Source organism: Hesperophylax consimilis, chromosome 16, assembly GCF_061612785.1.
Source record: "Hesperophylax consimilis isolate HC1 chromosome 16, BYU_Hcon_1.0, whole genome shotgun sequence".
NCBI classification, from domain to species: domain Eukaryota; kingdom Metazoa; phylum Arthropoda; class Insecta; order Trichoptera; family Limnephilidae; genus Hesperophylax; species Hesperophylax consimilis.
In genome coordinates, this window is record NC_142851.1 from 24,967,988 (window position 1) to 25,112,166 (window position 144,179).

The 144,179-nt window shown below is 35.8% G+C and overlaps 5 protein-coding genes across 8 annotated transcripts; 3 read left to right on the forward strand and 2 right to left on the reverse strand.

Moving 5' to 3' along the window:
- Positions 1-617: 617 nt before the first annotated feature.
- On the forward strand, positions 618-33,779 carry Nup133 (nuclear pore complex protein Nup133). The gene is made up of 19 exons (XM_089641063.1): positions 618-800; positions 891-1,018; positions 1,581-1,801; positions 2,477-2,672; positions 7,108-7,229; positions 9,872-10,082; positions 10,227-10,343; positions 10,749-10,925; positions 11,593-11,746; positions 12,305-12,475; positions 18,679-18,816; positions 19,502-19,790; positions 21,093-21,290; positions 21,672-21,993; positions 22,347-22,480; positions 23,942-24,283; positions 25,068-25,271; positions 28,195-28,444; positions 33,558-33,779. Exons 1-19 carry the CDS (start codon positions 688-690, stop codon positions 33,710-33,712), a joined length of 3,642 nt encoding a protein of 1,213 aa, XP_089497189.1. The 5' UTR covers positions 618-687; the 3' UTR covers positions 33,713-33,779.
- A 3,892-nt stretch (positions 33,780-37,671) lies between these two features.
- On the forward strand, positions 37,672-60,802 carry LOC149416926 (uncharacterized). Of its 2 annotated transcripts, none has more exons than XM_089641064.1 (13): positions 37,672-37,928; positions 38,718-38,898; positions 40,970-41,106; positions 41,582-41,711; positions 45,504-45,781; positions 51,263-51,381; positions 51,997-52,122; positions 53,531-53,754; positions 54,073-54,258; positions 56,231-56,441; positions 57,513-57,612; positions 57,836-57,931; positions 58,567-60,802. In XM_089641064.1, exons 1-13 carry the CDS (start codon positions 37,730-37,732, stop codon positions 59,208-59,210), a joined length of 2,631 nt encoding a protein of 876 aa, XP_089497190.1. In that variant the 5' UTR covers positions 37,672-37,729; the 3' UTR covers positions 59,211-60,802. The 2 variants fall into 2 exon arrangements, with proteins under 2 accessions (XP_089497190.1, XP_089497191.1); XM_089641065.1 differs by having other exon boundaries at positions 54,076-54,258.
- A 47-nt stretch (positions 60,803-60,849) lies between these two features.
- Positions 60,850-63,055, reverse strand: TTLL12 (Tubulin tyrosine ligase-like 12). Its single transcript, XM_089640687.1, has one exon. The coding sequence runs from the start codon at positions 62,954-62,956 to the stop codon at positions 61,091-61,093; it is 1,866 nt and encodes a 621-aa protein (XP_089496813.1). The 5' UTR covers positions 62,957-63,055; the 3' UTR covers positions 60,850-61,090.
- Positions 63,056-70,604: 7,549 nt separating this feature from the next.
- On the reverse strand, positions 70,605-89,910 carry LOC149416928 (1,5-anhydro-D-fructose reductase-like). 2 transcript variants are annotated; one of them, XM_089640688.1, is made up of 5 exons: positions 89,801-89,910; positions 89,532-89,699; positions 77,066-77,269; positions 75,154-75,404; positions 70,605-70,910 (listed from the first exon to the last, which is right to left on the reverse strand). In XM_089640688.1, exons 1-5 carry the CDS (start codon positions 89,864-89,866, stop codon positions 70,607-70,609), a joined length of 993 nt encoding a protein of 330 aa, XP_089496814.1. In that variant the 5' UTR covers positions 89,867-89,910; the 3' UTR covers positions 70,605-70,606. The 2 variants fall into 2 exon arrangements, with proteins under 2 accessions (XP_089496814.1, XP_089496815.1); XM_089640689.1 differs by lacking the exon at positions 77,066-77,269.
- Positions 89,911-94,501: 4,591 nt separating this feature from the next.
- Positions 94,502-124,427, forward strand: Hmu (adipocyte plasma membrane-associated protein hemomucin). Of its 2 annotated transcripts, none has more exons than XM_089641067.1 (7): positions 94,502-94,620; positions 95,711-95,838; positions 112,647-112,855; positions 114,715-115,000; positions 116,342-116,535; positions 120,436-120,647; positions 121,231-124,427. In XM_089641067.1, exons 2-7 carry the CDS (start codon positions 95,717-95,719, stop codon positions 122,086-122,088), a joined length of 1,881 nt encoding a protein of 626 aa, XP_089497193.1. In that variant the 5' UTR covers positions 94,502-94,620; positions 95,711-95,716; the 3' UTR covers positions 122,089-124,427. The 2 variants fall into 2 exon arrangements, with proteins under 2 accessions (XP_089497193.1, XP_089497194.1); XM_089641068.1 differs by lacking the exon at positions 94,502-94,620 and adding an exon at positions 94,752-95,106.
- The last annotated feature ends 19,752 nt before the right edge of the window (positions 124,428-144,179 follow it).

Genomic DNA, 144,179 nt, shown 5'->3' on the forward strand with positions numbered 1-144,179 from the left:
GACGACAAAGCTGTGAAAATTATATGAAACCCTTGAAGGAGAACTTGAATAACTTCTAGTTCTATTTTGTGTATATATTCTTGTATTTTTGTGCAAGGTCAAATTAAATCCTATTAAGTTGTTGCAGTACGACAGAAATCCTGGGTTTGATTCCTAGTTGAGACTGTTACTTTTTATTTTTTTGTGTCTTGTTCTGTTTCATGTTTTGTTTAGATATATTAGTATTATCTTCTACTTCAATGATAAATCAATGCTCAATACATCGGTTGTACTGACCCTGTTTTGTATTACTGTCCATTGTCTTTTTGAAAATAAAAAATATTATGATGTGTGCATAGCTGTGGATTTTTTTTATTTTCCTTTTCCTGCATTCCAGTATTTTTTATTATATAATTTTTTTGGGCTAGTGAATGAACGATGTTAGCTGGGTGCAGGTATATAGTCTATGTTTGCTCTTTTTTTAAATGACCTTGAGATTTCTTTATGGTCCACCATATATTTACCTGTCTGGACCAAACGACCGTTTTATCTGTGGTCGTCTGTGGTTAAGGGGGTGACAAAATGGCGCCATACAAAAAGCCCGAAGATATCGATGGTGTAGGTTCATTTATGATATAGATCTAGAGAGTGGTTTATTTATGCCGGTTGTTTATTGTACCGAAATTTGAATTGATTTGAACTTTTGTAATGGATTCAAGTTTCGGAAGTCCGATTGGGCTAAACAGTCCATTCTCTCCGAAAACTAGACAGTCGGTGACATCAAAGCGTACGTCACTCCTCTCAAACTTCCGTAACCAAAGGTAATTTTGAGAGCTTCATCCAACATAACCTATTATTGTCTTAACCTGTCAATCCGAATTTATACGTTGGTTTATTTTTTGTAATTTCAGCAAATTCAATATTTCCGGTCGCCTGAATCAAAATGCACAAACGATTTTAAAAACTACCCAAAACACAGCCGAGAATTATGGATTGCCTCTGCCAGTTCTTGTCACAGAAACTCTGACATTCGCCGATAGTAAGTAGATTTAAATCTTTTTCATAATATGTATATAAATATATAATCTCAAGTATTTTAAATAAATCGATCTATTATTGCATTCAACAAAGGTAAAGATTCGGGACCGCTGGCCATTACCATTAATAGTAGCTTGATTATTAATGCATTAAATACATACAATAATAGTAACTTGAATTTTGTAGAACCAAACACAAATATTTAACTGTCACCTTGTTGAATTGATCATCGTGATATCGCTTACATTTCTAATCTCATAATTATGTAGGTACCTACATGAAATATGATGGGAAAGTAGAAGAAGTTATTTGAGGAAGACACACTTAAGGAGTTTTTTGAGCTTGTTAGAAGACTCCATTTTGTAAACTTATTCAATCAAAAACACACGCGGTTGACTACTAAATTTTACATATGAATACGATCTTGATTTTGTGCTTTTTGGCAGATTATAGTAGTTGTCGGATAATCTAGTGGGGGACTACTGATATTTAAGCACTTAGAGTGGTGCACTATATGGATAAATAATATCCCAGTCAACTTGTAATGAATTTTCATATTCCAGGTTCGGCCCAGATATCGGTTCGACTCTCCCCCTCAGGCTGGGGGTGGGTGGTGTGCGGGCGCAAGCTGCTAGTGTGGCCGTACCGCGAGGTGAGGCCGCGGGACCGCGCGCCCGCTCCCACTCCCACACCCACCCTCACCTGTTACGAGCTCACCCTGCCGCAAACAGATCTGGCGCACAAGGCCGATCTCGTGTGTGTCTATTCGAGCGATGGCAATCAGGTGAGCGGCTCAATGTGCTTTTTGACCTCACTTATTTGAAATTAATAATATTGTCCTGTCATTTGGTATTCTTTCTACATGGACAGCCCATCCGATCTTACAACGGTTTTAATTAAAATCTCATGGTTCATTTTAATTCTGTATGATGCATTTTGCACATTCGCATATGTTGCTTATGTGATCCATGAAGTTTTACTTAAACACATACACTGAGTCAGAATATGCTGTGTGATGGGATAGACTGTGTTTCATGCCTTTGTGTATTTATAATGAGCACTAATCTGGTAAGTACTTACCCGAATGCATGGCTAACGGTTTTAGTCTATGCTTCAAAAACAGAACTACTTGTCATTGCGCTTTTTCAGTGTCCAATGCCAATTACTTTTTTTAAAATTAAGCTTCTGCAAGTTTGAACAATTTTCTTCTCCTCTCAAATTGATTAACGTGCCCACCTGAGAGAATAATCTGCAGTGCATATTGCATGGGCCAGACGGAAACCTTACGATTGCAGTGATAGATTTTAGAATAAAATACTGTTGTTGTAGTTACAATAAGTTAGGGGGGGAAAAGATACATTCGCAGTCAGTCACATCTTCTTCTGCAATCGTATACCTTACTAACCATAACCAATGACTATTTCTGTTTAATATCTAATAATATTTATTAACTGTCCAGGTCCCGTCCTGCATCGGAGTTTCCCCGGAGGGTGTGATCCGCTACTGGTCCTCGGTGGGCCAGGAGGGCAACTACTGGGAGGAGGAAGCCGACCTCCGCGGTCAGGAGTGCGACAGCCTGCGGGAGGCTCAGCCAACTGGCTGCGTCCTGGCTACCACCACATGCACTGTGGTGCTGGTGCAGCCTGTCATCACTGGTAAATACTAAATTATGTCTAGACCACGAGCAAAAGGTGCTATCTTGCTGTATGCAGAAAGGGCATTTGACGCAATGATTTATTAGTAAATGGCTAGCATTCGTTGCCACGTCGCACTCGCCTCCTGTACCACGCTTCATTCCGGACGATGCTAGGGAACTGTCTTTTTGGTCAAACTATAATTATTTCCTGAATGTCGTATAAATAAACTAAAAATAGTTACATTGATGTTAGGTTTCGCTAACAAACATCAAAAATGTTGCACCATAAATATTTTATATCCATGGTAATGAGTCATGAAGTTGTAAAAAATAAAATAAAGTTGGACCTAAAAACAATACGCGCTATTTTTGCTATGCACAGACTGACTGAGGCACAGCAATGCGTGGCGGGATACAGCTAGTCTATATAATATACAGTCAAACTTGGTTATAACGAGAATGAAGGGACCTGTTACATCCAAAATAGGTTTTTTAAAAGTCGTATGTACCTACCTACCTGCCTCTACCTCAATATATTTGCAAAAGTACAGTATATTTTCAAAATACAAGTAGGTTTTACTTAATATAATATTGAATTTAAAAAATACACTTTGATTACTCTAATTTATTATCAATGATTGCTTTAAATTTTTTGCTTTCATGCTTCTAAATTTCCTCTACAGAACAATCAACGCATTATAACTATCATCACCTTGTTAAAGGCTCCCAAGAAAAATATCACTAAATTGTCTATCTTATTATCTTACCTTGTGCGTACTGTACCTACCGCTTGTAAAATCACACTTGTTATAATAAACTAGCTTGCAGGATTGTTTGGGTTTTGGCTCTAAATTTAAACTTGTCGCAAATCAGGGATGTACAACCCGCGGCCCCATTCTTGCAGCCCACATGTCAATTTCATACGGCCAACATGGTTATAGAGAAAAATCTAAATGATTGGGGTAATTCTTGAAAACCCTGGCCCAGAACATTTTTTTTATAGAGTTGGTTAAGTTACTCTGTATTTCTTAAATGGAACCAAATTTGAAGAACCGGTTTGCATAACAAGAAATTTAAAAAAATCAACGGAAACCTTAACTCTTGAATTTCATTGTCAAACCCCTCCCCTTCAACGAAAACAAAAAAAAAGTGGGTGTGTCAAGCCTACGCAAGACAGAAGTGAAACTTCTTTTGTTAAACCGTATGAACCACAATCAATTACGTATTTCACTCGTATTACACTCACGACGCAGTATACTAACCAAGCAGCTGATGCTTGGCGTGGCGCAGTTCGCTGGTGTCTGAGAGAGAGGAAAGAAGAGAAGAGAGAGAACGTTCGTGAGCGGCTCCCCCACCTCAACAAGCGCATATGGTGAGAGAGGGACAGTGAACGGTGAGCGGTGGTGGGGGTACCCGCATTTTCGTGTCGATCCTGACTCGGTTTTACTCCGTCCATCGAAAATCCATTACGCGCCTAAAGAAGTTTCACTTCAAAAATATGCTTGTAGGTCGTGGCCGGTTTGAAAAATAGGCAAAGAGGCCCCTCTGCTGAAAAAGTTGTTCATCACTATCATAAATTTACCCTGTGCAGGCATGGGATCATATTTATTTGTGTTTAAAACAAAATTGATGATGAGTTGTAAAACAAAAGAAGACGTAAAAACAGAACAAATTTGCAAAACTCAAATTTCGCAAGACTTTCACAGATTTTATGACAATTTTACATTGTGCTCGATGGATAGCAATGGTTCACATAGCCAACAACTTTACACAGGTAGTGCCATAAAAATATGAATCTGTCCCTAACGGGAAAGGAAATGCCTGCCGGCCGCCGTTGTGAGTCGGGCAGCTAACCGCAGCGCTTTGCTGCCTCTTTGTTACTACTTACTTCGAGAATAATTCCCAACTATTTTTTCAGACCCAACGACCCATTCATGTAGTCAGAAATTGTGTTGACAAAATTACTTGCTCAGTATATCATTGAATAGACCTCATTATAACTGTCCACAATTATATGAAGCTAAGCCTGAACTAACATATCGTTTTGTAATTGCTCATTATAGCTGTGTACTCGCTATTGTCATGATCGTTATAACCAAGTTCGACTGTAGGTATATAAAAACATGCATATTCAATTGCAATTATTGATTCACACTTACGCTGGACTGACCACATAACTTTCATTACCAATAAACTAAAAAGAGTCATGCACCTAATAGAGTCACTCAAAAACATTTTCCCACATTCAATACTTAGATCTATATATTTCGCACTCTGTCAATCGATTCTTACATATGGCATACTGGCTTGGGGAAGCGCTACAAACACTGCAATCGACCCAATACAAAAAATTCAAAAGGCAATAATTAAAATCATCTTGCAAGTACCATTCTACACAAATTCAAGCGAAATTTTCAAAACATTAGACGTCATGTTAATAAGACAACTTTATGCCAAATCTGCACTACTATATTTCCTCCAATAGAAACTACACATTCCAATGCCACCTCAAACAACAATAAAAACAAGGTCGACAACAAACAATACCCTGAACATACTGATAACATACACCACACACGGACAAAGACACTTCCAGTATTACGCTACAAAACTTTTTAATTGTATGCCCACCACTCTGAAACTACTACTAATGGGAAATACATACACAAACATTCACAAAAAACTGATCACAGCCTGGATCAAAAAACAAGATATCTATTTTATACAAAACATTATAACACCAAACCAAACATAATCATGGATGAATTTGTATTTATGTATGTATGCATGTGTTTACTTATATGTGTGTATGCATGCATATATGTGTATTTATGTATGTATACATGGGTGTATGTATATATGTGCATATAAATAAATATTTTTTTCCTTTTTCTTTAAATAACAATGTACAGTAACCATTTAAAAAATAAAATAATTTAAAATCCCTACTTACACTTATATAAGAAAATTTAACCAATACACATAAATACATGTACCATTTAATCATAACCACGTAAACACCTCAGCACAGGTTCTCCCAGTGAGGTGTTCACGAAACATATAACATTACTAGGGGTACGTAAATTTCGCAAATAAAAAATTGTGATTTCGCATTTAAAAAAACTCAAAATAGAAAATTTCGCATTTATTTCGCAAAAAAAATACAGTGTTAAAAACTCAATTAAAGGCTAGCATTGTTGTAATTTCTACATTTTCATCTTCATTGTTTGCCTGCGATCAGTTACGTCAATGTTTGTAGAAGTACCTCTCGGCATCAACACTATTGACAGGGCATTTGAGACATTGAATAGCTGCTTTTGCAAATCCAGGGTAGCAAGATTTTGATGTAACTAAAACTTGCATTACATCCACAGGAGCTTCTTGGCCGACCAATCGAAGTAATTGTCTGTGAAAATGTGAGTACCCATCAATTAGTTCTTCTTGTGGTACACTTTTGAAAAACGGAATTTTTGCGAAGCTTTCCACTATGGAATTGGAATTGACAGAAGAAGAGGGCACATTTGCTGCTTCCGATGGACAAAATAATTAATCTGCCAATGTGCTTGTAGCACTCATTTGTTGGATTCGGCCCCCCCCATGTGTACCAACAATTTATCCAAGCTCTTTTGAGCTGCTTTCTTCAACATCATGCTGTGATCGATAGAATTTTCGGTTGATAAAATAGCCGTCTCTGTCTGTTTTGAACAGAGTTGTAATAATTGTTAGCGCGTCTGATCAAAATTTGAAAGCACGTAACGTAAAAAAGTGCGAAAGTATTTAATTTTCAAATTCGCTTTTATCGCAAATAAAATGCAGATTTCGCTTTTATCGCATCTATTTCGTAAAAACGAAATTTACCTACTCAAACCTACCTCACACCCAGCATAAAACACCATATTAACAACAGTTCTAAATTTATGTATTATATACAAATGTAAATATTTGACAGACACTGTAATGTATGTATAGAAATAAATAAATAAAAAATAAAAAAATGTTGTGTAAAAATTTCAAAGCAATCGATGAAGAACTTTCGGAGATAAGAGTTTGAACAAACAAACATTAACATTTTTATTTATATAGAAGATTATTACTTACCTGTTAGTATTTGTTTATTTTTTTTTTGTTACTTATTATTCATACTATCCCTCGTTATTGTCAGTATGGTTTCTCTATGATTGTGGCTGATAAGCCAACACGAGTAATTTGTAATACTTATTTAGTCACTTTAAACATACTGCCAAGCTGAAATTTTAGTTAGAACAACTGAAATGTTTATTTTTGTAGGTTTACATTTTAATATTATATTAAGTTTACATGTATTTTTATTTATTTAATATAATTGTAAAGCTGCACATGTCGACATAGAAATTCCCCAGTGAGATGAGTGGCTTATGATTTTATTGTAATATACTATTTTTTTAATAAATAAATAAAAATAAATTATTTTCCAGGAGGCCGCCATGGAGTGATAGCCAAGACTCTGAGGGGAAGAGGGGGGTTGTTGGGAGGAATCGGTCGCCGAGTCTCCTCCCTTTTCTTCTCTGCCATGCCCTCTTCGCATGCATCAGAGACTGTAAGTACAATATGTACATTATATGCCCTCTTTGCATGCATCAGAGACTGTAAGCACAATATGTAGGTGACTGGGTATGTCATCAAAATGACAAACACACCTACAAAAAGTAATATAAAGTCATGAAATGTAATGAAACAAAAACTAGGTTAAATAGGTTCCATAGGTAACTATAAACCTAGTTTTTGTTTCATCACATGACTCTATATCATTTTTTAAAGGTGTGTTGAATTTTCATTTTGATGAAATATCATGGAACCGTTGTAGATACCTTCCTGCAATCGTAAGGTTTCCGTCTGGCCCATGCAATATGTACAGCAGATTATTCTCTCAGGTGGCACGTTAATTTGAGAGGACAAAGCACAATTTGGGAGAAGAAAATTTTTCAAACTTGCAGATGCTTTTTTTGTTGTTTGTTTTTGGGGTGTTATGCCGTGTTGCGCTATCTCCTTCTTTAGCCGACGTTTCGGACAGCGTTGCAGTGTCCATCATCAGGGCAGATCCGGTAGATCCGGTAGATCCGAAGATGTGTAGATCTACCGGATCTGCCCTGATATGGACACTGCAACGCTGTCCGAAACGTCGGCTAAAGAAGGAGTTAGCGCAACACGGCATAACACCCCAAAAACAAACAACAAAAATGCTTTTGGCCGTGAGAATCTAAAAACTTACCTTGCAGATGCTTAATTAAAAAAAAAAAAAGTAGTTGGCAATAGACACTGAAAAACCACAATGACAAGTAGTTCTGTTTTTGAAGCATAGACTAAAACCCTTTGCCATGCATTGGGGTAAGTACTTACCAGATTAGTGCATATTATAAATACATAAAGGCATGGCACACAATCTTTGAGGTACTTATTTAAATATTAGGAAATTATAAACCGAAACAAAAATAAATTAAATTACGGTATTTAGGATGAAGGCAAATCCTAATTTACACATTGTTTACCAACAATTTTGATGATTATTATTAACTCTTTTTTTACAGTGCTATAAAATCACTTCAACTTCGGTGCTGTGTACTCAGTGCACAGGGTTTAAGAATTTTGTAATTTTTAAGTTGGATAAAAATCAATAGTTTACATTTATTACTTTTGTAAATCGTTTTCTTCATAGTATATAAGGACACAAGTAAAATATTACGTATTAGTGCTGAGAACGAGGAAAGAACAAAAACACATGATATGTCCATTACAACCGGTAGACCGCCAGCTATTACTAACAACCAGGCATTGTGGCACTGTGAGTGAAACCCCGTACCCCTCTCGCACGAGACATGCATATATTATATTAACGAATTTCTTCCCTATTTTTCGACAAAATTTTTTTATCTTTGCGTTTGATAAATACTTATATACCATTTTAACTATTTTTTCCGATACATAAATGTATTGCTGAGGAACACTTAAAATATGAACTCTGTGTTTAGTATATTTACATAGATATTGAAATAATTACAGTTTTGTCAAATCAGTGCACAGTACCGACAAGGAAGGGTTAAAGTGACATGAAAACTCACTTTATATAAACCAAATTTATAATAAAAATAAATGAGAATAACAAGGTCCCTAGAGCCTATTTTTGTTGGATGAAACCTTGTTATTTTAAGGGGTTGAAATGTATAAGTATATATGATTTCCGAGAAATTCAATAGAATTTTTTTATGCAGGGTTCTGGCCCATTTATATTAAACTTAACCCATTGGCCTCAAACGACGCCGTCCCGGCGTGTGTACAGCGATGTGCCGTCCTGGCGGGTCTGATGTCTGTCGGCTTGAAAACAAAAAAGGGATACATTATTGACATCTGTGTTTAAAATTTTAAATGCCAATCGCTCTGTAGATAATCAAGCATTCATTTCATAGTAATTGGCAGGACTCCGTTGGTACAGTTTTTTCCTGATATTTACGATTGAAATTTTGTTATATTTCAGCGTCATTGAATTTTTTCAAAATGGCGTGTGGTTGGGGAATTGACAAGCTTGTTCGTAAAACGCGTGGTGGGCGGCTAGCATCGGCCCAAATTGAAAAAATATATATTATGGTAATAAGTGTGATTAATGTACAACTTTTCTTAATCCAATTATAAAAAAAAGAAAAAAAATTGGTTTTTATAAAAAAAATATGTTTATATCCACGTTTAATATTATTATTATTTTTTTAAACACTGCATATATTTTTTACATACTTTGATTCAATGCACAAGTAAATGAAAAAAAATGTTTCGTTTGCATGTTTAGTTTAAAAGTTATGTAAGATTTAATACACCACTGCAGATTTAAAACTTTTGGTACAAAATTAATTCGGATGTGAAGAACAATTTTTTAGCTAAACAATTCGGAGGCCAATGGGTTAAGATCTCTTTCCTTTACCTCAAATATTTTAAGAGTTATTTTTCAAACATTACACATATTAATCAACTTCTATCTTATCAGAGAAGATAGTATCGCAGGGCTATTTTATTTAAGCATATTTCGTGACAGAACTGCCAATTTATTTTAAATCATTTTCTTTTTTTTTTATTATTTCAATATTTTTGAAAATACATATTATACTTTTTTTCATTCAAATATCAACAATCATTGAAATAGCACTAAGTGTAAAACCACCCACAAAAATTAAACCTTTTTTTTTCCCTTTCCAGAAGTTGGTTGGCATTGCGGCCCTCCCTCCGGCTGCCTCCTTGGACGACGGATCTCAGTCGCCCCGCCCTGCCCCAGGGGCCCGCGTGTGCGTGGTGGCAGGCCTCCGCGCCCAGCTGTGGGGCCTCGGCGCCCCTGAGGGCCTCACCGCAGAAACGGATCTACAGAAGACCCTGAGGGATGCCTTTCTGCAGGCCCATCTGTTCCCGGCAGGTAATTTTCATTAATTACCGCATTCATAGACCTGTGGCCTGAAGCTTTGAACATAGGCCTCAGTTTTTCCAATTCTTAGTGACTGTCAACCTTCCAAAGTAGGAAGTTCTTTTCAGGTGGTCAATGATATGGTATTTATTTCAGGAGACCCCGGCCTACTAGACGTGTTCATCCTGGACATCCAGCCGTGGAGCGTTGGTCTCCTACTCCTCACTTCTGCGGTCAACACGCTGAGATCTCCTCAGATTAAATATGCCCTCGGTAACTATTTCCTGTTCATTTTATTTTATTTTACTATATATGGAAACAAAACAGTCTATAAGTTACAATGGAAGTGATACAATATTACGCATCTAGGCTATTGACATATATAAAAGGCGTCAGCTAGTATAAAATATATAATAAGAATTTACACATGTATTTCATGGTGGGCACCAATAATATATTTTCTTGTAAATTCTTATTATGTGTAAATTCTTATTATACATGTGTAGTGTAAGGTGTGTATGTGTGACTTTGTTTGTTGATGTGAGAAGTGGTGGTATATGGAACGTGCATGCGCATTGAACACTCTATATAACTGACGTGATACTATTTTTAAATTTAAATAAATTTTTGGCTTTAGTTTTTTAATGATATTCTTTGACCTTTCATTTTTTTATGTAGCGCACATTAGTGTTGAAGAGGGAGCTGCTGGGGGCATGGGGCAGCTGCTGGGGTTCGTGCCCCTGGCTTGGGGCATGGGCGTGGCGGAGGGCATGCCTCCCCAGGGGACAGTGCGCCTCATGGCCACACCTACCCACGTGTACTTGCACATGAAGAACACCATCGCTGTTGTGTCATGTAAGTACAGAACATATATCGCAATGTAGCTAGTACTTATTGCAAATAATTATTAAATTCACTAGCCACATTATTCTCTCAACGCTGGCAACAGTCTCACGGCCGCATACAGGCAGCTCGTGGCATTTCTCCATTGACCGAGTTCTGATTACACAGCACTTTCTGCTCACTTAAAAAGTTTAAATTTGACTATTTATGATGGCGGTATCTTCGTGTGTGTTTCAGATTCTCGGTCCGTTTTAGCTTTTGACCGAATTGTGATCAGCCATCAAGCATAAGGGCACAATCTTTGGTCTGGTTTTTACATGCATAATTTTTTTGTGTTCACAAAATCATCATTAGCTACGCCACCAACTGCAAAGTTGAGTTTTCAAACTGTGGTACGATAATAACATAGACAAATTAGACGAAAGACAATAAAAATAAATTATTATAATATGACAATAGACAATCTTATCATACCACAAAATGACACCCTGCATTCTAAAGTGGTGAAGAATGACTATGAGTGGATATTCTTATTTACAATAATTATTTCTGAGCAAATGTAACTTCGTATGATGTGATTATGTCGGTTCCTTTGTAAATGTCATAATTTAAAATTATACCAAGCTGCTATATTTTAGTATTGCTTCCTTTTGAATTTTTTTTTTTTGGAATCTTTTAGGTATCATACCGAATGAAAAGCCAGATGTTATAGAGTTCAGCTCTAACGGAGACCAGATCCTGGGTGGCGGGCTGTGCTTCGGCACTCCCCTCTTCTTCTCCAAGACTCACGGAGTCATATCCATCACACCAAATGAGAGCCCACTGAATGATACGTAAGTTGATTAATTACCACCATTTAATTTTATTCAAATATTTATTTGGTAGACTTCACACAATGTATAACAGAAAAAGACACTGAAAAGAAAAATATTAGGTTGTGAACAAGACTTGAACTCAGAACCTTTCATCAATTTCATTTTCTTTTTTATTGAAGAAATAGCTACCTGGCAATAATCCATAGTTTAATCAATAGTGTACCCAACATTGCTCGAGGTTGTGGATGATTTGGACCGGAGTAATGTTAATGTAAACCTCTTTTCTACCGATAGGGTGAAGGGTTGTCCTTTTTACCACCAGTGGGGAAAGCAGCGTTTCTGCACAATGGTGGTAGAAAGACAAACCAAGCATTAATGAAGTTCTTTTTACCAATTTTTTTGCTTAATGAACGGTAACCGGATAAAACAGGACATTATAAAATAATATGTTAGGTTATGTTAGTTTTTTCATTACCTTTTTCAATGTTCTGTTTGCCATGGAATCTAAAGATGCGTACATATATTGAAATTTATATATAAGATTAAGTGTTTAATAACCTCTTTATTTATTGTTAGGTCTCTCATGGACAGCCCGATAGCCTCCCCGCGCCCCACAGATGCCTTCGATGGCCATCTGTCCCTCTACGAGCTGGACCCCCGCGCCGTGGGCACACAGGGTGCCCCCGCCCCCGAACTGATGAAGGCCGCCTTCCTGCATCACATTCGGAGGGAGCATGCCGCTTCTAGGTGACCATCATGTTTTAATTCATTCTTCAAATTGAGGTTTCTTTTTATTTATGTTACAAGTGATTCAAGAGCAATCCAGATTTTACTACATAATATAAAAGTTTTTTTTTGTAATAAATTATTGACCAAGAAGTCCTGTTTTAAATCGGATTACTCAAGCATCTGTGTGTAAATTTGTTTGTTACGTTCCGGTCAAGATGGTCGCTGTGTTGGATACTATCTTTTTATACCGCCCGAGTTCGTTTGATCGTGGTTCTTACTACGAGCTGTGAAATCGTAATGATAAGTAATATGTATAGTGGTACCTATCGGCAAATCTCTAAATAGTGTTAAACAAAGTCACTATCCGCATCTGTTTGTTTGTGCGCTTAGTTCTTCTAAACTATGCAACAGAGTTTGATCACTTTCACTATCATTCAGAGAATTTCTTCCGGAAGGTTTGTATATAAAATACATGGATATTATATTTATTGAAAGTAGAGAAAAGTCAAGCAACGCCGTGTACACGTCAGCTAGTACCCTTTAATATTAATAACAAATCCGAATCCGGTAAAATAGTGGTAATATCAACAACTCTAGCCACTAGAGGGAGCTAGTGTAGCATGGCTTTGACATTCCTTTCAATGGCGGCAAATTGAATTTATTTAGCACTTGGTAGTGTTGTTTTTTGCGCTTCCTAATTTGTATTTCGATCAATATTGATTAAAAAAATATATATAAATGTTTCAAAAAGTAGGTTCCGTGGTTCAGTTTACAAACAAACAACAAAAACACTCCCAAGTCGTTTTTTAAGATGCCATAAAACGTTGACAGGTTAAATGGTGAAATGATTTTGATAAATCCGGGCAAATAAAATAAGATGTTAATAAATAACACCAAGAAAACATAATTAAACAAATTTTAAGGTTAATTCAGCGAAGCTGTATTAGTTCCGAGTAGCATTATGTGTTTAAGTTGAAGTTATAAATCATGGTCAATGTTGATGTTCAGAACACATTTTTGTATTTTTTTATGTGACACCTCCCAAGAGCTCCCCTACCTGTACAACGTAGACAGGGGAGCTATGTCGCACAGTGGGCTGAAAATCGCCTTTCATAGACATAGAGACTTGAATTTTCAAGGGTATTTTTTTTGGCTAGAAATGGATTCTGCTGATCATTACTATGCTATAAAATTTCGTACGAAGCAATTGCGTGTACAAATGAAGGAGTTATCATTTTTTTAAGAAAAATTTGTATTGCACTGACATTAAAAATGAGGCTATCTCTGGAATCATAAGGTTGGCCATTCTATCCTTACACATAGATATTACTACTATTTATTTGTATTTTTTTGACATACTTCATATTGTGGCTCAACTTGCGATTTTTTTTTTTTAAATCTCAAGTTGAAAAAAATACTTTTTTATGTTGATGATTCATTTTAATGCTTGCAAGTCTCTATGTCTATGAAAGGCGATTTTCAGCCCACTGTGTGTCGCTACCCTGTTGGATAGCCTAGTTAAGGTAGGGGCTGTGGGAAAGGATTTATTAATGCGGGTCTTGAAGAGGCCCGGATTGTATGAACGAGGAAAAACAGAATTTTGTATGTGTTTTGAATTATCGATTATATTAAATATATTGATATATAGGTAATACTAATATATTAAATATTTTTTTATACTTTAATATTATTAAATATATTGAAATATTTTTGTAAAATTTCCCACAATTATATAAGTATTTTATTACCTTTCTAAACGATCAAAGACAGGGTTAATAGCTGCTTTAATATATATTTTTTTTTTTTAAAAGAAAGACAAACATTCCCGGGTTACGAATAACCTGACAATATTTGAAAATCTCCTACTACCACCACAGTAAGCAGAAAATGTTGCTTGTGTTGTGATGGAGGACTTAGCCAGTCGAGGAATTGAACACACTACGCCTGGGTGGCACCCAAGCGCGATGTCAACTCGGCCACCGACTGGTCTATATTTTTAATGTATTAATGTAGAATATTTTTAATGTATTAGCAAAAAAGCACTAAGGTCGTATGTGGGATATCTAATAAATGAAAGCGCACAACTCATGCCGCTAGGAGGCGCTAGTGTAGCATTTATAAATAAACCACTCACTAGATTGATAACTCCTTGCTTTTTGTATGAAACCGATTGGTCCTCTATTTAATATTAATAGATATGCCAATATTTATACATATTTTATAAAGCGATTCGTCTATGATAGATACACCATCGACGAGGATAGAAAAAACCCAAAAAAATAGGCATGACTATAGACAATATAATTCTAATTCGGAGCCTACCCCATTCACTAGCCTAAAATATAATTTTAAAAATAAAAAATGCTTAAATATCAAAATGTTCCCTCACAACAAGGTTCTATCTGCGAAAAATAGCTTTAAAGTATCTTTCTTTACAGCTCATTTACGAAGGACAGCGCTTTTTTTTTAGATGGATACACCTTGTCCTGTTGAAAGACAATTGAGCTGTCGTGAAAATTACTTGAAATTTGAATGAACTTTTTCAAATTTGATTGTTCTTTTCTATGACAGAATCGAATTTTAATGAAAAACTCAGTTACATGTTAAGTACGGTCGAACTTGGTTATAACGATCACGGCTATAGCGAGTTTACGGCAACAATGAGCAATTACAAAAGGATATTTTAGTTTAGCCTTATCTTCATATAATCGTTGACTGTTATAACGAGGTCGCTTCACTGATATACTGAGCAAATAATTTAGTGAACACAATTTCTTAATACACGAATAAGTCGTTGGGTTTGAAATAAAGTTATTCAATAACGGATACATATTTTTATGGCACTACCTGTGTAAGATTATCGGCTATGTGAACCATTGCTATCCATCGGGCACAATGTAAAATTGTCATAAAATCTGCGACAGTCATGGGAAATTTGAGCTTCGCAAATTCATTCCCTTTTAACGTTTTCTTTTGTATTACAACTCATCGTCAATTTTGTTTTAAAAACCACTAAATATGTTTATGAAGGTACCTAGTTACGAGTACCTACAACCCTGCAGGGGGTAATTTTATGATAGTGATGCACAACTTTTTCAGGCCGCGACCTACAAGCAGATTTATGACAGTTTCATGCAATATTCAAGAGTCTAATTTCTGTTGATTTTTTGAATTATTCTCGAAGTAAGTAGTAACAAAGGGGCAGCAAAGCGCGGCGGTTAGCTGCCCGGCTCACAACGGCGGCCGGCAGGCATTTCATTTCCCGTTAGGGACAGATTCATATTTTTATGGCACTACCTGTGTAAGGTTGTTGGCTATGTGAACCATTGCTATCCATCGAGCACAATGTAAAATTGTTGAGATTTGAGTTTTGCAAATTTGTTCTGTTTTTACGTCTTCTTTTGTTTTACAACTCATCATCAATTTTGTTTTAAAAACCAATAAATATGTTCCCATACCTGCACAGGGTAGGAAGGGGAGGGGTTTGACAATGAAATTCAAGAGTTAAGGTTTCTGTTGATTTTTTTAAATTTCTTGTTATGCAAACCGGTTCTTCAAATTTGGTTCCATTTAGGAAATGCAGCATACATACATTGTCTTTTCCAGAAATAAAAATAAAACATTATTTAATTATTCTTTAAATAACATCAACATTGCAACAGTCTCAAATATTCGTGATCTTGGAATAACTCTTGATAATAAACTTCAATATAACCTTCATATACAACAAATCACAAATAAGGCTGCTAAAATGTTAGGTTTCATCATTAGAAACACAAAAATTTTTAATAACATCAATATCATTAAGCAACTCTACTTTGCCTACGTACGAAGTCATCTGGAGTTTGCATCAATTGTTTGGTCTCCATTCTATAAAATCCACATAAACAAAATCGAAGCAATTCAAAACAAATTCCTAAAATATCTCTGTTACAGGTCATTTGTAAGATTTAATAATTATGCAGAGGCAGCTTCGTACTTTAAAATTGATTCATTAAGTGTACGAAGGCATCATGCAGATGCTCTATTCCTATATAAATTAATTAATAATAATATTCAATGCCCAGAGTTGCTAAATAATATTAAATTTAATGTGCCTGCACGTTTAACACGGTCTTCTATCCTGTTTAAAATCGATCAAAGCAAAACGAACTGTAGACAAAATTCTTGCCTGAACAGAATATGTAATAATTACAATAACATATTATTCAATATCGACATCTTCAATTGCGAATTTACTAAATATAAAATGACCTTAAAAGAGTATTTCACTGATGTTTCTTGAATTGATGTTTCTGATGTTTATGTTTCTAGTATTTATATATTTATAATCCTGTTATGGTATGATTTATATGCACAACATTGTCTTCTTATGGTTATGATATGATTTATATGCACAATATTGTTTGTATTCTTATGGTTACCAATGTATCGATAATCTTTTATTTTATATAAATTTTAGTTTTTTTTTTCCCCTTTATTTTTGTTGTATTATTTTGTTCTATTATTTTATACAATTATTTTATTTTATATAATTATAACTTCACATTTCTCATAAATTTAATTATTTCTTCTAATGCTGTCTTACGTAAAGTCACAAGGAGGAAATCCGTAATTGGTTTTATTTTGGCTATTTTACTTATGTACAATCTGTAAAAATGTAAACTGTTGATTTCCCAAAAATGAATAAATAAAATAAATAAATAAATTTACCAAAACTCTACAAAAAATGTTCTGGGCCAGGGTTTTCAAGAATTACCCCAATCATTTAGATTTCTCTCTATAGCCGAGTAGGCAGTATGAAATTGAAATGCGAGCCGCAAGAAAGGGGCCGCGGGTTGTGCATCACTGGTTTGTGACATGTAAAATTTTAGGGTCTAAAACCAAAACAATCCAGCGAGCTAGTTATTTAACACAAGTGAGACGAGTGAGAGAAGTGACAAGTGATTTTACAAGCGGCACAAGGTAGCAATAATAAGATTAATAAAAATATCACAATTTAGTGATATTTTTCTTGGAAACCAACCAGGTGATGATAGTTATAATGCGTTGATTGTTTTGAAGAGGAAATTGAGAAGCATGAAAGCGAAATCTTTAAAACAATCATTGATTATAAATTTGAGTAATTAAAAAGTATTTTTCTAATAATTACCAACTCGTATTTGAAAATATGCTATACTTTTGGTAATATATTGATAGTAGCGGCAGGTAGGTAGATACATACGACTTTTAAAAAACTATTTTGGATATAACGATTAACAGCTATGAGGAGTAAATTTAGTCAGTCTCCTCGTGTTCATTATAACCAAGTTTGATTGTATTTTTATTTCAGCAAGACAATAAACTAAAATAAATATCCATCACGCCGTTTCCCCGTAGGGGTAGGCAGAGAGGACGGACCGCCAAACAATTCGGTCTTGGCACACACTCTTTGCCTCATTCATATTCATACATCGTCTCACGTACTCTTCTATTATTCTGACTGTTGACATAGCCCCACTCAAGTGTCTGATTCAATTGGTCGTGCCATGTCTTCCTCGGGCGTCCACTGCTTTTACTACCGTTCAAATTTGCCAATAAATTATAGATAACAGGTTAAATCATTAATAAATAAAGTAGAACGATAGAATTATACCTTTCATGATTGTGTAATACGCACAATCCTTGCTGGAACACGAATACGGTCGGAAAAGGTCAAGTTAAGTTAATGCTGTTACAAATTAGAAACAGAGATTCATACCTGTTTATTTAGGTTTCAATCACGAGTCCTATTTAGTGTTCGAGATGTCATGAAGATTAAGCGTTGGCAATGCGCAATTTCTCAACGAACCACTCAGCCTTTTGCTTCCGATTGAGAAATGAGAACCACCAACTGGGCCACACCAAAAAACGCACAAGAAACAACAAAAAACAAAAAACAAAAACAAAATTGAAAGAAGTTTCAAACTACCATAGATATTCCACTCAGCCTTTCAAACAACAGTTTTTCCATATACATTAAGTTTTCATTGGTGGATGTGGTAAGGCGATTGTGTGACATCACAAACCATGGAGATTACCGTGTCTTTTCTTCGGTTCCACTTTTCTATTGGAGTCGGATCGAAAACTGCTGTCCAGAACTACTGTGTAGTTTATAATGGATGTTTACAATTTATGTTTAAGGATGTGTCTAGCAATTAGAAACAATGTATCATTGTATCTGATGATGTATTTGTCGATAGGACCATCCTGGCCAACCTGTTTCCGACAGCCGGGCCGGACGGAGATGAAGAGGGACCCGATGTGGACACCCTGCTGGACAGGACCCTGCTGACTATTGCCACCAACTTGGTCAACGATGTGCCCCGCAGCGATCCCAGGTCAGTATTTTTTTAAGAATTGAGAATTAATTACCGCAACAACATGTCCGTATGTCAAAATATTTCAATCTAAGATAATGATGGGCTTTTTGAGTTTGTAGTTTACATCTATACACAGTGTCCTCAAACTGTTGAATCAAATCATGTAGAGAACCCAAGAAAACTTTTTGTTTTCGATTTAAGGCGATGCACTACGTCGTGTAATATTTTAAATTGAACCGCTATCAATAACAACCCTTACGTAGATGGCGATAAGGTTTAAATTCCCGCTTAACACCATCCGCCTTTTTTGATTTATGCAAGAAAAAAACATGGCCTAAAAGTACCTTTTATTTTATTTTGTGGATGTTCAGGCATAAATATTTAATTTTTTTCCCATCATTTTATAAATAACTTAATTTGCCACATTATACAATAAATTCATAACCGAAAATGGGTTCGTAAGTAGGAGATTTTGAACTTTAAAGCAGTTTTCATAGGCCTATATATTATTTTTTTCTTAGATTTTGAACTTTAAAGCAGTTTTCATAGGCCTATACATTATTTTTTTCTGGGCTTATAAAAAATACTCGATTATTTCAAAGGTCAAGATGTATTCTACTCGCAGTATTTAATTAAAGCATCTGAAACATTTTGATTTCTGTGGAACATATCCATATTATATTATATTAATTTGTATGTTCAGGTGGAACCAGGCAGGCACTGGAAACGGAGCAGCACTGGGCAGCTCCGACTCCCTGCAGATAGCCCCCCAGCTGGGAGATAAGCGGCGCGCCTTGACTCTGCTGCTGGAGTGGGCTGTGGGCGCAGGGCTATGGGCCCGGCTAGGCGGGGCCAGCGCGGGGCAGGGCCGGCCCGCCCCCACGGCCCTGCTGCTGCGGGAGTTGGCGGAGAAGGTGGCCGCCGCGCAGGCACTGAGGGCGCTGCAGCAGCAGCCACAGCACCAGCACGTGGTGGACACAGCTATACAGCAGGTAAATTTTATTTGGTGTAACCCTAAATCAGTATCAATCAATGTCTACTAAGAAACCCCGAAACTTTCCATATTCCTTAAACTTTGGGGGTGAATGATTCATGAAAAACAATGATATTTTTTTCGTTAGTGCCTTAATAAAAATTTACGATAAATTTCTTATTTTTGTGTGGTTTACAAAGCCTTTGTATAAACACACCTTTACAATAATAGTTATTTCATTCCACTCGGTTAGCTCTTCTATTTAAGATTTTTAATTGTGAGGATGGCCATCTTGTTATCTGAACACGTGTTTACTTGCAAAAGTAAAAAATTACGTTTGCCCTTGTTTATTTTTTCGGTATGGAATTGCTTTGTTTAAAAAACTTTATCATGATATTTTTCTTGGATTATCATGAATAACCACCGCCCAAAGTTTCGCAGCATGAGTTGTACTTTATACTGTTATAATTTCTTAATATGTTTAGCAATAGCTCCCAGAACTTTTGAATCTCTTGTCATCTAGTTTATTTCTACCTCTATGTACACCACTTCTCTCATTCAGAAAGTCTTAATTATTGTTGGTTTTAACTTTACCCAAACTTTTTTGTATCTTGTATACATATTGTTGCACATCGTTATTGGATGGTATTTATACTTTATGTTATTCCTTTGTAATTTTTTTGCTAACCATCTGCACCCAAACATGTCTGTTGTGTACAATATCTGTAAATAAATTAAAATAAAGACAGCAACCAGTCAGGGAATTTGAAAAGGCTGTGAATAGTCACATTCCACTCTGATTCGTTTCCACAACATCACCCCCTCAAAAAACAAAAACTTTTTTAGAAAGTTGGAAACATATGTAACGTATGTCACATATTATTACTTTTTTCATCCATGAAAGTTAAAGAAAGAAAAACTATATAAAAATCATGAATATTCTTGACATAATCATATTCTAGTATTTCGGCGACTTTTTAACAACGCGAAACTAAAGACTAGTACTAAATAGCCCATTGGAATTGTAGATTCATTCCATGGGACAATGAACTCTGAAGTAGCTTCTACCAGAATTCACTATTGTATAACTTGTCGAAGGATTAAAATATGTCAGAGAGATGTATATATGTAGATCGTACCAGGCTAGAGATGATTGATATCTGAAACGGGCTGTCACTGCAGTTCCAGTTACTGGAACCGGTAAGGAATGGGTTCTGAGCCGAGGGAGATTGGGATTTAATTTCTTTTGAAGAAAAGAAAGAATTTTGAAAAACCAAAAATATGATTTAATTTCATTTAATAGTGTGTTCTCCCTGTTCAGGTGATGTCCAGCAGTTCGGAGGAAGAGGATTCTGCTGGCAGCGCAGCACTGTCTCCCTCCGACCTGTTCTACAAGCATGTGACAGGCGTGGGGCGTGCGCTGGTGCGGGCGTGCCGCTGGTGCGCCGAGCAGGAGGAGTCAGGCTGTGAGCCCCCCGCGCTCTCTGCGCTCATCAGCAAAGTCAACCTGGTCATCCTGGTGAGTTATTATATGTCTTCAATTGGCTGTAGAGGTGGCTGGCATGTTGTGTCTTTATGAAACAGCTAATGGCTAATTCATGGTTATGTTTGCACAAAAAGGTTCACCAGGTAATCTAGTTTTGGGTTTTGGCAATATTTTATATTTTAGTCGGTATTTGAAACTGACTGATAGGAATGTATGGTATGAATTGGTACTTTGGCTTTTTGGCCTGAAAACCGGGGAAACGTACAACCAATTTTTACTACATATATTAATTTTTCAGTGTGTTAGATCAATTTCTAGAATTTTAAACTTTTATTATTTCTATCATACTCCGTTATAAGGTCAGGTTGCACCTTTAGTTTGAATTTTCAAAAATTTACCCCACATCAATTCCAGGCCGTCATCCAAGAAGTCCTGAAATTCCGGCAGCAGTTTTCGAACCACTTCGCAGTTACACCGGCCGCCGACCGTCTCCATCTGGAGCACACCACCTGGACGTCCAACCCACGGGCCGGTGGCCTTCTGGCGTCCCTGCTTGCGCAGCAGGCACTGAGCGTGGCGCGGGCCCGGCGCGCTGGGACGGCCCTGAGGGCCGAGCTGCGGGGCCAAGCAGCGCAACTGGGTGGCGCAGCCCTGACGCTTGCTCAAGAGAGGAACCATAGCAGGGGTGCCAGTAAAGAATATGTGAGGATAAGGACGAGCATTATTCAGCCATTCGGTAAGAATTAAATTTTCATGCTTACATTTTTTTTCGGTCCCTTGAAGAATGTAAATAAATGGCCTAATTTGTTGCCCCATGAAGTTTTTTTTCATCAGTCCTCCAAAAAATCTTATAAGAGTTTGCAACGCGTCAGGTTACCACCGAGGCATCGTGAGTTCAATTCCTCATGTGACTAAGTCCACCACCATGACACAAGCGACATTTCCACATAGTGGATTTTCAAATATTGTCAGGTTATGCGTAAACCCGGAATGGTTGCTTTTGTAAAAGTTTCGCTGTAATTCTGTTCTTTATTTGACATATGTATTATAATATGATATTTTATCATAAACTAATTGTTGTATTTTCAGTTGATGATGAAGAGTATGAACACGCCACAACTCTGGCCGAGAAGTTCCATGATTTTGATATGCTGGTCCTCATTTGTGAGAAATCTAATAACAGACAGAAACTGTACCATTACATGGAGAAGTACGAAAACCAAGTGAGGAATATTAATAATATACACGGTGTCCGGAAACTCGTAGTACAAGCGAGAAACTGGAGAATCTACACCACATGGGGAACCCAAAAAAACATACATTTTTTTGATTTGAGCATTTTCAAAAAAAAAAAAAAAACCAAAAAAAAATATTTTTCGGTTATTTTAGGGTTAAAGTTTTTTCTGGTGTTTAGGGTTGAATAACAGATGTTTTAACCCTGCAGAGCAGAAATATTTTATGATTACACCGGGTTAAATGAAGGGTGATTTCAAAATAATGCTTCAAATCCGAGTTTCTTCATTTGTTTTACTTTCAAATAGTTTGAATTAGTTGGGTACTTTGATCTTCAGTAATAATTTATAAGAATTTGATTTAAAAAAAAAAAAAAAAAAAAAAAAAAAATCAACTTCAAACTCGATTTACTCGATAACGAAAGCTCAAATAAAAAAAAAATATACTACAAAATCGACTCCAAATGTGATGTAGATTCACCAGTTTCCCGCTTGTACTACGAGTTTCCGGACACCCTGTATATTTTTTTTACACTAACCCCTCACAGGAGGCCCTAAATAAAAATTCTCATTCATCTTTGGGGATGCTGTGTTGAGGTCTTTTTAGTGGTATGAGGGTTGTGTAGGAATCTAGGGATCAGTGTGTCCAGGAGTGATGAATCTATCCCTTGTTGTTGAGGTCAAAGGGTCTCCCCAAACCAGCCTCACCCGATCTGGTACGCCACGCAGCTGGTGGGCAGGCGCATTATGAACACACCTCACCCGATTAACCCGGGCACCCCTGCTTAATCACCAAACGTAGCTAACCACTTGGGGTGACCTGTGGCAGAGGTGTTAGTTATCCAACAAATGGTTTCCTGGGCGGCGGTACCCTAACCCGCCTACCAAATTGCAAATGTAAGCCATGCATTTCAAATATAGAACTAAAATATTTGCCTGCCTATTGCCGAACAATTGTCTTGGCCATAAGAGTCTTGCCAGGCAAGTTGTCAAGAATGTCGTAATGTCCCATCAGCCGTCTTGCTCAAGTACTAACCTAGAGAAAAATGAATACATAGTGAAAAATGGTATATAATTTTTACCAGGAGTCAATTCTCAATAATAAAATTATTGATTTAAAAACTTGTGACTTTGAAAATATGTATTAAAAATAGAACTATGAATTAAAAAAGCGGCTACAGTTATGAGGAAAGCAATACCAATTACTATGTGCCTAAATGCAAATAAAACAAAAAGCCTTTAATTCATTGTAAATATTATAACTTAATTAATAATTTTATTTCTTTACTGACCCGTCTGGGGTCTAGGAACCAAACCTTTGTACTAATTGCTTCCAGGATTTCAAAATAAATATTTTAAATTTTTTCTCTACACATCCACCAATTTTAAAAGATCACGCTCAAACGTAAAGGAAATTATATTATTTAATTTTTATTATGTGTATGTTCTCAGGGTTTCCAGCAGTGTGCATTCCGCTGGTTCATGTCTCGCGGCCGCGGTGGCCAATCGGCACTGCTAAAGGCTTTCCCTAGCCATGCTGCCGCCCTCTCCCATTGGCTGGCGCGCCACCAGCCCGCCTCCCATTGGTCGGCCACGGCCACGTCACTTTCCGAAGAAGAAGACGAGGATGAGGACAATGATGATGGATTTAAAGACGCTCCGAAGAAGGAGGACAATGTGGAAGGCAGCGAGCTGCTGTGGATTCACGAAGTGAGGAATGGAAGATGGATCAATGCGGCCACGACGCTTCTGCAGCTGTCGCAGATCGAGCAGCAGTCTGTTCACAGAATGAATGTAAGTTAGGTTTGCTAAGTGTGCAGTCTGACATATTATTAATTAATGGAGAAAAGAAGGAGGGCTCTGACAAATTAAATGTTTAATTTCCTTTAAATGCCAACCAGTAACCAAGATGAAAGGTAGAAGGATGTAACTTTTAAAAATCGTCCAAATCAATGCTCAAATTTATTTAAAATCGTAACCAATCATTACAGTCAGACATATATGCATGTTAAAAAAAAGGAAGAGTGATGTGATTGTTTAATTTTTCCTTTGAATGACAACCAATCACCAACACCTTTCAAAGTTAAACTTTAAAAAGCACTATTATTATATCCCAAGTGCATATTGTTCACATTACATATACATACACGGGTTGCAGAAAGAGATGATAAGGTAATTTAATATTAACATTTTCTAAGCAAGATAAGTACGTTTTTGTATTTTTGGAATGTATACACGGTGTAACAATACATACCTAACATACGATTCCCGAGCTTATTTGGAGTAAAAATGTAGATTACATTTTGATCTTCTGTGACTTTTTTTTTGTTTTCACTAAAAACATAAATGTTCGACAGTTAGCGTCGGGACATGGAAACGATTCATTTATTTGAATTTTTTAAAATTGATAATACGTCTGTCAGCCTGACAGTGTCAGGTACATCTCGTTGTACCCTATATATCAAAGAAGACATGTTAGGCAATTTAAACTATTGCAGCGCCCTTCATTTTTCTGTTAAAATTGTAATAAAATGAATACACACTTCTACAAGTCCAATATATATAATTTTTATCATAGATCCAGGCATCCCTCTCCAAGTTGTGCGCCCTGGCCGCGGAGGGCGGCGACGATGTTCAGGAGCGGAAAATGGAGGAAGTGTTGGCCGCGGCTGACCAGAGGATCCTGCTGAAGGACTACCACAGCCTGCCGCCTGCGCTGCTCTCTCACCACGGTCTCACCGTCGAAACCATGAGGGTCTTGGAGCCGAGGGACATAGTGGACGTAAGTGAAATGATTATACTGCTGTTCAGATTGCCCCCATGATAGCCAACCTCCGGTAAGACATGACACCAGAAGAAGAAAGAAGACTGATTAGAGAAAAGAATATTTTTGTTTTTTTTTTACATGAAACTTTTTTTGACTTTTCTTGAAAAAAAAAGAAATAATGTATCGTTTTTTTAATTCTTAATTAGAGTCCCAACTGCTCCCAACCGCCTAGAGCTAGTGAGACAATAGCATCCCCAATCGGGGAATGTTGTGAAGCTGAAGATGGTGGGGAGGGGAAGAGGCAGGTGGGGAAGTACGTGGCTATTCAGATCTGGTCAACAAACATGGCCAAAGCCATTTCAAGCAACATTTCAATTTTGAATGGTGGTCTTACACCAGGGCGTTAATGAAAGTATCTTCCACTCTGGAACGTGCCGCAAAAATGCAATATATTATTTTAACACTCCCGTACCGGACGGGGGGAACACACATACACTAACGAGAGTTTTATGCTATATCTAAGTTGTTTTTTACACCACATACTCTATAATTTAGGTATTCCTAAAAAAACTATCTGGTTATCGATCTGCATTTAAAAAAATTATATATTATTTCTAGTTTCTTAGATATTAAATAGTTTGTACAAAATTCCGGCAAAATTCCTGTCCCCTGCCCCGCACCTCAGCTTCGTAGCATCGGCTAAAATTCCCCCGTCCCCATCCCCACTCTCCGCTCTCCACCGAGAACGATCCAGCGAGCGTAAAAGACGAGCGTATTGGACCGTAAAAGTTGCATTTTATGGAAAGGGCTAACTCCCGGTCGCGTACACTGCACTTCTGGTATTTCCTTTTGCGATGCTAAAATGCTCGCTTGCTGGACTAAGATCGGCCTGTCTGGCGTACATCCGGTAAATTTCTCATGTTTAGAAACATTATTAAAATTAGGTCTGTCTCTGTTTCTCACATGGAAAATAAATCGGTCAGAAAGAGACACATTTTGTTAACATTTTTAAGTAATTTGAAGGAACTTGAATAAAAACTAAGTACTATATGGTTAAAAAGTCTATCGCAAACTTCTGTTAAATTGTATATTGGGTTTTAGTTGCTAATTCTCTAAATTTTCGTGGTAAATAATTCTCTGTAAAAGCGGACTAGTTTCGCCCTGCTATGGGCATCTTCAGACTGGTAAGCAGTACATTTACACTTATGAAATGGTGTTTATAAATTAATATCTATTTCAGGGTTGTAAAATATTTATTCTGTACTTAAAATATTAGAATTTATGTAATCAGTCGGCATGTATTTATTGCAGTTTATAACGGCATATTTACCAATGTTTTAAATAAGATCAGAAAATTCTATCGTTTTAATTCATTTGTGTGAAAACCGCACAAGAGCCGTCCTAGCCAGTGGAATTATGGCATCCCCAATTGGGGTATTTTGTGAGGCTGAAGTTAGTTGGGATAGGGAGGGGGAGGATATGGGAAAGACAAAGGTTGAAGTACATGCATATGCAAATCTAATAACCATATAGACTTAAGTCATTTCAAGCAACGTTTGGATTCTACATGGTGGTCTTTTACTAGGCCAATACTGAAAGCATCTACCGCCCTGCAACTTGATATTATATATTTTTTCTTTCATAAATATTACAGCATCCGTTGTCGAGGGGTAAGGCTCTAGACTAGTAAACCGGAGGTCGCGGGTTCAAATCCCGGTGTGCGTAGGTAAAATTTAATAGATTACTTTGTGATATTTCACAATTTACTGACCAGAATTCATTTCGAATGTTGCTTGAAATGACTTTGACCTTGTTTGGTGACCAGATCTGAATAGCCAGGTATTTCCCCACCTTCCTCTTCCCCATCTCCTTACCCTCCTCACTACTTTTAGCCTTACAACATAACAGTAGCGGCTCGTGACTTTTGGGTCTACTAATAATTGAAATATTTTCACTTTAGTACACCTAAAAGTTAGAAGTTTTATTACTCCAACATACCCCATTTGGGAATGCCATAGTCTCACTGGTTCCAGATGATTAGGAGCAGTTGGGACTGTTGTGGTGTTTTCACATAGAAAAATCAACAGGAATATCTGAGGTTACAATAGAAAAATAATTTACTTCACGTTTAAGTTTTAAAAATACCTTATTTTTCACTATTTTCCAAAAATTCGTTTTATCTCGAACCCCTCGACATACAAACGAACCCATTATTTTTGGTAAGGCAAACACTACGATTTAACCCTAAATGTAAATATACTATATAAAATAATAAATTAGGAATTATAATCTTCACTTACATCTAAATATTCACATAATATTCGAAATAACATCCGCACCTAGTTTAGTAGTGCTAGGTTTTTAAAACTTAAAAAATATATCCATCATTTACAGACCACCCTATGCAAGAAACTAGCCACCCACGTCGACGCTTAATCGCCAATCGGCAGTCGAGATTCGGAAACGAGGCGCGATGCTTGCTACGTACCCGCCTTCTCTGTTTTCTTTGAAAACATATGCGTTATGGTCTAAATTCATTAGAACATTAATTATGACTTTATTTATGAAACGATTTTGATAATGACTACTGAAATATGTAATATATACTTCCCTCTAATTATAACCAAAACAAATTTCATCGAATTATGTCATTAACACCTTTTAATAAGCAAAACAAATTGGGGGACTGAGTGACCCCGCTTCGGATCCAATGTGATTTTTTTCTTTCCGGGACGAAAGGGTTAAATGAGTAATTCGTGTAATAACACAAATTAATCAAATAAATTTTATTAGCTCAAGCCGGGATTTGAACCAGCGACCTCCGGCTTGCTAGCCGAGAGCGCGGACTACGGAGGCCGTCTATCTACCATCAGACTATCTCTTAAAATCAATTCTTAATAATTCGTAACCATAAATGATGTGTTTATTTTGTAATCAGATGTACATCACTTACCCTGGCTCCGGCCTGACGGAATACGACTACGTCCGCGCCCTTGAGCTGTGTTCCCTGGTGCTAGGCGAGGTGGCGGATGTCCAGGCCGCCCGCTGCGAGGTGGCTGAGCTGCGGCGTCGCGTCTGGTGCGCCGCGCTGCTGTGCGACCAATGGGGGAAGAGGGACGCCGACGACCCCATGCAGACGCTGCAAGACAAAATGTTCTTCCGGGTGGTGGATGCTGTGCATCTCATGGGTGAGTTCATAATCACAGAAAAAAAATAATCATCATCACAGAAATAATGCAACACAATTACAGGGTTTTTAACAATGTACGCATTCTAATATCGGTACAATTGAGTAGTTGGATGTAATAATAATGATGAAATTGTATTTTTCAGTAAAAAGCGTTTTGAAATAAATTAAAAGCGTTAAATTTTTTTTGAATTTGCATTGTATTCATTTGTAACTTGTAACTACATAGTATTCAAACTTTTCTGTGTCGCTCCGTCTGTGTCAAACGTACAGAAGTAATATTTACACAACAGATAAATAACAGGTTGAAGATGGGAGCACAACAGCTTGTCCGCATTTATGTAAATTGTTATTACATCCAGCTCCTCAATTATAATGTTTTTTTAGTTTGGAATTGGATTTATTATGTCATACTACAAATTTAAATAAAAAAAAAGAATGTACCGTGCCGCTGTCTGACTCCCATCTGGGCGCCAATCGGCATTCGAATGACATTTAAAGATTACAAATATTTCAAAATAAAGCCACCCGTCTAGCCCTGTGATAACCAAAATGGATGAGGGTTTCCCTATCACATGGTGATTCGGAATTACCCCTCATAAATAATTATACCTTAGAATATACTGAACCTCTCGTAGAATCTTTCTTAGGGGCATCCCCACCCATGAAACTGCATTCATTTGTCAGGTATGATGAATGTGTCCAAACGAAAAGCCCTTTCCCATGACAAAAACATTAATTACTAAAATCAACAAAGCTACATAATAATATTTTGATGATTTGTATAGCGCCATTTTTGTGCTAAATCACCTCAAGGTCACTGTGCATATCTATATAACAATATGAACTACAGGTAACACAAAACAAATAAATCAAAAAGCTATTTCAGTTCAAACCCAGAATATTCACAAATAAAATATAAAGGGAAACAAAACTGTTAACATTAAGAGCGCGCAGGAGCGCTGAGAAATTTTAACGATAGGTATTTGTAAAAATTATTTCTATTTCGTTCATCTCAGCGGACACAGCAAAAGCGCTATCGGTGTATTGGTGAACCCCACTGCGTGTGTGTGCGTGGCTGCAGGTGTTCGAAGCACGAAACGTCGCGCCGCGCCGGATAGCGACTTCGCGTCAAATTATCGCGATCAGTTCTTATTATTTCATTTACTGTTATTAATTTATTCCAAAAATTAAGTAGGTGCCTAGGTACATATTCGTAATAAAATAGCGAGGTCTACATTATTTAATATTGTATTGTACTTAACTTTATTATTATTATTACTTACTACAAATATGTACGTAGATACATTTATTTTGCCTCCGTGGTTGAGGGGTAAGGCTCTCGACTTCGAGTCCGGAGGTCTCGGATTCAAATCACGGCGTGCGCAAGTAAATTGATTTTAATTAATTTATGTTGTTTCACAATATTAAAAATAATATTCATTAAAAAGAATATTAATTAAATATAATATAAAATAATTGTCTGGAGAAATAATGATACACGCGGCGACTTAGTTACGGCCAAATCAGCTATCAGCTTACAGGGTTTTGTAATACTAGTCCAATTAAGTCGCCAATTGGGGAATCCACAGTCTCACTGGCTCCAGACGGGAGCAGTTCGGACTCTTGTGCGGTATTCACATACAAAAAGTCACGTCGCAACTCGCAACTAGAGCGCCTGCTGTTCGCTCATCACCTCAGTCACATCGCGACTTGTGCGTAGTTATATACATGTGACTGCCTGCTCCGAGCTCATCTTCTGCACACGCACAAGTAAATGAGACTTGTGGGTGCGTGTATACAGGTTGCTGCACACATAAAAAAGTCATGTCGCAACTCGCAACTAGAGCGCCTGCTGTTGACTCATCATCTCAGTCACATCGCAACTTGTGCGTAGGTATATACATGTGACTGCCTGCTCCGAGCTCATGCCATGGAAGCCCACATTATAGCAGAAGGGTTCTCGAGAAGCATGGAAATGCATGGATTGAAATTTAACAAACTAGTTGGTGATGGCTACTCCAGCATCATGAAAAAAATAATGCAACAAATGCCATATGGTCCTAACCTTATTGTACATAAAATAGAGTGCAAAAATCACTTACTCCGCAATTTTTGCAACAAAATGAAAGCACTTGGAAAAAAAACCAACAACGCTAAAGGCTTAGTACCAGTTCATATAAGGAAAAAGGTTGAAGCAAACGTTTTACGCATGAGAAGAGCTGTAGTTGGAGCAGTAAATTACAGGAAAGAGCAAGAAAACACAGTACAAAGTGATAAAATAAAAAATTTGAAAATGGACATAAAAATACCGCAAATCATGTGTTTGGTGATCATAAAAATTGTGCATCGTACTATTGCAAGCCGGAGAAGTATACTGATGATCCAAATTTAGTAAGCGATCTTCGAGATTGTGGAATATGGACTGATATCCAACAATTCTTATTGTCTCTAATAGCAAATGCAGAAAGTCTTATTATTGACGTGACAAATAACACTGTGGAGCAATTCAACAACGTTATCGCCAAATTTATAGGTGGAAAAAGGGTAAATTTTACTACAAGAGGATCTTACCAAGAAAGATGTTTTGGAGCAGTAGCTTCGTGGAATAGTGAATTGGCAACCCATTCAAGAATACAAAAGAAAATCCAAGGCCACAGTCCCGGCAAATACACGAAGCACTTTATAGAGACAAAACGACGTTCGAAGGAGAATACACAAATGTGTCGAAAAAAAAAAACTAAAGTATAATGAAAATACGACAGAAAAAAGAAAAAAAGTTACAGGGCCCGATGAAAATTATGGTCAATTGGAATTAGAACCAGATATGCCATCTGAAATATTTGAAACGAAAAAAGAGGAATTTCTCAAAGAATTATCTTCAACGAATAAGGAAGAGCTCGAACGGAATACGGTAGGCCAAAGCAATAACAATCTGTGGGCAATTGAAAGACGTAAGCGGATAACGGCGTCTAACTTTGGAAAAATATATAAGTTTCGGCAAAAAACTTCAGTTACGGGAGTATTAAACTCTTTACTGTACTCACAATTCAAAGGAACTATGGCCACAAATTATGGAAAAGAAAATGAAAGCCTATCAATAGAGCAATTTTCAAAAAAAAACAAGTTTGCAGGTATCCGCTTGTGGGCTATTTATCGATAAAACCAAAAACTTTTTAGCGGCAAGTCCGGATGGCCTTATCGGTGAGGATTCTATAATTGAAATTAAATGCCCTTATAGTATAGCAAATATGTCACCAGAAGAGGGAATTGCACAAAAGATAATTGATTACTTTAAATTGGAAGACCATTCTTTAACATTAAAACGGAATCATAATTACTTCTACCAAGTACAAGGCCAGTTACATATTACTCGTCGTAATTATTGTTATTTTGTTGTGTGGAGTCCAAAAGGTTTGCTGTATGAAAAAATTGAGAGGGACGATGAAATCTGGCAAAAAATCGTTCCACTGTTAGAAAATTTCTACCACCAATGCCTTTTACCAGAAATAATTGACGGTCGCATACCAAGAAATTTACCGGCGAGGGAAAGGTCTGGACCATAAATTGTTTTAATTTCATTGTGTAGATGTTAAACAGTAACTTTTTTTACAATAAAGCGTTTAAAAACAAAAAATATTAAATCATTGAAGAAGATTGAAAATGTCAAGTGATGTAGGAGGTATTCCCAAAAGTGCATTTTTCCGTAATAATATAACGTATTAAAAAAGTTAAATAAAAACAAAACTAGTTATGTGTATGTACCTAATATGTAGCACAATAAACAATATGGTGCCTCTTATACATAGATTTCAATATTCATTTGTATAAAATATGATATTATAATAACATAATCGATTCAACAACATGTGGTAGATGCATGTACCACTGAACATACGCTGTACCAGCATTCCATCAAACGATCAGTGGTGTATGTACTTACCATCACACATTTTCTTGTAAAATATATTTTTTTTAAATTTAGAACAATATATATAGTCAAATATAAAAGTTTTTTTTTGGTTCGGTAGTTGTATCTTAAAAAAAGTGTCCTATAAAGGGATAATATTATGTTGAGTACAACCTTCAAAAGTTATCAAAAAATATTTTAATTAATTTTTGTGTTCCATATCCAACTCGGCAATACGGAACGGAATCATCTCGGGGTCTGTCTGTAACAGGTGTTTTTTTTTCAATTTTTTTCCATTAATTTATTTGACGTAAACAAATTAAATTTGTCACAATAACTTTAGTAAATAAGCTCGGTAAGTATTGGCACACTCAAGATAAGTCACCAAACAGAAAAATAATTTTAAAAAAACATCGATAACTTGGGACATGACAACACTAGTGGACTAGTGTATCGATATAATTATTGAGAATGTCACATCACTTCGTTGACTGTATACGTATTCAACAAAACCCTCTCCGCCCCCCCTCACCCCCGAATACTGAGAGAAAGGGACACATGCACCTCAGCCTGATAATACCTAAATAAAATTGTCAAAATCGAGGTTTTGTAGTCCTCATTTTTCTACTCCAAAACTGAACCGATTTCCAAGATTTTTTTTACCAAATGTATTGGAAGAAAACATTCTATGTCTGTACGTTTTGCTTTTTTTAAAAATACATCGTCTTATTTGTATACTGAACGTTTGTTGATGGCGTTAAAAAAAGGCAATTTTAACAATTTTTGAAGGGTTATAACTCCTATAAAAAGTAACTTATCAAAAAAATCAAAACGTACCGACACGCTTGCGGTCAATATTCATATTATGTAAAAAAAATATTTTCTCTAGTGTCAAAATCCAGAGAGGGAAATGAGGAATACGTTTGTATGGAAAAAACACCACCCGGTTTCCTCTTAATAAAACTATATTAGTATAATACAAGTCTCCTTATTTACAAAATAAATAATAAACTCATATATACAAATACAGAATTCATTAAAACGTCCCAAGTACACACAAACTTTACATTACATTTAATTTGTATTTGTGTGTAATGTAATTAAAAAATGTATTTATTTCAACTATTTCTAGTTAAATAAGTGAAATTGTCTCATGCTCAATATTAGACCAGTTATTAATACATATTATTGTTAATAATTTCAGACTGCAACCTGGACGAGTACCTTATACCTCTGGAGGACCTGATGACCTCCGAGGAACTGTCTGACCTCGCCTCCGACAAAGTGTTCCAGTACATCATGAAGTTCGGCTACCAACACATCTACAGTTCGCAGTCTGAAAACATGGCCACCGATTAATCCAAACATCTCTCCATTATCTCCATTGTTGATTGTATAAAGTTAATTTTTTTATGTATTTTTGCAATAAAGCTATTTTTGTATTTAAATATTTTTAGCATTTTTATTTATGTATTACCGACTTTCTTATATGACAAGTTGTATTTTAGAAAGGTAAGTGAATGGGCGCTTTTATAATTCCTACGGCTACGGCACGGTAACGGCACGGAAAAAAGCATAAAACTTATATTCTTTATCACAATAATGCTGCAGCTCTTTCTTACACACTACATAGTATTGAAATTGTTGAAAACAAACAGCAAGTTTTTGAAAATGATACAAACAATGCTTTTTTTTTACACCAGCTCCACACAGAAGACCCTGAGGAAAATAATTTCCCTCATGGCCTATGTTATCTTTGGGGATGCTTTGTGGGGGGGTTCTTTTTAAGGAAAGGTAGTTCAGGGAAGTAAAAAGGTATGAGGGGTGGGTAGGAATCTGGGGGTCAGCGTGTCCAGAAGTGACGGATGTATGAATCCATCCCTCCCGAAAAAGAGGTGGGGGTTTATTTATGGTCGAGACAGGCCTGCTGGAGAGGTCAAATGTATCTCCTGATCCGGTCTGCCACGCAGTATTTGGTCAGACGCATCCGCCGCCGAGACCTAGGAAAACCTCACCCATGCTAAGTCACCAAACGCAGTGAACCACTTGGGGTGACCTATGGCAGAGGTGTTGGTTACCCAATAAGTGGTTCCCCGGCCGGCGGTACCCATACCCACCTCCCAAAATTGATGCTTCTCCCAGAAACATGCTATGGCATCTTAAACAATGGGAACTGGGAACATTTATTTCACTATTGCCAAGACATTATACATATATTATCAAGATGGCAGAGAACTATTTTGTGTAAACATATTGCCTTTTAATTTAATGGTACGTATACATTTGCGATCTTAAACGCCAACTGAGCCACAAATTACGGGAAAGGAACGAAGCAAATGCAAGCTCTTTACAACTGCAATGCGGTTGCTTCGTTCCTTTCTCATAAGTTCGGCAGTTCGGCTCGCATATGTATTCGGAGCATAAGATAAAAGTCCCAGCACTGTTTTAAACCGATGAAATCTTTGATATGATTTTGATATTTGCAAACAGAGCACAAAGCGTGTGAATATGCGACTCCAATTCACGAGGACACGACGATTACACCTGCTTGCCACACGACACGAAAGCGAATCTTGACTTGCGACAATTTACAATGCAACAAATCATCTTCTTCTTTCCAATGTGGGTAAGGCTGTTTTTAACCTCTTAAGGACCACGCCCGAGTATACTCGGGCGGCTATTATGTGCCAGAATTCGGAATTCATACTAAAGAAAATTTTTAATTATTTTTTCTCACTATGCACCACAACATCAATATTCAGTCCCATTTTGGGCCCGAATATGGCTTTCATATGAGGATATATATTTTGAGTAAATAAAATTCATTGATAAAAAAGGTGTTTTTTTTTCCATTTTTAATTTTTAAATGATTACTGAAGGGGTTAAGGAAGGAAATGGATAGTAGATATGATAGTATATGATGGGAAATGATAGTAGGTATTATCCAAAACTATTTCAATACCAAACACCGATTTTACAATGTTTTCGTATTTGCAGTAATGTGGATTTCAAATAGTACTTCCATATTCAAGTTTACTTCTAATTAAGGTATTGTCAACGGTTAGAATCGATGGAGGGGTCTTTGAAAGGTTTACATATTCTGTGAATAAATCCCGTAATTTTAAGTTACTTTTTATTATTATATTACAGATTATTACTTTGTAATATTATTTTCTTACCCTTTGTACTTACGCTAAACCTTTTTAGTTATTCTATATTTAAAACTTTTTATATTTATGTTAATGGTACATGTTGTGTCATTTGTAATTAAATAAATAAATAAATCTCTCTTACAGAAATGAAACACAGCATACCGTTGCTATCGCCACGCCGTTGAGTTGCCGTTGCCGTGGGGATCATAAAAGCGCCCAATAACAGCGGTTCCCTGATATTTCATCAAAATGAAAATTCAACTCACCTTTAAAAAGTGATATAGAGTCAGTAAAAGTGATGAAACAAAAACTAGGTTTAATAGTTACTTATGTAACCTATTTAACCTAATTTTTGTTTCATCACTTTTCATGACTTTATATCACTTTTTGGATGTGTGTTGAATTGTCATTTTGATGACATACCCGGTCACCAATAAGAGCATCAATGATTCAGTGTTATTACAAAATGTTGACATCTCGCCAGTTCAAATATAAAGTGAATAGAAAAATAAGGTTATTTGTAATTCAGGATATTTTGTAAATGTATGCAATTTGCATTGTTTTGTAATAAATTTAACTAATAATTTATTACACTAATGACTAAAAATGCGAATGCTTAGATGAACGGCAGGAGTATCATTAAAAGATAAAATTAAAAGCTCACGCATTCGTGGTAGCCTGGGTGTCACTGACATAAACAGTAAGCTAGAGGAACGACAGTTAAGATGGTATGGGCACATAAGACGGAGACCACCAGACCACACAGTGAAGCAGGCAATGTCTATAGAGCTTCAAAGACAGTCATCCAGAGGTAGACCAAAGAAGTCCTGGATGACCCAATGCTCCAAAATCCTACAAAGAAACGGCCTAGATGAAAGCGACACTCAGAACCGAAGAAGCTATAACCTGAGAACGAGAAGAGCCGACCCCAACAGCCTACCTAGGCAATGAGTTGGGATAGTGCTAGGAAGAAGAAGAAGACACTAATGACTAAATTCATTCTTCCTTTGTCAAATCTTTAAATTAACTCAAAAGTTTTAAAATTCTTAACCTTTTATCGTTTCATTCCACGATTTTCAAAATAATTTACTTTCTTTAAAGTGAATTTATAGGTATAAAATATGGTAAATTCAATAGTCCATTTTAGTATTATTTACAAAAGGGTAAATATTTCCTTTCGTTCTTTGTTTAAATTTTACTCTTTTCTGTAAATAGAATCAAGGTATTCTATGATCTATTTCATACGACAAACTGTTTGAAAATTCAAAGGAATTTAATAAAATAAAATAAAATACTTTTTGTTTTAAAACCACGAGTTTTTAATAATTTTTAGAACCGACCGGTTTCGCTTTACTCAAGCGAGCATCTTCAGGGTACAAATTATTACTAGACAAATTATTGAAAGGAATTGTTTGAAAAACACTTGCTCTATTCTATTTTGTTCAAATTTACTCTATTCTGTGGTCAATTATGTGTAGAATAAAATCAGGGTATTCTATGATTTATTTCATAGAACAAACTGTTTGAAAATGGAAAGGAATTGTTTGGAGCATACTTACTCTATTCCATTTCGTTTAAATTTAATCTATTTTGTATAGAATAGAAAATAGAACGACATTTTATTGATTAGGTTTCTTTTCTATTAGCGGATTCAGACATTTCGGTTTGAGTTGATAAATTTTTATTGAACGTCAAGATTTCTAACTAAAAACTTGAAAACTTTGCTGAAAGAAGTTTCACACTAATATGCTTTAAAGCGTCGAGTTGATCAACTAAAATTGAAACGCCGAACCCGCTGTATCGGGCGTTCTATGTCCTGTGAACAAAGAGTTGGAAATTTATTTATACTGGGTTTTTACAGACGATCTCACTTACGTGAGAACAATCCAGTTATGCGCCATTCTTTGATTATAGGCGCCATTAGAGAATTACGAAAAAATCCGTAAAATTGAAACATATATTCTAACAAAAATAATATGTCAACGGAGGTTTTATTGTTACGAAATTTAAAAAAAAAAAAAACAAAAAAAAGTTGACGATCTTTCTTGTCAAAATTCAAATCTCGCGCCGCGCGCATGTTCAATGTCACTACACGATCAGCTGAGCGACTATCTGAAAATGTAAAATAATACCTACGTTATTATTATTTTACTACAGCTGATCGAACGCAGACGCATCTCCGAAACGTCAATCCACAACATTAGAATTTATTTCCCGTGGTGCCATGGCGGCTCACGTAAATGTTGCGAATCCACTGCCGTATTTAATTAAGAGAGAAACCGGAGGCTTGCCCACTCTAAAGTCGAAACTATTCGACGAGAGGTTGCGTGTCGCAAAAAACTTGTTCAAAAAGGATTTGGTCTGCCACTATGGGTGTGTGAACGCAATTGAATTTTCAGATAATGGAGAGCTGCTTCTGTCTGGTACGTTCTGATTGATGTTCACGTATTAATTAAGATTCTATTAATTGATATTTCGGTTTAAAGTGCGTGTATCTTATGTGTGATTTCTTATTTCCGTGCGGCATTTTTTTCCAGCTGTGCTGTTCAATCATTCAATGTGGTATATTTTTAAGCACAACATAACTATTTTACAATCCTGCATTACAGAAACCATTTTGTTTATTTTTATTGACATACGTACTATTATGCAAATTGGAATCATTACAGTGTTCTCAGTATTGTGTCAATATCATAATGCAATAATAATAAATTGACAGAACCTAAGATATTTTGGTTCCGATGTAAGCATCTAAATAAATGTTTACATTTTTTCTGACTTGTCAACTCCGAAAAATTTGCGCAATTTTTATATTTATTTATTGTTGAATAGGTAGGTATTGTATAGTTTTATTTCATTACGTACTCATGATTATTATTTTCGGTGGAACTAAATAGCTTTTTGACACGTGTACGAGTATCATAATAATAATAATAGGCCTATTTCATAATATTTAATGTCTCACAAGTCTCGACTAAATAATCCCATGTAAATAATTTCCCCATTTCATAAGTGAAATGATCGAATTTTGTAAACAATGGTAAATTTTTCCATTTTAGTCTTATCTCAAGATGTTATAATTTACACAAGGAAAATGTTTTCATAGAAAAGTTTATGAAAAATGCAATGTACCTACCTATTATGCATTATGATTTTTTTTTCAATGGTTTATTTTTAGAATTGGTTGATTTTAAGTAGTTTCATTTCAACAGGTGGTGACGACAGGCGGGTGGTCCTATGGAAGTTTGGGGAGTCCCTATTGAACTATGGGCAGCCGGAGATCATGGCTGCCCAGCATCTCTCCAACATCTTCTGTCTCTCCATCACGCCCGACAACACCAGGATATACTCCGGGGGGAATGACGACCAGGTCATCGTGCACGACACTCAGACGTAACCAACCCGATCTATCTATGTCTTTCATCAGCTCATCTTTTGTCCTATTCGGGGTTGGGAACCCATCGCTTCCACAAGGTGCCTCCAGGTTTCCCAGTCCTGGGCTATGTGACACCTAATATCTTTACCATGAAAGTGATGTCTGGACTCATGTAAAATTCCAGCTTACTTGTTTAGTAAATCCATTGCTTTTCATCTCGATATTAAGCTTGTATTATTTCTATCGTGCTAGGTATAAAGAATATAAGTTGAAAAAAATATTTTTAGGTTTTTTAATTTTTTCATCTTTGGGACAATTTCACATGGTATCAAAATAAAAAAATCTCAAAAGTATATTTCAATTAAAAATGGGTATTTGTTACTCAATCACCCAATAGAAGTTCACAGTTTATAAATTTGAAATCGCTCTCCTGAAAAGTTGTTGTTGACTTGTACCATTCTTTACTCTTTTATTTTATTTATTTATATGGCGGAGATGGTTTACATAGTTCCCGTGAGCACTTAGGCCATAGGCCAATTGTGCTATCTCCCTTTTTACCTCATTTCTTTAACAGTCACCCAGTCCAAAGTTCAGCAGGGTTGTCATTGTAAGTGGCTATGTCTTCTGGTTCCACAATGTGTCTTCCCAGGTCTCATCTCTCCTCTCCAATCCCCCTCAGTTCCCTGAAGGCCCCACGAGGGAAGAAGGACTTTTCCGAATGGTCCGATTTTCGTCCCACAAGTATCCAGGGAAATAGAAGGTCCACTCTAGCAGAGCCTCCAGTGCTGGAGTAAGGTGTAAATACTCTGAGATGCGACCCTGTTTCTCGGAGGCACCGTTCGTGACACTCTTCCCCAGGTCATTCAGCCTGAACACGGTAGCTCACACCTTAGCTTGGGATGGCTATGGTGTGAGCTACCGGGTGTGGTTGTGTTTCCACTCCCTGAGCGATGGGTTCGCCACTTAACTCTTTAATTTACATTTTTTTTTTATAAAATTTCATTCCTTAGTTATGTTTTTTTTTATTTAATTATTATTATTCTTCAATATAAACACCCACTGAACTGCCAAAGCAATTTGTCAGTTTTTTAAATTGTACCTAAGACCCAATAAATAAATAATAAAAATCACCTCGAGGGTGCTACAATGTATTACGAATTCCTAATCTCTATCTAATTTTATTATTTACAAACAGATACAGAAAAACATATTTACCTGGCTGGTCACTTCAGATAAACACACTTTTATTAAAAAAAGTTTACGACTTTGCACGCAGAGGACACTATAGTAAAAACACTAGACATTGATTTTACGTTTGCTATTTTACCCTCCATTACTAATGATATTACATTTATTAGAAGATTAGTGGCAAGAGTAGAGTTGATATTTCTTTTAAAAGACTGGAGAATTTTGATGAAATTACCTTAAAAAGCTTACAAAAAATATTAACATTTTTTACACATTTATTTATTTACAATGTCGCGGACTGTGAAGGTGAAAAATTTCTGACTTTGAATGTGACTGTCTAAAAAGGTGATTTTTGAGTTTAGCTCTGAACTCTGTTGAGTCTGTAATCATTCTTAAATCATGTGGCAGTCCATTCCAGGCCTTAGGTCCTGACACTCCAAAAGCACGCTCACCGAAGTTAGTATTTGGTGTGCGCTTTGGTTCCTTCAACCTTCCAATACCTTTAAATCATGTGGCAGTCCATTCCAGGCTTTAGGTCCTGTCACTCCAAAAGCACGCTCACCGAACTTAGTATTTGGTGTGCGCTTTGGTTCCTTCAACCTTACAATAGCTTTATATCATGTGGCAGTCCTTTCCAGGCTTTAGGTCCTGACACTCCGAAAGCACGCTCACCGAACATTGTGTTTGGTGTGCGCTTTGTTTCCTTCGACCTTCCGATAGCTTTATGCTTAGCATGATAGATTTATTACTACTGTCGCTGTTGTCGAATTATTGTCAGCATTTAAGTAACAGACAGTTTTATGTACATTTCAGCATGAAATTTAAAACCCAACCAAGTATGTTATAATAATTTACAATTACTAGACTAAAATGGGTAAGTAATGTTGAATGGATTTTCAGAAAGCGTATAGTAGAACTACTGCCCCACCAGAAAGCGGTCTGTGGGGTCTCTATAGACCCCTACAATTCTCGGGTCATCGCCACAGCAGGGAACGATGGAAGACTTCTTGTTTTCGATACGAGGCAATCTGTCGACGGTGAGATTCTTATTTTTTTTTTCTCCTACTGATGATACTACCTTGTAACTATTTTACACTAACCGATTAACAAATTGGCATTTATGTACATAGTTGTTTTTTTATGTGATACCACCCAAAGTTTTTGCGTGCATTTTGGGATACGGGTACAGGTACCGCTGCTCCGGGAACCATTGCAGTGGTCGGTAACCGGACAAAACAGAAGATAGTAAAGTAATAGGTTAGTAATGTTTTTTTTTTTTCAAAAGTATTCTGTTTTGTCGTGGAACCTAGTGTAATTATGGCATTCCAATTTTTTGGGAGAATGTTGTGAAGCTAAAAGAAGATTGGGATGTACAGATCTGTTCCCTAAATATAGCTAAAAACTAATTGAAGCATCTTTTCATATGCAAGACGTTATTAACTCTCGTACGAGAATTTGGTCGCAAGCGGATGGTAGATGGCTGTTTATATAAATTCCTTGTGTCACTTGCAGAGTCGCTGGTGCTCTCCCGCAGTCGACGGGCATTCCATGGAGTGGTGTTTCATCCGTCACAGTCGGGCTGCTTGGCGGCTGCCAACGCGCAGGACGGAACTACGCTGTGGGACCTGCGGAAACCTAAATAGTCAGTACTTTCAATAAAAATTTTGTTACCATGAGGGGTTATTGAGATACCCCACAATTTATTTATTTATAGAGTGGATACGGTTTACGTATTACGCTTGAGCACTTAGGCCATAGGTCCAGTGTGTTATCTCCATAGACATATGAATATTAGTAGACCTGCCCTAAGTGATTAAAAGCGTATTATCCCCACTCCCCATACCGGTTCCATTGGAGCCGGCTGTGCTCGCGTATGGCTTCAAGTGAAATTTGAAAACGTGACGTCATCATTCTTGTGCGAACTATGGTCGAGGCATCATCGGTTCATTTTACGAAATAACACTGCAAAATGTTGACTTGTGATATGAAAACTTGTAAAAATAGATGTGAAAAAGAGAATAAACCCAATTGTCGTATTACATTCCATAAGTAAGCATTATTTTACTTTATTTTAAGCTTATTCACACCGTATTATATGGATCAGTTTTAGAAACACATACTATCACATCACAATGTAGCGATTCTCAAGTGTGCTCATCGTTGTTTACTGGGGTAAGTAAATTATGAAACATTTGTAAAAGTGTCTTAACTAAATACTCTGAAACTAACTACGACTCTGAAAATAGAAGCTGCCTTACTTTGCCGAATTTGGACTTCGCAAATTAGTTCATAACGTGGCGAGTAATTTGCGCTCCCATGTAAAAATGTCTATTCATTCCAAAGCAGATTTTACTTTTAAGAACTAAATGGTGATATTATAATGCGAGATGCCTATTTACTGTCAGATTGATTTATTGACGAATCACAGTCAGCCTTACCCCCTTCGTTCTTCAACAGTTGATTTTACCCCTCGCCATTATCTTCTCGTCTATTAATTCCTATGTCTGTGGTTATCTCCCATTTTATCTCATTCCTTTAACACACCCTTAGTACACCTTTAGTCACCCAGTCCCATTTATAAAGTTCACCAGTTTTGTCATTGGATATGTGGCTATGTCTTCTGGTTCCACAATGTGTCTTCCCAGGTCTCATCTCTCTTTTCCAATCCCCCTTGGTTCCCTGAAGGCCCCACAATGGAAGAGAGCCTCATCTCTCCTCTCCACTCCCCTTTGGTTCCCTGAAGGTCCCACAATGGAAGAGATCACGGAGGTGGCCTCATCTCTCCTCTCTACTCCTCTTTGGTTCCCTAAAGGTCCCATGAGGGAAGAGGGTCTCATCTCTCCTCTCCACTCCTCCTTGGTTCCCCGGAGGCCCCATGGGGAAATGTCCACTCCTTAGTTCCCCGAAGGCCCAATGAGGGAAGAGGGAGTTTTCGAATGGTCCAATTTTCGTCCCACAAGTATCTAGAGAAATTGAAGGTCCACTCCAGTAGAGCCCTGCGTGCTGAGGTAAGGTCTAAATACTTCGTGATGTGACCCTGTTTCTCGGAGGCACCGTTCGTGACACTGTTCCCCAGGTCATTCAGCCTGAGCACGGTAGCTCACACCGTAGCTTGGTATGGCTATTGCAGGTCGTGTTTCCACTCCCTGAGCCATGGGTTCGCCACACTCCCTACGCTTTTACTCCACTATACTACCACAATAATTTCACCGATAGTAATTTTATAGATTTTTTGTTACCCCTGTTGGCAACGAGAAGATTCAATTAAGACTTTACTGAAGAAGAAAATACTAATAAATCTTAACAAAACCTGAAATAGAACAAGACACAGAAACATAAAAAGGTATCTTCAACTGGGAATCGAACCCAGGATCTCTCTCTTACCGGAACTACGCCCCTAACCACTCGGCCATTGGGATATATTACACTGATTGGTATAACCTTAAAAAAAAGTTAAAAGAAAAGTTGTTCCAATAAAAATTAAGACTTTATTATTCATTAGAATCACAGAATGTTCAAAGTCTGTCATTTTATTATCATCAGTGGTTTTATATATATTATAAAAAAATCGGCATCACGGACAAAGAGCTAAACTTCTTTAAAAGCTACCTAAATGGACGCAAACAACAGGTTAAAATACATAATACCCTCAGTAACCAGCGCTCAACTGACTATGGAATTCCACAAGGAAGCGTATTGGGACCAACTCTGTTCTTACTGTATATAAACAACTTTTGCAACCTTGAAATTGAGGGAAGCATTGTTAGCTTTGCCGACGATACTGTCTTACTGTTTGAAGACAACAATTGGTCAGCTGTATTTAAAAAAGCTGAAAAAAATATTAACTTAGTTAAAAAATGGTTAGATATAAACACGCTTACCCTTAACACGAAAAAAACAAAATATATCACTTCAAGCATCAATACTGCAGGCCAACCTAATGATGATTACTCCATAAAAATACATAACTGTACGAATTCCAATGTATGCAATGAGTGCCCCTGTATAGAGCGAACTCCACAGATGAAGTACCTCGGCCTCACCATTGACCCATACCTCAAATGGAATATACATACTCAGATCATTGCGAATAAAATTAGGAAAACAATACATTTCTTCAGATCCGTAAGGAACTTCCTTAACTTACAAATTCTAAAAACGATTTATTTTGCATTAACCCAATCTATCATTGAGTATGGTATCATTGCATGGGGAGGGGGTACTTCATCAGCTCTAGGTCCTGTTGAAAAGGCGCAGAAAACAATTATGAAAATTATTCTCAAACTTCCTCAAACTGCAAACAGTAACTTAATTTTTAACATAATGAGAGTATTTGATGTTCGACAGATCTATGTAAAAACTATCCTCATGCATCTCTTTAAAAACAAACACGTGCTTTACGAAAAAAAAACTAACTTTAGATTTACGCGTAATTCGAACAAAGACATGTTGCAAGTTCCAGCACTTTCTTCCACCTTTGGTCAACGTAGCTTTGGCTACTTTGCCACAAAGATCTTCAACATGCTCCCGGAAAATATTAAAGAGAGTCAAACACGGAAAGAGTTTAAAAAAAATGTTAAAATTTGGATTTATTCAAATGATCGAGCCTACACCGGTGCCCTCACCCAAACGCCTTGTCATTGACAGTTATTGCAGTATGTACGGTGCTAAAACTTACTATATACGTATTGTGTAAATGCAAACAATAATGAAAAGTAACCAAATGCCTTGTCACAGTGAGTTATTATAGTATGTATTGTGTTTAAACTTATTCTATCTGTATCTTCAATATGTAAACAATAATGTAACCTAAAATAATGGATTGCTGTATGGGAACCCATACATTTACATATTAGCAAACCATAGACAAAATGGAGAAATAATTAACCAAAAATTCTGCCTCAATACAGGTTCGCCTAGTGAGGCAGGTTATGCACAACCTAAAATATAGTATATTAAGCCATTTCTATATAACACTCTTACATTGATAAATATTTTTTCTTATATTAGAAACTGCCGTATTATTGTAACATTATTATTGCAACAATTTCATTGTTTCTAACTGACATATAATTATACAACTTACTAATGATATATTATATATATTCTGTAATTTTTTGATGAAATAAATAAATTTAAAAAAAAAAAAAAAAAATATAACCCATAAATACCCCAAACACATAATATATGCGAGGAAATCAAGTTGGTATTGTGTGGAACTCAATAACGCTGATTACGGAGTTGTAGTAATTACCGCGCGATATGATTCTCGCAGCCAAAAGTATTAAATTGATGAATTTTTTTGGATTAAGAGTTGCCATTTAAAAGTTTAATTTCTGAATGGTGGTCTTTTACCAGGGCGATACTGAGAGTATCTAGCACTGCCTTATATTTTAACTAGTTTTTGTTATTCTAATAATCTCTTGTCTTCCAGCCCCGTGCTTCGTTACGGCGGCCCCGAGGGCGTGACGCAGAACTGCATGAGTGTCTGCTTCGACTCGCAGGGCTCCCGCATCCTGGCCCTGCGGCGCCGCTTGCCCCCCGTGCTCTACTCCATCGGGGCCCCGCAGCCGTTGGTGCACTTCTACCACCCTGACTACTACAACTCGTGCACAATGAAGAGCTGCTGCTTCGCCGGTGACAAGGACCAGTTTGTGCTGTCGGGCTCAGACGACTTCAATCTCTACATGTGGCGAATACCGGACGGTGAAGGTAACTAATTATTTGTTTTAATCTCTGAACACAGAATCAATACAAGTATAATCTATGCCGATATGGAAGAAACATGACATCGCCAAATTACATAAGACCTTTTCACCCCTAGGCCCCAGACAGGCTCAACTGTATCTGCTTGAGATAGACAGGGGTTTGATATTTGAATATGTTTGATCACTCTCACCTAGTGATGTAGACCCGGGAATATTCCCCGGGGAATATTCCCGGGAATATTCTCCGACATGAAATAAATTCCCGAAAACGGGGAATTTATTTTATTTTTAATAAAATGGTTTCTACACTTCTCTTGGATGCTTTATTGAGTGTTAGCAGTTATCTAAGACGACATCCCCTGATCTAGGGACTTCCCTACCACTTATCCTCTCTACTGTCACATGCCGAAGAGAAGCAAATACTGGAAAAGGCGGCGCAGCGCAAAGAATTTGCTATTACTCCAATACATCTGGCTGTTACCCTACTAGATCCAGGTTCCCAAGGACATCTGCTAAGCCACGCACAGCATCTTGAAGCACTTGAATTCATTGACCAAGTAGCAAGTCATATGGAGACTGTTGATAGTGCAAATGTTCTTGTTGATTTAGCCAATTATAGGGCTAAAGAAGAATCATGGAGCAAGGTATTCCTATGGAAGTGTGTCGATAAAATCACGCCAGTGACCTGGTGGAAGGGGATGTGCGGATGTTCTGATTTGTCACAGGTTGCCATAAGAATATTGACTGCTACCATTACTTCAGCAGCCACTGAGAGATCTTTTAGCACGTTTAGTCGCATTCATACAACACGGAGGAATCGTCTAACAACTCAAAGAGCAGGGAAAATGACATTTGTGGAACACAATTGGAAACTTCTTTCCTCTGAACGAGTCTCTCAATTTGCTCCCAAGAAAACCCTTTCTTCCACGGATGAGCAGATTGCTTCGCATAATAACGTTTCAAACCTATCTGGTACTCGCAAACGCAAACATCCAATTGACTGTGCTGAGGATGTAGAAAACGTAGATAATCCTGAGTCAGCAACAAGTTCGTCCGGGTCGGATGAAGAAGAAGAAGAATATTAAGGTGAAAGTGGAAGGGAAGTTGATAGTGTCAGTTTCCAATCGGTATCATCAGATGAACAGTAACAATCTGTGAAGTTGTGTCATTTTTACAGTTTTACGATTGATTTTTTTTATATGTACCGTTTACTAGCATAACGTGTATACAGGGTGTCCGGAAACTCGTAGTACAAGCGGGAAACTGGTGAATCTACATCACATTTGGAGTCGATTTTGTATTATATTTTTTTTTTATTTGAGCTTTCGTTATCGAGTAAATCGAGTTTGAAGTTGATTTTTTTTTTTTTTTTTTTTTAATCAAATTCTTATAAATTATTACTGAAGATCAAAGTACCCAACTAATTAAAACTATTTGAAAGTAAAACAAATGAAGAAACTCGGATTTGAAGCATTATTTTGAAATCACCCTTCATTTAACCCGGTGTAATCATAAAATATTTCTGCTCTGCAGGGTTAAAACATCTGTTATTCAACCCTAAACACCAGAAAAAACTTTAACCCTAAAATAGCCGAAAAATATATTTTTTTGGTTTTTTTTTGAAAATGCTCAAATCAAAAAACTTTATGTTTTTTTGGGTTCCCCATGTGGTGTAGATTCTCCAGTTTCCCGCTTGTACTACGAGTTTCCGGACACCGTGTATAGGCTACTAATACTGTACAGTATACAATTATATAGAGATACTAGTCACTTTAAAATAATTTTGATCGGTGTTTTTTTGTTATTTTTCTCTTGGATCCTATTCCTATATATATGGGAATAGTTTTTATGGATCTATCCTGCTCTATATGTACCATATGTGGGTATATATTTTTTTTTATTTAATAAATATTATTCTTTTTGAGGTATTATGTTGTTAAAATCAAAATTCCCCGTCCAGGGGAATATTCCCGGGAATATTCCCAGGAATATTCCCCAGAAATAAATTCCCAGGAATTTATACATCACTACTCTCACCTGAATTAAGGAAAATATATATATATATACCTACCGTTTTAACCGGACAATGTCCATCTTTTCTCAGCAGACAAATAAACCATATTGTAAACTGCGTCTACACTTATTACATAAAACATAATATAAAGCAAACAGTGATGTGCTACTTAAACTTAAGTTACAGTGTTAGGTGACTTAAAGTGCAGTGAGTTATTATCTCAATCACAAACGATTGTTATTAATCATAAAAACATTTTCAATTTCTTGCATTGTGTTGTCGCGCGACGTGAAGGTACGCCGTAAATTGTGTTCAGCCGGCGTCTAGCCGCTTGTTCCCGATTAAACCTGCTACTCGCTACCTGATTCTCGCTACTCGCTACTGGAGTATTTAATTATTAATTATTTAAATTACAAACATTATGTCTTCAAAAAGATCTGCTATGGAACATCAAAAAATCATGGACTCGCTCACGGACTACATTGATCGAAAACTAGGTGAGTGGAAATCACAAATGTTTTCAAAATTCGAGACGGAATTAGCCGATTTAAAAAAAGCAACACAATTTGTAAGCGATAGATATGATGAAATCAATGAAAAATTAAATAAAATTTTAAAAATCTCGATTTACCGAAACAACGCCAAAATAGTATAGAAGACTTGGAAATTAAAGAAAAAAGAATCATTGCTTTGGAAATTAAAATAGCTGAATCAGAACAAAGAGAATTAAAAAATTCTGTAGAGGATAACGGATTTAAAGTAACGATTAATGAACCGCGCCGCATGAAATTGCAAACAGAATTACTTCTGCTTTCGGAATAAATTTAGAACCAGCGGACAAATTCAAATATCTAAAACCAACTGATACAAAACCTCCGCGTTTAATATTTAACTTTAAAGAAGATAGCAAAAAAATGACAATGATGAGTGCCAAAAAAATTATTATTCATCTACTAACAAATCTACTCCCTGTTGAAATTGTACAACGTCATAAAAATAATATTGAAAAAACCAACTGGAGAGATTATCCAACACATCTAATTTTTGAATAATTTAAAGTATTAAAATTTAATGATCTTGTCCGAAAAAACAAAATAATTCAAATAATAAAAGAAAAACAAAATCACAGCTTTTTAACTGAAAGTCGTACTCGTCAAAAACATATATTTCCAACACAAAAATGTAACACCACTTTTGCTCAACATCATTACATATATCTAGGGAAAAAATACTTCAACAGCCTACCTGAAAATATCAGAACAATAGAAAACGATAAACACCTACTAAAAGCGATTAAAGAGAAGTTCAATGTAAAAATACCAAAATGTTGAAACTATCTTCTTAATTAATTATAAATTTAAGTATTCATATTTCCTTAAATCATAACTACAAACATTAAATAATCTTGATCTTGATGCTCCCCACTCTTCTAGACACAAGAGGGCCAGATTCTATAGAAGAGGAACATTAAAAAATCAAAAGCAGTGAAAACTGATTTTATGAATTATTATTTTTCGGAATAACTTATTGAGTAAAACCTCAAATTATAATATTTAAATACTGAAGACAATATTAGTGATTTTTTCAAACGAAAATCTGAAACAGAAAAATCAGAAAAGGAAACGGTCACATCTGGGACTTATAAGACGCTGTCTAGGATTGCATTTAGTTCGGGTTGAATCTTGCGATCATACATAAAGATAGTTGCCAATAAAAATGTGCGGTGAAAAAAATGAAGACAACGTTGGTAGTTCTTATTCGTATGATACAGTTAAAAGTGACCGAATAGGATAGGGTCCCATTAGCGCAGTTGGTAGAGCATTGTCCCGGAAAGACAAGGGTCCTGGGTTCGAGTCCCAGATGTGACCGTTTCCTTTTCTGATTTTTCTGTTTCAGATTTTCGTTTGAAAAAATCACTAATATTGTCTTCAGTATTTAAATATTATAATTTGAGGTTTTACTCAATAAGTTATTCCGAAAAATAATAATTCATTTTCTAGACTTGCAGAAAAAGTCAATAGATGTCGCACATTAAAAAAATAAAAACAATAAGATAGGTTTATCTATAAGACGCTGTCTAGGATTGCATTTAGTTCGGGTTGAATCTTGCGATCATACATAAAGATAGTTGCCAATAAAAATGTGCGGTGAAAAAAAATGAAGACAACGTTGGTAGTTCTTATTCGTATGATACAGTTAAAAGTGACCGAATAGGATAGGGTCCCATTAGCGCAGTTGGTAGAGCATTGTCCCGGAAAGACAAGGGTCCTGGGTTCGAGTCCCAGATGTGACCGTTTCCTTTTCTGATTTTTCTGTTTCAGATTTTCGTTTGAAAAAATCACTAATATTGTCTTCAGTATTTAAATATTACTGATTTTATGAATTATTTTAGTTAACGCACTTCAGGCGGGTATCTTTTGCGCCGGCAGACCGCTGGTGACGGGCGAAAATAACGGTCTAAATAATGAAAATATTTTATTAAAAATGTCTACATACTAACTCAGCATAACCAAGCTATAAAATGACTAACCGAAAAATGACTTATTTCGTTAATCTTCAAACGGCATTGCTTATCAGGTGTCAGGCATTCAATAATAAAAGGTCCCTTTGTTGAAATACCGATGTACACGAAAGACTCGAATATAAATATAAAAAGAATAATTGTATTGCGATTTGATAATTATGTACATATAGTTGGGACCTTTAGAAAGACATTGGCATATAATATTCATACAAAAACATAGGATAATTTATTCTTTTCTGCCATTGAAATGAAGCCGGCGCAAAAGGTAAAAATACCCTTCCCGTCTGTAAGCAACAATCAACCGAAAGGGTAGAAATACCTTTCCCGTCCAAAGTGTGTTAACATTAATGATTATACTCTGTAAATTGATTAATTATTTAATAAACAAAAAAAAACAAAAATTAAATAATACATAATGGTAAAGAGACACTACAAAATGGAGTGTAACTTAAGTACATATTATTGTTTTTTTTATGAACTCTCGAGCGATGACATATTTACAAAAAAAAACCCATGAGCGATGTGGTTTCTGGATTTCGGTTTTTGGATTCGTTCACGCTCATTAAAAAAATCATACCTCCAAATGTTACTACAGATACATAAACTGCCTACTGTGCTTTAGAGCCAGTGAATCATCTATATTTCATTTGTAGGTTTTATATTAAAAAAAATTGTATCATAAAAAATAAATTGCTAAAAACCGTGATTCAAGGCCTAGAACGATGAGACCCAAATTTGGGTAGCCGTCTTTTGACTGGTTAAATATATATTCAATGATATGGTTTTTCAATTGATTTAAACAAAACTCTCATTTGGGGGATGTGTATTACCCCCCTCCGGTGCGGGATGGTTAAAAACACATTTTTTTGTCCCTTGAAAAATGTTGTAAAAGCTTTCTACTGTGTAGAGATATGTTTTATTCTTACGAAATATTTGTATACTTTTAGGAGTCTGGGTGGATGATGCTCACATGGTGCTCCACGGGCATAGGTCCATAGTGAACCAAGTCAGATACAATCCCCAACACTGTGTCATAGCTTCTTCTGGTGTCGAGAAAATTATTAAGGTAACAGAACAGATAACCCCATCAAGCACGATCTATATAAATACAGTGAGACCTTTATATAAGGTTCCCATCATAATAAGTTTTGTTTTATCAGTCCCTTGCAAAATTGAAATATAAAAGTGACCTAATTTTTTCCACACTTAGGACGGGTTGTTTCGGAGAATTTGAACAATTCATCAAATTTCAACGTTCATTTTCCAGTTCTGTGAAAGATTTTTTCAATTTCTGTTTTAATTTCAGTTTTGTCAAGCAACTAGCCTATAATGATATAGTAACAGAACTTGAATAGGACTTTCACAAAACCCGGAAATGAACGTTGAAATTTGATGAATTGTTCAAATTCTCCGAAACAACCCGTCCTTACTGTCTCACCTAATTAGATTCTTACACGCCGATTTAACGTTGGTGTGGTAAATCCGACCTTAAGCCTGGTTTAAGACCGTTTTAACCAAACAAACGCCATGGTAATGAGTCAAGTTTTTCACTATTCTGAGCTTACGTGCCATTTAATAATATTAACACCACATTTATAAGTAAGGAAGTAAAAGTTTTTATTTCTGTTCCTTTGAAATATGTACCATATAAGGTATTTGAATTCAATAACTTTTTTTTCAGACCTGGTCCCCCCTAGAACTCCCGGGGTCCAGAGGAGCTCTCCTGGAGGAACAGGCAGGCAATGAGAACCCACGCACAGTCTACTCCCACGAGGAATATGTGTCCCTGGTGTACAATAGTGGGGCGGTGCGTTGCTCTCTTTATTACCAACTTACAGCAAAAAAAACCGCTTTCATACAATTTTCTAGGCTGAAAAGATAAAGAAACAAACACCAATACTGCTGTCGTAAGCAAAAAGGCACCTAGAAATTTGCAAAAATCACACTCTGATATACTTTTCTGATAACAGGTGAAAAGTCTCTTATGGCAGGTTTTTTCTTTTGCAAATTTCTAGCTGCCTTTTTGCTTACGATGGCAGAACAGACGTAGTGCATTGTATTGTAGATTTATGACCTCCCGCCATATTTACATTGCCTAATGTTTGTTAATCTTTCACCGAATAGAAGACAAATTATGCACCAACTAGTGTAGCGCCTTTTACTTTAATTTGTCATCGCTTGAACAGGTTTAACTGTTATTAACAGTCATCTTAAATTTGCGAAGGTAACTCTTATGCCCTGTGCTCTGTGAAGAATTTGGTCCAAAGATCAGAATAAAATCCTTTAATTTCTGTTTCATCTGGAATAGTGATCGGAATGTATTTAACCTTTTAAATGCCAGTAGGTAGAAGTGTAGCTGTGCACAGCAGGCCAAGAATGCGAGTTAACTCGCTCTTGGCACAGAAGCGGTTAATAAAAATTATTATTATGCGTTTTAGAGTCGTCGTTTTACTAATCAAAATATGGGAAACATTTTTGTTGATTGTGAATCCATGCGGATTCATTCATCTGCTGGCTTGGTTCTCCATCATTGCATAAGCAACATTTACATACCCGACATGGCCTCCGTGGTGGATTCCCTCCTATAATGATGGAAGCAGGAAGAAATTAAATAAGTGTTGTCAGGTTATTCGATACCTGGGAATGTTTATTTCTCTTTAACCCCTGGGCTGAAGCCCTGCATTTGCAGTGTCGAAGAATCGTGCCCACCCACGGTACGAAGCATTGCAATTGCAGTGTCGACCTTATACATTCATTTTGCCTTTGGATATTACCTCTACTAGGTTAGAGACCAAAATTAAAATTAAAGTAAAAAAAAGAGATTGTTGTATAGAATTTATCCACTCGAGTGATTTTCGGCATATTATGCCGAGTTTGCAATACGTCTTAAGTGAATCCTAAAAATATAGGATAAACAGTGAAATATATCTGAATTCATTGGCTATATAGCTCTATAATCAGGTTGTATGTCTCAGTATTAAAATTCAGTGATTTTTTTTTTTAAATGAGGGCGAGTAATTTCCAACTCGAATGCCAATCACTCAACTCATATTCCAGTTATTGACACGAGCACTCCAGTGGTTAACTTGTAAATAATATGTCATATCAAAGGGAGCATGCCAGTTTATAATTAACATGTCCTATTACCAATTTTACAGATATCTCAATAAGATTGTACAAAAAAATAATTTAATACGATGATCATTTTCCAACAGTATATTTCCCACAACTACACTGACCAGTCCACTAGTGAAGACCCCCGCATGATGGCCTTCTTCGACTCGCTGGTGCAGCGCGAGATCGAGGGTTGGTCGGCCGAGGAGACAGACTCGCAGAGCGCCGGCGAGACCACGGCCATGGCTGCTCGCGTCACCGGCGTCACCACACGCATGCAGGCCGCCATCAACACGGCCAACAGGCGGCGCAGGAACAGCAGGAGGTTACCTCACTTTACTTACCCACAATTTAACTAAGATTTAATCTTTCTTTCCACATTAACAAGAAATCAGTCACTAAAAACCTAAACAACTTAAAGCTAACCTTAACTTTTCAAAATAATTCCATATAGATATAGATGATAGTACCTACAATGGTAATCGAATCAAACAGAACATGATAAAAAGATAGGTTGGGTTAAGTTAGGTTTGTTGCTTGTTTGTTCTTTTTGTTTCCTCCAATGTTCTGTTTTGCCGTGGAACTACGTGAAACGTACAAAGAAATAACGAGTAGTAATATTGTATGTGACTTCTTTCCCCAGCAGGTATAAGGACACGGAGGACTCCTCGGACAGCGACCAGCTCCTGGTTGACTTCCTGCCGCTGCCCCCCAAGAGGGCTAACAACAACAGCATGAGGAACCCCCGCGTGCAAAACAGGATCGCCCGCCTCATCGCCACAAGGCAGTCCAAGCTGCTGCAGCTGGCTAGGAAGAGGGCTGGTCCTAGGTAGGTCAACAAAACCCTGATATCTCATAAGTTTTAATCACCAGATAATTATTATATTAAAAAAATCTTTTTTTTTTTTTTACTTCTTTTAAACGTATCAAAGTTTGCAATAATACCTCGAAAATAATCACAATTTTTATTTTCTGACACTCAAAGTTTCTAGGCCCAGGGGTAATAGGGCTAAAGCAGGGGTTGGCATACTTTCAAGTGAATAGAGTCTAATTATCAAGGAAACAGGATAACAAATGTATCTGAGAGCAATACAATCTGAGGAGGGGTGTCAATAGCGATTTCATGGCTATAATCAACAATTACAAAACAGTATTTTAGTTCAGGTTTATTTTCATATAATTGTTGACTGTTATAACGAGGTCAATTCACTGATATACCAAGCAAATAATTAAGTGAACACAATTTCTGAATACATGAATGAGTCGTTAGGTCTGAAAAAACAGTTGGGAATTATTCAAGAATTATTCCCGAATTAAGTAGTAACAAACAAAGGGCGGGAATTTTCTATCCAATCAGGGACAGATTCATATTTTTATGGCACTACCTGTGTAAGATTGTCGGCTATGTTGGTTATCTACCATTGCTATCGATCGGGCACAATGTAAAATTGTCATAAAATCTGCGAAAGTCATGTGAAATTTTTCAAACTCATCAACTTTTGTTTTAAAAACCAATAAATATGTTGATGAAGGTACCTAGTTACGAGTACCTACATCCCTGCACGGGGTAAATTTATGATAGTGATGCACAACTTTTTCAGCAGAGGGGCCGCTTTGCCAGCCCCCGACCTACAAGTGGATTATTTTTTGTTTTTGTTGAGGGGGAGATGGTTGATAGCGAAATTCAAGTGTTACGGTTTCTGTTGAATTTTGTGTCAGCCAAATTGGTCCTTATAATTTGGTTCCATTTAGGAAATGCAGTGTAAATTAACCAAAACTCTATAAAAAAATGTTCTCAGCCAGAGTTTTCAAGAATTACCCCAAACTTTATATTTAAAAAAAAAAAAAAAAAAAAAATTATATTTTTCTCTATAACCATGTGGGCCGTATGAAATTGACACTCGGGCCAAGAATGGGGCCGCAGGTTGTACATCACAGATTTGTGACAAGTAAATTTTTACAGCCGAAAATCAAAACAATCCCGCACACAGCACGCACAAGCTAGTGATAAAAAGATAGACAATTTAGAGATATTTTTCTTGGAAGCCTTGAATCAGGTGATGATAGTTATAATGCGTTGATTGTTTTGAAGTGGAAATTGAGAAACATGAAAGCGAAATCTTTAAAACCATCATATTTGTTTATGTTGGTTTTGCTGATGGCTTCATATTCAAATTACAACAACACCTCTGTAACAAAATGAATGCTATTCGCTGGTTTTGCTTACAACATTTGAAGCTTGTACGCAAAGCCAAGCACCAAGTTTACACCAAGTTGGATTGTTGAGTTCTTCTCCATATCTTGTGACGCTGCTGTTTAGGCTTTCTTATTGGCCGATAAAAACTACAAACTACATTATGGCATTTGAGGGATAACTTCGTTCTCTGTATTATATTGTCGGGAACATACATTTGTATTATTTAGGCTTTCTAAGCGAGGCCCCGGAATTCGAAGTGGAGTTATATTGTGAAATGAATCCTGGGTGGGTTTATTTTTAGATTGGAATTAGCTTATCTAGATAATAATTACATTAATGATTATACTTTATTTTTTTCATAACATACCTTACATAAAATATAATACATACAGTCAAAAGTTTAAATCGTAGATCTTTTTGAATTATCACTCTCCTGAAATATTAAGTAGAAAGAAACGCTTTATGTATGTTTTGAGTTAAATTAGGTTAGGTTACAATTTTTAATTCGCCAGTGATGTATGAGTGTAATTTTTAACTGTTATTATAGCTCCCTCTTTATTTCACATCCAAATAATTTACATTCACCCTTTTCTCTTTCAATCAGATCCTCCAGGAGACCTAAGCCTTCCACGTCAACTAGTGCCCCCTTGCGCACGGCGCGGGCCCCGCCAGTGCGGTCCCGGGAGCGCCGCCTGCACCCCCGGCGGGCCCCCGCGCCCCTCGCACCTTTGGAGGCAGAGCACCCCAGCAGCAGCGAGGAGGAGGAAGAGCCCTTTTCCACTCCCCGGCCCACACATCACAGGCAAGGGAGTAAGGTAAGAAAAATTTAATGTCGAGAGTTAGACTCGGAAATAATACATTGGTTTTCCTCAGTCAACAATCTGATGCAAGTCTTCAGTTGGGGTGTTCCAAACTCCATCATATTGAGGAGCATCAAATTGACAATCAGTGCCATTTTTTATTATTTCATATATTAATTCTCTCAGTTAAACATCAATGCTCGGCCAGTTTCAGCTTAGATCAAATCGTGATCAGCTGACAAGCAAAATGGACATTCTATTTTGCTTGTCATCTTGTCGCAATTTGATCATAAGCTGAAATGCACCGACAAGCTGCGTTTTTATGAGGACCCCCTCAAATAACAAAAATTCAAAATTGTGTTGATCGTCGATCAAACATTATGGATACAGTTTGAAACACCACATCCTATGTTTACTCAGTTATCATTAACAAACATTTTCAGATTTTAATGTAAAAAATCTATTATTCTATATATGATGAGTTTGTGTATTTAGGAAGTATGTTTTACAGAGATGGGAAGGCTGACAGAGATATTGAAAGAAGGGTAAATGCAGGTAACTCCATTAATGGAGGACTGAACGCAGTTGGCGCTAAGAAAAAAATTTCCAATGAAGGGAAGTGAGCAGTCCACGATGGAGTGTTGGTACCTACCCTGATGTATGGAAGTGAGGCATGGAACTGACAGAGAAAGGATGAAAGTAGACTGAATGCTGTTGAAATGAGATCCCTGAGGCGTATGTGTGGTAAAACCGAGTATGATTGTGTGAGAAATGTGTAGATCCACAAAGAGTGCAATGCTGATGTAAGAGTGATGAGTAAGATTAAGAAAGAGACGCTTGGTAGCAGAAGTCGGGGACCCCCAAGGAAGACATGGCACGATAAAGTGAATCAGATACTTGAGTCGGGCCATGTCAAGAGTCAGAATAATAGAAGAGTGAGACGATGTATGAATGTGAATGAGGCAAGAAGTGTGTGCCAAGACCGAGTTGTTTGGCGGTCCGTCCTCTCTGCCTACCCCTGCGGTAACGGCGTGATGTTTAGTTAATTATAATGTTATTTATAATTGATATTTTCTATGTTTTTAGATGTCACGATCAAACAGAAGAAGGATGAACATGCCTCGAAGTTATGATAGGAAAAACAAATCTTTAGTTTTTCGGGGAAATCGACGTCCATCGAGAAAAGGTATTTTTTAGTGTTTGTTTTATAGTACTACATTTAAACATGAATTTAATGTTTTCATACTTCACAATTAATTATTGTCACTAAAAAGCTGTGTCGTATTGTTCCATGTTAACAGAAATACAAGTAATTAAATAATTTTTCATTTGACAGATTTTATAGAAATTTTGAAATATGCAGAGGGCATGCTGTTTATAAAAATAATAATGGAAGATGTGATTTGCAGGTGGCCTCAGTAATGGAATGAACAGTAATCATCTGGAAACTTTAGGGGATACTACTTTCAGTGATGACAATTTGGCAGTCCCCAGTACCAGCACAGGTAACTTATATTAACACACTTCCGGCGGGAAGGGTAGTTTTACCTCTTACGCCGGTCCTATTTGAATGACTGAAAGGCATTGCTGTCTGATAATTCTATGTGAATATTGTATACTAATCTTTTTGTAAGGGTCCTGACTATAAATATGTATAAACAATGTAATACAAGTGTCCCATTTTCTTATCTCTTATGTGAAAGAATATTTAATCAATAGGAAGCTATACTAAACTTGTAGAATGGGTAATAAATATGTGCACTTATGGCACTGGAGATGCGGAAATCGGTCTTTTTTGTAATGTTTTGTGTTTCCAAAGTTTTTGTAATATAATAAAATACATACATAATATGTAATATAATAACATTACTAAATGGCCCAAAACTGACTTTTACTTCAGTTTATTCAGTTGTATTACAAAATAGGCTTTAATTACAAATAGTACTTGAATAGTTGAGTTGTGGCGACTACTACGTAAAATAAATTCATTAAAATATATGTATTATTTTCAAAGATATAGCAGTTTAAAGCAAAATCCATTCCCGCTTGGAGTGTGCTAATATATATATATCTACCTACCACCACTCGTCTTTTAGGTTATGCTTGAACTCTAATGAGAGATTTTTTTGCTATTAACCAGGAATCAGAAGCCATCAAAGTGCGCCACTTTTTCGCATCGCAGAAGCAGATTCTGACGATGACCAATCTGGTGGAAGTCGCTCCAAGTCCCCTCTTTCCTCCGCACCAGCCACGCCTGTCAACCCCGAGGATATGCCCCTCGTCTCCATCCTGCCCACCCCCATCAATGGATCTCGCGAATACCTCAAAACGGAGCCACAACGGAACTCACTAGTCTCTAGCTTGACGAGAAGTAATGAAAGTAGATTCACAGATTTGAATTCTTCAAGCGCTGCGCACAGTTCCTTACAATCAACTAGCCTAGAGGAGTGGGAGAGGAACGGTGGACTTCCCGCTTATTTGCCCGCCTTAATTAGACTTATGAATGAAACCAACGAAAGTGAAGTTGAAAGCAGCTGCAGCACTGTTGAAGAAATGGCTTCACCGCCCAAGAAGAGAATGACGCATGTAGAACCCGCTACCCCTGATAGCGGTATTCAGACCGAGGAGCCCAGCGGTAGTTCCAATCGGAAAGTTCAAAAGGATAATGCAGATAACTCCGATGATCCGGATTGGACGGCGTCCAAGTACAGACAGCGAGTGAAGAGGGCGCGCAGAAATTACTTCACCCGCTTCTCACCCAAACAAGACTCGGATTCCACTTAAAACTATATTCTATTGATTTATTGGAAAATATTCTAAATTACATTGAATGTGTATAAGAATGATGACATTGGGCTGGGAATTCACAGACTACAGCAGTTGATAAATGTTTATTTGAAATACAGACTACTGTGTGCTTTTTCAACATTTTGATTTCTTATAATATGAGAACTATGCATTTACTGCTCAAAGCTGTCAGTAGTAGTTTGTGCATTTCCAGCTTTATTTTAATGTGATTTAAGACTGTGTGTGCCAAGACAGAGGTGTGTCGTTCCACCTTCTGATGGTTAGTTGGATTAATTGGAAAGATTTTATTTTTTGATTGATATCTACGGGCAATGTGCAAGGTAATAGAGAACAGTTTGGCTTGGGTTAGATTATGTCATGTTTTTCAGGAGTGACCAATTTTATAAAACGAATTCAACACACCAGACTATTATTACAATAAATACTATTTTTAATAGTTTATGTACGTATGTATTGTGCCTGATTAGGTTGAAGTCTCTGACACCGAAAGCATCATTTCAACATATTTGAAAGTCTGCAGTTATCGGTTAATTTTTATCAAATGTTTTGTTTCTGTATATCATAGCTATAAAGCAGAAAGTCTCATGCTTTTTAGGTTAGAGACATTAGCCTAAACGGAAACAATGTATTCTACATAACTTCCAAGTCAACCCATCACTGTGTATCATATTTGACCACTATCAAAGATAAACAAAAAATTGGTGGCAATTTACACCTTACATAAGTTTTTTTTTTTTTTTTACCAATGTGAGACTGTTGCCACCGGTAAACATGGGGTGATGGTTTTGGAGACGATAAACAGAACTGTACATGTACCATATTCATATCCATATCCATATTGTATAATAAGCATGCGCACTGAATAAAAAATAAAATCTCCCTTTGAAATTAAGATATTCCGTTGTGCATATTAGATTCTTATGTACCAGGTTCAGCACTGGTATAGTTAAGCCGGCCTTGAGCTCAGTTTAACCCTACCTACTCTGGTATCAAGTTTTCACTATTCCTACCTTACGCGCTGCATAAAATTTACACTGCGTGTATAAGTGAGGGGGATTGTGTATTTCCTACGATTTGATAAGTCGATCCCGGGTGCAACAAGGATTACTCTCATTTAACAGTAGTTGAATATGCCTGAATTTATTTTGGCATTTTTAAGAAATTCATTCAAAAAAATTATATTTTTAAAAATGGTTTTTTAACTGTTGTGAAGGGCTGGACTTTTCATATGACATTTTAGTGATATTTGCAAGAGAAAATAACTTTTTGGTTGTGTTGTTCCCACTTTACAAACTCTCAGTTTTGATGTTTTTAAATCCATTAATTTGACATTGATGTTTCCAAGGTCTTCAAATTTTTAGAATGTTTCCATAATTATCATTATTGATGTTTTGTAAATTCCCATATTATGTACTTCAATAACAATATTATTTATTTTGATTTTTGATGTTTCCAAATTTCCGAAAAAATGTCAATGAGCTGAATGTTTTTAACCCTACCAGAAAATTTATTATCCTATTGTGGAAGCTACTATGATTCTGTGTCTTTAAATTATAATTTTAGCTTTAAGGTACATAATATAAATAATAAAACAAAAAATCAACTGCATACTTTATTTACGGAGTAATTTATGTACAAAACGTTTGTGATACTAGGGACAAGTACCCATGAAAAACTATCTTTCTTTTTCTATTTTTCTTCATCAATAAATGTGCAAAAAGTAGCTACCTACCTTATTATAAAAAAAATGTTAAACATTATTTAGAAGGAGATTATATTGTTAATAAATGCACATTTTGTTCAGTATATCCAAATACATAGAACAATTCTTTTGTTACGTTTGTAAATACAAATTATTAACTGGGAGGTAATTGAATGCAAGTGTCCGGTGTCTCATCCAAAAAGAATAATGAAAATATGTCATTATAGAAATCAGGATAGTACTGACAAGCCCTGTTACAATCCGGCATCCAGTTAACTTCCAGCAATTTGGGTTGGATGATGTCCTCTCCTATAGCGTTCTTCTCCCAGGCCAGCATTATATCAGTAGCGTAAAGCGCCCGTGACTGTCGGTTGGGAGCAATGCCGCACGGAGCAGGCTTCTCCACGGCACATTCAAATAGCTCTCTGATCATCTTAAATATATTCTCCTCTACTCCCGCCCACTGATGGTCGGGATACTGCTTATTCCACTCCACAATATAATCGGCACAGAGAAGTCTACACAACTGTTCGGGGTTGCTGTAATTCATCACAGTAAAGTGCTGTTCATACTCTTCAAAGTTGTTCAATGCAAATGGTTTATTGGCAAACCTCAAGAAAAAGTTCCTGTAAAGGTAAACATTCAGCGGCTCGACACTCTTCAATAGAATGACGTATCTTACATCAAACTTTACCTTTCCTTTGCCATCAGGTCTCTCGAACAAAACTGGATTTTCAATGTATTTTTGTATAATTTTAGGTCCAGTTAACGGAAGTCTCATAATGAAATCGAGGTTTTGAGTGATGTGCGTATCCAAGCTTCTGGCCAAGTTAAACGGTTTGCTTATCCAGAGGTTGTCCAAACCTTTCAATTCTCTCTGGTGATAGTAAGCTACGAATTTCACAAGCTCTGTTTTCAAATTAAATGTTGTGGGCAACCAGGCCGGGTAGGTTTGCAATGTTTTCTTATCCGTCTGTCCCTTGGCATTTCTCCTCGCCACAATGCACAACAGGTCTTTGATTGTAAGCACATTCTCGTGAGGAAACTGATTGACATATTTGTGAGGAGCAAGTTCACTCAATTCTTTATAGGCCTTGAAATGATTAACGAACCACAGCACTTCAGCGGGGCCTTCTTCTGTTACTATTTCAAACTCGGGACGAGTGAGATTCTCATTTATTCTGTCGTACTGCGAAAAAACTTTAATCTTTGTAGATGGATCTCTAGGTTCCACAGTATTATCAACTGTAGCTAATGTCTCTTGCACATGTCCACTGGAAAAGTAATCGGAACTCGGTTCAGTCTGAGTGAAATCCTCATCGTAATGGTCATACTCTTGCCAAGGAATAAGCAATGCATCTCTATATTTCTCATCATAATCTCCTTCGATGTAGTTCCTGTATACTCTGTTGCCTTCTCCAACATCTTTTATGGGGAAGAGTAGAGAGTATGTGAGCATTTCGGGCATGTGAATAAACGGAACTATCCTGAAGTTTGGTTGATCACTGTGTTCTATGGCAGAGCCCAGTTCGTCCATAATATACCAAATAGGTACTCTGTCCTCTGCTGAGATGTCCCTGGTGTTCAATGCATAGGTTTGGGCATACTTCCAGATATTATCGAAAACTATGTCTTCTAGTTCTCCCTCGGCTCTTTCCACGTCTCGGTCTATTCCCATTAATCCACAAATTCTTTGCATCAATCCAGGAACTTCTCTGAGATGAGTTCGCGCCTGGTCGGTTCTGAATGTCCAAGTATGATCCACTAGATAAATGTGTTGGGGGTCGTTTTTCAACACCGCCCTGTCCTCCAACACTTGGACAATCCATGTTGGGTCGTAAGTCTGCTTGTCACAATCTTCGTAATCTACCAAAAGTAAGGAAAATGTCTCGCCGGCATCGAAAATACTATCGTTCAGTTTTCGCCAAAGAATCGGCCAAAAATGAGGTGGAACTCCCGATAGCTCCAGCTGAGGCTGATGAATAGTCAAAAAGTTATTCAAACTCGAAATTCCATCCATCTTTAATGCTGATTTTAGTCAAAATCGGTAAAAAAATACATCCGAATTACAACTGACACAAAAAGATCAAAATCATAAATAAACCACTCACTAGATCGATATCTTCTGGCTTTTTGTACGGAAAAAGTTTGTGCACTACTCAACCATGGATATAGCCGACGGAGCGGTGATGATAAATAAGGTAGAAAAACTCAAGGCCATTTAAAAAAAGTACGACTATAGACAATAAAATTCCACTCAGCAATTCAATTTAGCCCAAAAAACTATTTTAAAAGTAAAAATGTCCTTGAAGCAGAAAAATGTCGAAATGTTTACTGAGGGCTAGGTTCATCTGACTAAGAAAATGAACTTTTACAGCTAATTTTCTCAAGAGGAAACTTTGTCAGTGAAACTTGGTAATCTGAGACGAAAAACCCAAAATGACTTAAAATTTCAATTTCTTTATAAGAGCAACGAGAAAATTGAATACATGAAAAAACAAAGAACACTGAAGAAAATTAGCAAAACATGATTGTGCTTATCTACATCTACGACGGATGAATTCCAACATTTTTCTCCTTAGGGCCCGTTCCCACTTCCGTTTTCAAATCGGAGGCGGGACCCGTTTTAAAAACGGATGCCCTAGCGGCTGTAGTGGATGCGTGGAGCTGTTCACACTTGTCCGACACGATTTGAAAATGGATTCGACATTTTTTGTCGGATGGATCGCCAGCGCAGCGCGTCCGTTTTCAAATCGTGTCGGTACTCGCTCGCTCATAATTTTGTATGGAGCTGTTCACACTTGTCGCCTAGTCGTTCCGGCAGAGTCCCCGCCACACCCCGACCCCTCCCCGCCCGCTCCCAATCGCAAGGAAGCAGGCACGCTGCGTGCTTGTATTTGGTTGTTTTGTTAAGTAAATAAATTAAAACGTATTTTTATCCTAGCAATCTAGCTGGCTAATAACTCACGGACCACCACTGGAAGACCCAGTAGCCAACAACTACAATATTTTATTTTTAATTAAATAAAAACAAAACGCTTGGTGTACGCAACTTTTTTATATCAAAATTATCAACATGTTTCAAAAGTTATTTTTTTATTTTTTAAACTTTAATTATTTTTCTTTATTTTAAAGCTTAAATGAGCTGCACTATGCACGAAAGAGCGCATTAGTTTAATAAACACACAATAAAAAATATTTGAGTTGTAATTTTCTTACCTTAAAAATATCGATAGCCTTTCTGCATGACAAATGCACTCTCTCAATTTTGTATTTTGATGCGTTAATCTCTCTGAAATTTGTTCCAGTAGATGGTTAAAGGAAGTGATAGACATTCTAAAATAATTAAAGAACTTTAGTTAATCACTTTTCAACTGACCAATTAAAACTTGGAAAGTTCAGAAAATCTTTTACCCAAAATTTTCTTCCTTCTTTTTAATAAGTACCACATGACAACAAGAGCTTCATCATCGTCCATTGCGCACGATCGTCTAATGAAAAATGAGCAAATAAAATGTTTTAGTTGAATTGACAATTATTTTTTTTCGTAGAGTATGATCCGATTTTAAAACGGATCCGTTTTTAAAACCGAGGTGTGAACAGGGCCATTGGCCATTCGTTTTTAAAACGGGACCCGCCTCCGATTTGAAAACGGAAGTGGGAACGGGCCCTTACTTTGAATAGCAAAATGAAAAACTCATAGTTACATGTTTAAAAAATTTAATTTCCCCAAAACAATAAGACACAACAGGATAATCACTAATCAATTACATTGGTCAATGTAATAAATAACATTTATACGTTGTGGAGGAAGACATATGCCAAGAAGGCGTTGGTATGAAGCACTTTTTAATGAGCATTGTCTTTTGCGATTGCAAACTGATGCGTAATTTACGTCGGAATAACCTAAAATCTGTCAATTCATTTCAAACATTAACTTACGTAGGTAGTACATTTGTTTGTAACTCGCTAACACTACACTGGCTTTACATTTTTATCACGAAGAACTTTAACAAACAATATTTTAGACACGAAATGATAGTATTTAGACGACTGTGTCGTTTCCCCGTGGCCTCGAGCATAAATTGGCATAAATCAACCATAAATCAACTATCTATCTGGCCTCGAGCGAAATGTCAATCTCTAAGCCAATGAGATCTGAGCTTTCAGCCACAATATTTTTTTCTAAAAGAAAACGGAGTTGGGCGTGTCGGTTTCAAATGGGTTTCAAGGCCATACCGGAGTTATATGCCACTTCAAATTCAAGCAAAGACAATAAAAAGTTTTGAGGTGGCACACTGGTCTGGCACATGGGCCCCACGTACGACGCGACGTACGCAACGTAGACAACGCATCTGGATAACTTAATTGCAACGTGACGCAACGTAATTCTACGCTCCTTGTGCAACGCCGATCTGCGCTGTTTAGATCCAAGGTTTGTAGAAAACCTTGGACCAGAGCGGCGTGGGATGTATTTCATTTATTTATTTGTTTATTTAACCCCCAGAGAGCTTTTACATGTAGGCGGTACAATTTTGATGACAGACAAATTTAAAACATAAGCAAGAAACAATAAAAAAAATACGCAAGAAACAAAAATAAAAAATAAATAAATAAAAAACAAGAAAAAGAACAAAAATTTAAACTAAACAATAAAGCGAGTTGACTGGTTTACAAAAATACAACATCTATTTAGGAAGTGTTGGAATAAATCTTTAACGTGATCCACAAAATTCGCAAAGTTAATATTAAAAATGTCGACATCAGTTAAGTATTGGTTTCACATAGTGTGAAACCGTTGTATTGGGGAGTTCGCAATGTAATTGTGTATGTAATAACTTATGTGTGCTGTAGTGGAATAGTGTATTTTGTCGTGTTGTTATTGTAGGTATTCGTAAGTTTTTGAGTTGCAGAAGTTCGCAACAGTTGAATTTAGAGTTAAGATTTTTTAATACAAAAGTCGTTTATTTTACGCCTGTCTTCCAATGTGTGTATTTTTAGAGTATTTAATAATAAATGATATTGAAAGTCTTCTTGTGGGATATTTAATTTAAAAATTATAAAACGTAGTTCTTTTTGTTGTATACCTACGCTCAATTTTATTAATGTGAATTTTGTAAGAGGGAAACCAAACTACTAAGTTGTATTCAATTATGCTTCTAACTAGAGATCTGTATAACAGTCGCTTGTGTAGAGTTAACGTTTTTTAGTTGTTCTTAATACGAAGCCTAGTGTTTTATGAAATATTTACATTCAGTAAATCACAAAGGTCCTAGTGTTTTATGAAATATTTTTCATTCAGTAAATCACAAAGGTAAAACAGCGTAAAAAGTTCAAAACTTATTGTTTTTCTTTTTCTTGTCATTTGTATGAGGTTTTTTATCCAGTTAAGAATTTTTCCTCATAAAACTCATTAATGTAATATAAAATCAGTCAAGTAAATACAACCATCAGATGGTGATAGTAATAAGGCCAAATGAGCCGTAGTACTAGTCAGCTAGAAACATGAAGGGTATTGTTATAAGTCCTAGCTAGTTAGAGGATTACGAAAGAATCCATAAAATCAAAAAAAAAAAAAATCTAGTGTTTTCATGCCTTTGTTGGATATGAACAATTTGGTGGATACGATTGGCGATAGTTTTTCATCCAATATAATTTCGAGATCTCTCATTTCTGCAGAAAGTCAAGTTTTGCATTTTTTACATTTAAAAATAGATTATTTTGTACGCACCAATCTTTAAACTTACTAATATTTGACTGTAGCATTTGGCAATGATTTACATCAGTTTTTTGTATGGTTTTATGTCATCAGCAAAGAGCAATACCTCGACATCCTCGAAGCAATTTGTTATATCGTTAATGAAAATGAGGAACAAAATACCAAGGTGATTGATTACCTTGCGGTAGGCCACTGGTCGTCGCACAGAAAGCTTTCGATAAAAAAGATTTTATTAAACCATTGTAGCATGTTGTCTCTTATTCCTAGAGCAAATAGTTTTCGGGCTAGTAGTTTATGAGATACTTGGCTTCTTGTTTTGGTCAATTAATTTTATTCATTTGGGATAGATTTTATCAAGGACCATTGATTCAAAAAGCTCAGGCAGTACTGACTGTATACAAATGGGGCGATAATTGGCTACGTCAGTGTCGTCTCCTTTTTTGAAGATAGGTGTAATGAAGCTCGATTTCCAGCGGTTCGGAAAATACCCAAGGAACAAGAGTCGGTTGAATAATACAGTAAGTGGTTTAGATAATGCATTGAAGCTTTTTTTAAGGAATATTGGTGGAATGTTGTCTGAGCCAGCAGATTTGTCTAAGGAAAGAAATTTCTGTTCGCAAGATTTTTGTGTGATATGGCAATTTGTTTAGTGTGTGGTATTACTAAATTTGTATTCGGGTATTTTATCATCTGGAGTTTCGTCATCGTATACGTTTTAGAAGAAGTCTGAAAAAAGGTTTACAATGTCCTGTGTATTGTTTGCACTGATTCCATTAATTTACATTATTGATGGGTAGTCCGTATTTTCATTGTTTATTTTTTTAAGAAATCCACATTATCCTTGATGGTAGTTATGTACATTTTGCAGCATTGTTTGGTAGGCTCTTTAAATTTTTTCCTAGTTTCCCTAATGTTTGTATAATCAGCCATGGATTTGATTTGTTTGATTTTTGGTGTTGACTATTTTGTTGCTGAAGAGAGCCAGTTAGCTCCGATGAGAATCAAACTGAGTAGGTTTGTAGTAGTAGGTACCGTAGGTAGTATAGTTTTTCGGCGTTTAAAAAGGTAAATAGGATTTAATAGTGTTAGAAAATGTTAAATAGAGTCTAAAGTTTGTCAATGTTTTCATCGGACAAAAAATACCATTCTATATCTGAGAGATGGAAGTTAATTGAGTCAAAAGTCTGCTCTTTTAAAGTTCAGAGTTTTTTGTTCAGGTTTGGTATCGATATCACATAGTGTGTTTAATTTCGTGTATAGGGGAGGATGATGGTTGTCGGTAGGTAGGAGAGGATCATTAGATAGTTCTACAGATATTTTAGAAATTTTTGATTTTATTTAGTTACAAATAAAATTATAGTGCTGGTACAGGCTTATTATGGACATGCTGGCAATTGCTTTTAAGATTTCGCATGCTATCGGAGTAATTTTAGCTATTTGGTCCTTGTTAAATTTATTAACAGGGTCAAGAAGTACTTTGTTTATAGCGTTGACTGACTTTTTTGCATTAGAGATAAACGATTGCGAATGTAAAAATATGTTATTATTAAAAAAATAAATGTTTGTTATATAAATAATTAAACTTTATTTTGGAACCACTGGTTTAACTTCACTGGCGCAAGTTTCGGATAGGTAGTTTGTATAGGTACTTTGCTTGTCATATAATTTAATGATTCTGTTTTCGATCTGTTGACACTGGGACACTAAAATCTGCGGTTTTAACACGGTGCGGTTTATTTCACAAAAGTTAGCACTTTTTGTTAATTTTGTGTGTTGTTTTAGTGTTCAGATTTACTGTAAGAACGTTTATTTTTATTATTTAGACTGGAGAAAAATTGTCGAAGTTGGCACTCTCAAAGAGTATTGTTGTATTTTTGTATGTAATAAAGATGGTAGTGAAAGGCCTTCCAACCAATGACGTTACAATACCTTCCAACGAGTTGATTTGATGTTTGCTTTGACGTTTATTGAAATTTATTGCTCGTTTTGTTGTTAAAATGGGAGATGAACAACTGATAGATTTAACCCTTAAATGCATACTGTTGCAAAACTGCAACATACCGTTCAAACCGCCTTTAAGGGCCCGTTCCCACTTCCGTTTTCAAATCGGAGGCGGGTCCCGTTTTAAAAACGGATGGCCAATGGCCCTGTTCACACTTCCGTTTTAAAAACGGACCAAACTCTACGAAAAAAAAATAATTGTCGATTCAATCAAAACATGTTATTTGCTCATTCTTCAGTAATGGTGCGCAATGGACGACGATGAAGCTCTTTTTGTCATGTGGTACTTATTAAAAAGAAGGAAAAAAATGAAAAGAAAATTTTGGGTACATCCAATCATAGCTGTGTGCATTAATTGGTGAGTTGAGAAGTGATGAACTAAAGTTCTTTAATTATTTTAGAATAATAATGATTGGATTATTTATATAGCGCCGTTTTCACTATGAAAAATCACCTCAAGGGCGCTTAATGGCTTAAGAGAATGTCTATCACTTCCTTTAACCATCTACTGGAATGAGTTTCAGAGAGCTTAACATATCAAAATACAAAATTGAGAAAATGCATTTGTCCTGAAGAAAGGCTATCGATATTTTAAAGTAAGAAAACAATAACAACTCAAATATTTTTTATTATGTGTTTATTAAACTAATACGCTCTTCCGTGCATCTCATTAAAGCTTTAAAATTATAAAAAGAAAATTAAAAAATTAAAAATAAAAATTTTGATGTACAAAAGTTGTGTACACCAAGTGTTTTGTTTTTATTTAGTTAAAGATAAAATATTACCATACTCTTTCTTCGACCAGTGGTATTAAATTTTCGGGATTTATTTCCATATCCATTATTGTAGTTTTGATTTATTTACTTAACAAAATAACCAAATACAAGCACGCAGCGTGCCTGCTTCCTTGCGACAGGGAGCGGGCGGGGAGGGGTCGGGGTTTGGCGGGGACTCTGCCGGAACGACTGGACGACAAGTGTGAACAGCTCCATACAACACTATGAGCGAGCGTGTTCCGACACGATTTGAAAACGGACGCGCTGCGCTGGCGATCCATCCGACAAAAAATGTCGGATCCGTTTTCAAATCGTGTCGGACAAGTGTGAACAGCTCCATACATCCACTACAGCCACTAGGGCATCCGTTTCTAAAACGGGACCCGCCTCCGTTTTTAAAACGGAAGTGGGAACAGGCCCTAACTCTTTGGTGTATACTTAATGCATGCCGTTTTAGAATTATCAAGTTCACGGTAATATATTTTATCGAGTGGCATCACCTTTTTTTTCTTTCGTGAATGTCAAATGTCACTTTTTCTCAAAGTGAAGATTCTCGAAAATTGGTTGGAGGTTAGAATTACAGTTTTGTTTTGATGTTATTATTTTGATTTTCTTAGGTAAGTAGATACAATAATACAATACTTATATGTAATAACTCGTATTTTTCCGGTACACTTATTAGTTTTGAGAAATTTTTTTAGGTTTTTTATTTTTTTTTCATACGTAAATTGTTCATATTAATTTTTATTAAATACATGGTGTTGTAAACCTGCACCAATTTTCTTTTAATCAAATATCATTTAAAAATTACAAAATAATAAAATTCTTTATATTTCCTTGCATATGCATGTAAATATTTACAAAATATATTTTTTCCAGAAAAATAAATAAATCATGCATTTAAGGGTTAATAGGAGGTTACAAAGTATTCTAACTTAAAATCCAATAGACAGGGCCGGCCCGGTGCAGGTGCAATTAGAGCAATCCGCCCGGGCGCCAAATTATCAAGACGCCAAGGCCAGGATAATAACTAACAGTTCTTGAGGTTCCTGTTTATAAATAGACCTGTAATCCTAAGCCTCCGCATTGATATTTGAGTTTAGATTTCTTAGTGGGTATCGGTAAACCTAGGGAACAACATAAAAACAAGTAAATAAATTAGTTATGTACATGTTCAAGCCTTTATTGGGAATGGATATTTAGGATGATTCTGTACACCTTTCCAAAACATAAAGTCTATTATTCTACCATCTTCCCCATGGTCCAACTGACTGAGCGCCTCCACGTCTTCGGCGCTCAGTTCAAAGCTAAATAGGTCGATATTCTTCTTCAACCTTTCCGGGTTGGAGCTCTTCGGAATGACCACGATGTTGTGAATGACGAGATACTTCAACAAGACTTGTGAAGGAGTGATCTCGTGCTTGGCAGCTATGTCCTTAACTTTGGGGTGCCCTATCAAATCGGGACAGTTTTGAAGCCTGGAATTCGAAAAGAGTTTTAAGTACTCAGGAGGAACGGCTGCGCGGCCTTTTTCACGCAAAATTAGAATTTCGATTTGAAGCCAAAATATCCAACCTAACTGAATAAAAGTTAGTAATTTTTAATTTAGTATTTTTCTACATTGAAGTGACCCACCGCTTTCCCACCCCGGTATAGGTGACTTATGGTCACCCCTTCGGAGTTCTCGCAAGAATCTAATTTTTTTGAATAAACGGCTCTATAATTTAAAGTGAAGTTAGACCTTCAATGTCCCCGCATACAGTTTTAGGAAGCGGTATGCAAGCGCTTACAGATGAGTGACTACAATGGGTGTTATGATCAATGAATGAATACTTCTCAAAAATTTAAACAAGAACAGATAAGCATAAAAAATCAGGGCAATGTTAGAAAGCGTAGAATTCACAGTCTATTTACGAGAACAGAAAAAAGAGTAAAAAGAAAAAGGAACATATAGTACCAAAGTATCAGCAACCTAAAGTAGAGAAAAGGGATAAGAAGTACATGGTTGATAAGAAAAAAAAAAGAAAAAGAGACATGTTCAGTAACCATCACGAATATCGTGTGGTCACCGAATTCAGGTGAGCTGTAAGCAAGAGAAAAAGAAAACACAAGAGTAAGGTGGTTCAATGCCTCGCAGCTGGCAGTCCCGAGGATGGATTGGTGGTGGTTGGGAAGACAAATGCAGATCCAAGTGCCGCGTCCCTAAGCCGACTTCGTGGTGGTGCCCAGAAGAAAGTATATGGGATGGTAGGGATTAACCCTAAAGACCCTAGGGGAGAAAAGCGTCAGGAAGTCGGAGGCAGGGCGGAAGGCACCCAGGTCAGCACGGACTTCCCTCTGACCCACAACCACCCTCAGGGGTGGCACAGATGTCTGGCAGAGTTCCATAAGTGACAGAGCTTCAATGAGCTATGCGGGGACTAGGTCCGTAAACAACCCCTTATGGGGATATCAAACAACACAAAACAAGCAATGGAGTTCAGTTATGGTCTGAAATGGTTTCGAGATCTAAGATAGAAAAAAAAAAAAAAAAAAGAAAAAGAGAGACGATATAGTCAGAAACACATTAGTGTCTATTAAATAGGTAAAAATTTAACAATCGCAATAAACAATACAAAGTCAGCAACACGTATGTGGTTATTATAAGAATAGTAAATTAATAATCATAGTAAACAATAGAGGTCAGTAGGATTGACAAATCATGATAAATTAAACAAGGTATACAAAAATAAAGAATTAAAAGAACAAAAGAGAAAAGCAAATCATGTAGCTATTCCTGAAAATAAAATACACGGACAAAATGTTAATAGTAAATCACATGAAAAATCCTGAAAACAAGACAAACGAAAATAAGAATTAAAAAAAAAAAAAAAAAGAAGTAGTTCCTAAAAAGAAGAAATATGTAAAATTAGCCAGAGCCATAATCGGTCATTCTGACTTGAATGTTGACGGCAGCCAGTTGGGCAGGACAGTCCCTATCACCTGTTGGGTGATCTGCAGGTTTCTTAAAGCGGGTACATGTTGCACAGACAGCGTGAAGTGCCTTCTTGGGGCAATCCTCATAAGTGTGTCCCAGTGCGGCGCAGTGGTGACAGGTTTCTTTTTCCTGTGAGCAGGATTTGCTGATGTGACCGTACTGTTGGCACTTGAAGCATCTAGTGGCTCCTGTGTAATCGCGAGTGCGACAGGCATTCCATCCAAGAAAGCACAATCCGCTGTCTATTAGGACTTTACGAGCATCAGGGTGACATGTCACCACCATGTTCATAGTAGATGTATCACGTTTGCCGAAAAGCGAAACCCGCCGCATGGTTCGAAGATGATCCTCTAAAGTAAGAGAAGTCTGACCGGATAAGTTATTCGCGTACACCTCAGAAAAAAGCTCCTGGTCTGCAGCTAATTCGCCCTTTGGCACGTTGTAAATAACAATCTTTGGTAGGCGGCCCAAAGGATTAATCATCTTAAAACCGCCAGCAGCGAGTTTCGCCTCGGCTTTCTTAATGTTGTCCAGTCCTTTCTTATCTTTGGCTTGGAAAGCCATTCCTGCACCCTTAATCTTTCTTGATCGAACAATCTGAAAGTCATCAGTTTTAGGATTTAGAATTTTCTCCAATTTTTTGAGAGTGTCCTCCGAGGTTTTGCCTTCTGGAACTACGGGGTAGAAAAGGACAGTCAAAGGTTTAGGCGGGATGGGACGCTCAAAGCCATGTACAATGATTTTCTTAGAAGCTGGCAAGTTAGCAGCGGCATTGGCGTACGACAAAGTTTCATGGGCGATGGGAATTGCAGAAGATACAGGACGTGTCTTCATCGCCAAATCCAATTTAGAGGACAATGCCGACTGCGCAATCATCATTTCATCGATTGTTGTGCTTCGTGTAGATAGGGTGTTGAGTTCAAGCATAAGTCTGGTTATATCAGACATCAGATCGTCCAGAGTGGTGTTCAGCGTACTTTTGTCCGATTTGTTGAGCTTGTTGGAGCCATCCATGATTATTGATCTGATTTTTTGGCATTTTTCCAGAGCTGGAATTGCCTTCATTTCTTGGTTGCCAGGCGAGTCACTGTACCTAACTCGTTTTTTATTTTCGGCATTCGGAGTGGTGGAGGGAACAATGGAGGGCATTTCTTGGTTATCAGCTATAGTCGGAGTATGAGGGGTAGTATTTTGTGCAGTTCCAGCTTCAACTCGAGTATGAGGGGCAGTAGTTTGTGCAGTTCCAGCTTCAACTCGTTTATTTTTTTCGGCAGTCGGAGTGGTGGAGGGAGCAATGGAGGGCACTTCCTGGTTATCAGCTATAGTCAGAAAATGCCGGGCAGTAGTTTGTACAGTTCCTGCTTCACTGTCTGTATCAATTGTAACAATATTCCTATGGGACTTTCTCTTATATTTTGTGGCTTTAGAAGGTCCAGCAGTAGAAGGTTCAGCAGTAGGCGAAATGGTGGATAAAATATTCTCAATTTCTTTCAACAATTGTTTACGACTCTTCGGAGGAATCGCAGGATTCCCAGTGGAGCTGTCCGAATCATCGGAAGAACCCGCACCAGACGCCATTTATAAAAAAAAAAGAGGGGAAAAAAAGACAAAAAAAGGAAAAAAAAGAAATGGGGAAAAAAAAAAAATCCCCAGATTTTACAAAATTTTCCCCAAAAATGGGGAAAAATGTCGGGAAAAAACTTTTCAAAAATGTCAACACATATGAAAAAATGTCAAAATTGGATATCAAAAAAAATGTTTTAAAGAAAAATCAAGAAATATATAAAAAAAGTATTTAGGATTGATCCAACAAAGCTTCCAGAAGCTTCTAGAAGATTCCAGAGGGCTCGCTCGAGAAGGTTCTAGAAAAATCCGTTGGAAAGAAAAGTGACGTCACAGAAGAATGTTTACGCGAGAGCTACTAGAACCTTACAGAGAGTTCTGGAAAAAAAAACACTAGAGAAAAACACTGTAACAATAAGGTCACTGCCCTGGAGAAGAAAAACACTATTTTCACAAAGAATTTACACAAAATCACTGTTTTTTAACGGGAAAAGTATAGGCGATAGAGGATCGAACGTATAACTGAATTTATATTGTTAAATAAAAATAAAAGACACAAAAACGGGTACGCAAATACGACAAAGTACTGCATAGAACGGAAAACACTCGTAAAAACGGGCAAAAGCCCGTTTTTAAACAAAATAAATACACTGTTGTGTTGTAATTAGTGATACTGATAACGTAAATGTAAAAAAATATTAAAAAAAGCGAAAATTTTCGTAATTTTCGGGAGTACTACAAGGTTTGAGAATTATAACTCCGGAGCGAGAATAAAGCGACTGCACTAGCGGGCGACCAGAACTTTTCTACAGTAAAAAACACATAAATTTGTTTATGACAACTTTCATTTTATTTACTCTATGTGTTTTTTATTGTAAATTATGACGAGATTGACGAGCCACAAAGTTAATGCTTTTTACATATATGAATAATATTTTTTTTAAATCAAAAGTTACAGTAAATATCTAGTAAGAATGTGAGCTATTTTATTTATTTGTGTTATAAATAAAAAAAAATAGGGCATTAAAATATGTTTCATGACTAGATGTCAAAAAAAAATAAAAACAAATAAAGGAACCAATTAAACAAAAATGTGAGTAATATTTTTTGTTCCTTGAAAGTAAGTAAGTAGGTACCTACATACGTCTTTATTATTAAATTATGTAAAAATAAGTACTTACCCATAGTTGTACTTGCTCGAGAAGTGATGCTGAGCCCCTGGACTACCCAGCGGACTGTACGCGGTGAGGACGATATTCTTCTTCTGGCAATACTCCCTCAGCCCCGTCTGCTGAAGGTAGACATGGCACTCCACCTGTAGGACCTGAGGCTTCACGCTGGCAACACTGTAGATGGCCTCAATCTGCTCCTCGTTGAAGTTCGACAGGCCGATGTTCTTCGTGAGACCGAGTTCTTTAACCGCCTCCATTGCCTGAAAAATATGGATATTTGCATGTGTGGCAAAGATACAACTGATTTAAACTTTATTTTTATGAAGAGAAACAAATAATTCCAGGTTACGAATAAACTTGACAATAATTGTAACGTCATTGACTGGCTATATTTGAATTTCTCCCACTTCCATTGTCAAGGCCAGTTATGGCCCCGGTAAATGATAAAGGTTTTTCAGATAAGATTGTCGTGTATTGCCTACTCTTGTCGACGTACCCCTTAGCCTGTCTTGCCGGTGAGTTCGCACGCCTACCATGAACCTAAAAAGCACTGGACTACTGGACAGAGCATAAGTACGATTTTGAATGAATGCCATTGAAGACAAATCAAGAATGAGGGGAAGTTGCCTGGCAGCCAGGGCCGGCCCTATGCAGGAGCAGTGTGATCAGTCTGCCCCGTGTGTCGAACTGCAGAGGCATCAGGCGCTGATAATACCTAACGGTCCTAACACATCGCCCTTGAGATTATTTTACATTATAAAGGCCCTACACAAAAATACCAATAACTATGAAACTGCTATGGGCATGAGTTTCGGGCCCCCCTCGGGCCGGGGCACTGGCTCGTTCCCCGCATGCCATTTGGGAAAAGACGGATCCAGAGGCGGATTTGCAGTCTTGGCCGCCCTAGGCCCCAGAGTATGTAGCCGCCCCTTTCTCAGTACCCATCATATTGACCAGGAGTATCCAAACTTTGCGGGTTTGTTCCTCTGGAACGATTTCGGTCGAAAAATGGACAACGGACCAATTTTATTTTTCTGCGATTGATTTCGGTCCAAAAATAGACCACATTTCCTACCATTCGTAAAACATTTATTGTAATTATTTAAAACATTTTCTTGGCCAGCCGTTTATTTTAACACGGAGCTATTGAATAAAATATAATAAAAAAATATATATATATATATATATTTATTTTTTAAGAAAATACCTTTATAATGTCACACTTTATTATTCACTATCATCAGTGGAAAGTTCATAATTGGCATAAATAACATCTTATTATTGTATTATTTTATAATCTCTGATTTATTTATTTATTATAGCTTTTGTAAGGTGATTAAAAGAGCGTGTTCACACAGAGCTATAATATGCGTGGGATGGCGTATTTCGGCATATCGCTCGCCGTACATTCCAAATTGGAAAGTATGGCGAGCGATATGCTGAAATACGCCATCCCACGCATATTATAGCTCTGTGTGTGAACACGCTATTATGCATGACAATACCTAAGGCGGTTCAGTCACTAGCGCAACTGAATGGATTGGAAATACGCGAGCGACGGAGCATGATAAGTGTGGCGAGGGCGGCTGCGGGGCGTGCGGTCGCGCTGTGTGCTGTGTGTGAGCACGCTCTTGCATATCGCTATTTCGTACGTACAATATTAAGGTACTTAGGAAGTCATTTCTTGTTATCATCTGTGACTTTTTTGTCACGATTGGCCGCCCCTAATATTTGGCCGCCCTAGGCCCGGGCCTACATAGGCCTAAGGGCAAATCCGCCTCTGGACGGATCAGTAGACATCTTTTTAATTTGTCATCCCAGTATTTGTTAAATGCAGTATGCTACTTTCCTACAACCTATGTTCAAAGCATTTTCAGTGAGATAAAAAATATTATACCTATATATTAAAATAATATATTACCTTCCACAGAGAAATGTGGTCTGTGGTCAAGTCAAGTTCAAAGTCGCCATTTTCGTTCACCTTCGGCGTCATTGTTTTCTCATCATTCTCAAATCCAAAGGGCACATGGATCAAGTACAGATCAACATAAGACAAGTTCAGTTTGATCAGAGATAATCTGAGAAATCTCTCCACATCCTGTGCTCTGTTTGCTATATGGGGAAGCTGCAAAATTAATATAGGAGTGTTAAACTAGATTGATTGACGTCCATCAAATCAAGTGCCATTTTGAAGATTTCGCGTTTTGGACGGTCCCCGTTAAAAACCGATTCGCTTGGCATTTTGAAATACCAACTTAAAATGCTCTAAGGTTTGTGAGGTGTTTCAAATCTTTTTTTTAAAGTATATTTATTTATAAAATTTAACATGTTATATAATATCTAGTGTACAACTATTCTAAAACTACTACTCGTATATAAAGATTATATTATGCCTACGTACTAATATTTGGACTTCCCAACATTGGGACATAAACCAACGTATTTAATATTTGATGACCAACAAATCGAGGATAATCGTCATTTTGAAAAGTTGAATTTTGAACGGTCCCCGGAACCTCGGTCGTTTTCAGATTTCGATCAAATATCATCAGTAAACTGTTCACATTTTGACAAGCTAAGCTAAAACGGGGAGAAAATCTGCATTTAAACGGGGCCGTTCAAATCTCTAAAACTCAAAATGGTGGGGTTTGTGGAGAACTTTGTGGAAGAGATAAAATCCACCCTGGGCCGTAGATGAAGTTATGTACATTGGTTTAAACCACTTTTTGCCATTTGCAAAACCCGCAAGCTTACGCTGTGCCTATACAGTGCATCAAATACATTTTTTTAAAGTTCACTTACGAAACATTTTTTTGCGAATGGTGTTTTATCGTTGCATTAAAAATTCCCATAAATGTTTATTTTGCACATATTTCAAACTTCTAAAATTAAAAGATGTAAGAGTGGAATTTAATTTGCACCTGTCAAATCTGTTTGGCGCGGAACCTAAATTATCCATAAATAAACTGTGTGATGTCGTAACTTGTGCGATTTTTTAATACTAATTCAGTGAAAGTGATTCTTAACAAAGACATAATACATTTTTTATTAATCTAGGATAATTTTTAGTCTGATAAATTAAGATTGAAAAAAATATTTGCCAAGTGAAAAAATCAACACGAGATTATTTAAGTTTTCGTATGTTCATTCTAAATGTTTTAATATAAAAATTGTAATGCGTAATGTTACATAATCAAATTGATGATTTATGTAGAAAATTTTTGGCTTTTCTGGAAACTATAGAACATATTATATCGGGATGTTCTGTATTGGCGCCGTCCGAGTATACATTTAGGCACAATCAAGTTTTAAAAATAATTCACATTAAAAATAACTTGATTTACTGCTTAGTACCATATTATGAATACGGAACAAATTCAGTTTTAGGAAATATATTATGATAAAACTATACTAACAGACCGAAAGATTAGTTATAATTAATAGCAAAGCAATAACCCAGACTGATATTATGAAAGACGACACTACCAGCATAAAAAAATCATTTTCAACCTGGACAACTCTACCAATTCTCTTGACCTGAAAGTTTACAGAATCGGGAAAAGGGATACTAATAAACCGAGGGGTGTAAAAGTCGAGTTCCCTGAGTCTAAATGGCCGAAAACCCTACTCGGCAAAAAACACTTGCTGAAGAATAACATCCGCATGTACCCTGATCAATCAGTTGCTCAAAGGAACTATCTATATAATTTACGAATCGAACTAAAAAATAGGCAATCATCGGGTGAGCAAGACATTACAATCAAGTACATTAATAATCACCCAACAATTGTAAAATTAAATCCAAAAAACTGACCCACAAACTAATAATATATTATCAAAATGTAAGAGGACTGAGAACGAAACTTCAAGAACTAAAATGTACATTACCAACGATGAATTACGAAATTTATGCTCTTACTGAAACATGGCTAAATGCTGGCATAAACGATCAAGAACTGGGGTTTTTAGATCATTTCATTTACAGAAACGACAGATGTCAAAGTTCCAGCAATAAAACAAGAGGTGGCGGCGTACTATTGTCAGTATCAACCAAACTGAATTCGAAGAAACTGAAATGCCTTCACAAACATCTTGAACAAGTGTTTGTAATGGTTTCCTTAAAAAGTGAAAAACTTATAATCGGTTGCACATATATACCACCATCCTCCGGCCTGCAAACATATAAGGAGCACCACCTTGAAGTTGAAACTATGCGAAGAAAATTTCCTGATGCTACATTTATTCTGATGGGTGACTACAACCTCCCAAATATTGTATGGGACATTGAGAACATCGCGTCCTCGAGTCCGGACAACATCAATCATGGCTCCCATGAAATTATATAAATGTCGAACTTTTTAAATCTGCATCAGAAAAACCATGTGTACAACATCAATTCTCGTCTTCTCGATCTTGTCTTTACAAATTCTTCTAGTGTTAATGTGTATGCCTCTGATGAAATGATTCTTCCATTCGATAAATACCACCCCCTCTAATAATCAATTACCTCAATACTTATGTTAAGGTAATTGACCCCACGATTGTCAAGCGTAATTTTGAAAAAGCAGATTACCCAAAAATTATAGAATTTTTATCTACTTATAATTGGGCTTATGATCTCACTTGTAAAAGCTCAAGTTTAAATGAGGCCTTAGAATACTTTTACAATGTAATTTATCAAGCAATCGATAGATTTGTACCCCTACAAAAATATTACTCTTCTAAATTCCCTAAATGGTTCGATTCTGAACTAATTAATCTAACGTACGATAAAAAATTGCCCACAAACGTTATAAAATAAATAGAACGCTAGATAATTATATCGCATTCTCCATTCTGCGTAAAGATTGTACTAGGAAATCGAAAGTATGTTTCAAGAAATACACCAACAATGTTGAAAATTCTATTTTAACAAATATGAATAAATTTTGGAATTACGCTAACTCCTTTCGGAAAAATAACTCTAACTTTCCCGGTACAATGTTTTATGGGAAAAAAGTGGGTCATGACAAAAACGATATTGTAAATTTATTTGCAGATTTCTTCAAGAGTGTATATGTTGAAGACAATGACAACATATTATCTGATAAACCCCAATTTACCGAAAGCTCACTCAACTTGCATAACATCCATGTGGTAGTAAATGATGTTGTGACTTTTATCAAACAGCTGGATACCAGGTCAAATTCGGGGCCAGATATGATTCCCTCAATACTACTTAAAAACTGTATTCATGTTCTAGCTCTTCCTATTACTATAATTTTCAATTTATCCTTATCTTCAGGTTGTTTTCCTGAAATTTGGAAAAGTAGCTTTGTAACACCTATTTTTAAAAAAGGAGATAAATGTCAAATTGAAAATTATAGACCCATATGTATTATGTCATCACTACCTAAACTTTTAGAAAAGATTATATTAAGTAAAATTATGCATCAAATTAAACCAATTATATCAACATTTCAACATGGTTTTATGCCAGACAGATCTACGTCATCTAACTTATTGCTTTACGAAAATTTTATTTCTAATGCACTGTCCAAGGGTCTTCAAGTTGATACAATTTATACTGACTTTAGCAAAGCCTTTGATACTGTTTCTCATCGCATTTTAATGGAAAAATTAGAACACTTGGGAATAAGCGGCAACTTCCTCGAATGGCTTAGAAGTTACTTATCATACAAAAAATTATCTGTAAAAATTACCTCCACAACTTCTTACACTTTTTTGCCTTAAGTGGGGTCCCTCAAGGTTCCCACCTAGGACCAATTCTTTTCCTACTATTTATTAATGACATTTCACTAATTTTCGACAATATTCACTTTCTTCTATTCGCCGACGATCTAAAGATGTTTAAATCGATCGGTAATTCTTCTGATTGTTTAACTCTACAAATGAACTTAAATAAACTTTATGAATGGTGCATCGTAAACAAATTACATCTTAATATCAACAAATGCCAAACGATCAGTTTCCATAGATCTAAAACCCCTTTATTATTCGACTACTCAATTAACAATGCCAATCTAAAAAGAGTTTTTGAATTCAATAACCTTTGAATTATCTTTGACTCCAAATTACGCTTCTTGAATCACATTAATAGCATTACCAGTAAGGGATTACAAATGCTTGGATTTATTCTCAGAATCGCTAAAGACTTTAATAACATAAAAACTATAAAATTACTATACACGTCTCTAGTTAGAAGTCAGGTTGAATACAATGCAACCATTTGGTGTCCTCATTTCAACTCTCATTGTTTACAAATTGAAAAAATTCAAAATAAATTTTTGCGTTTTATTAATTTCAAAATTGGTATTCCTATTATTGAAATCAATTATGTCAATTTACGCAGTAAACTTAACTTATCGAAATTATCTGAAAGGCGAAAAATATTTGATCTTCTTTTATTATATAAAATTGTTCATTCAAGGTTAGACTGCCCTGACACTATAAACTTGCTATCTTTACATATACCTCCAAAATATACTAGACGGAATATTTTATTCTACAACAATAACTTCGCTGCGAATTCTGTGTTAGAAAGAATACATAGGTTGGGCAATGAACTAAGTGATGTCGCTGACATATTTAATTTAAACTTCAATACATTTAAAGCCAAATTAGTCCACCACTTTTTAAATGTAAATAATGTATGAGAAATCATTATATTTTATTTCGATTTTCTATTGTTTGTTTTATACTGATGCTAAAAATGAAATTTGTAATTTTTATGTACTTAAAAGCCCAATAGGGCGTCAAAAAATAAATAAATAAAATTCATAATAGACCGGATATAGTTTTACATGACAAAATTTAAAAAAAAACTTATATCATTGATGCCGCTATTCCAAATTCCTGTAATATTCAAAAATCTGTTTCTGAAAAAATAAGAAAATACACCTAGCTCTCTCATTCAAAATTTAGGCGTTTTAGATCTGTCAAACAATTTATATATAAACATGCAAAAATCAGTCATTTTAAATACACGTAGGAACAGTGGCGGATCCAGGGGGGGGGTCACGGTGGTCATGACCCCCCCCCTGGGCTGGGGCCCAGGGGGGGGGGTCATGACTACCTAGGTCCTGGGCCCATCCAGGACCTAGGTGGACCACTAATTAAAATTGTTAAACATAATGTTTTTATATTTTTTTTGTCACAATATAAATTTTATTTAAGTACTTTCAATATTTAAGACCCGGCATTTTCAATTTCTACCGATTTTATATCAAGTTTCTCGCTAACTCCTTAAGTCTTGGAGTTCCAAAAAAAAAAAGTTGTTTTTGAAGATAATATCCATACATTTGTTTTGCCGAAACGTTAATTATTTGAAATTCCCTCGATAGAAAAAAATCGCAAAGTAAGCTCCGAAAATTATTAAAAATACGTTTTGTTCTGTTATTTAATATGTTATAAGCACGAAAAAATTCAGAGTGTATGTTTAAATGCAACTAAAGACATTGGAGAGAGATTTTTGCTTTATTTCAAATGAGTCGTGTTTCATAAAATATTTTCACAGCAGTCGCTTACGTCTGTTCGTTCCAATCCTTTTAAATATTAGCGCGCTCTCTCTAACATTCTGATTTACATAAGACCATTTCAAACATTCATCAGTCCCGCGCAGTCGGCAGGCATAGTGGACGTGTGTCAGAATTTTTGGCATCTAAAATTACGTGATTTACTGTAAATAATATTTAATTTAAAATATTTGAATAGCTTATTTAACGTGAATATTGCATTTTTCGGTTAAATAATATTGTTTTTCAAAATTGAAAAATAATTAACAAACATAAATTAAATGTCCCAAGGCCGCGGCTTGTGTACAAAAGTACTATTCGCCAAAAATTCGTTTGCCACAAGGCGATGTAAGCTGATTGTTCTAAAACTGTGAGATTATTTCTTGAATGAATTCCGCAGTCGTTTTTTGCCACTCTGGAAATATTAGAGTAAAACACGTCAGGTATTTAACAAATACTGGTTATTCAGACTTTGCCGAACATTTAATTAATACTAACCATACTTTTGATAAAAATACAGGAGTCAAAATTGTACATAAAAATAAAATAGGAATACGCCTTAATAATATAGAAGCATTAGAAATAGTAGTAGATTGAGATCAAACGAAACCGGTCGACGTGTATAGCAAAATAAAGTGGTTTAAAACAACAACAAAAAATATTTTGAATAACATATTTAATTAAAATGTATCTATCACGTATACTTTTATAAAATTTACAAATATCTTTATGAAATTCAATTTTTATTTAAAAAAGAAAAAAGTGAAGTAAAGCAAAAAATAGAGTATTAGAAATTATCCTCAAGGGACAACTCTGTATTACAAAACATATTCAACTATTTCAAGTTGTTTTTATAATTTTATACTTTATATTATTTTTTAGATTGCGTCCATTTAGACATATTTAATGCATTGATAACTGTAAAAACCGAGTAAGTTTGTTTTGTATTGGCCATTAAATGATGATGATGTTTTTGTTACGTAACTCCACACAGGATTCAGGTAATTCTGCGTGATTATACAAGTTAAAAATAAAATGTTAATTTTTCGAAATTCCAACGCTTTAAGGTCGATTTCAGGTAAGTAAGTTAATAAACTAAAGTATAAATAAATATTTTTCTATGGAAAAATATTGTTCTATAGGAAAAAACACAATGGATTGTTGACCCTATACGAACTCTATGACAAGTAAAAGTGGTGGGCGTCGCCCATCTACAATTCGAAATGCAGAATGCCGCGTCTTAAGAGGAAGCTACAAGCCAAAAATATGTATATTCTTTGTTTGCCTTATTTTGTGACGAATACACAGGTAATAGGCATTAAAATCGCTTGGAAAATGGATTCAAGAAACACTCGATTTCATGCGCAAAAGTGGTTTTTATTTATTTTGTATAAAAATTTATAAGTACGCAAAAAATTAATCAAAGGAAACTGTCACAAATAATTTTACCCATAATATGTTATTTTTTAAAAGTTGATTCATTTGTGCATTCATACATTTTTATTGAATAAATACATTTTTTAGTAGGTTACATTTATATTTTATATGAAGTAAATAATTTTTTCATTTGAATTCTCCTCAAGAGAAAAGATAAGAAAAGCATCAATTTATATAAAGCATTTTATTTGGTACTCATAATGTAAACAAATTCGTTATAAAGATTAATGGAAAATCACTATTTAGCACTAATTGAGCTTCGCCTTAAGTCTGAGTTCTGTTGATTTTATTTCCGAGTAGAGCCGATTTTCCGTCAGCACATATACGTCGTAATGGGGTAAAATATGGTAGATTGTAGTTCATAATGTTATAATGCAAACTTATTAGATAACTATTTAAAATTATTGTACTGTTTAAATGAATAAATATATAATTACAAAAAGTCTTCTGTTTTACAAGTCCTTAGGAGGAACCTAGAGTTCAAACCCTGTTGATATAAAAAAGCTTAAAACAATTAAAAGTATTTTTAAAATATGTAATTATTTACTTATGTATATACTTTTATAAAAGTATATAAATATGTAATTATTTACTTATGTATATAATTTTATAAAAGTATATACATAAGTTACATTTTAATTTAATATAAAAAAGATTTAATTAATTAAATCTGTAATATCCTTAGTTTGAGAATTGTAGACGTTTTAAGTCCCGCGCGCGTCCAGTTCAAGTAACTTCGCTAGTATTTGTCCACCGAAATAAAAGTTTATTTATCAAGTACCAAATACCTAACGACCGGCGGACTCCTGTCGACCCTTACTACGTGTTGCCGTTAAATGCACGGCGAATTTGGAGAGTATGTCCAACTTTTGGTAAAATTAATTTTAGTTCTCAATAATATCAACAGACGTAGCAAACGCAAGAAGTGAAATATATAAAATTGCTATCTTAGCGACAATCAAAACCCTATGCGCAGTTGTGAAAACTAAAAAAGGTGGGTGTTACCCAAATCGCAATTCCAAACAGCGTATGCTGAGGCTTAATTAATTTAATATAATACTTTGTTTGACGGCAAACGCATTATTCGGGAACGAACGCATCGAAAATTCGAATGTTACCGCGTCACCGCGCACCGCCACCGGCGCGCGCTTCGGCCGCCACCTTTCATATTATTATGACACATTTCGTGTAACCACGTGTGACGCTTGCGCGCGCTTTGTTTCGACTAACGTCTAGCGTCTAGCAAAACCTAACCTCAATCGGAACGACTAAACTTTATTAATAAAGTGTTTACTTTTATTTGTTTACTAAGTTAAAAAAAATAAGTTCCAATATAAGTAATAGTGTTCTTAAAAATTGTTGCTGCAAATTCAATTCATTACAAGAAATGGTAAGTAATCTAATCAGTTTCTTCATTATGCCAGTGTATGTGTGTTTAAACTCAAATGTTATTTGTTAATGTTCTAAGGCTGGGGTTAGACTCGTAAGTTTTTTTCCTGTAAATCGCTCTTGAAGGCGAGTTTGGCCAAATTCCCAATGTAAACGACACCAAAAGTCACTTAACGTAATTTTTTATTCGTTTTAATTATGCTCTTTTTGGAATAAATTCAGCATAGGTAGATGCAAGTTATTTATTTTTACCGTTTTTTTTTTAAGTCTATGTATCCATAAATTGATGTATCTAATGTAGAATATTTTCATTTGAGAAATTTTAGGTTGACGAATATAATGCTTAAATTCAGTATTGGTAGATCAGAGTTAATATTTTATAAGAATAATTTTTAAATATATGTAGCTGTGAGCTGTTCCTTGAAAATGTCTAATACTGAGATTTGTTTGCCGGGGTTCGAACCCGCGATATCTATTGTATTTGTTTTAATTATGCTCTTTTAGGATAAATTCAGAATAGCTAGATGCAAGTTATTTATTTTAACCTTTTTTTTAAGTGTATGTATCCCTAAATTGATGCATCTATTGTAGAATATATTTAAACCTAGCTGTGAGTTGTTCCATCATCATTTCTAATATTGAGATTGGTTTGTTGATTTGTTTCCAAAAAAATTATTTGTAAATAAATTTTACAAAAATTTTAGATGTGGAAATTTGATAAAGTGTATGTAAATTTGATAAAAGTACATATACCTAGTTTTGTAAAAGAACGTATTAGTTACATTTTGTTAATATATATACATATTATATTTAACTTAATCAAGTTTCTTTTTATTAATATTTATATGTACCTATTAATAATTCACTTTCAGAATATTTTTGTTTGGATTGTAAATAAATAAAATCAATTCAAATTTTATAAATATTTACTTTTATTAGCGTTCCCCATAGTTTGAGGATTGTCGATAATATTGACTACGCTGCCGGCTCGGCCGCTGCTGGCAAAATAGAATGGACGGTATTCATCCACCAGGTAACAAGGTATTAACAAGCGTATGGAAGCATCGGCGAACGGAGATCTCGCTGGGCGCTTCTTACGTATTGCAAGCACCGCGTCATGGCAACAATATTTATTTCAAATTACTTGCCTCGTGCAAATCAGGCAAAAATATGACGGTGCAAGGCGCTCGGTTTTAAAATTTATAAAGCACAAGAATCGAAATATTTCCAGCGTTTATATTCCTCTTAAATATGGAAGTACAGTACTTACATTTATTAATAACATTTGCTGCAAACGATTGGTCCTAAAGGAGTTCAAATTTTTAATTCATTCGGCCTCACTATTGAGAAGAGCACGCTGGAAGGCATTATTCTATTCTTCGATAGACTGGATAGACACTTCATACCTACAGTGAATATTACAGTGGAACGATTCAAATTCTTTACCAGGAAGCAAAGAAATAACGGTCAACAAGCTGTTATTATTTGTCTATTTTGTCGTGACAAGCAAAGTGTTACAATAATAATGTCGAGTCAAATTCTGCAAATGCAGAATGCTACGGATATGGTTGGCGAGTGGAAACGTTTTAAGCAATCATTTCTTTTATATATGATGGCGAATAACTACAACGAGGAAAAGGAAATTCAAAAAGTTGCAAGATTCCTACACACAATACTATGTTGAAGACACACCTGACACCATGTTATATTGTGGTGAAATAAGAACACGATTAATAATTGTAATCTGTACTGTATTGGTTGACAATTGACATTACACGAGCCTACGCCGCACAGTGGGCTGAAAATCGCCTTTCATAGACATAGAGACTTGAATTTTCAAGGGTATTTTTTTTTGCTAGAAATGGATTCTGCTGATCATTACTATGCTATAAAATGTCGTACGAAGCAATTGCGTGTACAAATGAAGGAGTTATAATTTTTTTAAGAAAAATTTGTATGGCCCTGACATTAAAAATGAGGCTATCTCTGGAATCATATGGTTGGCCGTTCTATCTTTACACACAGATAATACTACTATTTATTTGTATTTTTTTGACATACTTCATATTGTGGCGCAAGGTGCGATTATTTTTTTAAAATACCTCAAAGTTGAAAAAAACCCTTTTTAATGTTGATGATTCATTTTAATGCTTAAATGCTTTTAGGTTTGCAGTGTAAATAAAATATTGTAAACTAGACAAAGCACACTCATATGTAAAGCATTTAGGCATTAAAATGAATCTTCAACATAAAAAAGTTTTTTTTTCAACTTTGAGGATTTTTAAAAAAAAAATCACAAGTTTCGCCACAGAACAAAGTATGTCAAAAAAATACAAATAAACAGTAGTATATTTGTGTGTAAGGATATAATGGTCAACCTTATGATTCCAGAGATAGCCTCATTTTTAATGTCAGTTCCATACAAATTTTTCTTAAAAAAATGATGACTCCTTCATTTGTACACGCAATTCCTTCATACAAAATTTTATAGCATATTAATGATCAGCAGAATCCATTTCTAGCCAAAAAAAATACACTTGAAAATTCAAGTCTCTATGCCTATGAAAGGCGATTTTCAGCCCACTGTGCACAGTGTTTTGGCTTGCAGTGTAAATAAAATATTGTAAACTAGACAAAGCATACTCATATGTAAAGCATTTAAGCATTAAAATGATTCATCAACAAAAAAAAGATTTTTTTTCAACTTTAGGATTTTTTAAAAAAAAGTCACACCTTGCGCCACAATATGAAGTATGTCAAAAAAATACAAATAAATAGTAGTATTATCTGTGTGTAAAGATAGAACGGCCAACATTATGATTCCAGAGATAGCCTCATTTTTAATGTCAGCGCCATACAAATTTTTCTTAAAAAAAAATATAACTCCTTCATTTGTACACGCAATTGCTTCGTACGACATTTTATAGCATAGTAATGATCAGCAGAATCCATTTCTAGCCAAAAAAAATACCCTTGAAAATTCAAGTCTCTATGTCTATGAAAGGCGATTTTCAGCCCACTGTGCGCCGCCCGGGTTTGCGGAGCAAAAGACAATCTTAATGATATACCTAGTGTTACCATATCCAACAATACCTACTTTTTACTTGTATATATTATTATCAAAATTAAATTATAACTTCTTGTAACTGTAACTGACCGGACCTAAGTCCTCCATCACAACACAAGCAAGCATTTTCGGCTTTCTGTGGTGGTGGTAGGAGTTATTGTTGGGTTATTCGTAACCCGGGAATGTTTGTCTTTCTTTAAAAAAAAAAAAAAAAAACTTGACCACGACTACGTGACCCCCCCCTGGCGCCAAAGCTGGATCCGCCCTTGCGTAGGAATGATCTAGGATTACGAAAGATTTTATAAATATTTATACTGAGGGATCAGTAGGATTTTTAGGTTCAGTTAGAAGTTCTACCGAGCCGAACCCTCTGATATGAAAATATCTGGAGTCGGTGAATTATTTTCCCATTTGATCTCTGGTGAGTTGACGTGTTGTTCTTGTATTGTTTTGTATTTATTATGCTTAAATAATGCACTTGCATAATGTGGATTGACTAGATGATCATTTGTGGAAAAGTGTGGGGAAGATTTACCCGGACATAGAGTCGGAAAAAATAAAACTATAAATATACCCTTTTAAACCTGTATTGTTATGTTATTATAAATAAACCGTTCAAATCTTGTTTTTAGTTCTATTGAACTTTAAAAACATGTTCAAAAAATTACCCGTAATAAATACAATTTTAAACCATTTTTGTTCACAAGACGTATTTGAAGCTCTTGTGAATTTATTTTAATTTATATTTTTATAAAACCTAGAAACTTAAGATAAATTACGAAATATAGGTACATTTATTGGCTTTAAACGACAGTTAACAGTTGATCTGCTTTCGTGTCAATATTTGGAGGTATGATTTTTTTAATGAGCGCGGGCGAATTCAAAATCAAAAGTAGGTACTGAAATCTTCAGCGCTCAACACACCGTATCGTCAATATCTTATAGCTCAAGTGGGTAAGTGGTGCACAATTAGTACTTACTTTTGTGGTTATAAACAATTCACTTCTTTCACCCTTTTTCTGATCTAGCCACGATGTTAATACCCGTCCAATGACGTCCTCATTATTGTAATTAAATGCTGTGTCTATTAACCGATACCCCAAATCTAAAGCATTGTTGACGGCATTCTCTATCTCATCTGGTTTGGCCTAAAAGAAAATTACGATACCATTAGACAACGCGTAATCAATGCATAAAATAAAGTAAGTAATTCGTTGTTTTATTCTTAACCTTGAACACAAGTGTTTACCTGCCACGTTCCTAGCCCAACCATTGGTATTTCCATATTGGTTTCATTTAAAGTAACAGTTTTCATATTTGACGGAATAATATTATCTGAACCTTTCGTTCAATTAAAACAAAATGAATGAAATATTGTTGGTGAGAAAATTGGCAATTATTCAAGTCTATGGGACTATTTTTAGACTATTTTGTGTTTATGAAAAATTTGACCGAAATCTTCTGTGTACAGCTAGCGATTTGTTTTTATGTAAACATATGTCAAATTCTAAGGAATCAGATTCATACAATCACGGTTTTGTTTTTTAATTGTTCCTTTGTTTATTATTATTTGATTTCAAAGAATTATCTTCGCGCTAGTATTTAAAAATCCCACCGCATCGAGTGTTGCCACCTAAAATAATAGACAGCACTTTTAATAACAAGGCTTTAATCAGAGCTATAGCTCTGAAGGTTTTATGAACATCATTTTATTTATTTATTAATCTTAAGTTAGCTCACATCTTCGTGTGTGCTAATAGTTTTATAAACATGTACATTGTTTGGCAAACATAATCTTTCTTTAAATATTTCAATAAAGTCACAAAAAAGAAACATTAATAATTGAGATAGACATATTTTCTTAATTCATTTTACTGTGAAGTGGTAATCATTGTTTGAAATATAGAGACCAAATATAGTAAAAATTGTATTTATCTATTTAAAATCCGCTCGATAATCTCTATATTATTATTATCTCTAAATAGTACAAAACAAAGTCGCTGTCTGTTTGTGCGCTGAGTTCTTACAAACTATGAAACCGATTTTGATAATGTTTTAACTGTAATTTAGAGAATTTCTTCCGAAGGGTATTTATAGAAACTAGAGAAAAATCAAGTAGTACACGTCAGCTAGTGTAGTATTAAACAAAGTCACTATCCGCGTATGTCTGTTTGTGCGTTTAATTCTTCTGAACTAAGCAACGGAGTTTGATAGGGTTTTAATTATCATTTAGAGAATTTCTTCCGGAAGGTTTATATGTATATAATATAATACATGGATATTGAAAGTAGCGAAAAGTCGAGAAACGCCGAGTACATATCAGCTAGTTTAATATAATAAATGCTTCAATCTAATTAATATATAAACTAACCATCACGCCGTTGGTAGGCAGAGAGGATGGTCTGCCAAACAATTCAGTGTTGGCACAAACTCCTTGCTTCAGTCACATTCATACATTCAACGTTTCTTACACTCTTCTATTATAACGACTCTCGGAATGACCTGACTTAAGTATTGGTTCACTTGATCACGCCATGTCTTCCTTAGGCGTTTTTGACGTCTTCTACCATTCACTCTCGCTTCATAAATATATTCTTCGTTCATCCACTCTACATGCCCAAATAATCTAGCCGCCCCTTTCTTAGTAATTAGTAAATAGTTTAACTATAATAGAACTGAGAAAAATTTTTTTTTTGTCTAAATTTTATGTGTTAAGCCCAGGTTTTATCGGTTAGTTATTCGAGCGGTTCAATTTGTCGGGTTCCCATCCCAGCGTCACGAGTTTGTTCCCCTGAATTACTGATTAACACCAAACTTTTTTTCATACCGATCCCCAAATCAGGACCCACACAAAATTTTTTCGCTTTACACTATCATTATTTTCATGCTTACGATTTCATATAGAAAGTTGCCATTTTGGAAGTACCTACTAAATCGTCAAAAAAACACCTTGAACATAACCATATATCACAATTAAGACATCATCTGTCACTGTCATTTGCGAGCTTTGTCATTACCAAATCGATGTTTTTGCCTACATTTCGTCTTTGAACCTTTGTCGTAATGATTTTTATAGGTACCTATGCCTTGGCAAAAATGTCTATCTGATCATCGTATCTTGATCGGTACGATATTTGTATAATATGTGGAACTACCAAAACACAGCAGCGCAGATACTAAAGCAACAACTCTTACAACCCTGTCTCCATAAATAACCACGCACCCTGTTTCTATTCATTAATTAAAAAGTATGTTACAATATCAAATGAACACACCTAGATATTTTTTATTCCATGAGTCTGTCTGTACTATGTAAAGTTCTCGTGTATTATTTCCTTAAAACAAAATGTTAAATCATCAAAAATACACCCGAAATTTACAAAATCTAACGGTAATACACATTCACAAACAGTGATAAATACATATTGTAGTTAATAATTAAACTTTTATCAATAGTTTAAATATAAATTGCAAAATTTTCACGTAATACAGTTACGTAAAAGAACGAAAGATGGCAGAAGCAAAATATCAATCATCGAACATACACGCGAAATTCATAATTCCTAACAGTAATAAACATTCACAAACAGTGAAAAATAGATATTGTAGGCTTTTTACTAATATTTTGAATATAAAACTGAATACACATGCATCATTTTCACCAATATAATTGACAGGCGTCCATCAGCTTAAAATGTACTAAAATCGGTAACACATGTCTCTCATAGTACTAAGTACCAGAATAGAACACGTCACGTTTTTCATCCCGATTAGGCAAACTGGATGAAAAAAAAGTGTCATGTAAAACAGCCATAAGTCCTCGCATGGCACAAACATTTGAAATGAGGAACTAAAGTTCATCTTTTTCATCATTTCTAACATAATTACCTTAATATTTTTTATTGTTATAGTCAGTTTTAATAGTTAAAATAATTTTCAATTTTTAATCTTTTTGGTCTTCAAAAAATGCATCAAATCTATGGAGGTGACCCGTGTCGTCGCCAGTCTGAAAAGGCCTACGTTTTTTTCAACCAGCGATGTATTGTGTATGGGAGTCATTAGAGATTATAGGGAGTCACAGTTATTTATTCTTTTTTTAAGGCGATGCACTAAGTCGTGTAATATTTTGAATCGAGCCGCCATCAATAACACTCCTTACGTAGATGGCGATAAGGCTTAAATTCCCGCTTAACACCATCCAGCAGGTTTGATTTAGGCAAGAAAAAAACATGGCCAAAAAGTGCCTTTTATTTTATTTTGTGGATGTTCAGGCTTAAATATTTAAATGTTTTCCGATCATTTTATAAATAACTTAATTTTCCACATTATACAATAAAACCATAACCGAAAATGGGTTCATAAGTAGGAAATTTTGAACTTTAAAGCAGTTTTCATGGGCCTTTTAAATTATTTTTTTCTGGGCTTATAAAAAGATTTATGTAAAATATACTCGATTATTTCAAAGGCCAAGATGTATTATACCCGCGGTATTTATTTAAAGCATCTGAAACATTTCTAGGCGACCAAATTTTCAAAAGAGTGTCGAATCTAGGCGAGTAATTTTTCATTGGGCGTCTCTTACAGATGCTGTCAGATAGTTCAAATTCTCATCAGTGATTCGTGTTCTCATTTGAGATTTAATACGCTTCATAAGTGAAAATAGCGAAATCATCGATGGATCATAATTGATAATGAAGAATAATTCATAGAAATAAAATTTCGTCATTTGCTTCGCGTAAACGAAATGGTTCAGTCTCTAGCTCCGCCCACCGGAAGGTCGTCAACTCTTTGTAAACGCCCATAACTGATATTTTTTGGAGTATTATTTCGCCTTAACTGTGCATCGAGTGGTTCATTTATGTGTGCATCACAACACATGTTCCATTTGTTAAATTCCTGGAAATAAATTCGCGTCTACAGAAAATGGCGTTGCAAATGTAGCAAAAAAACACGATACTTTTTAAAATCTTGAAATCGGTTTTCAAATTCTAGGTTCAAGTCGGATATCAACGATTGCTTCAAATCAAACACTCTTTTCATTTTTTGGCACGGGTCGGCCATCTTACTTCTGCATGAAATGCAACATGTCATTATACTGTGAACCAAAAGACTTGAGAAACTCTTGGAACTTACGGTGAAGGGGTTGACCCTTCGACTTAATAAATTTCACTGTTTTGATGACCACCTTCATGACGAGATCCATTTTAAGGGATTTGGAATATAAATTCTGATGAATAATGCAATTAAAATTTTGCATTGAAGTATTACCAACTTTGCAGGCCTCATTTTCAATCAATTTTACTAAACCTTCGTGTTTCCTAACTATTCCTGGAGCACCATCTGTTGTTAAACCCGATAGGTTGTTGAGTTGTAACGAAAAGCGATTCAATGTCTATTTAACAGCTCCTAACAAATCTCGTGAGCAAGTAGTGTCCTTAAGTGGATACAGTACCGCTAATTCTTCTATTTTGTTAAAATGGACTTCAACACCCTTGATAAATTTCTGTTGGGTCTGTGATTTCATTCAATGCCAGAGCATAAAATATGAACTTGGATGCTCGATTTTTCAGATTACCTTCAATATGTTTTCCAATGTAGTCGACACGCCTAGTAATAGTTTTTAACACGAATATACCATAGAAGAAATTGTCACGATAGTTGAATGGATGTACTGACATACTTCCATAATATATGATGTATGAAACAAACTACCCACGTTGGAATGTTCTTTTGGTGGTTTTATGTAAACTAAAAGAAAAAAATGTGTGCATACGCTCCGCGGGCCACAAGTAGACACCCAGCGGGCCTCGGGTTGGCCACCCTTGATTTAAACAAAGGTTGGCTGTCAGAAAAACCGATATGGAGCTATAGTAAGATTTATGAGCTCATTGTAGCAGGTATTACAAAATAAACCTGTAGTTTCACAATAATACCCACATACCTACCTACTTCGCTTTTCACGCATCTATGATCTATGAATGCTTCACATCTTTTTTTTTTATTCTTTGGATTCAGCAGCTGTCACGTCACCGGCCAAGTCCTAACATCTCCAATAGCTGCCACTAAAAAGTGAGATCCTGTTTTGTAATTCATATTTATTCCAATCTTTTTGCGTTTACCATAATACCAGATGGCGGACACATCATTTGCAATTTTTCAAAACGGTTTTTCCTGTTGGAAATATCGCTGGCGGCCAATTAATTAAACCATTAAGATTCAAGTTAGTTTTTCGGGTTTGAACGGTATTGTTTGAATTATTCATATTTTAATCAATGCGCGGCTTGCAACTTTATTTATAGCGGATCCTTTTGTGATGGATGGACTTTGAGATAGCGGCTTTATGTATTTTTCAAGTTGTAACAAGAACGAGTGACGGCCGAGAAGGATACGGTTGTAGTCGTGTAGAAACGTGTTCGACTTCTCGGTGCTCAACCAGTTGACATTACAAACTTCAACGAACCATTATTTAAAGTTATTGTTAAAATTTCGGTGACATTATTTTTATCTTCCTTTCTCATCCTGTGCAAAGAGCTCTACAATATAACCGCCCCAAAGGTATCAAATAATATTTTTTGATGAGAAAAAGAAAAGAATGCGTACCTACTTTAATTTTTACGTTTTAAAACTCTTTGAGAATTCTATCATATTTATTTAAAACAAAAAATGGAACGGTGCATGATGTGTTGTGTGTTGTGAAAATTATCAAATTATAAAAACAATCTTTTAAAATCCATCCAAATGATAAAAGTACCTACCTACCTATAATGTAAAATAGATTTATTTCTGTTCTCTGTTTGAAACGTTTAACATTTTTTGATGCTGTAATTCATCAAATTCCAAAGTTAAAATTCTAGCTCTGTGATTTTTTTATTATAGTTCTTGGATTTTTTATTATAGTTCTGTTATTATTTAATCATGGGCCGGTTGTGTCACAGTACTTAGAAAATAACAGAACTTGAATAGGATTTTCACGGAACTTGAATATTAACTTTGAAATTTGATGAATTATTCAAATTCTGTGAAACAACCCGTCCTTACTGTTTGTTTTCCTTTGGTAGATAGATTTCTGAATTAAAACTTGCAGGCCAATATATTATTATAAAACTTCTGATATTTTGAAAAGTACTTTTTGTTTCATCTGCTGATACTTTCTTTTTAGACCACAATGACGAAGTGCAAAGGAATGGCGCTTTGTGTTGCCAAATGTTTATTAAAACTGGGATTGATCTTTGCCGCCGTAGTTTATATTCCCGGTATTCCGCCACACGGCACTTTTACAGCAACCAAGTAAGTACTTTTATGTTACTGCCACTAACCAATTACACAAGCATGTTTAAAAATTAATTTGAGTTCTGTTTAAATACAACATTTTACCGTCGTATTGGGATATTTAAAAAGTAAAATAGTGGTTAAATACGGTTCAGGGTTTAATTTTTGAATCTTGTTGATGCGTGGGTATATATATTTACATGTAAGTAAAACATGGAAGGTGTAAATAGATGTTTAATCAGGTGTTTTATGCCCATCTGTTGTGAATAATGGTACATATGTCTAAAGTAATTGAGTATGTACACTGCATGTTAATCTTTCACTCATGGTGAGTTAACAATGTATAGTGTACTGATACAGTGTGTGAGTGAGAGCTTCCTACAATGGCTGGTCGCTTAGCAAAGTTTGAAAAGTACCCTGTGAGCAGTTATTTTCTGTTGTGTATTATAGTTTTTTTTACTATTTTTAATTAACCGATGAACTAGCAAACTATTGACCGTTGTAAAATTCACCGAGTGCAGTTATTTTCTGTCATGCTTTAAAATTATTTTTTAACAGAAAAATTAACCTAAATAAATAAAAAAAAAAAAATAATAGTATACCTAGCTGTTCCAACACTGCAAAGTTAAGCGTGTCAAGCTGTCATGCAAATAATAGTAATAATGATAACTTTCTCCTGTATTTTTTGTCAATCACAAAAAAAAACCCGCGGAATCATGTTTCATCTTATCTTAATCTTTTTACAATTCAATTTATAATCTACAAATTTAATCTTACTATTATTGTTTAACCGTTTGTGTGCTGGGCCTTTTTTCATAATATGTATTAAAATTGCGTGTTAAAAACCTGAGAACCCTCTATATTTCATTAGTTAGAAGTCAAGTGAAATATAATTCACCTATTTGGTCCCTTTTATATAAAGTTCACTCTAACAATATAGAAAGAGAGCACAAATTTCTTAGGTATGTATATTTTAAGCTCAGAATTCCAATTGATTACATTAATTATGTCAGTTTGATGAATCAATTGCATCTAATAACACTGTCTGACAGGAGAATTATGTCAGACCTGGCTGTGTTAAACAGAGTCATTGACAACTTAATTGACAGTCCTGCCATCGTTCTCACTATTAAATTCCATGTGCCGACTAGGAATACAAGACAAAATATAACATTTTTCTGCAATACATACACAACCAACTATCAGACACACCCACTAACCAATAGGATGCATGATCTGGGCAACAAGTATGGGGATAATATTGATTTATTGACTCCATTTATAGACTAAGCGTAATCTATGCCACCACTTTGTTGAATCCTACAAATTAGAGTACCGTTGTTAATGTAGTTTTAGTGATTTGTCTTATATGTAGTCACAGACATAGGAATTAATAGACGAGAAGATAATGGCGAGGGGTAAAATCAACTGTTGAAGAACGAAGGGGGTAAAGCTGACTGTGATTCGTCAATAAATCAATCTGACAGTAAATAGGCATCTCGCATTATAATATCACCATTTACTTCTTAAAAGTAAAATCTGCTTTTGAATGAATAGACATTTTTACATGGGAGCGCAAATTACTCGCCACGTTATGAACAAATTTGCGAAGTCCAAATTCGGCAAAAAAATTCTTCTATTTTCAGAGTCGAATATTTCGTTTAAGTATTTAGTTAAGACACTTTTATAAATGTTCATAATTTACTTCCCAGCAACCAACCAGCTTTGTGTTTCGCGTCCAGACGTTTCTCGATGTGATAGTATATGTTTCTACAACTGATCCATATTTTACGATGTGAATATGCTTAAAATAAAGTAAAATAATGCTTATATATGGAATGTAATACGACAATTGGGTTTATTCTCTTTTTCACATCTATTTTTACAAGTTTTCATAGAACAAGTCAACATTTTGCCGTGTTATTTCGTAAAATGAACCGATGATGCCTCGACCATAGTTCGCACAAGAATGATGACGTCACGTTTTCAAATTTCACTTGAGGCCATACGCGAGCCCAGCCGGCTCCAATGGAACCGGTATGGGGAGTGGGGATAATACGCTTTTAATCACTTAGGGCAGGTCTACTAATATTCATATGGCTATGTATGTAGTATTGTTCTAGTTTCTATAATATTATTTAATATTCATCAGCTTTCATTTTTAATTATTTTTTGTATAGTTTTCAATAGCTTACTAGATATATATACTGTTTTAAAATGCATGTAAAAGCCCGGCTGGGCGTAAAATCAAATTAAAAAAAAAACTACTGTTGAGGATTCAGCTTACTGAAAAAAGATGACAGTGCTTCATTCACGTTAAAAAATATAATTTTTTATTTATTATGGTTAAGTAATATAAATATTTCTCTTTCTAACTAACTATATAAATATAAGCTGTATAGTATTAATACAAATGACATCTCACTTATCTTAGGATTGAACATTTTTTTCTTAAATTTACTTATTGCACTCTCCGTTTTGAGGCTATCTGAGGCTACATTTCACTACAGTCCCACCCAGACGCAGTTCGTCCTATCGCTCAATTTTACACCTCGTCATAATTCTACACAAAATTTTTATTTGTAAAATTACTCACTTCTCCCCGAGACTTCCAATAAAAAATTGCCTTGTTCGATATGTCTATCAAAGTTCAATGTATAAACTTGAGTTGACCATTGAACCAATACGTATGTTTGAATGCTGAACTATGTAAAAAGTGCATACATTTATTGTATTTCAATTAATTTTAAATGCATGATTTGAAAACTGTCATTGTAAATAATTTAATGAAGGGCGACAAAATGACTTAAATAATTATAATTGTAACAGACAGAAACACTACTCACACAGGTGCATTGCTTGCGTACAGCATGTTTGAAACCTGTTATTCAACTTCAGAAAAGAAGTTTTTAATATAATGGAAAGAACAAACTGTGAAAACTTTTCTACTATTCAAATTCGTACTTACTGTTCCTTTCTCGCCAATAATAATAAATAAATAAATAAAAGGCTGTTTCTCGGTGACCTTTGGCAAGGACATCATTGTCGGAAGTGTATACATACGCATCAACACACAAAAAACTAAAATTGTGTTGTTTGGTTAAAACTCTGATTACGTTACCCATAAATAAACCACTCTCTAGATCGATATCTTGGGGCTTTTTGTGTGTAGCAAATTGGTCCTCTATTTAACCATAGATATGCCAATATTTAAACAATTTTTTTGCTTGCGATAATACTACGTCGCACACCATTGACGAGGATAGAGGAAATTCAGACTCAGACAGTATACTTCTCATTCGGAGCCTACTTATTAGCCTAAAATATTTTTAAAATAAAAATGTTTGTGATGGTAAAATATTACCTCAAGTCAGGAAAATGAAAAACTCAGTTACATGCTATGCATTTTTATTTCAGCAAGACAATAAATTATAGATACACATTAAATCATTCACGAATATGGTAGAACGATGGAATTCTACCTAGCATCATATAATCACGATCCAGTATGGCCTCACAGTACGCTCATTCCTGGCAGGAACGCGGATCCTGTCTGAAAAAAAAAATAGATTCATTTCTGCGGTGAAGTTAAATTAAGGCTTTTACAAATTAGCAAATTAGGAAAAAGACAAAGAGAGATTCTCATCTGTTTTTTGGTTACAAACACGGATTCTATTTTGTGTTCGAGTTGTAAAGATTAAGTGTTGGCAATGCATAATTTCGTAACGAACCACTCGGCCTTTTGCTTCCGATTGAGAAATGAGATCCACAAACTGATGGACATCTCGCTAATATTGGATATTCGAGGATCCCACCACTTACCCGCCCCGGTATAGGTAACTTATGGTTACCCCTTCAGGACTCTTGCAAGGACGCAAATTTTTTGTTACGAACGACTCTACATTTAATAAGAACGAAGCTAAACCTCGAATGTCCCCGCATACATTGTTAGGGAAGCAGTCTGCGAGTGCTTACTGTGTACAATGTTAGTTTGTTAGTAGAGTACTTGCCTCTGTTTCTATGTTAGTAGAAGGGGAGAAAAATAAATACAAAAATAAAAAAACTGGTGTAGACTGTTTGTCTACATAGTATGTGCATAGTAATTTAGAGAAAACAAAAGTATAAACGAAAAACATCTGGTGCTGGTCCGGAGAGGAATAATCCACATTCTTCTCGGCGGTCCCGAGGCGAGTCAGTTGGTGATTGGGTTGATCGGTTACGAAGTCAGGGGACCGCTCCCCTTAGCTGATTTCTCGGTGGTGCCCTGAAGAAAGTGTAACTGGGAGCTGGGGGAGTGGCTAATATTGGATAAACAATAAATTAAAATCTGACAAAACTACACGACAACGGCGTAGTTCGAGATCAAAATATCAAACAACCATAGATGTACCACTCAGCCAGTACTCAACAGTTTTTTCCAAAGACATTCAGAGTTTTTCATTGGTTTCATTAGCCATAGAGATTACCGTGTCTTTTCTACGGTTTCAATTTTCGATCAGAGTTATACCCACCTGGCGTGACCCGATTGATGAATAATAGGCCACTTGCATCATATTTTTTAATTTTTTTTTCCGGTTAAGGAAAATATTCTAAGACATTCTGTATTATTATTATTTTTTTAATCGTATTTTTGAAACCCTGGGGATTTTTTGAAAATTTCAATCCGAAAAATCAGACCTTTTTTTATAAACCGGAAAGACGGGACATAATTTTATAGGTGAGAAAAAACAATGATTACATAGCCGAAAATCATTTTAAAAAAAAAGAACGTTTTCCACACGAATGACACAGCAGAATAACGAGGCATACCAAAAATATTACATCTCATAAATATTTTTTTCCTTGATCCATCTTATTGATCATAAATCATTATAATGTACAACGTCTATATTAATAAATCCAATGTAATATACTTGTACTTGTAAATTATAATAATAATAAGAATATTATAAAATTTGATTTTGATAACATCAGCACCATAACCATTATACCTCTAAAACACGTACCGACATCTAAATTGTACGGGGTTCTCTTCACATCTGTCAAAAATTCAAACCAAATGAAAAGTTCGCAGAGAACAAACAATAAATCTAGTGAACGAATTAAAAAATTCGCCTGAAATCAAAGTGATGCCATATAAAAAAATTAAATCAGTGTGGAATTTTACAAAATTAATAGGAACATTTTCAGTAGACGGGACATTTTCATGTAGTGACGACACGAGCCCAAATATTGGATTTATTTATTTAAAAATAAAAATAAATGTACATTTCTACAAAATTTTACTAACATTTTCGTAATCTTAGTAAAAAGATCTATCCACACGATTTTTTCCAAGTCGTTATGAAATCCATGCAAGTGGCCTATTGAAAATCACACCATCTGTTCCATTTTTAAAAGTTTGTTTTTTTGGTTTTTAATAGTACAGCTGTTGGATAAAAAAATGTCAGATGAAAATCAATGTGACGATTAGAGATTTCAACTGGCCATGTTATTAAAATCAAGATTATCACAATGTCCATTTTGATTGATTGCATAATTAAACATATGATTAAATGAAATTTAGCCTCTAAGATTAAAGTTCTTCATACGCACAATATCAAAAACGCATTGTGAAAGCGAAGTCAGTTGTAGCCATGTAAACATAAATACCATCTCCATACAAGCTTTTTTGCCTCAGACTCACATCTATACCAAGTTTTGAATTTGGTAGGCAATTATGGGTACCGCCGCCCTAGGAACCGCTTACTGGATAACCAACACCCCTGCCATAGGTCACTCCAAGTGGTTTTCTATGTTTGGTGACTTCGTAGGCCAGACTCTCTCTGCCCATCACCTCGCCCTGCAGTGCATTTCAGATCCATAGGTCTGTCTTCCGTCACTCCTGGGTATATTGACCCCCAGATTACTACCCACCCCTCATACGTTTTTCCTTCCCAGAACTTCCTCTCCCTCCTTTCCCTTAAAAGATCCTGCATACAGCATCCCCAAAGATGACATAGGCCCCGAGGGAAATGTCTGCCCCCCCTTATCAATGTAAATGGCCTGTCTGTGGCCTAGGAGTCGAAAGGGCTAATGTTAATTGGCGACATCAGTTTTCATTCCAATCACTGTAGATCACGTTTCTATGGATATTCTGTTATTTGGAAATGATAGTATTCTTGGTTTTTGCTTGTCTTACAATTTTTACTCACTTATTTCTAGCATGATAACTGTATTCTTATCTTTTGCTTGTCTTACTATTTTTACTCACTTATTTTCAGCATGATGACTCATGACTCATTATCTGAATTATCAGTGAGATTATCATATTTTTAAGTCTTATTGAATGGGATTAATCTTGTCCAAAAATGAGTTATTGGGTAAGCAAGGTCCTCATTTTGATAAAGAATTTGTATTGCAAATGCATTATTATAGATTAAGAATGTACTTAAAAAACTCATTTTACAATAATTTACAACCTGTTATTTGCCTCAATCATAGAATAAAGAAGAACACTAGATTTTCCTTCCATATACAGGGTGTCCGAGGCGAAAGTGCACTAACTTCGGGAAGTGCTTCTACATGATGGTAGAAGTAAAAAAGAAAAATAACTTTTAACAAAATTCCAATGTTTATTTTCCCATATAAAAATATTTTTCCAAAGAAGAATATTTATTTTCCCCTCAAAAACAAGTCACCTAAAAACACCGACAAGCGCCGGCGCGTACTAACTACCTAAATTTGCCACGAGCGCGATGGTGTTCACGAAATCAGTTGCTGTTTAGCGCGCGTTAGGGGAGGGGGGTTGCACGCATCGCTAATTTTTTTTCGTTCTGCGTGTTACATAAAGTTCAAATCATAATATTATTAGTAATTACAATATAAAAACGATTTAGGAAAAGAAAATGTTTAACCCAAAATGTCGGAATACGAAAATAGTTTGAGTGAAAATTAACGTTCTTCAAGTTGTGAAGAAAGTGACATTGTGGTGCGCTCACACCGCGTAATGCAAATTTGCAAATTGCTGATACAGAGGATGTACCGGACTGCGAAAATGACGATGTGATCTTGACCCAATTGACATGCCTACCAACGGATACGCAATACAATAAATAAACTCCGCACGTATTTTGCGAACTACCAGCACCAAAACATACCCAACCAGGTGACACAAAACCTATTGATTTTTTCGATTTGTTTTTTACTGCTGCTCTTATAAAAAAAATGGTAGTTGAAACTATCCTTTACGCCGCACAGTTTTTGCAAGATCATCCAAATCCATCTTCACCTCAAAGTTTTGTATTAGAAAAGCTACCCGGGCGTAATTTACGGCGCTGCGTAGTGTGCAGCACCAAGGATTACAGCGCTGTGAAGTGGAGCGAGCAACTTGATTTGTGCCCGCTGTAAGAAGAGGCTCCATGGAGTCTGTGCGGGAAAGCACACATGTTAACTTTTTTTATTTTTATATTCCAGTTTTTCTTATAATTTTTGTTCACAATATATATTTCCATAATTTTCTTTCTATTTTAGTATCCTTGTACAAGTTTTTATTAAGAAAACACTGAAAAAATTATTTAAATTGGATAATTTTTGGAAGAGATACAGTTTTTTTTTGAGACAAGGGTAAATGACGTCAAAAACAAAAGATTTCTATGGCATTTCTAAGTATATATAAGTTAAAACAATGGCACTAAAAGGGTTAAAACATTGAAATTTTTAAAAAGTTATTTATCTTTTTTACTTCTAAAATCACGTAGAATCATCTCCCGAAGTTAGCTCACTTTATCCCCGGATATCCTGTATGTAGATTTGAATGGAAACCAATGTCACCACCAATTAAGTGCCTTTTGGTTATAGCCCATTTAGCACGTTATCTATCTCTTTTACCCTTGCCCCACATTATATATCGTCATCCCATTTGAATTTCATAACGAAGGTGAAACACAGTTGTGCATATGAAATTTAAGCAAAGAATGATCAGACTTTTGGATTACAAAACAAGCCCTATTGTTTTTCTTTGTTCTACGTTTTAAATTTTATTCTGGTTCTTATCGGCATTATGACTGGATAATATTATGTGCGCTGTTTATTATAAGTAAGCAGGCTTCTTTACTCCACGTGGAATTGATAATTTTTAAACATATTTTAAAAATCCTTCTTGAACACATTATCAATTTTATCGGCCTCTCTGTGGCCTAAGAGCAGAAACGTCCCCTTTTCTTTCGAATCAGTAAACTGCCGCGGTACACTGTGTTTTTATTTACCACGGCAATATAGTGCATTTCTACAAGTTTTCTGATCAGTGGCAGTGCCTACCTACGACATATTGTAGTTTTAGATTTTCAGTGGCATTTATGCCTACCTATGACATAATGTAGTTTTAGATTTTCAGTGACAGTGTCTACCTGTGACATATTGTAGTTTTAGATATTTTGTGGTTTGAATTCTTAAATCATTGTGTTGGCTGTCTGCCGGTTTAACACACGGTACACTTGGTAAACATAAAACTAATAAATACTCGCTTCACTGTTTTCTCTATTTTTATCTTATGTATTTTCTGCATCTCGCTGTCCTAGTTCTTGTATGTTCAATAAGCCTTTTTTAGCAAAACTGAGTTATGAATGCCATTGTGTTCATTAGCCTATTACGCATTAATGTAGCTAAAAAAAACCAAATTTTTCGGTTTTTAACTGCTATTTTCAGCATTTCTCGAGTGCCAATATCCACTCACGGAACAATTTGTTAGTTCTTGTATGTTCAATATTCTGTATATTGAACGTTCAAACACTCAAAGTTATGCATAGAATAGTTTTAAAAAAGTTCATACATATTTGTTCAACGTTCTGCCTATTCGTGCCGCAATTTGAGTTCTTGCATGTTCAATATTCACTTTCAACCAATCAGGAGTCGGCTTGTTACGGCTTTAGGATTGTTAGCGGTCATCTTGGTTTTTTATTGTTTTCGAACTGCTATCAGAGCTTCGCAGTGTTCTATTAAAAATACGTTTAATTGTGAATAAACTGCTGTTATTGAAGTGAAAAATGACTTCACCGACTACAGAATCAACAAACCTTAGACCAGTGGCTCAAATAGAGAGGTAAGTCTTAAAATTATGTTATTTATACGCATTTCCAATATATTTTACATGTACTTTTTGAACTTGCTAGGTATATACACAGGATGCTCCATTTATTATTTATTAATTAAACTATTTATTACACCTTTCGTTCTTTACGTAAAACAAGTCATAATAAATTAGTTATTTTTATTCGTAATTTGTTTATTTTAATACGTTTTAAATACTCTAAAGATAAAATTAACCGATTTGTGGACTTTATCATTAAAAACGTATTATGTTAAATATGTGGTCAATAAATAAATTGTGTTGAACAAACAATGTTCAGTTATGTGTTTTCCGTGAAATGTTTCAAACGACTGACGACCTCAGGCCCCTCCACCGAAACTAGTAATTTTTGTAGCTTATAATTTCGGCACATTTTTTTAATTTTTTTTTATTTCAGTGTCTGTTCCGCCTTTCCATAAACTTGTTTGTCGTATTATAATCCACGGGTTATTTATTATTTATAAAAAAATAAAAATGTCTTCACGTTATAATATAATGGAAATATAAAAGGAAAAAAATACTATTCGAAAATAAGTAAACTTGAAAAATAACAAACATAATTAAAAAAAAAAAAACAAAGCGAAAGCCCTCCAAATATATATATGTATATAATTTATAAAATAATTTTGGTACCCACATTTTCGTTTGTCTGATATGATTTAATACTTATCAGTTCCAATTTTAAAATTAAATATGAACTTGAATATTTTTTTGTTTTGAAGAGTTTTATTTTAAATGTAAATGTACATTTAAAATAAAACTCTTCAAAACAAAATGTCTAGAAATTGTTACATAGTTAATGCCCAAGAAATAAAAAAAATTGAATAATTTTACCTATGTTGTTACACATATGAATATTTCACATCACGCATGCACCGACAATCGAAATTAGTATGTTTAATAATGCACAGCTTACTCATACGAAACATCATTAAGACGTATCTTTGTACATAGTTACGCTTTCAAACTTATATAACCTTAATCATAATATTTGAATGATTTAAAAAGTGTCGCCTTTGTTGACAATTACCTGAAGAACGCTGTTTGTGTACATATTTCAAAGTAATAATTGAGGACAACTACTACTTACAAGATAAAATTAAATTGTTTGAAATCTGAAAATCACCCTGTACGTACAATTTACCACTATTTGGCTTATTGAACATAAAATATCTCAAAGTTTTGCACGCCGAATTGTTCAATATTCTAACAATGTGTTCAATATCCAAAAGAATTAAACATTATTTTCAACCAATGTTCAATATCCACCTTTAAAGTCATAATATGGGCATATTATAGCTTCAAACTTCGAAATTAGACGTTTCAACATTTCCTGTAATACATATGTATAAAATGAAATGACCAAAGCCGAGAATTATTTAGAATTTGCCTGTAAAAACAAAAAAAACGTCTCCTGTAAAATTTGCAAAATGGTTTATTGAACATACAAGAACTAAGGCAGCGATCTGTTATTAAAGCTCGAGAGTGTGATAAATTTAACACTACAATAATAATTTTTATTTTTATTTTAAATCCCTCTGGACTTCAGACTTGCGTTCAATTCAAAGTTCAAAAACATAATATGTATTATGTTAATTTCTAATATACATAAATACAACAACAATATGTTTGACTGAACACCAAAATAATAGGATTTGATGCCTACATATTTGCCTTTTGCCCAAATTAATACTAAAATTTTTATCCAAATATTATTTAGGTGACTTATTCGTTTATTTATTAATTTATCGTAACTATTTAAATACTTTTGAGTTCTTTTAAATAATACAAATTGTTGTTTGTCGTGCAATGCCCCGTAGGTGTCAATTTTTACCTAAGTGTTATTTTAATGCTATTTGATTCGTAATCATTTTCTCAGAGTGTGTTATACCGTAGAATGCTTAATATTTGTTAAAATGTTGGTTTTTTTGAAAAATTTGGAACACTGTGTATCTGTATATCATACGACAAAATGCATAATGTAATATATGTGTCATGATTTTTTCTCTCCTAACCAATTTGTTTTATGTCATTTATGCGTTGTTGCATGTTAAATGATATTATGTAGTTCTCGATTAAATTTTTTTTTTTTTTTTACATTAGTTCCACACAGGAGGCCCTGAGGAAAATAATTCCCCCCAGAGCCTCTGTCATCTTTTGGGATGCTGTGTGGAGGATCTTTTTAGGAAAGGAATGGGAGAAAGTTCTGGGAAGGAAAAAGATATGAGTGTTGGGTAGGAATCTGGCCGTCAGTTTGTCCAGGAGTGACGAATGTATGAATTGATCCCTTCTCTCCTGACATCGACTTGTACATCGATGCGACGGGATGGGTTATCGTATTATCGTATACTCTGTTACTATACCGCCGTCTACTGGTCTCTTGCTCTCGGTGAAGATTTTACCGGTAACCAGGGTTAATAATTGTTATTACATATTGTTTTAGGACATTTCGGTTAGTTATATGTGCAGTCTAGCAATTATCACACGTGTTACTGCTTGTTTTGTTGTGTCATGTTATTTGTTTGAATAAGTTTACAAAATGTAATCTTCTCGCAATCGTAAACGTGACATCTTAACTTAAAACTAAAAAATGGAAATTTTACGAAAGATCGCTCGTGGTGTGTTTGTCTTTAAGAAATACCTGTTAATTTTTGGCATATTTTGTATGTATGCACTATGATTCGCCGCTTTCATTGATGGTTTTTAATCCCGCTCAGTTTTTGGGGTGGCGGATTAGTCAGAGTTCTGTAATATAAGAATTTTGGTCTGGGCATTTGTCACTTAACAACCTGGGCGGCGTATTCTATGCCCAACTGGCCATTGCGTAAGTTTTATTTGTTTCTAATTCTTGTTTTGAGTGACTCAAGTTATATTTAGAAAATGATTGACACCAGACCTGTAGAATCCTGTAGTGAGGAAGTGATAGCATTGTGTGATGATAATTGATATGCTCCTAATAAAAAACCACATTTTTCTTGATAACTCCTAGCTACATTGGAAATATTCACACATGTTCAAACTTGTTGGGACTTGTATTGTCAATTTTCAATAAAATTATATGGTAATTATTTTATTATATCATTTGATGGATTGAAAATGATTTAGTGATGTTTATACCTAGTTTATCCTCATATTACATATTGATACGAAAAATTATCGTTTTTATTTTTATTTGGTTAACTGATACTACAATACTCTCAAATACAACTACTGTGAATGTGTACGTTTTTTATTAGTTGAATGCAGAAATTGTGTTCATGAATATTTAGTGCTGCTATTGGAAAGTTTTTACCTCTGTTAATTGAACAATATTGTATATGAAATGCATTCAGAAATACATTTGAAAGAAATATGTAATTAATTCTAACTGTTAATTGGAATGGATTAGTTATGTATTAGTTTTGATGGGAGCTGATTTTTATAATGTAGTGTTTCACAAAACTCTTCAAATTTCAAAGTTGATTTTCAAGTTCTGTGAAGGTTCTATTCAAGTTTTGTTATTATTTCAGTTTTGTGAAACAACATGCCAATAATGACACAATAACAGAACTTGAATAGAACCTTCACAGAATTTGAAAATATCTCCATAGCTAATGATGGAAATGATGTGGATATCTGAAAATATTTTTGTTGATCTAGAAATTTCAGATTACACAAACCAAGCAGATTTCATAGCTCCAGAGCTCACTGATAAAGAGTTTTGTTACTTCATGATATTAACACATTAACAGACACTTGCCGGAAAACAGAGGTTCATGATACAATACGTGTATTACGTTATAGGACACATGATTTGTCGATGAAAATTAGTAATAAAAAAATTATCGTTTTTGTGACACTAATGTAGTAAGTATTCGCGTTGTGACATAAATAGATAGGCTACATACTACTGCAATACAAAACTTATTAAAGACAATGAATGAATCCAAAGTGCAAATTTCCAGACAACAAAATGGAGCTTAATTACTGTAATGTACCTACTTCGTTATTAGATTTTGAGTTCAGAATGCAAAGTTTGGCCTGAACACGATAAATGTAAAAATAAGATAAAATATTTAAAATTGGTGCAAACTGGTTTTAAGTATCATAAGATCTCAATGATTGAAATAGAATTTAGTGAATGCAATCAAAATCATAAATTTAAATATAGCTTTATCTGACTTTTGACTTGCTTCAGATTAGCAATTCAGTATTCAATATGTCTGCATTGAATTATTCTGACAAAAGTCAAATATAGTAAATAATATAGCTTTATCTGACTTTTGACTTGCTTCGGATTAGCAATTTAGTATTTAATATGGCTGAATTAAATTATTCTGACAAAAGTCAAACATAGTAAATAAAATAGCTTTATCTGACTTTTGACTTGCTTCGGATTAGCAATTCGTTATTAGCTATGTTAGTTTCAAATTGCATTTTGATTATCATTATTAATTGTATCCCTTTTCTGCTGTTTTTCATAAAAAAGTTTAAATTTTAATATTTACCAAAATCGTAAAAATTGTTGTCCCTATCGCGTGTAGGTACACATACAAGTATTACAAAGTCACTTTTTAAAGTTACGATTGGCTTTGAAGTTATTATTTCAATTGTTAGTTGTGGATACAAAGTGATAGTATAAGGCTATAGGAACAGGAAGTAAAATTGCACTATTATGTGTGAACAATAGTTTTAACATAAAACATTTGTAAAGTAGTTATGTAGTAGTATAATGAAAATAATAAGTTTCTAGAAATAATTTTACATATATATACATTTTAAGCCTATGTAATTTTTAAATGATTTTTTGTACTTCATAATACAGGGTGTCCGGGGGTGAAGTGCACTAACTTCGAGAGGTGATTCTACATGATAGTACAAGTAAAAGATAAATAACTTTTTCGAAATTCCAACTTTTAGGGATGTAAAATGGTAAAATTGGTTCAAGGTGTACGTCAGTCAGGCATTATTTTTTTTTTTTTATAGAGCGGTTTAATATAGTTCCCGTGAGCACTTAGGCCATAGGCCCATTATACTATCTCCCATTTTACCTCAATTCAAACAGTCACCCGGTCCCTTTTAAAAAGTTCACCAGGGTTGTTATCGGATATGTGGCTATGTCTGCTGGTTCCACAATGTGTATTCCCAGGTCTCATTTCTCCTCTCCAATCCCCCTTGGTTCCCTGAAGGCCCCAAGAGGGAAGAGAGCCTCATCTCTCCTCTCCACTCCCCCTTGGTTCCCTAAAGGCCCCACGATGGAAGAGGCCTTCGTCTCTCCTCTCCACTCCTCCTTGGTTCCCTAAAGGTCCCACGATGGAAGAGGACTTCGTCTCTCCTCTCCACTCCTCCTTGGTTCCCTAAAGGCCCCGGGATGGAAGAGGGTTTTGTCTCTCCTCTGCACTCCTCCTTGGTTCCCTATAGGCCCCCCGTCGGAGGAGTCTACTCCTCCTTGGTTCCCTGAAGGCCACATGGCAGAAGAGTCCACTCCCTCTCGATTCCTTGAAGGCCCCACGAGGGAAAAGGGAGTTTTCAAATGGTCCAATATTCGTCCCACGGGTATCTAGAGAAATAGAAGGTCTACTCCAGTAGAGCCCTGAGTGCTGGAGTAAAGTCTAAATACTCCGAGATGCGACCCTGTTTCTTGGTGGCACCGTTTGTGACACTGTTTCCCAGGTCATTCAGCCTGAGCACGTAGCTCACTTAGCACGGAGCTGGTAGCTCACACCTTATCTTGGGATGGCTTTCGCAGGTCGTGTTTCCACTCCCTGAGCGATGGGTTCGACACACTCCCTACGCTGGGCATTATTATTTAGCGTCGTTGCCAAACTGCCGTCTCGCGCCTACTGCCGGTTCCAGTAGGCGCGAGAGTCAGTCTTGAATTCAATGAATACCTTTGCATTGTGTCAATAACTTGTATTTCATTCCCAAAGTGATCTGATAATTTAAAGTACCTAGCAGTGTTTGACTTTAAAAACTTATAGTCAAAACTTTTTAATGAAGTATCTACAGTAGAACCTCGTTAATTCGAAATCCACGGAACATCAAAAATCATATTTCGAATTAACAAATTTCCACATAATTCAAAATTTTATGAAAAAAAAAAAAAAGCCGAAAATCGAGTTTCTCGGCCGCCCCTTCAAATCCGGGTAGTATCTTGGGAGTAAATTCGTATTAATACGAATTATTCCTTTATTTTCGCGGCCGATTACCTTCGCGGCCGGCCCTTTAAATTTAGATTTTCGAAATAAATTCGTAGTGTGTATTCATTAAGAATTAATTTATTTTTCTTTTTTTTATTTTAATTCCTACTATCATGTAGAATCACCTCCCGACGTTAGTGCACTTTACCCCTGGGATACCCTGTATAAGATACACTATTGTAAAAATACACATTGTAGTGATTGCTCGTTTTGTAATGCGCTGGATCACCAAGTAAATTTATATTGTTGATAGGTAGTATTAAATACTCTGGTGGGTAGAATATAAAGTGGTTATTATTCGCACTGTGATGCAAGTTACTATCTCGGAAGGCAATTGTAAAAGACGTGAGACAAAGCAGACAGGCCCATACATACGACTGCATAAGAGAAAGAAAAAAGAAGAGGAAGAAAATCGATGACGTCCGTACGAGTTCTCGCTGGGACTAGTTTACAAATAAATTTTGTGTTAATTAATTAAACACAAAAGAAATTAACTATTTCCTTTGTTTTTTTAAAATGGTTGATAAAACAAGACTTAAGTTTTTTTTAATGTATAATATTAGTGCTTACGTTTTATTATAATTAATGACAATTTAAAAGTTAAAGGTGAACCATCAATTTTACATTCTGTGTAGGCACTGAAAATGTATATAATATGAAAAAAAATTGAATGTAATTTGGTTAAGCCTTTATTAGTTTTCATGCCCACCAAGCTGGAACCGTGATATAAAATATGACACACACAGTAGAAAGTGTAGCTAATTGCAGTTTCCATTTAATTTAAAACACACAAATTTTAAACAACGAGGGTTGTCCGTAAAATAAGGTCTTCAAGGCGCTGGAGTCACACTTTGACGCAATATCCGGCAACACTGGCGTGTAACTTGGTTCCCCGCCTACAAATCCTAGCTAAATTTATACTGAACTAGCTGAATTCCCAGCGTTGCCCGGGCTTTACGCTGACTTTCGGAATCAGATTTAGGCAGTAATTTTGCTCTTATTTTGAACGTTGAATGTGCAAAATTTCACCAAGAAATATCAAAATTCTACATTCAGGGGTGGGAAAAAAGGATGTGATGGTTGTTCATGAAGATAGTTACTTTCTTCCTGTTTTAAAGTTTCAAAAATTTAATCATCTCTGAATATAACTGTAGGTTTATATAAAATCAAAGCAACGCCGCTCGGGACATTCTTCTTTATATATATATATATATATAGATTACCAGTCGTGGGTAGCTAGTTCTACTTGTTCGTACGGTGGAGGAGAATTGATGGAGGTCATCATATTATGTGTTCTAAATTTGTAATGTTCTCTGTAATACGTCGGTGAATAACGGTTTTTGGAGACAATGAAAAATAAATAATTAATGGGATGCCGAGGTTATTCAGCCAGACAATGGCATCGGGATTCGCTTGATTCACCTCAGACGTGTTCTTCTTCTACAATATGTTCTGTATTTTGCATATGTTCACATTCACACAATTCAGATTCCTTAAGGTCATATAGTCATTGATTAATTAAATGCTTTTCTTCGTTTCAGAATAACCCCGTCCAGAAATTTGGAAGGACCACTTGCCCTGAATGGCCTGCTGAACAAAGCTGAGCACATATTTGTTGACAAAGTGCGGGGGCCCGAGTGCTTTGCCGAATACAAGGGGGAGCTCTACACCTCCGTGCATGGAGGCGAGGTCGTCAAACTGGGACCTGGAGGTCATGTGACTCATGTCGCCAAGATTGGACAGCCATGCGGTAAGATTTTTCTATTGTCACTGGCCATTTTCTATGAACAATCAAACTAAACCATATATTAACACGGAAGAGAGCCTTTGATATGTTGATATGTCAAAATACTGTGATTGAAAGGATTGGAAATCCTGGTCAAGTGGGGGTGCCTTGATGTACTGCCTGGAGGAGGACTGGAGCAGGATGGAAAGGATGAAGGGCTGGAGGTGAATGGCGAGAAACCGCAGTCAGTGGACAGCATTTGTGGACGGCAAAGAAAACTCAAATATCTTGGCCACATTATTAGGAGGGGACTTTTGTCCAAGTATGTAGTAGAAAAAAATGCTGCACTTTGTTGCTTCGAAACCTATGTGTCTGGTACAAAGCAGTTCCGAGCTGCCGTCTGCAGGGTGAAGACAACCTTTGATGCATCCGCAGAAGAATATTTTCTGTCAAAGTATCTTCCAGTCTTCTCAATGCTTATTATAATATAATATTATTATATATATTTCTACCACATTGGTTGCTCTCAGTACACTCGAAAACAGAATGTGTGAATGTTTATATATTTTTTCTTACATCTGCAAATTATTTATTTGAATTGTAGTGCAAACAGTGAAATGAAAACATGTAATGACGATCATGTGAAATGAATATCTATCTAAAATCCTGACTTTCTTAAATAATAAATAATATTTACCAGACAGAGAATAACAACACAATACATACATCATACTTTCATATTACCATATTGTGTAATGCTGCATTTTGGTTTTGGTTCGTTTGTATACACATAATCGCATATGTATATGTATACATACAAACCAACTTACACATACTTATTTGTTGTTGTGATTTATACCCCATCACACGACAGTGGTGACCCCGATGTGATTGTAAATTGTACCTCCTTCCCAGAAAATATCTTTAGTTTAGTCTTATATTATAAAATGCATTCAATCTAAAATAAATCTAACGTAATTGTAAAAAGCATTCACTTTGTGGCTCATCATAATTTACAATAAAAACACATAAATTTGTTTTTGACCACTATAGTTTTATTTTCACTCTACCGGTTTCGGAAGAACCCTTCCTTCGTCAGGAGAATATTAAAAAAGTTTTTAATATTCTCCTGACGAAGGAAGGGTTCTTCCGAAACCGGTAGAGTGAAAATAAAACTATAGTGGTCAAAAACAAATTTATGTGTTTTTATTGTAAAATAAATCTAACTAGTTTCTAATCTTAATATATAAAAATTCAGATTCAGAAAGATTTCAAAGTTTGTTGTTATTAGTGCCAGGAGTGTTTAGAGATGTTTAAATGATGGAAGAAGTCGGGGACGCCCGAGGAATACTTGTAGCAATATCTCTGCACCGTAATGAGATACGGAGTCAGATCAAAGTGAGTAACATTGTGGTATACAGTAGTGAATGGTGGAAGAAGTCGAAGGCGCCCGAGAAAGACATTAGCAATAGCGAAGCATTACAAGGGATCCACTAGTATATTTATAAAAATAGTATACAGATGTCCGGGGTAAAGTGCAGAAACTTCGTGAAGTGATTCTACACGATGGTACATACAAGTAAAAAAAAAAACACAACTTTTTCTTCTCTTCTTACCATCATGTAGAATCACATCCAGAAGTTTGTGCACTTCACTCCAGACACCCTGTATAATCTACCATAAGTAGTTTCCCCAGAATAGCTAGTTATATTCAGAGAAATGATTTTTTAATGGTATCCTTAAGGATAAGCTGGCAAATAAGATGTTAACTGATATTTATGTGAAGGATAATAATTTCAATGATTTTATTAGCCCTCTTGGAAGGTGAAAATACCAGCAAAAAACCTACTACTTTTTATTTAATTATAATTAATTTTTTACAGAGGGTTACTGGCAAGAGAGTAAATGCGGCCGCCCGCTAGGTCTGGCCTTCAATAGTGTTGGCAAACTCTACGTTGTTGACGGATACTACGGTATCTGGACGGTTGACATTGTCAGCGGCAAGAAGCAGCTACTTGTTTCTCCGGGTGTAGAGATCGAGGGCAGGAAGCCCAAGCTCTTCAACAGCATCGCCCTGGCGGCCAACGGAGACTTCTACTGGACAGATTCTTCGTCCACCTCCTCCTTGGAGAATGGCGTCTTTGGAATGCTACTCGATGGAAGCGGCAGGTAAGCTGATAATTTTTTTTTATATTGTTTTAGGTACAAACGATTCCATGACAAAACAGAACATTGATGAAAATTAAATTTAAAAAAAAACTTACATACACCTAACCTATTTACTTTATTATGTTCTGTTTTATCCAGTTTCTGATACAAGCACTTTAACCTTTACAGCTTTTGCTAGACTTGACGCAATCAAATGTACAAGTTCAAGAACTTTTCAATGTTGTAAACAGTACCGTTACTTTAATCCCTCAATTTCTGAGATTTTAATCTAATTATTGTAATGATTGATTTAGTAACAGAACATTTTGGCCTAAACATGTACAGAGTGTACTGGGGTGAAGTGCACTAATTTTGGGAGGTACCTGATTTTTTTTGAAATTCCAACTTTTAGGGTACTTTTTAGGTAAAAACATAAAATTGGTCCGCCGTGTGGGTTTGGCATTATTATTTTGCTCTGTTGCTAAATCTACCGTCCCGCTCCAAACCCTACCTACCGTCAGTCTATTTAATTGTCGTACTTCACTTTTATTTTATTAATAAAGGATCTGATAATTTAATGCATCTAGCAATGTTTCTTTAATTACTGTGACAATGCCTGGCTTCACCCACAAAGAATGGGCAGACGTTAATTAGGTTTATGGGCTACATGATGTAAATACACATGGAAAGTGGACATTTTGAAAATTCGTTAAATTAGTAAAAAGCACTGACAATAGTTAAGTGATTAATAGTTAAATAATTTTATCGTTCAAAGTGTAACTTCATATTGTTAATTTTAGTACAGTTCTCTTTTTGAATTTTGGCAATGGTGAGAAGCAGCCGTTGCAGAAAGTGTATTATTGGGATTAATTCCAAATTCAAATCTATCTATCACAGATGATGACACATTAAACTTGATACATGTTTCACAATACGTTAAAGTATTCATCATAAATATTACATATTTAATCAGCATTCAAAGTATAATCCATTATTGATTTATGTTTGCAGATTATCCAGTATCATTATGAAATTATCCAATATTATTGCATCAGAAAAAAATTATTGAAAATTTTTTTGTTTGTCTTAAAAAATGGCACATATTTGTCCACTGAAGAAATACATCGATAGAAGCGTATTGTCGGTGTGTCCATGTGAAGTACATAAATTTTTTTCCTTACTTAACCTTTACAAAGCTGGCTTTATCAACGCAATCTATCCCATCACGTGGCACTTTTTGACACTATGTACATATTATGTGTTTTAGTGAAACTTCATGCATTAAAGATGCGACTTCAGTGTATGGGGACAGATAAGGTTAAATATAATTTCTAATTGTTATTATTTCAATTTTTCCATCAGGTTATTCCACTACAATGCTTTGAAGAACAGCAGCAGCGTCCTGCTGGACGGGCTCTGGTTCGCCAACGGAGTGGTGCTCTCTCCCAACGAGGAGTTTGTGGTGGTCTCGGAGACGGCCCGCAGCCAGCTGAGGCGCTACTACCTCAAGGGGCCCAACCAGGGCACCGACGATATCTTTGTCGACGGACTTGTCGGTTTGTGAACATTTTATTCTCATCTCCTCCCATCTTATTCTCCATGTCCTATTCCGATCAGGGACCCATCGCCTCGGAAAGGCGCCTCAAGGCGTCCCTTGTGGTGATGGCCTCTGTCCATAGCAGGCTCAGTCCCTCCTCACACATCTTCTGGAGTTGCTTCTCCCAACTTTTCCTGGCGCAGCACACTGAATGTTTTCCCTCTATAATTGCACTTAGTATTTTCAGTTAATATTTTTTAAGGTTGGATATAAAGTTGTATTTTTGAGAAGGTTTAATTTTATTTAAGCTGTATGTAATCAGGCAAAAAAAATACCCCTGAAATTATGTTATTGTTTCTTTCGCATTCGTTTTTTAAGGTCTTGGACTTTGCGCACTCAATGAATATAAATATATTCCCTTGGTCAATTCATTTTATAGAGATATTCTCTTAACAGCTGTGGTCTGGGTCTGGGGAACCGTGTAAGCAAAGTAAGCCTGATTTGATTATTGAATTTTGCCGGACACCAAAACAATCAACCCATAAAAATATATTTTCTTATTTATTTTAATTAATTATTCATTTTAGAACAATTAAATTGAAAGAATTAAATAAAATAATACATTCTTACATTTTTCAAAGTCTTATGTTCAAATGTTTTAAGTTTTTTTCACTTTAATTCAAATTTGTCAGCAAAATTGTCATATTATTGTGTAATGTTTATTAAATTAAAGAAAAATTAAAAACCTGCAGACAACCCGCCTTGTGGCAGCTTTGAGTGACTACTTTTTGTTGTTATTTTTAAAATTCCAGTATCAATTTTTCATAATAAAAATAATAAATAAAATGTTGACAATGTGACACATAGAGTAAACTATTTAGACTAGATAAGAATGTTAATCTTTTGCAAATGTTAATGTCCTTGCACTTGGCTACTGTTGTTTTGTTATTTTATTTTACCTCTCTCTTTGCATATTATAATAAAGGCATTGACCTTGTGCAGGTGTCTCATACAGATAGATACATATATGTATTCTTACGCCAGAATACTGGAAACATTTGAAAGGCATTTTAAAGTCTTATTATAATAATACATATTCATATTTGAATTACTCCTACTTTCATCATTATAAATAAGCGAAAAACGTTGCTTCTGAAATCATGGAGAACTTAGGCCCTTCTGCCACACAGATAAGCAAGGATCCGATACTCATGTTGTGTACTCACTTCGTAGCTACCGAAATCATGAAACCCTCATCACCACCTTATTTGGAAGGCAGGTTTGGGTACCGTCGCCCCGGGAACCCCTCACACTTTGCTACCAAAATCACGAAACCCTCGTCACCACCTTACTTGGGAAGCGGGTTTGGGTACCGCCCCCCTGGGAATCATTCATTGGATATCTGCCATAGGTCACCCCGAGTGGTTCGCTATGTTTGGTGATTTAGCAGGGGTGTCCACCTTGTTGGAGTGAAGTGTGTTTTGTTTCATGTCTTGTTCATTATGGAATATGCACCAGCCCATCCTCCAGCCCTACAATTCCTACAGGCCTATTCTTGAAGAATTTAATTTCATCAAAATACAGTTTCTTCCTCCCAACACCACTCCATTACTCCAGCCTTTGGACCAGCAGGTTACCAGCATTTCTAACTTTAAGAAACTACACTAAAACACTCTTCGAACATTTCATTGTTTCGAGGTGACTGAAGGAACAAGTCTCACTCTCAGAGAGTTTTGGAAAGATCACTTTCACACCGTTGGTTGCCTCAAGATGATTGAAAATGCGTGAGAAGGGGTTACCAAGAGGACCCTCACTTCTGCTTGGAAGTAACTTTGGCCAGAAACTGTTGTCGAATGTGATTTTAAGGGGTTTGAAATAGTACCTTTGGAGTCTACAGTCAACGAGATTGTGTATTTGGCCAATACCATGGGACTGGAGGTGGATAACAATGATATTGAAGAGCTTAGCACAGTTAAGAGATGACCACCGAAGAGCTCATGGAATTGCATTGTGTTCACAGCAAAAGTTATGGAGGAGAGTTTTTTAGTGGAGGAGTAGGAAGTAGAAGAGCAACAATCTTCTGTCACAATAAGCGAAATCAAAAACTGTTGCATCGTACACTGAGAAGCATCACCCTAATAAGGAGGTGGTTATTTTCATTAAATTTTGAGGCGTCTGCAAAAACAAATGTCTCTAGACAGCTTCTTAGTAAAAAATAATTAAATGAATAAAACACTTTTTATTGAATTAAAAACTGACATGCAACCAGGTTATGCTAATCTCAAGCTTTGATGAAGCTTGAGTTTTCGAAACCTGGATGGCTGTCAGTTATTAATTCAATTAAAAATTGTGTATTTTTTTTCATTTAATATATGAGTCGTGTAATTTCTATACCCGCTATATCAACTTTCATTGATTTGGAGAAAACCGCAAAAAACTGTCACATCTCTAGCGTACATAAGTAAATGAATTAAAAAATTTTATATAATGAATTGGAGTAATAAAATTTCGAAAAGCATTTATTTTTCTATATATGTCTAGCAATAATTAAGTAATTTCGATAAATAAAATGGATATAGCGGATTTTGATACTCACTTCGTGATTTTGCAAGTCAACTGAGGCGACATGGCGGGTTTAGAAACTCACGCGTAGATCATTTTGACACAAGAGCGTGGCGTCAGAGCGGCGGCCATATTGTATTTTGGCAAAATAACTGCTTGTGATTCGTTGAATCCGATATAGCGGGTTTTGATAGTGACTTTCTGTATGATATAGCGGATTTGGTTTCTCACTCGCAGTTTTAACATGGTTTTTGGTCATGATAAGGAGGGTTTTGAAACTCAATTTTAGGCTCCTCTTGTTGCTCGCAAAAATGTGAACAAGATGTCATACTCAGATCATTTTGTCAAAAAATCGGATATAGCGGGTATAGAAATTATAGGATTCATATAATGCCACACCCCAGAGTATTTGCGTCCTTTGAAAAAAATAATTACCATAATTTTATAAATAATAAACTATCTATTTCGATTTTTTTTATTGTTTTTTGCAAATCGAAATTGCATTCTAGGTTGTTATGCCCCTTTTTTTTTGAGTAGAAATTTTTGGTATGGAACGCATTATCGTATTTTGCATTGATTTATATGGGAAAAATGAGTGTTTCACATAACAAGTAAGATTCTGGAACGAATTATGCTCGTTATGAGAGGTTCCACTATTGCTCTCAATTTTAAATCCTGTCATTCTTTGTTGACTGTTTTGGTCCTAGCATTGGCATCTAAAGCACACCCATTGTTACAAAATGTTTGACACAAGTGAAGTCATGTTTAAAATCTCAACCTCATGTAGAAAACCTCGCGACTGGCTGACGAGTTCACAAAATGTCGGCGATGTGTGCATGTGTACGAACCTCCGCTCAGATGTATGACGGTAATCGCCAAGATACTTGAATGGTTGAGTATTGGATACTTATTTATCCTTGTGGAAGAAAGGTCTTAGCTAGCAGTGGATTGAACACTGAGCGGGAAACCAACACTTTGGACCACTCCGCTAGTAACTGTTCTATTGAAGAGTTGGATTCTATAAAGAAGTCATACCACTTTTTTTGACAATAATATATGTACATTTTATCCAAAACCACCCGAGTGATAGAGATTTCGGGGTGTTCATGTCAATACTGCAGTTGAAAGCCAATCAATCCACCTAGATTTCACCATCTATATCATATTTTTAGGTTTTATAAAAAAATCGTTAAATTTATAATTATAACTAATTAAGTAATATCATTTTAATTCATAAAAATCACCTACCCAATTTGGGTGGCTATTGCTCGAGTTGCTAAAAGTATTATTTTTGGGGTATGTTGTTGTAACTGGAGAGTATTAGTTATTTAATAATTTGTATCTTTTTGTTTTGCAGGTCTTCCCGACAACTTGAAGACCCTCCCCGATGGCATTCTGGTGCCGCTGGTGGTCCCCCGCGATGCCAAAAACCCCGTGGTGTTCCAGTCCCTCGCCCCCCATCCGCTCATCCGCAAGTTCCTGGCGCGCGTGATGGCGCTGCTGGAGCTGCCCTTCATTGGGGCGCAGAAGGTCCTGCCGCACTACGTCTTCGAGAGGGCGCTGCACTTGGTGAGGCTGATCAACATTTATATCTGTATTGACTATCAGTCTCGGTCTGCATCTGTTTCAAATTTTGGTCAAATGTTGACAGCATAACAACATGATCGTTATGCTTGACAGCTGATCACAATTTGATCAAAGCTGAAAGGAATGGAAAATCGGCATTTAACGGGACCGTTCAAATGTCAAAAATTCATATTGACCGTAAATCATCAGTTCGATAGTCATTACAATGTGATGGATTTTGAAACACCCCATGTACATAGTTACTAGTGCAGACCGGTGAAAAATCCCAGGATATAATAATTCCAATTTTGAGAGACAGTAAATATTTTCTATTAAAAAAAACTATATTATATGTAGGTATGTACGAACTTTATCGCTTGTTCGCATAATCAATACCAATTTTTAAAATTACTCACTTAAAGAAAAGACAACTGATAGTAGTATGTTTGTTTCTAATATTACACATCAATATGTTAAATTTAAAATGCAGGAAGCATTATTGAACTTTCATAATTTTTACCTCACATAACTTTAATCATAAGTACAATTTCTTTAGTACTCATAATATATGTTTTCTTGTTTTCAGATTGGACATTTTGAATCAGTGCAGAGCTTGGTCCCCAAGCGCACCACCATTCTGAAGTTGAACTGGGCCGGAGACATTCTTGAGTCCTGGCACAATGTGGACGGTACCCTGACCGGTATCAGTGAGGTTCACATCTTCAATAATCAACTCTACTTTGGAAGTCCCTACAACACTTACGTCGGCAGGTCGCCTCTGCCAAGTGAAAGCATACGTAAAGTAGAAACCAAGCCACAACAGGCTGCTCCCAAACCAACTGACGCTCCCAAGCCCAAGTCAACCGAAGTACCCAAACCCATTCCTACTGAACCCCCAAAACCCAAGCCAACTGAAACTCCAAAACCCAAGCCTACTGAAGCTCCAAAACCCAAGCCTACTGAAGCTCCAAAACCCAAGCCGACTGAAGCTCCAAAACCCAAGCCAACTGAAGCTTCAAAACCCAAGCCAACTGAAACTAAACCTAAGCCGACTGAAGCTCCAAAACCCAAGCCAACTGAAGCTCCAAAACCTAAGCCAACTGAAGCTCTAAAACCTAAGCCAACTGAAGCTCCAAAACCTAAGCCAGCTGAAGCTCCAAAACCCAAACCTATCCCCACAGAAGCTCCAGCTAAACCCGTAGAAAAAGCTCCAGCAAAGCCTAAAGAGGCTCCCAAACAAAAAGCCCCCAAGCCAACAGATACTAAACCCCTGCCGGAAGCCACACCCGTAGTGGAGGAGATCCCCTCCGACACCAGGCCACCCAAGAAGGACAACATGAAGGTCATCACCAAGGACGGCCCAAAGGAGATCCCCGTGCCAAACCAAGGAGGCCAACCGGCCCAAGGAAAAGCCAAGGTTCCCCACAGTAAAACAGAACTGTAAGGGAATGTTAGAAGTATTTATTGTATCATCAGATCATCAACCCCACAGTCATTTGTAAATACATTTATACAAAAAGAAACTAGGCACGGTTTGATCATTGCAGCCAACCCCATCTCCAACCAGGCAGCTGTTAAGAAGAGGGCAGCTATATCTCTTCATATTCTTTTTTAAAATAAAACGTATTCTTAAATCAAATATTGAAACAGTTACGGTTATCTTATGAGAGCAGCACCTTGATGTTCATTAATTGAATATTATTTTTTGTTATACTTTACATTGGAAATCTTGTTTTTTATACATGTATTAAACTTTATTTATAATATATGTGTGTATGTTGTCACCACTTTGAAATAGTTCTAGTTTGAAATATCTTTCAGCTGCACGGCAATACTTTATAAAAGGCCTCATGTATTAGATTACAATATAATATTGTTGTTGCAATAATCACACATAGATTAGTTTTACACTTTACAAATTTAGATTCATGCCAAACAATGATTAATGTGCATTTGATTAATTAAAGCAAAAACCCTAGAATATTAATAATGCCTCCCAAATCCAGTAAATTATTTGCAGTATTTACTTGTGTTTTCTGGCAACTCTGGCTGCTAGAGTAGCATACTGCCATCAGGACCTATGGGAAATATCGGAAGTTGGAGGTATTATAACTATTCTACAATATTTGATTAAATATCTCAATTCAATAAGTTTATCTTAAAATGTAATTCTGAGAAACTTCTACTTTTCACATACTTAATGTGTAAGTCATGAAATATGTGTTTTTCTTACTCTGTAAGTACGTACGTAAAATACATTTTTAGGCAATTTTTTTTATAATGTTAAAGTTATTAAAATACTGAACACGTAATATTCTTTTATACGTACACACAATAATTAATCTGTATCCAATTTTATTAATGTTAGAAATTTTACCCTGCTTTTTATTAATAAGAAAAAACATAGGATAAATGTAAAATTGAGCAATGATATTCATAATATTATCAAAGAATTTACTCTGTTCTGAAGAGGATTATGTTAACATTATTTTGTATAAATATTGTCTATTTTTCTTTGCTATTCCATTTTTCGACTGTGATTGTGTAAAATTTATTTTATATTGTTTAAAACTTATCTAAATATTTTAACACCCTGTTATCATAAATACTCTTTATTTTTGCAAGAAATCTTTTTTACTAATTTGTGTTCCATTAGTTGCAGCTAGGTAATTTTAAGAAGAGAACTTTTTTTCATGTTATTGTTTGTTTGCAACGAATTTTTTCAAATTGTTAACCTGTTGTTATTGAATAATCATCAAAGCCATCTAATAAGTCATATTCAGTCATTTTTCCAGGATAGACGAAAACCATCGGCGATGCGTACTAGTAATATCATTAAAAGGCCAGGAACTACTTTAAAATGTTTTTATTATTGCCCTCGTTTATATTGTGATCCTTGCCATTTTTTTTTCTGGAAGATAATTTAAATAACTGGTAGCTTTCTTATATAAACAACATGACACTTTTCAGTCAGAATAAATTGGTAAATTATAAGTAGATTTGATTAGTGTATTTTTTATTATAGGCATCACATATTATGTAGTATGGTTTGTTGGAATATTTTCAAGAATCTGTTGGATATTATTTGTATAATTGTTATAACGGCAGCTTCACATACATATTACCTTCAGAACTTATGTACTGATATTTCACATATTTAACTTAATATAATATTCTCTCCCTAAGTTATTAATTAAACTTTTATACATCTTCTCTTAGATAACTTCCTTTTGCAATATTATTGTATTTCACCCATATAAGAATAATCCATTGGCTTTATTTATTAAAGCAATATTAATGTTTATTTTGAAATCTATCATTTCCATCAATCAATTTTTTTTGCCATCCAAAAATATGGTTTTTGATTTTTTGATAATCGGAGTTCATTATGTTAGGAATGTTTAAACATATTTTTAATAGTGAGCCAATGGTCGTTGTTGAGATTTATTTAAATCATTGTTACCTCGTGGGACGAAATCTCAATCATTTAGCATCCTAAGTATACATTTCAGAAGATTGCCTTATGTGATTCTCATATTAAATAGAAAAATAAGTATTTCTAGTACTTTTTATGCGCAGCCACTGGGTGGCCATCTTTTCTGGTAAAAATTATAACTTATTACATTAGTGTTTCATATTTCACAGAAGTTATAAACGTCGGCCGCAATGCAATATAAAATGTAGACTTTATATACAATATTTATTTAATTTTATGGGTAGTTTGATATTCTTTTTGTATTCCGGTTGTGACGTGAAAAGTTTAATAAAAATTTTGGAAATGGATTGTGTTTTCATTAATTTATTTTGTGTTTGGACAACATCATTTGAAGAACTGTCAAAAACAAGACTTTATAAAATTGGAGCAGGGCAGCTGAATAAATAAATAATGTGTATACCACTGGGCCTTGCCCACCCCAGACCGGTCGTATTCCCAGAGACAGTGGGATTACGGCCTCCCCATTTTGGGTATAATGTGATACTCAAGGAAGTAGTAAGGGGAAGAGGAAGTTTGAAGGTATGATCATGTTGCAAGAATGCTTACAAAAAAAGAGGCTTCACTGTAATTTAGCTTGCGGGACGAAGGAGTGTTGAGGGATCTGTAATATTTAACGATACGATACTGATTTTTGTGGTATCCTAGATATAAGTTTTAGGTATTATTCACAGATGGAAAATGGCAACCTTTCGATAATACAAAGGCTAGATATACATAAGAATATTGCTGCCAAGGTCAGTGGCCCAGAATTATTACTACTGCCAGAGCCGGCCTTGAGCCAAACGGCGCCTGGCACAAGTAATATTTTGGCACCCTTTGTCAAAAACCAGCAGGCACCTAGGTAGGTAATCACTGTAATTAATAATATTCGGATGATTTGTATTTTTGTGTAGCGCCGTTTTTATGAAAAGTAATTTCAAGGGTGATGTGTTAGGATTGTTAGGTGTTAGGTATTATCGGTGCCTTGAAAATTCGGCGCCCGGCGTGGACTGTTCCAATAGCGCCTGACTACCGCCTGCTAATTAAGGACAATGGCCTAATGGCTGTCCAAGCTCAATTATAACTATCACAACAAAAGTTCACAGTTACAACAATTTATAACTCTGTTCTTTTTTTCATCAGATTTACAGCACAGTGTATGATTGGGTTTTGTTAAGAGCTGTGTGACCAGTAAAAATAAAAATACATTAAAAGCCAAGTTTTGGCCTTGGGTTGGTTAAGGTAAAGCAATAGTTGTCATCAGAGTGGTAATCAAATAGTGTAATTCAATATCTGACTATACGTACATAACTTCAAGCAAACAACAGTTTTAGAAAAATTGTGACTTCATCCACTTGTTTCTTCAATTATTTAAATACGTTTTTATTTTAATGCGTAAGTAACCTGGTAATAAATAAGATTTTTTTTTTTTTTTTTTTTAACATTATTTCTGGCTTTCACCCTTCAAGGGTGTTCTTGGCCATCATTTAAAATTATTGAGAAATGAAAGGTGAATTTAAATATTAATTTTATTTAAATGGGCAAATTTCAAAATTATAATGAAAATTGGAGTCGAGTTCAGACTTAGAAGAGATGAGATGTTGAATGGAGGGGAGGCAATTTTAGATAAGGCTTGATAGAAGAGAGGATATTTATTTAGAGAGGGACAACCAAAAAATATGTGATCTAAAGTTCCCACTTCTAGACCACAGAATGTACAATCTGGGGAGTCAACAACGTGAATTTTAAAAAGATGGGAAGGAACGGAACAATGTCCGATCCTCATTCGAATGAGAGAAGAAATTTCTTTTTTGGAAAAATGAGGGAATTGCTGAAACCACGGTTTTGATGGAATAGTTCTTTGTATTGAGGCATAGCAGGCTCCCTTGGATTGACTAGCAATGTGCCAATACTCTGCCCAAACATTGCGGGATCTATCTTTGATGATGGAAAAAATGTCAGATAGGGGAATGTGGTTTACGAGGGTAACAACAGGGTTGGACGCTCCTTGTTTTGCCAAGGCATCCGCAATATCATTACCCATGATACCAACATGTCCAGGAATCCAAATCAGAGTTAGAGTTTTACCAGAGCTTTGAATGGAGGCTATCATCTCTCGAATAAGGCATACAAAGTGATCATCAGGATGAAGAAGAGGACTGGATTTAAGTTTTTGGAGGGAACTGAGAGAGTCAGAGAGAACGAGGGAATGTTCGAAATTATTTTTGATTATATATTTGAGAGATTCTATTATTGCAATGCACTCGGCTGAAAATATTGAAAATTGATTTGAAATTGAATGAAATATTCTGTCATTAGAATTATTGTGGTAAACGTTAATACCTATACCACAGTTAGGAGAGTCGGGAGATTTGGATCCATCAGTAAATAAAAGAGAAAAGTTAGGCCATTTAGATGAAATAATGTCATTGAAAATATTATTGACAGTTCGGGCCGGGAGATTGGAATGACTTTTAAGGATTCCGATCCCTTCTATTATTGTTGGGGATAGGGTGACGTGACTATATTTTAATTTGTATAAGGGAAGTAGATCATTTTGGATGATGTGAAGCTCTGAGAGAGACTTAAAATTTTTACAGATGTCAGGAAGAGGTTTAGTTGAAGCTCTGATTGTAGATGAATGGGTTGAGTCAATGAACAACGAGACGCTGGGGATAACCTGATGACATTTAGAATTTAAACATTTAAGAACAAATTTGTCAGCAAATAGTTGACGCCTTAAATAAAGAGGAGGATCAGAACATTCTACTTGAAGGGAATTGATGGGTGACGATTGCATCGCTCCAGTTATAATTCGCAAAGATTTAGATTGAATTTTGTCTAATTTATCAAGTACATTTTTTGAGGCAGTACTAAAAAGTGGGCAGGCATAGTCAAGATGGCTTCGAATAAGTGCGTTGTAAAGCAACTTAATGCAAGTAGGGTGAGCTCCCCACCAAACGCCAGATAAGGATCTGATGATATTTAAATTTTTTTCGCATTTAGTAACTAAATTATTAATATGGGAAGACCATTTAAGTTTCCTATCAAATGTTACTCCCAAAAATTTTACTTCAGAAGCGTTGGGGATTGGAGAATTTTTAAATAAAATTTGAACGGGGGGGTTTTTATGGCGGTTTGAGAAGGTGACACACTGAGTCTTTTGGATTGAAAGTTCAAAACCATTTAAGGTGAGCCATGTGCAAAGGGCATTCATGGCTTCGTTAAGATATTTGACGGCGAGAGGGATGATTTTGTATGATAAGAAGAAAGCTATGTCATCTGCGAACTCAATAACTTTTACTTGTGGGGGAATAGTGACATGCATATCATATGTATATATATTATACAGTAAGGGGGACAATACATCGCCTTGTGGTAAACCCTTCCAAACAGACCTACTTTGAGGAGAAATATCTGGAAGTTCAATGAAAATTTTTCTATCTAGAAATAGATTAATAATAGATTGGACAAACATGGGGGGAAGGCCAAGGCCTAGAAGTTTTTTTTTCAGGATTGGGATGGAAACATTGTCAAAGGCGCCTTCTATATCTATAAAGACGGCAAGACAAACTTCCTGTTTAGAAATTGATAAATTAATATCAGTGCTGATGATGGCAAGGTTATCTTGAGTGGATTTTTTTTTCCTAAATCCAAATTGAGATGGAGAGAGAAGCTGTTTACTCTCGACAAAAAATTCTAATCGGTTTTTAATTAATTTTTCATAAAGTTTACTGAGGGTGGATGAAAGAGCGATCGGCCTGTAGTTGGATCCAGAATTTGGTGATTTGTTTGTTTTTAAAATAGGGATGATTATTTGACAACTCCAGTCATCAGGCATTATACCAGTCTGGAAGATTTTGTTTAAGATGCTTAAGAAGTGGTTTAGAACATTATCATTACTATTTTTGATTATGCTGTAAGGTATACCATCTCTGCCTGGAGATGAGTCCTTGACTATTGATAAACAATTTTTTAGCTCAATTAAGGTGAATGGAGAGTCTAGCCAATGATTAGACATAGGAGTATTATAGATAGGCGTTATTTCATCTAAGTTAGGTACAGAAGGGGGGGCAATTTTGTCCAAGAATTCATCTATCCATTTAGAATGAGACGCTCGAGGAGATGGTGAACTGAAGGAGGATCGAAATCTTCGGATCATAGACCAAACTTCCGAAATTGGAGTGTTCGGAGATACTGAACTGCAGAAGTTGTACCACCCAGATCTTTTTTTTGACCTCAATACCCTTTTGGCATTGGATTCAGCGTTTTTGTATATAAGATAGTTCTCCATAGTCATATTGTAACGATAGGAAAGAGATTTAGCTTTCCGAATTCTTACTACTTTGGAACATTCCTCATCCCACCAGGGAGTTGGAGGGAGTTTTTTTAAAAGAGATTTAGTTTTAGGGGGAGGATTTGATTTATTTATTGCAGTTATGAGCATTGATTTGAAGTTATTATAGTCATCTTTGACGGAAAATATATTGGTGTCGGGTAAATTTAGTAGGAACTTGTCCATATGAGTGTTAAATTCATCCCATTTGGTGTGTTTCGTTTTAATCTTTGTCGAAATATGAGACTTGTCCGATTGGAAAGAAGTTTGATAAGTAATGGTGATCGGGAAATGATCACTGGAGCAAGGGTCGGGGGACACCACCCAAGAGGAGAGAGAAGCCAGACTAGTAGAACATATCGAGAGATCCACTGCACTGGGGTTTGTGCTGGGGCGAGAGATCCTAGTAGGAGATCCGTCATTCAAAAGGAAAAGGTTGGATTGATCTAGGAAATCCATCACACTTCGACCATCTCGGTCGGAGAAAGCAGAACCCCAGACGGGGGAATGGGCATTAAAATCGCCGAATATAAAGAAAGGAGGGCTTAGTTGACTTACAATTTGCAACCAAATTTGTTTATTGAAGTGGGCTGTTGGGGGAAGATAGACTGAAATAAAGGATGTGTCCTTTATTTTAGCTGCAACCATTTGGAAGTCAGCATTGGGGGGTTTGATATTATTTATTGGGGAAAATGATATGGATTTCTTAATAAAAAGGGCAGCACCGCCGCCCGAACCTTCCGGGCGGTCGTCGCGGAGACAGGAATACCCTCCCACATTAAAGTGGGTGGATGGAGTAAACCAAGTCTCCGAGATAGCAGCCAAAGAAATAAAGTTGGAATTTAATAGGTTAAGGAGATCAGATTTGTTAGAAATAGCACTTCGGCTATTCCACTGAAGTATTTTGAAATCTTGAAGAGTCATTTTGAATAAATGATTTTAATGTGGAAATAATAGTAGCAGCGTTGGACGGTAGATTAGTTTGAGAAGAAATAAGGTCAATTAGAAGCATAATGAGAGTTTGGATAAATGCAGAATTGTCTTGGGAGAGTTTTTCAGAAAGTTTTAGAGAGTTCATTGAGGACGGATTATAATTATTTGCACACCCATTTGTGGCATTTGAAAGAGGTGAACCATTGGGATTTAAGAGCAGTGAGTTGTGTTGTTGCTGATCGTATCCAGGAGCCGGTTTAGAGATATCGTTTTTGTATGTGAATTTAGTTGAACGAGAAGAAGTTGTTGTAGTGGAGGGAAGAGGGTTGGATGAGGAGTTGCTGGATAAAGCCTCAGCAAATGATTTTTTGACAGGGGGGAATAGTTTAGAAGCCTGCAGAAAAGACAAGTTCTGAGAGGCCATAGAAATTTTTATATTTTTTTGGCGAGATTGTTCTGGGCAAGAAGTGTTGATAGCTGTATGTGAGCCTGAGCAGTTAAAACATTTAGGTGAGGAGGAAGAAGGACATTGGTCAGCTGCGTGGTTTTCTCCACATTTAAAACATCTGGGTTGAGATCTGCATGCAGCTTTGGTATGACCAAAACGGCAGCAATTGAAACATTGAGTGGTGGGATAAGTATACATTTCAACTGGTAATGAGTTGAAGAATAAATATATATGGGAGGGAAGAGATTGACCTTCAAAGGTGATAACTACAGATTGGGAGGGCTTCCAGGAAATTATACCCTCAGAGGAGTCCTTGTAATTTAGCCTCCTGGCTTTTATGGGATTGCCAATGTGTTGGGGGGTTGAAAGTGAAGACAGAATTTCTTCGATGGACAGGTCGGTCGAGATACCTCTGACCAGGCCCATGCGAGTGACATTGAAAGTAGGGATATATGCCTTGAACTTTGAATTAGATGAAATGAAGATATTTTTGATGAAACTGTTGGCAGCTGACCCTGAGAGGAATTCGACGGAGATTCGGAAGCGACCCTCGGCTTTTACACCTCCAGGCTTGATTGAAAGGTTCTTGCTATTTGATAGGAATTTGCCAAATTCAAGAGGGTGGATGGTTTTTCCTTGCTCAGTTTTTTGGGCGTATACTATGAATGGGCCACGGGAATGAGGAGAATAAAAGTTTGTTGGAGGAAGTTGAGAAAGTGCTGGTGGGGATTGTGAAGTCGAAGGAGAGTCAAGTTTTATTGGGGAAGAAGGAGTAAATTTCCTTTTTTTAGTAGAAGTCAAAATGATAGAATCACTGTCAGAAATTTCTCCATTTTCCCCGTCTGGGGGGTCTGGAGAGGGATCTGGGGGCTTTGTAGGGGGTCCAGGAGGGAAATCTTCCTCCATTATTCACAACAGTAAACAACTACAATAATAGTATGGAAAATGACAGAAGTAAAAAAAGGTTATAAATATCTGGAAATCAGCAGCGAAAAGTGACTCCTGGAAGATCAGGAGGGAGAAGAAACCTCAAGGCACAACACACTACACTTTTTTTTTGCCAGAAAACAAAAAAAGAATGGTAAAAAATTAATTTTAGATAGAGCAAAACAAAACAACTGATGACAGCCAAATGTTATTGTTGCAATCTAAATAAGATTTGTATTGCAGAAAATCTGTTAGAAAATATTTCCATAATTTAAGTCTATTTACCGCAATTCTCTGAAAGAAATCTACTGCAGTTTCCTGTACTAATACGGATGGGGCTTCAGTGATCTTCGTCTCTTTACAAAACTTTGTTTTCGGTTATGGTACATACCTACCTAAAGATTTTCAAACATTTTATGCAGGCGACCAAAAGATAAAAGACAAACTAAAGAACGAATTACATATATTTTAACAAGTAACCAGGCCCGGCCTGCGAAGGCGCAATTGGAGCATTCACCTAATACAGCGCCCTTCCTTTCAGGTTTTTACCAGCGCTAGGCGACGTTTAGTATTTAGGGCAGCAATGACTGCACACAAGTTTGAACATCTGAATTAACTTTCCAATTTTGGAGGCGGGTTTGGGTACCGCTGCCCAGGGAATCATTTATTGGATGCCAACACCTCTGCCATAGATTTTCTGCAATACAAATCTTAGTTATTACCAGGTTACTTACGAATTAAAATAAAATCGTAGGTATTTAAATAATTGAAGAAACAAGTGGATGAAGTCACAATGTTTCTAAAACCCCCAGTGGTTCACTACGTTTGGTGATTAAGCAGGGGTGCCCGGGTTCGTCACCAACTGCGTGGCTTGCCAGATCGGGAGAAGCTGGTTTGGAACCTTAGAACCTTTAACCCCTCCAACAGGTCTTTCGACCCATCAACTTGTTCCGCAGTGGGATCTCATCCCTAGATTCTTACTCAATCTTTTACCTTCCCAGAGTATTCTCTCTTTCCTTTCATTAAAAAAGACCCTCCACACAGCATCCCAAAAGATCACATAGGCCCCGAGGGAAATTATTTTCATCACAGTCTCCTGTGTGTGGTTATTACAAAATATAAAAATAAACTAAGAAAACCGGCAAAAATGTGTATTTTCTGAAGGATAATAAAGGGTTCCATGATAACTCAACACAGTGACTATTCAACACACTTTCAAAAAGTTATATAAAGTCATTAAAAACGATGAAAATTTTTTTTTTTTACTTAACTCCTAACCTAACCTATTTAACCCAGTTAATAATGTTTTTGTTTCATCACTTTCCATGACTTTATATAACTTTTTAAAGATGTGATAAATAAAAGATCTAATAAAAGAACGTTTGTCTATAGCTACCATTGTTTTATACACCGTGTCATAGTACAAGTGGGAAGGTGGTGAATCTACATCCAAAAACCCATAAAAAACTTATTTTTTTCGATCTGAGCATTTCGTTTTTTTTTTCATGGCAACTAAAGGGTTAACAACACTTTTGGAGCCGGGTCTACGCTTCTACACGCTTTAAAACAAATTGAACAGATTATCTCCCTCCTAGCGACCGATTTTTTAAAAAACTTGACCTAACAATAGATTCCAACTTCCAACGCGATTTACTTGAAAACGAAAGCACAACTCATAAAAAGTTATTCCACAAAAACGACTCCAAATGTGATACAAGTTTCCCTCGTGTACTACGACACCGTTTACATTTGATCTAAGCTCGTCGTCCCACTGGGCCGGTAAGGGTATGGAATCGAAATAAACGAAAGACCCTGCGCTGAAAAGTAGTTTGCCACGGTTTGCAGCGCAGCCATTGTGGGACTTTTTGTGGCAAACTTTACTTTTCTGCGCGGGGTCTACATCACTCTGTCAATGTACAATAAGGTGGAGCGGTCTAGTATGGAGAATTTTTTTTTTCGTAATATAGAATTCGGCATACGCGGGATTGGTGCTCCGTTATGTATTTATCTTAAATAAAAAATATAAAAAATATTTATTTATAATTACGACATCGCCACCACTGAAAACACCAATAATGTTCTCCCGATTCTTAGAAATGCTTATAATTATTGAGTGTTTATTTATTACCTATGATATAATTACATTATTATTTTATAATATAATTATAAAGTAGGACTGTAGGAACAGTTAAACTATTCCCACACAGCAACGAATCCTTCTACCCCAAACGCGTATCAAACAGAGTGAAGTGTATCGCGTATCATCTTGGCGAAGTTTCCGATCCGCTAGACATTATCTAGTAGATCGGGGTACTGACGCTATTCCTTCTTGTAGTACTTTAGACTCTCAAAAAAATGTGCTTCGTCTTCAATTCCTTAAGAAATAATGCAAAGTGAAGCACAACCAAATAATTCTCACCATGAGGTGAAAGACTTCCCTGTTGTGGCCAGAACACTAGACAGATATTGTATTTCAGATCGAGCAGGAGCTGCAATTGTTTTCGCTGTATTACAGATGTTGGCTTAATTTCACAGAACGATACATCTCGCGTTGTGGACAGGAGTAAAATTCGTCGAGCTCGAATGAAGAAAAGAACTGCCCTTACTGGTAAGCCGTTAGTAATCGATTCCAATCAATTTGGTTTATACTTCGACGGACGGAAGGACAAAACTTTAAGCATGGAGGACAACCGGCAAAAAATAATAACTGAAGAACACGTTAGTTTAGTAAAAGAACCAGGTAGCGAGTACATGGGACACATTTCATTAACCCATTACCTCCATGACGATGTCTATAGGCATCAAAAAAATAGATGAAAAGTATGATTTTTTTTCACTGTGAATAATGCTAAATCCCACCAAGTTGTTATGCAGCATTTACAGATTGGTATGTTAGCTTTCAATAATTAACATAATTTTATTAATTATTCTATTTTTAATAATTTTTTTACTAAAGCCCTGAAAATAGACCCATTTTGAAAAAAAAAATTAAAACGGATAAAAATAAAACATGTGTAAATCACATATTGTAATCAAAAGATGAAATAGTCGACAACACTGTTTCAACATAGTATTATATGCATAAGATGACCGCTGGATGTCACTGAAATCAGGTGATGCCTGCGCGCAACGTTTGGAGGTTAGCTGTGACAGTGTTTTCATATGTTTTTGGTTAGCTTGCCTTCAAATAATACGGTTTTCTTGTGTTTTATGGGTGATTTTTATTAAAAATAATAGTTAGTCTGCAGTTTTAGGATATTTTTAAACAGAGAATGTTGATGAACATACGGACGAAGAGCTGATTGACGATGATTTGATGGCATATCACGACTTGACTGGAATCAGCCTTTGACATCCTCTTGTGCTAGTCGTAATACCTTGCGAATATCTATTTCAAATGCACCACCAGCCAAAAAATTAAAACTACAGTAAACTGTTGCGTTCCTGAACCGCTGAATGTGGTGCATAAAGATATGTACGAAAAGCTGAAGTCTTATAATGCTTTCCAAGTGTTTTCATTATTCTTTGATGACGAAGTTATTCAGTTTATTCTTGAGAGTATGATCAAATACGCTCGATTTAAAACCAATACCGAATTCCAGTAAGATATATTAATGCAAATTGAAGCGTTTTCTTTGTTTCTGTGTTGACCGGCTACAATGCATTGCCATCTACCACAGATTATTATTCGTCTGACCCGACCTTGGGTGTAAGCGTCATCAAAAAAGGAACCAACGTCCACATTTCGAGCTTATAAAGCGCTATATACATTTTTGCGATAACAACAATCTAGATAAAACCGACAGAATGGCTAAGGTATAGTAGCCATAACATAAACTTTTTATATTTAGTATTCTTCGACTAACGTTCCATCTTTATTTGTAGGTTCGTCCATTGTTTAACATGCTAAACGTGAAATATCTTCAATTTGGTGTTTTTGCACACAAACTTTCCATCGACGAGCAAATGGTGCCATATTTCGGTCGACATTATTGCAAGATGTACATTAAGAATAAGCCAATCAAAGTTGGCTACGAGATTTGGTGTCTTGCTTCCTCCGAAGGCTACCTGTTCCAAGCAATGCCGTATAGCGGAGCATCTGATACATACGACCCCGAATTAGGTCAGGGATCATCCGTCGTACTGTCTATCTGTCTATGATGGAATATATAGAGTTCCTCGCACGCCATGAGCTTTTTATGGACAATTTCTTCACATCTCACCATTTGATGTGTTTCGTGAAGGATAAGAGAATGTGCGCTACTGGCACATGTAAACCAGTTCGCTTCCCTAACCTTGAAGCTTCAGGAAAGTTGAAGACAGGAAAGCAATTGCCTAAAGGTAACATTTTTTAAATATTTATTTCCCTTGCGCATAGCGTTCATTTACCTAGCCAAAGTGTACCTCTCACCGCTTTTATGATTACAGGTGAATTTGATGCGGTGGCGGTGGTAGACGTAGAAAACCAAATCCTCGTATGCCGTTGGCAGGACAACCGTGAAGTAACAGTTGCCACGAACTATGATCGAATGGAGTCAGTAAGCCAGTAAGGCGCCAATACGAAATTATAATTTAGGAATGGGTGGAGTAGACCTCCATGATAATGGTATTCAAAATTATCGGGTCAACGTTCGGTCAAAGAAGTGGTACTGGCCTTTATTTGTATCTTGCCTCAACAGCGCTCTTGTAAATGGATGGAAGTTGCAATGCTTCTTGAGGAAGTACGAGCATGATATGGGAAACCAGATGACTAGGCGACAAGGAAAACCTTCCCAGAAGGCATTCCGTGTGGAGGTTACCCGTACTCTTTTATTGTCTTTTCCAAATCAGGTCAATGCCGAATTCGGAGAATCTCGTGTAAAGGAAGGCCATGACGCAGAAGATGGGAATCGTGTGCCTCGAATGCAAGAATTTCATTTGCCATATCGTGGAGAAACTCGTATTCGTTGTGCTATGTGTAAAAGAAAATCCAACGGTCTATCGATGCCGGGCCTGCAACCGCGCCCTTCATTTTGACTGCTTCGAACAGTATCACTTAGAGAATAATTTGGTTAGTTTTCCTCATTCTAGAAGGTTTTTTCTAATATTGATTTTTTTGTTATTTTGCGTATTTTCCATTCATAAAATGTATTTTCATTGAATTATAAGCAATGGCAATTATTTATTTTAAATTATCAATATAAATCATACAGTTTACTGCATTTTACCCATAGTTTACGTAAATTTTGCTTAGGGGGGTTACCTCCAAGCGTTGCGTTTAGGCATCAATTTTCTTGACGCTTCGGTGAGAGGGTGGGCGGTCGGAAAATTCTAAAACTGATTTTGGGCTCTCCTTTAAGTCTATACTATCGGGTTATAATGATGATTCAAGTTTATAAAAAAAAAAATCATGGAGGTAATGGGTTAAGGCGCAATTGCTCGCGCTTACCAAAACACGTTCCTGCAATCTACACTACTCCTTAGCTAAGCAGCAAACCAGAACTAGAATTTTCAGGCGCAATTGCTCGCGCCTACCAAAACACGTTCCTGCAATCTACACTACTTCTTAGCTAAGCAGCAAACCAGCACTAGAATTTTCAGGCGCAATTTCTCGCGCCTACCAAAACACGATCCTGCAATCAACACTACTTCTTATCTAAGCAGCAAACCAGAACTAGAATATTAAGGCGCAATTACTCGCGCCTACAAAACACGATCCTGCAATCTACACTACTTCTTAGCTAAGCAGCAAACCAGAACTAGAATATTAAGGCGAAATTGCTCGCGCCTACCAAAACACGATCCTGCAATCTACACTACTTCTTAGCTAAGCAGCAAACCAGAACTAGAATTTTCAGGCGCAATTGCTCGCGCCTACCAAAACACGATCCTGCAATCTACACTACTTCTTAGCTACGCAGCAAACCAGAACTAGAATATTAAGGCGAAATTGCTCGCGCCTACCAAAACACGATCCTGCAATCTACACTACTTCTTAGCTAAGCAGCAAACCAGAACTAGAATTTTCAGGCGCAATTGCTCGCGCCTACCAAAACACGATCCTGCAATCTACACTACTTCTTAGCTAAGCAGCAAACCAGAACTAGAATATTAAGGCGCAATTACTCGCGCCTACAAAACACGATCCTGCAATCTACACTACTTCTTAGCTAAGCAGCAAACCAGAACTAGAATATTAAGGCGAAATTGCTCGCGCCTACCAAAACACGATCCTGCAATCTACACTACTTCTTAGCTAAGCAGCAAACCAGAACTAGAATTTTCAGGCGCAATTGCTCGCGCCTACCAAAACACGATCCTGCAATCTACACTACTTCTTAGTTAAGCAGCAAACCAGAACTTTAACATTTATAAAATAAATAAAAAAGAAATTAACGAACTCATTCTTTCTCTCAAAACTCATTGTGCACCTGGCCCGGACAACATATCTAACCAAATCCTGATTAATTTACGAGAATATATCGGTATACCTCTCCTACATATATTTAATCAAAGTTTCTTCCAATGTGTTGTACCTGACAAACTTAAAATTGCCAGTATTAACCCCGATCCATAAATCTGGAGACAAAACGTTAATCTCCAACTACAGACCTATTTCACTACTTAACTCTCTATCAAAACTCCTAGAGAAAGCAATGAAAAAAAGACTGCTATCCTACCTCGATAAACGCAACTTACTATCAAGTCATCAATTCGGTTTTCGGGCAAAAATGGGCACAGAACAGGCAATTTCTGAATTAACCAACTTCATTGTAAAACATGTAGATAAGGGATCTAAAGTAATTGGAGTTGTTCTAGATCTGGCTAAAGCCTTTGACACCATCTCTCATGATATGCTATACGAAAAACTTAAAAATATTGGCATCAACGGAAAACCGCTCAAATGGTTCATCAGTTATACAAAAAATAGGAAACAAATAGTTGAACTTAATAAATGCTTGAGTGACACAGCAGAAATAAAGTACGGAGTGCCTCAGTTTAGTGTCTTAGGCCCTATTCTTTTTCTTATCTATATTAATGGTCTCACTGATATTAAAATTCCAACACTCTGCTATAATGTGATCAGCTACGCAGATGATACTGTACTTCTTTTTAAAGAGTAATCTTGGGAAAAGGCATTTAAGAGCGCCGAATTTGGTATGAGGGAGATAAAAAATGGCTCGACAAAAATCTTCTTACCTTAAACACCTCGAAAACCAAATTTCTAACATTCAGTAAAACAAATATTGGGCAACCAAAAACCGTCCCGCTTTTACACCTGTATCCATGTAAGTACTACATCACAAACCAAAAACTGCGACTGCGAAAAAATTGAACATTCGGATAATATTAAGTATCTTGGTTTAACAGTGGATTGCAAACTAAAATGGGAACTTCACATAATTTCACTTGCAATGAGAATCCGGAAACAAATATACATTTTAAAAACGATTAGAAACATTATGTCACTTAAACTACTAAAAAATGTCTACTTTTCCCTTTGTCAAAGCATTTTAATTTATGGTATATCGGCATGGGGTGGTGCCGCAGACACATACATCAAGCTACTTAATACAGCTCATAAAGCACTTATTAGAACTATGTTCAAAAAACCATATCTTTATCCCACTGAAAATCTTTTAATTAAAAATAAAATACTTGATATCAGGAAGCTATTCATAAAAAAAATTATCCATACAAATTGCATAAAATCGTCACCTTCACACATATCTCACTCCCAGAACACTAGAGCTAAATCTAACAATCATTTACAAGTGCCAATAATTAAATCCACTCTTGCTAAAAAACATGAATCTTACCTCGCACCTTCCATATTCAATATTTTCTTAAAAGAAACACAACATACAACTCAAATAAACAGAAAATGTACATATAAATACTTTAATACGTGGCTAATGAACTAAAAAAGAAATTGCATTAACAAGTTACTCGCAAACCTTCCATGCTAATTTTTATATGACATATTAAAATGTTCAATTACTGTTACATATGAATGAAATAATTTATATTTAGATTATTTTATCTAGGTAATCTTTTATTTTTTAATTACGTTTCTTTTTCCTGTATTTTGTATTTTTATTTATTTACTTTGTATTTTTATTTATTTACTTTGTATTTTTATTTATTTACTTTGTATTTTTATTCACTTTTATTATTATTGACATATGTAATAGTAGATACTGCTACCCGGCTCAGAACAGAAATTGTCTAGTGAGTCGGGTAGCGCACATAATTTGTAAACAAATATTGATGTCAATAAACGCCCGGGTTACCGGCAAAAAAAAAAGAACTAGAATTTTCAGGCGCAATTGCTCGCGCCTACGAAAACACGATCCTGCAATCTACACTACTTCTTAGCTAAGCAGCAAACCAGAACTCGAACTTAAAGGCGCAATTGCTCGCGCTTACCAAAACACGATCCTGCAATCTACACTACTTCTTAGCTAAGCAGCAAACCAGAACTCGAACTTAAAGGCGCAATTGCTCGCGCTTACCAAAACACGATCCTGCAATCTACACTACTTCTTAGCTAAGCAGCAAAACAGAACTCGAACTTAAAGGCGCAATTGCTCGCGCTTACCAAAACACGATCCTGCAATCTACACTACTTCTTAGCTAAGCAGCAAACCAGAACTAAAATTTTCAGGCGCAATTGCTCGCGCCTACCAAAACACGATCCTGCAATCTACACTACTTCTTAGCTAAGCAGCAAACCAGAACTAGAATATTAAGGCGCAATTACTCGCGCCTACAAAACACGATCCTGCAATCTACACTACTTCTTAGCTAAGCAGCAAACCAGAACTAGAATATTAAGGCGAAATTGCTCGCGCCTACCAAAACACGATCCTGCAATCTACACTACTTCTTAGCTAAGCAGCAAACCAGAACTAGAATTTTCAGGCGCAATTGCTCGCGCCTACCAAAACACGATCCTGCAATCTACACTACTTCTTAGTTAAGCAGCAAACCAGAACTTTAACATTTATAAAATAAATAAAAAAGAAATTAACGAACTCATTCTTTCTCTCAAAACTCATTGTGCACCTGGCCCGGACAACATATCTAACCAAATCCTGATTAATTTACGAGAATATATCGGTATACCTCTCCTACATATATTTAATCAAAGTTTCTTCCAATGTGTTGTACCTGACAAACTTAAAATTGCCAGTATTAACCCCGATCCATAAATCTGGAGACAAAACGTTAATCTCCAACTACAGACCTATTTCACTACTTAACTCTCTATCAAAACTCCTAGAGAAAGCAATGAAAAAAAGACTGCTATCCTACCTCGATAAACGCAACTTACTATCAAGTCATCAATTCGGTTTTCGGGCAAAAATGGGCACAGAACAGGCAATTTCTGAATTAACCAACTTCATTGTAAAACATGTAGATAAGGGATCTAAAGTAATTGGAGTTGTTCTAGATCTGGCTAAAGCCTTTGACACCATCTCTCATGATATGCTATACGAAAAACTTAAAAATATTGGCATCAATGGAAAACCGCTCAAATGGTTCATCAGTTATACAAAAAATAGGAAACAAATAGTTGAACTTAATAAATGCTTGAGTGACACAGCAGAAATAAAGTACGGAGTGCCTCAGTTTAGTGTCTTAGGCCCTATTCTTTTTCTTATCTATATTAATGGTCTCACTGATATTAAAATTCCAACACTCTGCTATAATGTGATCAGCTACGCAGATGATACTGTACTTCTTTTTAAAGAGTAATCTTGGGAAAAGGCATTTAAGAGCGCCGAATTTGGTATGAGGGAGATAAAAAATGGCTCGACAAAAATCTTCTTACCTTAAACACCTCGAAAACCAAATTTCTAACATTCAGTAAAACAAATATTGGGCAACCAAAAACCGTCCCGCTTTTACACCTGTATCCATGTAAGTACTACATCACAAACCAAAAACTGCGACTGCGAAAAAATTGAACATTCGGATAATATTAAGTATCTTGGTTTAACAGTGGATTGCAAACTAAAATGGGAACTTCACATAATTTCACTTGCAATGAGAATCCGGAAACAAATATACATTTTAAAAACGATTAGAAACATTATGTCACTTAAACTACTAAAAAATGTCTACTTTTCCCTTTGTCAAAGCATTTTAATTTATGGTATATCGGCATGGGGTGGTGCCGCAGACACATACATCAAGCTACTTAATACAGCTCATAAAGCACTTATTAGAACTATGTTCAAAAAACCATATCTTTATCCCACTGAAAATCTTTTAATTAAAAATAAAATACTTGATATCAGGAAGCTATTCATAAAAAAAATTATCCATACAAATTGCATAAAATCGTCACCTTCACACATATCTCACTCCCAGAACACTAGAGCTAAATCTAACAATCATTTACAAGTGCCAATAATTAAATCCACTCTTGCTAAAAAACATGAATCTTACCTCGCACCTTCCATATTCAATATTTTCTTAAAAGAAACACAACATACAACTCAAATAAACAGAAAATGTACATATAAATACTTTAATACGTGGCTAATGAACTAAAAAAGAAATTGCATTAACAAGTTACTCGCAAACCTTCCATGCTAATTTTTATATGACATATTAAAATGTTCAATTACTGTTACATATGAATGAAATAATTTATATTTAGATTATTTTATCTAGGTAATCTTTTATTTTTTAATTACGTTTCTTTTTCCTGTATTTTGTATTTTTATTTATTTACTTTGTATTTTTATTTATTTACTTTGTATTTTTATTTATTTACTTTGTATTTTTATTCACTTTTATTATTATTGACATATGTAATAGTAGATACTGCTACCCGGCTCAGAACAGAAATTGTCTAGTGAGTCGGGTAGCGCACATAATTTGTAAACAAATATTGATGTCAATAAACGCCCGGGTTACCGGCAAAAAAAAAAAGAACTAGAATTTTCAGGCGCAATTGCTCGCGCCTACGAAAACACGATCCTGCAATCTACACTACTTCTTAGCTAAGCAGCAAACCAGAACTCGAACTTAAAGGCGCAATTGCTCGCGCTTACCAAAACACGATCCTGCAATCTACACTACTTCTTAGCTAAGCAGCAAACCAGAACTCGAACTTAAAGGCGCAATTGCTCGCGCTTACCAAAACACGATCCTGCAATCTACACTACTTCTTAGCTAAGCAGCAAAACAGAACTCGAACTTAAAGGCGCAATTGCTCGCGCTTACCAAAACACGATCCTGCAATCTACACTACTTCTTAGCTAAGCAGCAAACCAGAACTAAAATTTTCAGGCGCAATTGCTCGCGCCTACCAAAACACGATCCTGCAATCTACACTACTTCTTAGCTAAGCAGCAAACCAGAACTCGAACTTAAAGACGCAATTGCTCGCGCTTACCAAAACACGATCCTGCAATCTACACTACTTCTTAGCTAAGCAGCAAACCAGAACTAAAATTTTCAGGCGCAATTGCTCGCGCCTACCAAAACACGATCCTGCAATCTACACTACTTCTTAGCTAAGCAGCAAACCAGAACTCGAACTTAAAGACGCAATTGCTCGCGCTTACCAAAACACGATCCTGCAATCTACACTACTTCTTAGCTAAGCAGCAAACCAGAACTAGAATTTTCAGGCGCAATTGCTCGCGCCTACCAAAACACGATCCTGCAATCTACACTACTTCTTAGCTAAGCAGCAAACCAGAACTCGAACTTAAAGGCGCAATTGCTCGCGCTTACCAAAACACGATCCTGCAATCTACACTACTTCTTAGCTAAGCAGCAAACCAGAATTAGAATTTTCAGGCGCAATTGCTCGCGCCTACCAAAACACGATCCTGCAATCTACACTACTTCTTAGCTAAGCAGCAAACCGGAACTAGAATTTTCAGGCGCAATTGCTCCAGCCTACCAAAACACGATCCTGCAATCTACACTACTTCTTAGCTAAGCAGCAAACAAGAACTAGAATTTTCAGGCGCAATTGCTCGCGCCTACCAAAACACGATCCTGCAATCTACACTACTTCTTAGCTAAGCAGCAAACCAGAATTAGAATTTTCAGGCGCAATTTCTCGCGCCTACCAAAACACGATCCTGCAATCAACACTACTTCTTATCTAAGCAGCAAACTAGAACTAGAATTTTCAGGCGCAATTGCGTTTCATATTGATAATTTAAAATTATTTATTTTAAATTATCAATATAAATTATACAGTTTACTACATTTTACCCATAGTTTACGTAAATTTTGCTTAGGGGGGTTACCTCCAAGCGTTGCGTTTAGGCATCAATTTTCTTGACGCTCCGGTGAGAGGGTGGGCGGTCGGAAAATTCTAAAACTAATTTTGGGCTCTTCTTTAAGTCTATACTATCGGGTTATGATGATGATTCAAGTTTATAAAAAAAAAAATCATGGAGGTAATGGGTTAAAAACCGGAAAATCTGAAGCAATAAGTAATGGAATTATTTCATTACTGTCTTCGAAAGATATTGCTTTGGAAAAAATTGTTGCAATTGGATGCGATGGAACTGCAGTTAATACGGGGTACAAAGGAGGTGTTATTCGGCGCCTTGAATCACATCTCAAACGGCCTTTACAGTGGATTGTCTGTCAATTACAAGCAAACGAACTCATTTTGCGACATCTCTTTGAGAACATCGACGGAACCACGACTGGACCGCAAAGTTTCACTGGAATTATTGGTGAATCTTTAAATAAGTGTGAACAACTTCCTGTCGTGAAATTTAAAATCATTCAATGTTCATTACCAAGTATGACAAATACACAGGATTTAAGTACAGATCAGCTTTATCTACTGAAAATGTGTAAAACTATTGACTCCGGATTCTGCAATGAAAATTAATCAAAAACAAATCCCGGTAAAATTGTACAATCTAGGTGGCTCACTACAGCGAATCGGATTCTTCGTCTTTACATTTCTACCCTAAAACCATTAAAAAATATGGTAACTTTAACGACATTTGTATTAACAGTTTACGCACCTATGTGGTTCAACGTTAAGACCAAACCATTATGTCTTTCCGGTGCAAGGCATTTACACGAAACAATAGTGCTTTCACGGTATTTGCCCAGTGATTTAAAATATATGATTGATCCAGTAATCCAGCGTAATGGCTGTTTTGGGCATCACGAAAATATATTGTTAGCCATGTTAAACGACAACCGAAAATACGTAAGAGAGTTGGCGTTGAGAAGAATATTAAAAGCTCGGCAAATGAAAATGCAATCAGACTTTATTCGTACCTTCAAAGCGCCTGTTTTCGATTTTTCAGCAGATGATTATATTGATGTTATAAAGTGGGAAAATATAACAAAGCCACCACTAATCAAACTTGTAAGTGACGAGACAATTTTACAAGCCATTACCGATCACACGATAATTGAGGATGTCATACT

Bases quoted from the DNA above. Each gene is read 5' to 3' on its own strand.
- Nup133 (XM_089641063.1), top strand. From the start codon at position 688: ATGGATTCAAGTTTCGGAAGTCCGATTGGGCTAAACAGTCCATTCTCT. The intron at 1,802-2,476 runs GTGAGCGGCTCA...TTAACTGTCCAG, and splicing joins ATTCGAGCGATGGCAATCAG to GTCCCGTCCTGCATCGGAGT. The intron at 10,083-10,226 runs GTAATTTTCATT...TATTTATTTCAG, and splicing joins GGCCCATCTGTTCCCGGCAG to GAGACCCCGGCCTACTAGAC.
- LOC149416928 (XM_089640688.1), bottom strand. From the start codon at position 89,866: ATGAAAACTGTTACTTTAAATGAAACCAATATGGAAATACCAATGGTT. The intron at 89,700-89,800 runs GTAAACACTTGT...ATTTTCTTTTAG, and splicing joins TTGGGCTAGGAACGTGGCAG to GCCAAACCAGATGAGATAGA. The intron at 70,911-75,153 runs GTAAGTACTTAT...TTCGAATTCCAG, and splicing joins TCGAGCAAGTACAACTATGG to GCTTCAAAACTGTCCCGATT.
- Hmu (XM_089641067.1), top strand. From the start codon at position 95,717: ATGACGAAGTGCAAAGGAATGGCGCTTTGTGTTGCCAAATGTTTATTA. The intron at 112,856-114,714 runs GTAAGATTTTTC...AATTTTTTACAG, and splicing joins CAAGATTGGACAGCCATGCG to AGGGTTACTGGCAAGAGAGT. The intron at 115,001-116,341 runs GTAAGCTGATAA...TTTTTCCATCAG, and splicing joins CTACTCGATGGAAGCGGCAG to GTTATTCCACTACAATGCTT.
- TTLL12 (XM_089640687.1), bottom strand. From the start codon at position 62,956: ATGGATGGAATTTCGAGTTTGAATAACTTTTTGACTATTCATCAGCCT.
- LOC149416926 (XM_089641064.1), top strand. From the start codon at position 37,730: ATGGCGGCTCACGTAAATGTTGCGAATCCACTGCCGTATTTAATTAAG. The intron at 45,782-51,262 runs GTAACTAATTAT...GTATACTTTTAG, and splicing joins GCGAATACCGGACGGTGAAG to GAGTCTGGGTGGATGATGCT. The intron at 54,259-56,230 runs GTAGGTCAACAA...TCTTTCAATCAG, and splicing joins AGGAAGAGGGCTGGTCCTAG to ATCCTCCAGGAGACCTAAGC.